The 144,179-nt window shown below is 37.7% G+C and overlaps 1 protein-coding gene across 2 annotated transcripts; it reads right to left on the bottom strand.

The window, feature by feature from the left end:
• Nucleotides 1–52,235: 52,235 nt before the first annotated feature.
• On the bottom strand, nt 52,236–141,108 carry UBE2E3 (ubiquitin conjugating enzyme E2 E3). Of its 2 annotated transcripts, none has more exons than XM_065880264.1 (6): nt 140,746–141,108; nt 139,487–139,705; nt 137,665–137,715; nt 58,721–58,853; nt 54,681–54,828; nt 52,236–53,017 (listed from the first exon to the last, which is right to left on the bottom strand). In XM_065880264.1, the coding sequence occupies exons 2-6, from the start codon at nt 139,678–139,680 to the stop codon at nt 52,920–52,922; spliced, it is 624 nt and encodes a 207-aa protein (XP_065736336.1). In that variant the 5' UTR covers nt 139,681–139,705; nt 140,746–141,108; the 3' UTR covers nt 52,236–52,919. The 2 variants fall into 2 exon arrangements, with proteins under 2 accessions (XP_065736336.1, XP_065736337.1); XM_065880265.1 differs by lacking the exon at nt 140,746–141,108 and adding an exon at nt 140,337–140,593 and having other exon boundaries at nt 52,380–53,017.
• Between the last annotated feature and the right edge of the window lie 3,071 nt (nt 141,109–144,179).

Here is a 144,179-nt window from a genome sequence, read left to right as displayed (position 1 = left end):
ACTATAATTGTAATAAAATAATTTATATCAATAAAGATGTGTAGAGGGCTTCCCTGGTGGCGCAGTGGTTGAGAGTCCGCCTGCCGACACAGGGAGCGCGGGTTCGTGCCCCAGTCCGGGAAGATCCCACATGCCGCGGAGCGGCTGGGCCCGTGAGCCATGGCCGCTGGGCCTGCGCGTCCGGAGCCTGTGCTCCACAAGGGGAGAGGCCACAACAGTGAGAGGCCCGCGTACCGCAAAAAAAAAAAAAAAAAAAAAATGTGTAGAATGTATAACAATCAAAGTTAAAAGGAACTCATTTTCGTGTCTTAATTGATATATCTTAATTGATAAAGCTTACATTCCATGAGGGCAGAAAAGGGGGCAGTGGGAGCAGCCTGGAAAAAGCACAAAAGGCCTGAAGGTCAAAGGAGGCGAATCCTTGAAGAACGAGGACTAAAAGTCTCTCTCATCTATGTTGCCTTTTCGTGACAAAGAAGGTTTAAGGAGCCCTGAATAATCTAATATTTACAACGTAGGAGAAAACTATTTCCAACATTGAAACTTGGAGCCTTTTTAGATGATTATTAAACAGCATGTACTCTGTATTTGCCAAAAGGAGACTAAGAAAAGTCTTAGTCATGATATTGATTCTGCCCCAAGTTTAAAACTCCTGAGGGGAAATTTTTTTAAATAAAGAGGATGTCTGCTGCACAACAGGACTATATCTTTTTGGAATCACTAATCTAATTAAGTTTTCTTTGCATTTTGGGCTTAAAGATAGACTTTTAGAATGAAACAAAAAGAAAGTCTTCTAAAAACCAAGGAATCAGTAAAACTTCAGTTATATTTTCTAGGCATCATTTGGCTTTTAAAATCCTGATAAACTTCCCTTGAAAAATAAAGCATTTCCTCTTGTCTAGACAACATAGCCTGCTTTCTTTTCAGATAGGGCACTTGGGACCCCGGGCTCTGCCTCTTTTCACTCACACCATCTATGATTCCACATAAACCAGGGCTGTGTGGTCCTTCCATACCCCAAATAGAAAACCCTGCAAGGTGGTGCTTCCTATCATTCTTGGGCCACTGCCTTCAGCAAATTCTGTCTAGAAAAGCATTTGTTCCTGTTTTTTTGTGTTTTTTGTGTTTTTTTCACTTACCTTGTGAGGTCTCATCCCCGTGTGACATCTGACAGCGGCTTTGGGTGTAGGCAAACTCAAAAAGAGAATGCAGCAAGCAGTGGTTAGGGAGGTGAGTTTCTGTGAGTCAGAAAGGTTGAGTAATCTAACACAGAGCATGTTAAGTTCAGGTCAGCCTTGAATACTAAATCTGAGAAGTCAGTGGTAGTGCTAGTGTGACAGCAGGCAGCTAAATGTTTCCACTATATCCACAGATGGAGTAGTGAAACGCTTCGAATGCTGAATTTTCTTTAACTACCGAATTCTGCCTTTTAAAAATATTGCTTCCAACTTACAAAGACTCTTATAAGACTGCATTTTTGGGAAAGGGGAGCCTTCTTCCTTTAAGGTATATTATTCAGGAACCTCTATATGCATCCCAATGCATTGCTGTTGTACCTTGTAAGTAACTCCAGGAAAGTATCCAGCTTGTATTTCTTTTCATTGCTCACAATACTAGCACGACGTGTTCCCAGCAGTTGAAGGTATGCATGCATATATCATTTGCTTGTCTGTTCACCCATTCATCCATTTATTCATTCATCTAATTTATTAGACATATATTGAGCTTCTCTTCTTTACACCTTGAGGATATAACCACAAATAAGACATAGTCCCTGTCCTCAATGAATTCATAAATCTAGTTGGGAAAAGAAAACTGAGTAAATAACTGTGAATACCATGTGAGAGAGAGGATAATAGGAATTTGTATAGAATACATTGGGCCCCAAACAGGGAGATGAGCACTCTAACTGGGACGGAAGAACTGATCAAAGGAGATTTTTTAATGGTTGTGAAGAGTATTACATGGGTATTTTCCATGAAAGGAAATGCATTCCCAGCCAGGGGTCTAGCTTATGCAAAGATCTATAGACACAAAATAGTACAGCAGCTGGTTCTAATATATTGACGGAGGATAGAGGACCATGAGAAGGGATGAGATAGATATTAACAAGATGATTTTTAACGGCAGGAGGCATTTCTCTCACAGAACAAAAATAAATGGCAAGCATATCCATGTAATACTTGGGAAATCTTGGTTAGGTGGGTCACTTTAAAGAAAAATGTTAATGAAATGTATTGAGGAGCTCTCAATAATAGAGCCCATGCCAGAAAAAAAGATAGATGCTAATGGATTTTCATAGCAGTGAACGTTCTAAGTGCTACCACATGAAGCAGAAAGTTTCTTCAAAAGGGATTAGTATTTCATAATCTATTTCCATTTTATTTTCATTTATCATAAAGATTTAGATCTAAGAGAAAATTACAGCATCTATAACAGTGTCTGGCACATAGTAAGCACTCAATAAATATGTGTTGATAGAAGTCCCACATAAGGCTGCATTTGGCAAACAAAGAAATGCTTCGGGTACTGACCCTGACTCTTCAACCTGTAACTGCTACTGCTTTTTTGATAACTCGAGTTGCATTCACTAGGTCTCTTTTTAGTCCCTACTCCTAACTAAGCTTTCCTCTCTCCCACACAGAGCTGGAGATACTTGAATATGTTGTCACAGGGGTGTCTGGGCAGATTTGAAGGATGTAGTCATCAAGCTATTGGCCTCGCACCTGCAAATCAAAGGAGCAGAGTTGCAGTTGCCACCGTCAGTAGCAATTCAAAACGCACAAATCAAAAAGGGAAAAGCAAGAGCTGCAGGAACTGCCACAATAAAGAAGCAGAGACCCATTTCCTCTGTGTTCGCCCTACTCTCTGCTATTTGGGTGCACATGGCGAGTAGGTGGGGTGGTGATGACAGTGAAGGGACTGCAGCAGAGAAGGAAGTAGTTAATGAACAAGTCTGCTTAACAGAGGGAGTCGAAGGTAGCGGTACAGAATCTCGGGGCCAGACCCAGATACTGTTTACGGAAATGCCTCTCTAGACTCACTCCTCCACTTAGCTCACCACTTCTAGGGTGCTGCCCGCCACTCCTGCTTCCTCCCGGACCTTTTGAGAATCCCTTTCCTGATACTCCCTTCACTTTCTGTTCTGCAACCACCCCACTTACTCTCTTTTCAGCAAAATGAATCAAAGCCTCAGAAACTATGAGCTGGATAGGTCTTTAGGGACCATCAGACTCAAGCGCCTCATTTCACATTTGAAGAAACATTAGACAGGAAAAGTCTAGCTTCTCATCCAAAACCCTGTCTCTGGTGTGTAGCAGAGATGAACTCTGTCTTCCGACAATCTCCCCTTCCCACCACCCCACACCAAGTCCAAGGTTATTCTACCATATCAGGTTGTCACTGCCCCTAATCAACTGGTTAGCGGATGATTACAGCAGCACATGATAAACATGGACTCTCTTCTGTCTCATTAACCCCTTTCAATAGATCACCAATTGAGACTGAATCCTTCTTCTCCCGTGCTCCGTTCTTTTGTTCCATCTTCATCCTCTCAAACACATACTTTTAAGCCCCAGCCTCACCTGTCCTGCCCTTCCGTGAATTCATCTATCTCAATTCCACTACAGTGCTCTTTCCTTCGGAACTCATGGCACCTCTCATCTGAACTCTTTATTTTGCAAGCATGTTTATCCTTTCTTGATTAAGCCCTTGAACTGCTACTTGACAAGTAGCTTGTATCTTTTCTTCTTCCCTAGAAGATAATCTTCCTGAGCGTAGAAACCACATTTGTTTCTGTATTTACCCATCAACTAGGATCGTGCTGTGCACAGGATGGAAATGTAAGAAATAGCTGCACAATGAATAGACCCTGGATGCTTTAATAAAAGGAAGGTTGTAATGGAAGACAAACATTTCTTGGCGTGAGGCCCTTGAATACCCTGCAAATCTTGCTGTATAGTGAGCTTCCATATACCAACAAGAAAAGTGGGCCAGGCAAAGGCATGAAGATTCTTTGGTCCTAACTTGTGTTTAAGAATTAGATGAAGAGGGAGGAGAAAGACTTGTTATTCAGTTTATTGAAATTAGAAGAATATGCCTAACTTGCTGATCTAGAAAGTTCTATCCAGGTCTCACATTCTAAGTGCTACAATCCATGCTGACAGTTGGAATTTGGAACACAGATTTACAGTGTTCTTCAACGTGTTTCCCTGGAATCACACTGCAAATCTAGCAATTAACTTCACCCTTCAGTCCCTTCCTTGACGAACTTCTGCCTTATTCCTGAGAAAATATGGGAGGATATGATCTCATCTATGGGTTTTTGGTTTGTTTGTTTGCTTTATGTCAAGCCTGAAGGTCCAAATGCAAATTTATTCCCAGAAATTAATTTGGAACTCCGAATGTTATTCCCTTATTAACAATATAATACATGAAAAGTAGAGGCTAAAACACAATTAGTTCTATGGTTGAGATACAGCACAGGTAAAATAAATTTCACAAGTCAGACTGAGGACATATCTACCGACTTTTCAGTTTTATATACAGAAATTTGCATATAAAGTTCTAGAATACTGAATTACAGATAAACACTTGGAACAAAATCGTTTCATACATTGGGGACTGTTTCAGCTAAATTTTATCTAGCACACTCGATATCTTGAACTTATTCAATTTTCTAAATTGAATATGGTATACATCAGAGTATATCTACAGTCTTTCCTTGCCTGTTCCCATAAGAAGGGACAGAGCTGAGCACCTAATCAATTTTCATTTCTTTACAAAATCTGCTTCTTTCCTTAGGAAGAAATCAACAACCAGATGGCACTTAATACATGTTACTGCTCAGGACAAACTTCACTTCTATATGTGAAAATTTTAAACCTTAAAGTGTCCCCTATAATTTAAGCTTTAGTTATTTATATTCATTTTGAATTCAAGCAAAACTCTCTCACTTAGTTCAGTTCTATTTAAACTAAATTATTTCAAATGAGAAAAAAATAACAGAATTTTTAATAGTTTAATATCTTGCTCTTACCTAGAATTGTAGCTTATCTAAAAGAAAAAAAAAGGCTGGTATATATCTTACATACCTCTCTATATAAAAGTACAAAAAATAAACATTTTATTTTAATTCAACAAACTACTATGCATCAGTTATATGTAGGAACATGTACCACTCTAAAGGCAATCAGCTGAGTTTGAAATAAACCTTCTCTGCTCTCAGTGAACTTTCATCACTTGCTAGGGTATCTCTGATGTCTTTATCCACATTACTCAGATGGAATCTTAGCAAAAATTGGACTCAACTCTTTAGTGCAAAATTTCTAAGAAGCATTATAGTAGCGGCATGGCATAGAAAAAAAGAGCTCTGTGTTTGGAGTGAGACAGCTATGGATTTGAACGCTGGCTCTGCCTCCTAGTAGCTGTGTGATTTGGAGCAAGTTAATTAACCTAAGCCACAATGTCTTCATCTGTAAAATAATGCCTACATCAGGGACCCACGTTCAGCCAGCTCACAGAGGTACTGCCACACTGGTTAGTAAAGAGTTGAAGCACCTCCACACATTGACAAATAGCTGCTGCCTCAATCCCGCTCTACTCCAGGATCCTCTGGACCTCCCCAAATTTAGGAACCAAAGGGTCAATACCTCGCCAGGCAGGGAGGCTTCTGGGATTCTACTCTACTCCCAGGGCTATCATTCTGATTGGTCAGTGCCCTTGTTCTACTGTCTGTTAAACATAAAATAATAAACTTAAAACGTCTCACACAGATATTCTTAGGATTTAGTGAGATAGCATTTAGCCTAGCATTGAGCAGGAATGTGTGTTCTATATTGTAAACTGTCCTCTTTGTGTTCAATCTCACAGGGCTGAATGTGTCTGCTGTGGCTTATCAAGAAAATCTCTCGCTTCAGAAGATCATAGAAGATTCTACCCCCAGATTATCTCCTCCTTTCTTTGATGGCTGGCAATTCTGACGACATGTCTTTAGTATAAACGTATTTAGCAATCTTAAAATGCAGGGAAAATGAAAGATTTCTAAACTACATCAAAATGAGTTAGCAGACTGATTTTGAATTACAAAATGACTTGATTTTTTACTTTCATACCAATTCATTAAATTAATGAAAGTCGGTACGTTGTTTCTATGTTTTGTATAGTTTGTTCGACATTGTATAATCATAAACGCACACAAAATTAAGGAGAGCAAAAAGGTTTGTGATTTCATTTAACTATGTAGTATGAATCCAAATTGTAATTTGTTTCAGGCAAAGAATGATTCAATTCTCAAAAGAAATCGGAAAATACATTTCTTTTCTCCAACTTTATGATTAAAGAAAATGGCTAATTCAGAAAAACCAAAATCCAAGAACCATATAAATCTTTGACTTTGAAAGACCAAGAGTATAAGAAAGTAAATAGATGCATTGCAAAGAGGTTTGTTTCTTTCCCTGATTTGCTGCTCATCCCTTTTAGTGGGGAACGATAATATGAGTACACATCCCTATGTATTTCTACCCAAAGCTGACCTGCGTGCATGGATCTGAAGCATTTCTGCTCCCCTCTATTCCTGTTGGCCTGCTATGGCATAATTAGCGTAGGATATTAGGGCAGAGAGCGGGTAGCTCGCCAATCAGATTTAGTATATAAACAGTGGGTGTTGCCACTTATAGCCATTTCTGACAGTACCGTTAGGAATTAAATCATGGCATTAGCTGAGCACTATTTGGCTGTGGAAACCTAGTAGGTCATCACTTTATGCCCCCCTCTCCAGACAAGTGGCAGGTGGAGGCATGCTAGTCCCTGCTAATGCCACGAGCTGGAGGCTGTGGCCAGTAGATGAGAGTTTACAGGGTTTTGTTTGTTTTTTTAATTCATCAGGCCATATGCTGCCAGGCTCTCATGCGAATAGACAAAATTACAAATAATAAAAAAGAACCAACCGTTTTAGTGGTTGGCTGTTTTGTGTCACCATTGCTATCGATGTGAGGCTGGTTAATGAAAGAGGAGTCTTGGGCTCCCAGTGACATCAACCTAAAGGGACGGATACTTCAAAATCCAAGCTTCATTCAGACCATGTTAAACCCCTGCCCTAGGGTGACTCAGCGCCAGTGTCTATTTGGCTGAAAGCGGGGGAGCCTGGCCTTCCAGCTGGCCTAGAGATTGGGCAAGCTTCTCTAATGCTCCCTGCATCTGAGGCCCATTGTCCGCTGATGTGAGAACAGAGAAAAGGTTAAGTTTCATTTAGGTTGGGTTAAGTTGGGGCTCATGGGTTTATCAGATTCAGGCACACTTAGAATAAGCAGCTTCAGAAAGAAAAAGAGATTAGTCAAGGTAATTTTCTGTTTTAAAATTACGAGAAAAGTAGCATTTGTAGGCTATATGGAAATCCCTAACTTTTTAATATCAAAGACTGCAATAAAAATCTCTCCAAGAAGATCTTAAACTCTTCCTCTGAAATACTTGCATCTAAAATTAAAATGTTGCTAAACTTCTGTATAATTTCTGCTATTTCTATATTCATAATTATTACCAAGTTTCCAGTCTGTACAAATGGAGAATTTCACACCCTGGAGAGCATTCACACATTTATTTCCCATTTTAAGGCAGTAAACTCCTAACTAAAAAGTGAAGTAGACTGACTCTGAATTCATATCTATAAGTATATATTTTAAATGATTCCATTTTAGAAATGTTGTGCTTAACGTTCATTTTCGCCTCTATCGGGTCACTTTGAAGCCATAATTTGCACCTTCTTAAAGACTATTCAAAACCAGTTGTACTCAGTTAATATGCAATGTGTTGCAGTTCAAGAATTGTCAAAATAAAAGTATCGTGGGAATATATACACATGCGTGTGTGATACTGAAAGAAGTTTATTATGAGAGTCTCTTGCTCAACTCTTGCTACACAGCAAGGATATTCTGAAGAGTGTTTTGCCCATCGGGGCCAAGGCACAACAAATGTCTTGCAGGAAAGCAAAGGCGAATAATTTTCTTTCCTGTTTTCCTTATCATGTTACCATAACCTGTGTTCCTCAGCGTGTCACTGGGTTTACTTTTACCTCCTGGATAATTTGTAATCTAAAGTATTCTTATGAAACACACATGAGCTTAATTTTACTGTCAGGAATAGTTCCTAGATCCATGGGCAGGGGCAAGGGAATCATAATAGAAGGTTGCAAACGTTTGTCTCCAACAAACTGTCATTAATACACTCTACCAAAATGTGACAGCTTTTCAATGAAGAAAAATTGTTAGTTTATAGATAAAAGTAACATCGTTAAAAAAAACTATTCCATATTGTCTATAAACAATAAGGACAATGAAAGATAATGTCTCCTTTAACTGTTCAAAAGAGAGTCATTACAGAGTCCTATAACAGGGAATAACAGACACTACTGTCACTGATATTCACAGTCCTGCGTTACAAATCAACTTGAATTCTTTTTTTCTAATTTGAAAGGGTTTACTTCATGGGGAGTCAAGGTCCAAGGTGTAACATCTTACAAAGAAGGGTTTACCTTTCCAATGAACTTAAAGCTGAGAAAATAGCTCCCCGATTGACCTTAACTTGAACGTATGTTGAAGTAAAGAGTAATTCAGCCAGTTCATAAGGGATAAATGACAAGATTTTCAAACATTTTCATGTTAAGGGAAACTACATAAGTGAGGAAGAAGTGGTAATGTTCTAATATCTTGGTAGGAAATTTCAAGATGTATTACTTTTCACAGTGAATTCTGAAATTTACAATTCACATTTAATGGTGATAAAAATTCTTCTCTCACATGGAAATGCATGCCCCTTACGGACAAATTTATTTTGCAAAGTAAAATAATTGCAAAAATGTACCTAGAGTTACTATACACTCAAGTACGACAACTAATCATAAATTTTAGGAACAAAGTGGCTAATCAAATTTAGTTTTAAAAAACCAAGCACATAAACAACTTACTGATGAAAATCCCACTCTTGATTAGCTAAAGTAATAAGGCCATAAGTAAATAAAATACAGATGGTTCTCATGTATAGAAAGCAAAACATTTAACCATAACCTCTAGTGATTCTTTTACATAAATAGCAGATTCAACCACAACTTCATCCCACTGAACTCCGAGTGAAATTATTTTAAAGAATAAGGAGGCTGCACTCTGGAAACGGCTGAATTCATGAACTCATTTATTCATCCATTCAACAAATATTTTTGCCAGGCACTCACTCTTCTAGGCACTGGGCATCTATCTGTGATCAAGATAATCTCTAACCTCATGGAGAGGCAAATCCTAAACAAGAAAGTAAACAAATAAACAAGATAAATAGAGACTGTGGTAAGAGCTACAAAGAAAATGAAGAGGTAATATAATCAAGAAAAACTGAGAAGAGCTACTTCAAATAGCTGAAGACAATTTTCTTCCTGGTGTGAAAAGTATAATATCATTTACTTATGTCATACTCAAAGACACACAAATCAAAGAGTCAAATCTTTGCAGAGCTAAAAAGGGCCTTAGAGATCATTCAACATTATTCCCTCATTTCATAGGATGAAACTAAAGTTCAGGTGGGTTAAGTGGCTTACTCAATGTCCTATAGCTTTAGCTGAACAATTAGCTTTCATTGTTAAAGAGTGAAGGGAAAAGCCCTGTTGGTATTTACTTATTTACTAATTATTCTATGTTGGTGAGACGTACATCTAAATGGCATCACTAAATCTGGTTATCAATCTAGTTACAATGGGAAGAAACTATATAAATAATGATCTTCATCTAATTAGATTGTTTTATAACTGTTATGCAGTACACAGGCCTGAATATCTGATATCAAGTTTTCACTTTTATTCCTTCATACCAATTTTTCTTTCCAGAATGATCTAAGGAGACTGTATTCCTTGGATACTAGATACATAGGCAGATGCATAGCAAACAATAGCAACAACACGCTTTCCCGAACTTTGTAAGAAAGAGCATCACAATATTAAAAATCTATGAGTAGATCAGATCTTAAATCTTATTTAATAATAGTAGTAGTAGTAGTAGTAGTAATAATAGAGGGATAATGCCATCAAACACCAATAAAGCATTTTATCATTAGTTCCATAATCTAATTTGACACTCAAACAAATGAAAATGTCGTAAGTTGAATGGATATTATAATTCTTCTAGAGGTGATAAAGTGAGATTCAGAGAGGATAAGTGACTTGCCCAAGGTCAAATAGCCAGCAAGTATCAAAAAGAACTGAAACCGAAGCTTCTCGACCCAAACTTTGTGCGCTTGCACTAGAATACCTATCCCCTCACAAACATGCATTACAAAATCATTGGGTACTTAACACAATGCCAAGATCCAAGGCAGAAAAAAAGACATGGTCTTTGCCACTCAGCAGCTCACAGTGTAAATGTACACACACACACACACACACACACACACTGAAATGGATCAACTTGCTTGAAGAATGAAAGAAGCAATGGTCCTCAGCAGCCAGTGACTCGCTCACAAATATTTTTTTTCCTATAAAATGTCCCATTAGTACATTCTCAGGCGTGAAGGTATTAATAGTTCCCAAGCTAGCTATCTGCTAGCTTGTCTTCTCGCTTTCAAAGGGCCACATGAAAGAATATACCAAAGAAGCACATGTGAGCAATTATAACAGACTAATTTGCTTCCATCATTAACCTAAATGCAGTATATTTAAACTATAATGGACAAACAGAGGCAGCATGAGCTAGAGAAGCGCCCCAGGCATCAAAATGTTTTCATTAACTAGGAAATTTGTCCCACCAGGCTAAAGAAATCCACTATAGAAAGATCGATTATTCCATCATCTTGTGGCCAATATGGCTATTATGCGAGTCCAGCTCAGTACAACATCTCTAACTGCAGATGAACTAGCCGTTGGGATTGCCAATTGCTCGCTCAGAGACTTGCATGTAAAGCTCTAAAATGGCCCATTACATTAGGTGGTTCGGAGGCATTTCATGATCCTGACTTCTAGAACAAGCATAGGTAATGAGGCTGACAGAGCCCATTATTTTTACACTCAAGTGCATCACATTAAATTAACAGAGGCCACACGATGTGTGACATTTTTTCCACTGATAATCATGTATGTGGTGCCACTTGCGCTACCACATTTTTCTTTCACGGGCTGAACTCCAATAGCCGGTCACCATGCAGCAATTCTGTCAGCACCCAGTTTTCTTTTTTGTTTTGTTTTGATTTTTCTTAACTGGGAAAGTTATTTTGAGTCATTCTCACTGGTGGGACTCTGACGTAGTCGGAAAAAATTTGAGATAAAATAAAATGTTAGCATGAAGAGAGACAAAATATAAAACTAATACTGGGCCAAATGATGCCCAATATAGATGGGAAAAAAATATGGCCTTACTGTGTCTGTTAGGAGATAATTTTTGACTATACCCTCAGATTTTCAGAAATGGTATTTGCTGATCCTAGTGAATTTTCTCATAAAATGCGGCTATCCTTTGAGGAAATGAAGAAAATATTCTCACCTGCTCTGTACTTTCCAATGATATAATGTGATGCTTTATAGATTCTAATTCTCATACATAAAAAAATCAAACTGAGAATTTCTATTTTCAGTAATGATGGAAATAGTGCACTTGTATCTATAATGTGGCTCTCATTACAGAAATAAATATTGAAAATGATTGCTAAAATCAAGTAATTCATAAGCATTAAATCTGACTGCAGAACAGTGAAACCTATTTGGGACAAACACACTGAAACACAGATATTCAAAAGTGTGCTTCCATCACAGTCTCTTTGAAAGGAACTGTAAAGCTTTGCTGCTGCCATGTGGAACTAAAGCGAGAATTTAATACAAACGTGTAGAAGTGTTCTTATTTCATAGTTACATGGTCTTTCTTTTTTCCCTTTATTCTTTCCTTCCTTTCATCCATCCTTCCTTCCATCTTTCTTTTGACCTAAGGTAGTTTACTAGAAATTGACCACCTGGCTCATTTATAACATATAGCTCCAGACGACTTTCATAAGTAAAATATCAAATCTACCCTTAAATGCTGAAGATTTGCCACCAGCAAAATATTCATCTGTGTGTACATAACTCATCTTTGTAATGCAACGTCTTCACCCTTGAAACTAAAGTTATGAGAAGTATTATCCTTGAAACACTGTACATTTACAAATGCTCAGTACACCTACTATTTCATTTGATGAGGGGATATTTCTGTGGCTCTGTTGAAAAGGTTCATCCCAAAACAGGTTTGTCTAAATTATTAAAAAAAAATTATCACTTTGAAAATATCATTTCAAATGGTTAGATCAATTAATCTCAGTCTGCAACAAAAATTTCACCAATGGACCCCATCTCCAGCTAGAAAACTCTTCTTCCATATCCCTGCATCATCACTCTCACATCTCCAGCTTCCCATACTTACTGATAAAGAAAAAAATCCTGGACTTATCCAACAAGTTGTCTTGAGACACTCTCTTCAGAGAAAAGAATAACTTCTAACAATTGTGCTGATACATTGGAAACATCAGCCTTGAAAACGTTCACATGGTGTTCTCTGAGCTTTGTAAGGTAAACGTTGTCCGGGACACTGCTCTGGGCTCTGTGTCTCACTGATTAAGTCTGTCAGTTACTGGAAAGCTGCAGGCTTCTCCCTGTCAGCTCAGGTTTATGTGCAGATAAGTCATGTGTGTAAAGCACACTGGATGCCACACTAACAGATGCCCATAAAACATGAGATATGGATGTTGGTTTTTTTTTGGTTATTTTTTAATCTTTCTTTTGGACGGATGTCATTTTTAAAGCCTCTCAGAAATGAAGTCATTTGCAGAAGCAGTCTTAAGGGCCTAATAAGCCAATGTAAATTTTTTACGATTGTCACAGGATTAATTGGGTTACACAGAATTGCCCCCACCCCAAATGCTTTCAAACTTGAGAATGGAAGCATCCCTGCGTAGAGGATGGACCTCACAAGAGGACAGAAACCACTTGACAAGAGTGTGATTCAAAAAGATGCACTTGAGAAGGTCACCAGTCCCTCAATAATATCCTCATTGACTTTTGCCACAATGGTATCTTTCTTTCTTTGTGTGTTCGAGACTGCAACAGCTGAGCGGAGGGAAACAGAAAGCATGATTAAGGCAGCACAGATAAAATTCATTTTCTCACAATCTTGGTAGGACCTCGGCTTGATTATAAAGACACAACTCTATGTAGATAAAGATGTAAAGAGGCTTTTTCTCCGAAATAACTTTCTCCATTAATTCTGAAGCAAGATTACTGATCCAGTTTACCGGATAACTCCTTTTTTCCCACATCTAAGGTCTAATAGATTATAGGCGTTTTAGAAAAATTGGTGTATATAAGATGCTATAGCTTGATTTACATCTATTATTGACTTTCACTACAATTTTAGGATTCAAAAATTATCAGCCCTAAAAATTAATTTAAAAGTCACCTTTGAAAACATTAATGGTTGCCTCGACATGCTCTGGATAAGGAAGCCCCACCCCCAGGCACTGCATTACCATTGGCAACGTTTCCCTACTTCTAGAGTCTAGAATCTAAATCGTTCTGCCTCCTCTGAGCCTTGAATCTCATATTATCATACTTTATCAATCACTACTCCTCCCTGTGAATCATTAACCAATTACTGGATCATTTCCCATCATTTCTTAAAGTATTATTTCCAACTAGCTTCCAAAACTTTACATCTTGAGTCATGTTTTAGATTAGATTTAGCTAATCCTCTCTGCTGTAGACTGAACGCGATCCCCACCCTACCCCCACAAAACTTCATATGCTGAAACCTAATCACCGACGTGATGATATTAGAACGTGGGGCCTTTGGGAGGTGATTAGGTCATAGGAGCAGACCTAATCATGTATGGGATTAGTGCCCTTATCAAAAAGACCCCAAAGAGTCCCATTGCCCCTTCTGCTATGTGAAGACACAGTCTATGAACCAGGAAGCGGGCCCACAACAGACACCAAATCGGCACCTTGATCTGGGACTTCTCAGCCTTCAGAACTGTGTGAAAGAAATTTCTGTTGTTGATAAGCCACCTAGTCCATGATATTCTGTTACAGCAGCCCAAACCGATCAAGAAAGCACTATGACCTGTCTAAATGTGTCTTCCTTCCTCTTTTAATAAGACTTGGTGACTTCTACTTATTTCAGCTTCTCTATAAAGCATTCCATAATCTTTCTGGCTTTTCAAACTTCAAGTCACTTGGGCATCTTGTTAAAAATGCAGAGTCTGATTCAATAGTTCTGGATGGAGAGATTATGCATTTCTAACAAGCTCCTAGGTGATGCTGCTGCTGCCAGCCCTCAGGTACCCTTTAAGTAACAAGGTTCTAGCTGACAGCTGTATCTATTTCCTCTAAATTCATATAGGGCAGGGCAGGCACCATGCATGATTTATCCATCTTTATATCTCCAGTGAATCACAGAGTACTTGGCACATCACAACATTCAATAAATATTCGTTGAGTAAATGACTGACTGAATGAATACATTCAATGTAACATACATTCAGTGTAACATTCAGTCTGGCGATTAGAAATTCTGCTTAAAATAGAGTATTTTTTACGTACTTTTTCTTTGACTGAAATTTAGTTTTGCGCGGGTATCATATTGTAGTCCTTTGCACCTTTAAAGAGCTATATATGCCCTTTGGGTCCACAGAAAATAGATACTCAATATAAACATTGATTAAGCTGTCAATTGCTAAAAGGATTGATTGAATAAGTAACTGTCAAAGGCCAACAATCTGCACATGAGCTACCTAGAATGCAAGGGTCATTTGACAAGCTGACCACACTAATAAATGGAAAGCTTCATGTTCATCAAAAGGCTGAGTCAGGGGACAGAAATGTTAAAATGAGCAACCAGTCAAAAAAGGTCCTTTGTAGACACAGACACACTCTAATGAGAAAAGTGCTTCAGTTAGTTAAAATGCCAAGCCAGTGGTTGATATGCTTGGGAATAAAACCAAGCATTATTACTCGGGTAGGCAGATGGTGCTCTTTTTTTTTTCTTAATTCAAAGCTTCACTTTTGTAAATAACAACGGAGATTGAATAACTGGCACATACCAAGCTTTGCAGGTTGTGTTAAGGGTGTTCAGCAATGAATTTCCTCAACAATTTCTGCCTTTGGAGTATTTAAATGTATACTGACCGGCAGTATGATTGATTCAGTATTTCTCGTCTGTGTGTTATCTTCTCAATCCGGACGTAGCCGCCCAGGAGTAGGGACCTTATCTGTGCATATGGTGGGCACACAGTAATACTTGTTGAATAAATAAAATATTTAGACGAACTTGGATAGCACACAATTCTGGTTCCAGATATGGATCTGGCATTAAGCAGAGAAGAATAAGAAAGGTTCAGGAAGTGGAATTTGAGGCATGTAACGAGTTGATTCCCAGACTGGAGAGAGACTTCACGTACATTGGATATGAATTTCTTTTTCTTTTTCTCAGTTATATCCCCAGAAGATGAACTAGCTTAGAATTCTGCCAGTGACTAGTTCTTTAAAAATATCATGTCATGTAAATAGATGAAAACTGCAGTGCCCTGAAACTTTCAGAACCACTTCATCAAACATTGACTATGCCATGAGATTACAAATAAACAGGTACAAATAATTTATCAGTAGGGGCAATGTGCTGTTATCTTCTCATTATATTTGTATAATATATGTACTTGTATAATAATATGTATATATATGGCTCAGATTACTATATGGTTCAAAATATAATGCTTAGAACTCATGTTTTCATCTATTAACTACCTATTCTGCAATTACTTAGACAATTATGCTTTGATTCTGCTTAAAAAGCATTCTGCAAAAACATAGGGGCTTCTCATACATATAGGATTTAAAATAGAATGGAAATAGCAATCTGTAACTTAAAATTATACATAACGTTTAGCATCATTTAAAATTAGAGCACCAGAAGAAGCAGATTTCCATGGCATTTTCATTATGCAGAGAGGTAAACAACAAATAAATAAGTCATACATGAATATGAAATTAACAGCACGATAATTGCTTTATTCCTAGAGTGTGTGTGATATTAAATCCTCAAATAAACACTTACTTAACCTCATTCTCACATATGGCTATTGCTTTTCTCAAAAGCAGCATACCTGGAACACTCAAACTAAGACAGCTTCCGCAAGTCCACAGAAATCACTGCCACCCCCTGGAAATTTCATAGAGGTTTCTTTGCAAGCTCTAGTATTGGAGGGATATTAGAGAATCCATGGAAGTGAGAGGAAATGTAAAAGTCAGTAAAAAAATGCATTTCACATATTATTATTTTGCACGTGACATCATACTTCACTCCTCTGCTAGTTCTTTAAAAAGCTTCATCTGGATCATTCAGCCCAGCCATTGCAGGGAAGTACTACCACCCCACTGAGACCAAGTCCAAGCACTCCCTCTCTTGCACGGACCCCCGCTGACTTGTTTTACAACATTTATGCAGGAAACTGTTAAACCTTATATCTGCTGAATTTTTCCTTTTCTGCAGAAATTCTTTTTTTGTATTTTTCTTTTGACTCTTAACAGCAGCTGAAGTCTATCTTGTGCTCTGGGCCCAGCTTTGCCCTAAGTTTAACCCAAAGTAATGGTTTCTCTATCTTACTCAGAGCCTGAAACTTACTCATTTATAAAGAGGCTTCTGACACTACTGGAGTTTTCCAGTAAGCAAGGGTTAAAGGGTCAGTAATAATGTTACCTCTACCCTTTGAGTATGAAACTGTTAATGTTCAAAGTTGTTTGATGTAACCTGATAAAAACATCTCATCATTTTCCACAAGGCACTCAAATGTAAGGTTCGGAAGGGATGTAGAGCCCATGTACTATGACACTATCTTTCCTAGCAAGAAATACCAACCACTTCATTGGAAACCAAAGACTGAAAAATAAAAAGGAAAAACTTGAGACAATTATGAGATCCAAAGAAAAGAAAATCCTGTTATCCCAAATAAGCATGTTTAAAAATTATTAAGTTCTATTGTTCTAGTGATGAAATTAGTACGTCTTTGTTGATCTAAACTTAAATTTGACACAATGGGTAAATTTAAGCCTGAGGCTTTTATGCCATTATCAGAGCCTCTGTCAGTGAGTGCTTTAACCTAATTATATTTGATGCAGCAAATCAACAAAACCACTGCTGGTTATGACCTCTGCCAAGAGCACTAGCGAGCTAGACAAATGGAGCTTAAGATGCTATTCGTTGTTCTGTTGCAAAGTTCCAGATACAAGCCGACAGGAGGCTGTTGCTCGACTGGGGCATGCATCCACCAGATGGCATTCTGCACTGGCTTGTGGCAAAGCTCACAGGGATACTGGCACATTTTCTCTGTCAAAATGAAGGTTTTCCAATTACAAGGAGATAATGCGAGGAGATGCAAACTTAATCTCTTGAACAAAAGGTTGCAAGCTGTGTAATAGCCATTTCAGGGGAGTGATTTCACTATTGTTCAATTGATTTAAACATTGCAGATCACAAAATAGGCCATCTTTCCTAATAAAACCAAGGAATCGGCCGCAGTCGATTTTATTTCCTGGAACAATGTTGTAATGGTTTCATCATCTGAGCGAGGCTTCTTTTGAATTAATGCTCTACCATTGAATTGAACCCTGCGATTACTTTTGTTTGTCCCTAATGTGTGGACAGGTACAAAGAAGCCATTTTTCCCTTTCGTGAGACACAAAATGCCTTAAATGAAGGCTTCAGGTGTGATGTTATAACAGACCCCTGTTGTATACCAGACCATAGAATGTCATTAGGAAGACTAGACATGTTAAATGGTAAGAAGGCACCATTATCATCAAAACCTGTGAGACACTTTAGCAAAAATGTTTGCTTCTTCATTTTCTAACCCAGTGAGCACTGGCAAAAATTGTATGTAGAACTATCAATAGCTATGGAAATAAGGTGACATGCCTCAACACTTGTCCAAAAATAACTGACCCATCAAAGCAAGTCAGTAGGTACTTTGTTGTAAGGTTACTTCTCAGGAAGGGGTGAATTTGCCACTTGACATAAACACGCTGTGACAAAACAGGAGAGTCATTGTATATCCACCCTGCAAATACAACGGGGATGAGAGCTTGTGTGTGCGACTTCCAGCAGAATGTTTCACAGGATAACCATAACCACACTCCTGTACCGAATACTTTATACAGAATTTCAGCTATCCTTCAATATTTATGCTGGATTCGTGTGTGTGTGTGTGTGTGTGTGTGTGTGTGTGTGTGTGTGTGTGTGTGTGAGAGAGAGATTTAAGGAGGATCAACCAATCCCCCAAATTTTAAGCAGATTCAGGATATGCAACAGGACAGGGTAGACTTCCAAACATTAATTAAGCAAACACATACAGAAAGTACTTTCACATCAAATTCCAAAATCATTTAAAACACCCGTTTTACTCATTTAGCTGAAGATCAATGTTGCAAGGTTGTATAAAACACCGAATTGCAGTCAATAGGGTAAAACCACAGTAAGCAGATGCCTTTTTTCGTTTCCACAGGAAGGAGCTGGGAAAGTGTCGTGTTTTTTTTAACTGAAAATTCAGTCAGCTAAATAAAGCACGATTATAAAGTCTTAGTCTCCACCGTAACATTGTAAGATCTGTAAATCAGTCAGAAATAAATGCAAGTACTTCAAATCAGAAAACTTAGATTCCTACTGAAGAGCTAAAATTTTCAAGCCATGAGCATTTTTAAAAAGTCTCAACATCAACATAAAGTGGTCTATAACAGCTGTTGTAAAGCTCGACATCAATTTTATGTTGGCTCACCCGCTAAACAGCGATCACGACGACATCCCTTAGGAGGCATTTAAGGGCCCAAGTGGATAGCAATTTAAAAACTGAGCAGAAAAAAAAAAACAACAGCAGGAAATCAAAACTAATTCTTAGGCTGTTTACGAAAATACTTCTCCCTATGTTCTTGTACCACCACCTAGTGGTTACGTAGCTCTCAGTCTGCCCATTAATAGAAACCAAATAGAAGCTGTTGTGATCTTAACAAATGGAGAGAAGAAAGGAAGGAGACAGGAGGAGGGAGGAAAAAAGGAAGGAAAACAGGAGGAAAAGAAAAACAGAAAAGAGAATATAAAAAGAAAAAAAGGAAAGAGGAGAAGAGGGTAAAACCAAGCAAAAGCAACTACACACACCATTTCCAGGTCTTAAGATCTAATTTCTCATAAAAGCTATAGAATGCTATCAATTGAAATTAAAATATTTAAAACCATTTTGTTTTGTGCATTTATCAAGTACATGAAAATTCTGTAGTTGAGATGACAACAGCCTGTTTAAAAAAAAATGATTGGTGAATTTCTAGAGATTTATCCTACACTACAGAACCTACGGATACATTCCCCTGTGTTTCTGAAGTGCTGTAAGTACAAAATTACACAGGTATTTGTAAACCTCACTGTTGATCAGTTTACGTAAATTATGGCACATCCATAAAGTAAAGCATGAAATAGAGCTTTATGTTGCTGTGGAACAATCTCTAAGGTATTTGGTTAAGTTGGGGGAAAGCAAGATGTAGAACAATGTGTTTTACAAACTACCACTCGGACGAAAATATGTTTTCTTTTATATGCATACAGTCTCTCTGGAAGAATAGACAAGAAGCTGGAAAAATTACATTCACAGAGGGGCCCGGGTGAGTTGGAAGCCAAGGTGGGATGGACACTGTAGTTTTGTAGTTATTGCCTATTTAAAACCAAATACATTTTAAACCTAAGGAATAGTACATGATTAAAAGAAACTAAGTATTAATGTGGCTTTTTTAAAATCAATAAAACCACCTCTGAAACTTTCTGTTTGAAGAAAAATTTGTCACATTGAATGTGAATATAAATTTAATCTAAATGTAGTGTAACTGTGACAAAACTGAAGTTTCCATTTTTCTCTATAAAGAAATACAGTGGTCCAAAGGAGAGAAATTATTTGTAAAAGGCATAAAATTAAAGTAATGAAATACTAAAACCATTTTATGCTCACAGTTTGACACTCTCCAGAGACCTGGGTTGGGGAATATTCTTTCCAAAGAGTTAGGATGTTTTGGGCCCTCTACTCTGGGCTGAACTGCTTGGACAGTGAGAAAAGGACGTTGGAAGCAGCAGTAGTTGCTCACCAGATATCTAAAAGTAGAAAAGTCAAGAACTATTAGGAGTAAAAAGAAGTAGGGAAGGTATATATAGTCTTTAGTAGAGAAGGAATGCGATCTGGACCATTTGGACTCAAATCAACCTTGACAAAGAACTGTGCTTTTAGACCTTAGCCGTTGTCTTCCAAATGCGGCCACACCCACAGGCACAGAAAGAGGTTGATAAAACTGGCAGAAGAACAAGGTCTATTACAAATTTTTGTGTTAAAATGTTCATTGGTTAAATACAAACATTTAACATATGCCATTGTTTCTGTAATCCTGATTTAGTAGTGCTTTATTTAGTATTATTCTAGAGGCCTCACAAAATGAAAATATCTGACAAACCCTAGAGAAGACCCTGAGTCCTCAGGAAAGCTGGAAGATAGGTTTAGAAAGGAAAAAGAAAACTCAACAGGTTTTGGATCATGAGACCTGGGGAAACTGGGACTGGAGAGGGCTATAAGAGTGCTAAAGGAATAAGGCCGGCGTGGGTGAGGCACAGACAAGGCAGTGCTTCTACCTTCTACCTAAGAAAACCACCCTAACAAAAAAGAAATGCATTGGAATCCTTGACTTTTGTTTCATGACCTGATAAAAACATTCTACCCTTGATACGCCTCTTTTCTTTTTTGTTGATATTCTTATTATTCACTATATTTCAAGGGTCAATATAAGCTATGCCACTGAGATGGTTAATTGTATGTGTCAACTTGACCAGGCCATGGGGTGCCCAGATATTTGGTTCAACATTATTCTGGGTGTGTCTGGGAGGGTGTTTCTGGATGAGATGAACGTTTGAATCTGTAGACTTGAGACAGGCTGGGACCTGGGACCCTTTGCTGCAGGGCTGCAGTGCTGCACCTGGACACACCTCTCCTCCAGCGACAAAATACAAAGAAACGATAAGGGACTAAAAATAACTGTAGGCATGTGCAGTTGGGGCAAATTCTGGACAACAGGTACAAAAAGACCAAAAAACCCAACTGCCACTTCTGAAGAGCTGGGAGCAAAAGCAAGTGTTGGGAGAAAAGCAGGGCACTGCACATGCCTCCCGCATAAAATACCACCAAAGGGGTGGGAAAAACACCTAAGCCTCCCCTCCCGCCCAACTCCTGGACACACTCCTATACTCACCCTTGGGGAGCAAGCAAGGGAAACTGTTACTTGTTTTCACTCCCCGTTGCTGCAGCAGGGGCCCCAATAAAACCTTGCTTGAATTCCCTGTCTGGCCTCTTATCAATTTCTATTGATTAAGGAAGGCCAAGAACCCTGGTCAGTATCAGACTGAGTAGAAGATTGCCCTCCCCAATGTGGGTGATGCTTATCCAATCATTTAAAGGCCTAATAGAATAAAAGGCTGAATAAGAAAGAATTCTCTCTCGCTGACTGTCTTCAGCTGGGATATCAGTCTTCTCTTGCTTCTGGCTCGAGCTCAGACTAGAAGTGACACCATCAGCTTTTCTGGTTCTCAGACCTTCAGATCAGACTGGAATTTCACCTGGCTCTGGGCTTCTCAATCTCTGTAGTCACGTGAGCTAATTCCTTATAACAAAGAAACACCTACCTACAAACATATATACATACATACATACACACATATGCCCTATTAATTCTCTTTCTAAGCAATCAGAACCCTGACTAATAGGTGCTTAGCACCCTGACTTACAGTGCTAAGTTCTGTAAAAAGTTCTTAAGTAAGTAAACATGTAAAATACTTTAAACTACGAATAGATCATTGTTGGGAACTTGGTGTGAAATCAATACTACTACATCCTGTTGAGGGTAAAAATATTCCTTAATTAACATATTATGTGAACCTAACATTAGACATATTAAAATATATTGTTTAATATTTTAGAATATTCAAGAATCGGAAGTGACTAGGTTCTCTTTGGGCAAAGGTATGGGGAAGAAGATATGTCCAAGAAGCAAAGCAGCGAGATACTCCCACGATGAGGCTGGTCCAACCTCATAGCTTTTGTATAAAATTAGATCAGTGCTCACTACCATAAGCACTGACCCTTGAAAACAATATAACAAATTTATTTCTGCATTAAATTTATATCATTCCTTCTTATTGCAAAGTAACATTCCATCATATGGATATATCGCAGCTTGTTTAAGTGTTCACTTGTTTCAGGACATCTAGGTTGCTTCTAATTTGGGGCTATTACCAATAAAGGTACTATGACTATCTTTGTATAGGTTTTTATAATACTTTATTTCTCTGAGATAATGTCTAGGAGTTCAATTACTGGGTCATATAGAAGTTGCATGTTTAGTTTTCTTTTTTTTTTTTAAACAAAATACCAAACTGCTTTCCAGAGTGGTTGTACCATTTTACATTCTCACCAGCAATGTATGAATAATTCAGTTTCTCTGAATCCTTGCCATCATTTGATATTATTACTGATTTTATTTTAGCTATTCTATTAGGCATGTAGTGAGATCTTCATTGTGGTCTTAATTTGCATTTCCCAAACAGCTAGACTGTTGACTATCTTTTCATGTACTTATTTGCCATCACTATATCCTCTTCAGTGAAATGCTTCTTCACGTCTTATGTCTATTTATATACTGGATTTTTAAAAATGTTTTCAAAGCTTTTTACATATTCTATGTATCAGTCCTTTGTCAGATATGTTTGCAAAAACTTTCTCCCAGCTTTTTTCTCTGTTGTTTTTTTTTATTCTCTTAACAGGGTCTTTCCTAAAGCTAAAGTTTTATTTTTGAATTTTGATAAACTCTGTCTTTAGGGATTGTGATTTTGCTGTTGAGTTTAAGAACACTTTGCCTAGCCCTAGACCCTGAAGATTTTCTCATGTTTTTTTCCAAGAAGTTTTAGTGCTTTATGGTTTACATTTAAGTCCATGTGTTCAAGTAATTTTTGTATAAGGTATATAAAGTATTTTGTATTAAAAACTTAATCCAAAGTTCATTTTCTTTTTTTCCCCATTGATGTTCAATTCTCCAGCACCATGTTTTTTAACAACATTATCTTTCCTCCATTAAATCGCTTTTGCACCTTTGTCCACAATTAGTTGGCATATTTATGTGAATCTATTTCTAGGTTCTCTATCCCTCTGCCACTACCACACAGTCTTGATTGCTGTGGCTATTTAATAAGTCTTGAAATTAGGTAAATTCCTCCCACCTAGTTTTTTTTCAAAATGGTTTTAGCTATTTTAGTTCTTTTGCTTCCCAATATGTTTTAGAATAATCTTTTCTATATCTACAAATAATCTTGCTGGTATTTTGACAGGAATTGAGTAAAATATGTATAACAATTTGAAGAGAATGGTCCTTTACTACTATGTTGAATTTGTCAATCCATTAACATTGTATGCCTCTACATTTATATAGATGTTTCTTTCATCAGTGTTGTATAGTTTTCAGCAACAAGTCCTGCACATGATATGTTAGATTTACATCTAAGTATCTCTCTTCTTTTGAATGATTTTAAATGGTATTTTATTTTAAGCTTCAGTGCTCATTGTTAGTATACAGAAATGCTATTAATTTTATCTTATATCTTATGTTTATCTTATATCTTTTGACCTTATGTTTATCTTATATCTTTTGACCTTACTGAACTCACTTATTAGTTCTAGAGGTTTTTTGTAGATTCCTTGGGATTTTCTACAAAAACAGCCATGTCATCTGCAAATATGTACTGTTTCATTACTTCCTTTCTAATCTGTATTACTTTTATTTCCTTTTCTTGCCTTAATGCATGAGCTAGAACTTCCAGCATTATGTTGAATAAGGGAGGTGGGTGTGAATATCCTTGTTTTTTTCTGTCTTAGAGGGAAAGCATTCAATCTTTCACCATTAAGTATAATATTAAGTATAGTCATTTTATAGATTATCCTTATCAAGCCAAGGAAGTTCCCCTCTATTTCTATTTTTCTGAGAGTTTTTATCATGACTGTTTACTAAATTTTGACCAGTGTTTTTTCTGTATCAATTGATATGATCATGTAACTTTTTTTTTCTTTCATCTATCAATATAGTGGACTACATGGATTAATTTTTAGATGTTGAAACAGCCTTGTATACCTAGAATGAAACCCACTTGGTAATGATGAATTCCTTTTAGATATTGATGAATTCATGGAGCACTGATTGAAAATTAAGTGTATCTAATTGTCAATTGGACACCTGAACTCCCACCCCCACCCTGTATGACCTTCCACCACTCTCATGTAATAGGTACTTCCAGGACAACAGACAGCTAAAGAATGGGTGAGGCATCTATGGAAAAAGGGGGTATTAAAAGAAAGCCTGAATGCCAATAGTAATATTCCAGTCTCCCCACCTCCCAAACCAGACCATGCTCCAGTCCACACGCAGGCAAACAAGATATACTCCCAGGCTGAAAACTGGAAGATTCCTTTCATTACTAAACTAAACCAAAGAGGAAAATCCTACCTAAACCACCATTTATGTGTTTTTACCATGGAAAATCCTTTTTATCCTATAGTGAAACCCACACACTCAGCGAACACAGCCATGCACACAGAACTTCCAATCAGCTTTTTAGTGACTGACTCTTAAATATAAACAATCAAGAATCACCTGGCATTTAAGGAAATCTGCTGATGTGAAAGAGAGAAACCAAATGAAATAAGCAGAAAAATAAAAATTTGGAAGAATCAAGAACAATGCAGTAAGCTGAAGAAAAGTTAAAAGAGAGACAGGAGATATTGCATGCATGAAGAAAGAGAGCAAGAGACCAGAAAAAGGAATATTCAGAGAACAAGAACGGGCTCTTAAAAACCAAAAACATAATAGAATAAAAGATTCAAAAACAGGTTGGAAGGTAATGTTGAGGATAGAGCTTAGAAAATTAAACAAAATCAGAGAAAGTATGAAAGCAGGAGAGGAAAAATAAGAAAATAATAGAATCAGATGAGGAATTCTAATATCCATTAATAAGAGTTCCAGAAAACTATTTCAGACAAAATAAACAGGGAAGATATTATTAAATAATAACTAGTCTGTGATTAGGACTGGAATAGAAGACAGAAGTTTCAAAGTGCTGACTTTGAGGAAAACATGTAAACTGATATGTTAGCTATGTGTGAAACTATATTAAGACAAGTTTTAGAGATGTAGTAGTATGGAAATGAGTTAACCATAAGAACATAGAAAACTAAGTAAACAGAGTAAAATTAGGCAATGAGGGGTGACAGTAAGTTGTATAAGGAAATGTAATTATAAAATAATATATTGCTTTGCTGTGGAAGATATTTATGCTATCATAATAATGCAACCCTAAACATATATTTAACACAAATGTGATATGGTTTGGGGGGAATGGAATGAGGGAAATTGGGAGAAAGTATGGGAGGGGGTAGTGTAAAACTCCATCTTCCATGGTATAGTGTTGTATCAATAGATAATGTCTCAAATTTGAAAGCCAAGACTGTATAAATGTGTTTTTGGAAACAGAGCTGTATAAATGTGTATAAACTCTCTGTTTTTGGAAACAAAGAGTTTAAAACCAGAAGAAAAAAAAAGTTACAAGAGTTAAAATTGAAAGCCTGAGGGAAATGGGAATCAGAAGTTGGGGAGGGTTGGAAGAGAGGCCTGGGAATCTCCTCATAAGCTTTGTACTATTATTTTAATTTAACTATAGGTATATTTTATTTTGATTAAAAACTAATTTGAAAATACAGTTGACCCTTGAACAACACAGGTTGGAACTGCTCGGGTCCACTTATATGCCGATTTTTTTCAAAAAATGCTCCAATACCTCATGATTCACTGTTGGTTGAATCCCTGAATGCGGAATCATGGATATGGAGGGCTAACTACCGGACTTGAGCATCTGTGGATTTTGGTATCCATGACAGTCTTGGAACCAATCCCTCAGGGATACCAAGGGACGACTGTATAAGTAACAGTGATCACAATGCACTCTGAAAAAAATTTAAGCAATACAGAGTGGTCTGACCAAAAAAGTAAATTTCTCCCCCTTTCCCACTGCCCAAGATGATGTATCCTCTCTAGTTGTAAAGTGTGTATACTTTAGGGCATTTTTTTCTGCACATGCAAATGTGCATCTAGGTAAAAGAAATGGCTTGGGGGTAAGTAGTTTTTATGCTTAATTTTGTGTCAACTTGGTTAGGCCATGGTACCCAGAAATTTGGTTAAACAGTATTATAGATGTTTCAGTGGAGAAATTTTTTGGATGGGATTAATATTAAATCATTAGACTTTGAGTGAAGCAGATAATGCTCCATAAGGTGGGTGGGCCACATCTAATCAGTTGAAGACATTAAGAGAAAACAGACTGAAAGCCCCAAGGGAAGAAGAAATTTTGCCTCTGAGCCCGTCTTTGAACACAAATTGCAATTCTTTCCAGGGTCTCCAGCCTGCCAGCCTACTTTGCAAATTTTGCCTTTGCTTCCATAGTCATTTGGACCTGTTCCTTAAAATAAGTCTCTCTTTTGATCAATCTTTCTAATTGTGTCTGTATATGCACACGTCCTATTGGTTGTTTCTCTGGAGAATCTGACTAGTATAGGAGTGTTTTTAAAGATATATTGAGAATAGACTTGAAAGCTGAGAGGAATGAGTCTGAACTAATACAGGATATGAGCTAAAGAAATCCTCAGATAGAAAACAGAAAAGCAGAGATAAACTGATTAGGTGTTTTGTGTGATTGCAGTACCGAGAAATGCATAAAGAGGATCATTAATATGAAGCATATTTGTAATTTCAATAGTAATTTAAGAGATGACATGCTAGTGGTTATGTTCACATTAATACAGCTGCAATTCTTTCAGTCAAGACAAAAACGGAAGAAACCTTTGGAAGAGAAGCTGAAATAGTAGAAAGTAGTAAGGAGTCAAACTAACTTACTCTCAAATCCCAAGACAGAGCTGGTTTCAAATCCTATTGTCTTGAATTTTCTGTATTGTCTTGGACAGGTTATTTCATTTCTCAAATATTGTGCTCCCACACGTATAAAAATGGGCATAATTATACTTCTCTCACAAAGTTATGGAGATAATTAAATAGGAGAAGGTATGTGAATGTAAAACCCACATTATGTTGGGCAAGACGTCATTAATGAGTAATGAATATTAGTTTCTTCCAGGGAGCACTGTAAAGCACACCAGGTCTGAAGTGACTTTTCCTGGCAGAAGGAGTTTTATTCCTCTCTCATCACCACAGGGGAGAGAGGGGAGAAAAGCAGGGAGGGGAGGAGAGGGGAGGTGAGGGGGAGGATCCTGATCACCAGGAAATAAACCAGCTGCCATTTACAAAGCGAATGTAGGTAGTGTCCAAATTAGTGAGACAGAGAGCTTGAGCTACAGGGGCAAGCTAAGAGGACCTGGAGAGAATCCTTTTTGTTCTAGTCCTTGTTTGTCATTGTACGTTCAGTGAAGTTAATTTTTTCTTAGGACTTTCACAGCTGGCACCAGAATTTCTCTTAGGGAAAGAACTGCCTTTGTTCAGGAAGACGTCATGTTTGTGTGCTCTTTCCTTTCCCCCTGAGTGCAGAGCATAGTGGAAAGCAAGATTTCAGAGGACGGGGAAGCCGCTCAGCATGGGATGAAGAAAGGGATTTCTCATTGTCTTTTCCCCTGTAAATAAAAGGAGCAAAGATGGGTAAAGGTCAGAGGGAAGAAGGGAGGAGAGCCAGCAAGATGGAAAGAAACTGGGAAGAGGTGAGAGGAATCGATGAAACCTTCGGTGGTAGAGGGGCCGAAGAAGGACTATCTGATGTGACTGGGCTTTTTAAGGTATTTGCTTTGCAGTGATGCAAATTTGTATCTCCATTGTCTCCCCATTGGACTTTTGTGTGAGGTGATTGCTAAGACTGGGCTTTCATCTGTATGTTGGTACTTTTGCTCTCAGGAGCATATATTTTGAAGACCCCAGGGCAGAGATTTTGCATGTGCCCCATCATCCTCAAGGAAACTGTTTTCACTGAATTCACTTTTTCAACCTTATTTTTCACTCCTTTTCAAAGCAAGTATTCTCCTACACCTATTTCTCAGCAAACCATCCACCAAACGTACTTTTTTCATTATCATCAGAGGTATTTCCACACTCTTCTGCCACCTTCTGCTCCCTATTTAATTCCTATCAAAGTTCAGCTCAATAGCCCTTCTTCCAGGAAGTCTTCCTGATTAGTCCATCCCAGATTCAGTCTCCTCTCTACCACTGCCCCCAACATTAATGGCCCCCAACATTAGTATATATGTATGTGTCATTAATTTGATGATTAATCCCTATCTTTTCATATTTATATACCTTAGTCTCTAGACCAGTTCAGGGAAGGGGCCAGTAAACTCAGTAAAAGTAACCAGGAACATCAGAGTGTCATTGTTTAATGTTGCAGAGACAGATGACAAGGAAGTTGTCTGAGTCTCTCAAATTTTCAGCTATATGTTTTAAGCAGAATCATTCATGATAACAAAATCTGGTTAATTATCATTTCTTTGAGATTTTATACTAATTCCGTGTCACAATGCTTTGGCTGAAACTCCCAAATTAATCTTCATCATAATCACAAGCTACAAAACATGTCATTTGGGGAGGGTAGGACTCGGGCTCCACCAGTGAGCAGAACGGATCTAGTGTGCTTATTTATCAAATGCTTGTTGAGGTACCTCTCAGAAAGCACCTCCCTTTTAGTCCTAAGTGTAGTTTTCTGGGCACAACATATTTTTGGCTGAGGGTCTTCAATCAATATCTCTCACACTTAACAACATGGATGCGTGCATCCATCAAATTATTTTATTGATCGCTCTATCAATATAAAAAGAATGGCATTTTGGAGCCAAAAAGCTGTGCACAGAAACACTCTGCTTTTTCTTGGTCACTTTTGGTTTCATATGATACTGTTAAAAAAAATCAGTGATGATATGCTGTGCTCCCTATGGGACACAGTTTTGCTTCCAGTTTCACTGAGCATTGTTTTGGGGTACCCCTGCACAGCAGTTTACTAGTGCATTACTTGGGAGAAAAATATTCTTGGCCAACTCCAACAAAAATTGCAGACAACTACAGAAATTCAAAAAAGGACGCCATGAAAATCAAACACTAGTGTTTTGTAGCATATGAAATACCTCTCTTAACAAAGCACATATACTTTTAACCAGCAAGAGGAGAGGCAACTTTTTGGAAAGCTATTGCTATCATCTGTGTATCTTGACTGTAGCAATATCACAGGTAAGTAAAAATGATGACTTCCTTTGTGCTCTTATGAAACCGAGCAGGACCCTGTGGGGCTCCTAGGCATGGAAGCCTTTCAAACATTTGGTAATCAGGGAAGGGAGAGGATGCAGAGACAAGGGAGAAGCAGTCAAGAAACAATAGTGCAGCCTTGGGGGAGGGTCCTGGTTCTGCCTCGAGGGATACACACAACAATCTTCTACAGAACTAAAACCCCCAACAAATGGAAGATGTTAGCATTCTTCATTCCAGAGAAGATCACAGTTTGATAACATCCAGAAGCTCATCAGGAGACCACCTGAGGTCAGATTAAAGGACTTGCAGGCCCTGCACACACCTTGATCCTTATCGACAACCCCCGCCCTTGAACCATTGCTGTAAAACTTCTCACCAAATCCTCCTGGGTTGGGACACACAGCTTTTCGGGGCACAATCCTGCTGTGTCTGTCCCCCTATGCCTGGCAAACCAATAAAGCAATTCTTTTCTACTTCACCCAAAACTCTGTCTCTCACAGATGTAGAGAACAAACATATGGACACCAAGGGGGAAAAGCGGTGGCGGGTGGTGGGTGGTGGTGTGATGAACTGGGAGATTGGGATTGACATATATACACTAATATGCAATATGTATAAAAGAGATAACTAATAAGAACCTGCTGTATAAAATAATTAAATTTTTAAAAACCCAACTCTGATATTCGATTCAGCACTGGTACACAGAGGCCGAATTTTCAGCATCACTTATAGAAGGCAAAGGACCAATAGATGGTGGTAGAAAAAACATTTCTAAGGACTCCGTTCTTGCCTGTTCCCCTGGGAGGAATCCCTCTGCCGTCACCAACACAATTGTAACAGTGGTCTGTCTACACACATCTTGACCAGCTGTTTCAAACAGCATACGTGAAAATCATATTGGACGTTTATTAAAATGCAGATTCCTGGATCACTCTGCAATAATTACTGTGAATACATTTGGAGTGGGGCCCAAGCACTCGTATATTAGCTTCAGCCCAAATGCGGAGCTGTGGAACCACACTTTAAGAAACACTGCTTTGGATCTTGGACAACATGGGGCCTATAATAGTGAGAAATGGAAATAACGTTGATGGGTCTCCCGCCAATACTGCTCAGGACCTGAGCCAATCTGCGCTCCGAGGTCGTCAATTGTGTCTGCAACAGCATGCTGTGCTAGGGAAGGATGGGCTCTAATTATGAAGATTTCCAGTAAGGGAGGTTCGCGATAACAAGGTCATAGAACTGGCAGTCGATTTGGTACAGAACGTTTGATGCTCAGTTTCAAGGCTCCCGTGCAAACTCGTAATTATCAAAACAGCAAAACACTTCAGTGCTGCATTTGTGGTGGTTCAATTGTGTGTATAACTTTCTCTTTAATTAAATAAACAGCATTTGATGTAAATGGAGAAAGTCTGACTGGGCAGGTTGTTGCAGACATTCAGTCCTCACAATGATGATTAATTGGGGGGGGGCATTTCAATACATAGGATCATCTTTAGAATTGGGGCACAGTGCTTGCAGCATAAGAAACATCCCAAGATAGTGTGCCTTATGGTCTATTCTCTTTGGTGTAACGAAAGGTCATTGGCTTTGTAGTTGCAGGGTCCTGAGTTTGAATCTTGGTTCTGCCACTTTAGCTTTGCAACCTTGGGCAAGTACTTAGTCTCAATAAAATCTCCTATACTGAGGTTTTTAAAAAAGGAATCAAAGAAATCCCATATGGAGATGACAAGGCATAGCTGTAGTGAGTTCTCACCCTCTCTTACTCTGACTCCCTTCTTTAGTAACACATTTCCTTTCTTGACTGACTGCATGACTACGTAGCAAGTCATCCAAACTAGAAGGTTCAGGGTCATTTAAAAACATTCACCCACTTCTTCCAGTTTTTTTATCCAGTTAGTCAGCAAGTCGATCAACTCTGCCCCTACAAACCTCACCCACACCATCCGCTCCATCAGGCCTTTATACTTGACGCCTCCTTTATCTAGAGTGTTCTTCCCCTTCTATTCCTCTATAGGAGAGAGGGTGATGTCTCTGGCTTTTAGAATGTCACAAAGCCTTTGATCACTCAGTGCTGCACAGGCTTCCTGCGGGTAACAAGGCAGCTGGATGCCACACACTGCTGTCAAAAACCACAACATTGCACACCTGCATTGCACCCTATGGCTCAGCTCCTTCTTCAGCTGGATCCAGGCTCTAGGAGTTAGAGTGACCTTTTAACACTAGGTCTGGGTGGAGTCCTGAAGATGGACATGATCCTTAAAGCATATAGTCAATACCTATCCCTGCCCTCTCTTGAGGCTCCTAAGGCCTGTGCAAAACAATGCCCACTGCCAGCTTACCCCCTGGGGCTTACCCCTGAGGAAGGGGAAAGGGAATCACCCATTTCACAGGTATCTTAGGTCAGATAAAGTGAAGGCACTGTAAAATAAGTGATTCTCAGGAATCAATATATCTGCGATAAATGATGGGCCTAGATATTAAAGAGTCCAATTATACAAAATAGAAAGTGATGACTGAAAGGAAAAAGAATTTCATTGCCTTATTCTTGTTGCTGCCAATTCCTAGAGCCAAGTTCTAAAGGTGTGAATGCCAATTATTGAGAGCACAATTATATACCTGGTGGTGGCACACTTAGAACTGGCAGGAAAAGAAAAGCAGCACGCACGGGCCCCAGGGACTGGTCCATTGTACCTAGTCAGGAAATCTGCCCTCAACTGGGTTAAACACATTTAGGACCTGACAATGGTTAAGAGATTTATTCAGACATTTGCCAAATACAAGACAGCCTCATGAAGTTACTACAAGAAGGTGTTCTGGGATTTGGGTGGAGGCACGGATCCTTTTGCAACATCATGACAAGGAAGACTTCCGCAACACAAGTCGCCTACGGATTTATTGTTCCATCTTCTTTAAGTTCATCTATGGTCAGAAATGCTGACGCTAAGTAAAGAAATAAGCCCCCGATGAGAGGCTGGAGTAGGTGCAGTTAATCATGCAATTAGAGCTAGAAGAACTAGTCAGATTGTCTAGGAAACAGGGTTCCTTTTCTGAAAATAAAGGTTACGAGGAGCTGTTTGCTATTGTACATTCGAAAAACACAGTAACTGACATTGATGGAGCACCTAACTGTGCCAGGCTCGTGTAGAGTTACACTACACTCCTGATGAAAGCGAGCAGGACTCTGTGGGATTCCTGGGCATGAAAGCCTTTCTGTACCCTGTTCCTTGTTTGTAGGGAACAGACTCTAGCCTTCATGACCTTCCCTGAGTCCCAAAGGGCAGATTCAAACAGTTGCTAATCAGGGAAGGAAGGGGATGCAGAGACAAGGGAGGGGCAGTCAAGAAACAATAGTGCAGCCTTGGGGCAGGGTCCTGGTTCTACCTCAAGGGAGACACATAACAATATCTTTGAGCTCTTTAGGATCCGGAAACCCCCAACAAATGGAGTTAGCATTCTTCATTCCAGAGAAGACCTCCTGAGGCCAGATTAAAGAAACCAGAGAAGCTCATAGAGAGATTGCCTGAGACCAGATGAAAGGAGTGCAGGCCCTGCACATACCCTAATCCTATCAGCAACCCCACCATTGAACCATTGCTATAAAACTCCTTACCAAATTCCCCTGTGTTGGGACACACAGTTTTCAAGGGAAGGAGCTCGCTGTGTCTCCCTTTGCCTGGCAAAGCAATAAAGCGATTCTTTTCTACTTCACCAAAAAATCTGTCTCTGAGATTCGATTCGGCACTGGTGCACAGAGGCTGAGTTTTCAGCAGCACTGACAACCTGTATCTCATTATAGCAACCCTAAAAAATACATACTATTGTGATGTACATCTTACAGATGAAAAATTTAAACCACAGAGAGGTTAAGTAATTTACCCAAGGTTAAACAGCTAACATGGGGTAAAGAGACCATGTGGTTAACTGCCACACTATATGCACCATCTTACTGTGTGATACTGACAAATTTAACTAATCAGATTTTGTCTGCTTCTCATAAACTGGAAAAACAAACCCTTGTTAAAAGCTTTAAGGTAATGATCAAATCATACTTCCTCTCTGCTGAGCATAAAACTGTAACTGAGTAGGACACTATGGGGCCTTCCAGGGACAGACCTCTCCCCAATATCCTCTGCTTTAGCTTCTCTCTGAAGTACCTAGATAATAGTATCTGATACACATTTCCTGAGTTGTTTTACAGATGCTAAAACCCACACCATGTAGCCCTCCAGACTACTGGAGCCTAAGGATTGATAATGTTAATCCCTGTAACACGGCCCTGTTACCTCACTATCAACTGATCAGAGAATTGCCCAGAAGCTGATCACATACCCTGGGATGTCCCTCTGTCACCCTGTCTTTATAAATGCTTTGCTGAAACCCTTCGGGGGGGGTTTTGAGCACTAGCTGTCCTGGACTCCTTGCTTGGCACCCTGCAGTAAATGCTACACTTTGTTTCACCACAACCCGGTTCCAGTATAGTATACTGTAAAAACATATACCATAAGAATAGAGGAAAGGGAGGTATTATCTTGATGAAAACCAGGGTGGGGAAAAGCCAAAGTTTTCCTATTAAAAACAGAAATTGAAATGGTACAGATGGCCCAAGGTTTTTTTATTTTAAACTCATAAAACTTGTAAAACGTTTTATATCTACAACCCCCTTCCCCAAGTAGCAATAATGCTAAATGTAGAAATAAACTTGATGCAAAACATTTGTTTCTGTGTATTTCCTTCATGTCACATTTTAAGATAGGAATGTACATTTTCCTAGTCAAAATCCCCCTTGCCCTCTCTCACAGGAAATTGTGCCAGGGAGTGGGAGAAGTGCTTGGCAGGGCAAAGAGGATCTGGAACATAGGTAGGTAGGACCCAGCCTGGTTGATGAGCACACATCTCCCTGCCAGAGCTAGGAGAGAATGCTCAGGCTGGGTTGGGTTGAGAATGGTAAGAGACAACTCAAAACAATTTCAGAAGCATTAGAAAGAGTGTGCCTGGCTAGCTAACTCCTTTGATGATGGGCTCCAGTGGAGGGGGTGTGGGCAGGGGGTGGGATGGTGGTTCACTTTTACCAGGAGAAGGAACACAATGGAAGCTTCAAGTCCCTAACACAGTAGTAGAAAACTAACCTCTCAACTATGAAAAATCTTTCGTAGCAGATAACTGCTAATCAAAAGTAGTTTGAGCTGCTACCACTATGCTGGGCCCGGGGCTTGCAATGAAGCGTAAGGCATGGTCCTTGTGCACATGCGCTCAGAAGCCCAGGTGAGGACGATGGATAGTCAAATAGACACACAAATAAGAAAATACCTTAGTTACAGACTAAAGCGATTTCTGCTAAGAAAAAAGCCTGCTTATGGAGAGCATATAACAAAGGAAAGTGGCCTGTGTTGGTGGGATATGGAAGTTTTCCCATTTGAAAATCTTTTATAGTGATAGAACAGTTGGTAATGTAACTGAACTACTAACACTGAAAGCTACCTAAGAAATCCATCCATTATAGTAGATGACATAGAGGTTTCTGTAAATATGGAAGGAAAAGAAATGAGCTCTTGATAGATTTATTGAGATTAGCACTGCTAAGTAGACCAGACTCTAACAAGCAACATTTGACAAATCTTATTCTTGTCGTTTCATTGAGTCCATGTTCTTATGTTGTTATGAAACCAAGGTTTCTTAGCTATTTCCAGTTGTAATACCCAGCTGTGGCAGTTCTCACAAATCTCCAACGAGGTAAGCTAATGTTCTTAAATGCATGCCCGCTGAGAGAAATTTTACAAATCACAACACTCTATAGCTCAAAGAGGAGAGCTACATATTAATAAAAGTAAAACTGATTTAAAAATGAAAGAAAACTCTATATTTAATGTATTTTTAAAATATTTTAAAATAATATTTAGCATAATCTTTGAGACAAATTTTGATAACCCTTAATTATTAAATACTGCTATATGAAGGTCGAGGAACTGTAACCATATTTTCTCATAATAAAGATAACACTCAAAGACACCGAAGAAAGGAACTGATTAAAATGGAAAGGGAACTGCTAGTTGCAAACAATAATCTGTTCTGTATTTTAAGCTGTTTCAGTAATAGTTAAGACTGAAATTTCTTTCAAGTTAACTTAAAATACTTTTATACTTAGCCCCATCTTTATCCTTCAGCTTAACCAGAATATAATAAGCATCTTTCTAAGAAGACAAGAATGTGAAGAAATTTCTTCCAGTACTCTGCGGATGTTTTTTTCATTTTCAATGTGTTGAATTCTTAAATTCCAAAAACAAAAAAACAAACCAAGAAAAACCCCTAAGAATTTCCAAGTTCTTAAAATATTTCTATCAAAGTTTTTAAGAGATTTTGCCAGGAAAAGTCTGCCATATTTAAAACAGTATCAGGGCTTCCCTGGTGGCGCAGTGGTTAAGAGTCCGCCTGACGATGCAGGGGACGTGGGTTCGTGCTCCGGTCCGAGAAGATCCCACATGCCGCGGAGCGGTTGGGCCCGTGAGCCATGGCCGCTGAGCCTGCGCGTCCGGAGCCCGCGCTCCGCAAAGGGAGAGGCCACAATGGTGACAGGCCCGCGTACCGCAAAACAAACAAAAAAAACAGTATCATTCCTAACTCCTGCTGTGCATCCATAAGCAGGTTGTGGATTTCAACCAATTCAACCCACCAGGCCAGGAAACTGATCAAAATGATTTTGAAGTCCCATGCCTACTGAATTTTATTCTTTATCCTCCTGATACATTAGTATGCAAGACATAATACAAAATCTTGACCCACCTGTGTGTGACTAAGTTCGCAAAAAAAAGAAACACAACATCACGAGAGCCTGAATGGGAGATCTCGTAGATGATAAGTTTTGGCAAATATGAGGATGCTGGGCTCACCTTTGCAGCACGTCGGGAAGCGCCCACGACTTAGAACTTCGGCATATGTTGGGGTATCGGGTGCTCTGCCAGGGTTGCAGACACGGCTCGGAGATGTGCTGTCTAAAGCATTGCTACTCAGTCCCAGGCATCAGCAACTGGAAAGGCAAACTCGAGGCCCCCACCAACTGAATCAGAATCTCTGACGAAGGGCCCAGGACTTTGCTTTAACAAGCTCTCCAGGTGATTCTCAGTCTCACTGAAGTGCAATAACAAGAACTTCTGGGCCCCTGCGTGCTGGGTGTAGGACTTGCTAGAGACAATAGGTGAAGGAGATGAAGTTCCTCCACACCAGCGGCAGGGGCCTCACTTAGGAGCTTGCAATGCAGACTCTCCTGCCCACAACTCCAATCAGAGCCTGCATTTTAGTTAATCGATTTCCTCTGTGCGCCCGGAGGGTACTCCCTTGGGCAATCAGCCCCTGCCCCCTTCTGCCTGTCCTCTCAAGTAGTAGCTAGAATGCTCTAGGCTTCTTTTCCCTCTTTCCCTTATCAAAATCCCCATTTACCCAACAATTTGCTTCAGCCAGGTGTCAGGGGTGAGAAGTGATTTTTCTGAGCTAATGAGCTTCAGTGTAGAGTTCCTGATAAAACTAATAAAACTCAATGTGTTACTGATTCCTGTAATGTCAGCATTAAAAAGTTAAGACTTCTGGAGATGCCTATATTTTAATCCCAAGAATGAATCTAATGGTGGGATTCTAAGCACAGTGAGAAACTGGTAGAGAAAATAAAGGTTCTGTGGGAGCTGAAGTATTTGATATGCTACAAATCAGGCATGAGGGAGGCTGAGCTGGTCCTGGTCTTCCCCCTGGATTCCTTACCTTCCTATTTAACAGGAACTGATTGAACAAAGAATTCACCTCCAAATGGGAGCCTATGAACTCCATTCAGCTATCCCCTAGGTTTGTTACAACTACTGAATAACTCTAGCCAACTGTGAGTCCAGTATTCAAGGCGTTTTAGCGGCTCCAGGAGCCCAGGAATTAACTCAAACTGAGGGCACGCCTGGGGTGGGAGTGACTTTGAAGGCCCCATCGGCACCAGTACTCTGCAGCACCTTGTAAAGTCCTGGAACCGCACACTCTTGCGTTCTCCACCCACCCACCCCAGCGCCAAATCTGGAAATCTGTGATCACAGGATGGGGATGCTGGCAGGGAAACATGGGTTTAAAAAAGTTTTCTAGGCAATTCCGATACACATGCCTGACTTCTCCAACGGATAATCACTGATCACTTGTATAAGTTTTATTATTGCCCATGAAGCTTTTATACACAATTCAAGGGTGGCTACACTGTTATTACTGAAATGCGACATATCATAGAAGTACAAGTTTTCTTTCACATATGTGAAATGTTATTTTATACCTCAATTTGATCCATGCATGATTTGGGAAATACAAGTTCTCAACCAAAACATAGGTCTCCAAGCATGCAAAATCAACAGCTATTCTAATTTTTAATTTTGAAAATCTCTTGAACTTTACTGGCGACTCTTTTAACCTTGCACCGTTTCAAAGGAAAACACAAATTGAAGACAGCTACATTTATTAAACATTTCTTCATCAGTATGAACATCGACAATGCACTGAACATTGCCAGCAAACAGCCTGCTGGGATTGGGGCAATCATTTATTTTCGCTCAAAATTCCCAGTAAGGTTTGAAAATATGTACTTCTGCCAGTTTAACCCTGGTTTCTGTGATTAAACTAGAACTGAAGTAAATAAACCAAACCAAATCTTTTGAATTTCAGTTGTTTACAAGGTACCTCATTGACAGGAAACAAGCCTTTCTAAAGTGGAGATTGTGGCAAATTTTTACAAGACAATAAAAACCATTTTCCCCTTTATATTATAAAAACAATGTTACCACATATAGAGGGGAAGATTAAATCCACCCATAATCTCACCACCCTAATGTGTTATCTTTTAATCTCTATTCACAAACATGATTTCTACATAGTTGTAACTTGTGTATTTACACAATTTTAATAAAATCACTATTTAAATCCTCATATACAGGACTGTAAGTATACTCCTCTTTAAGAAAATTATAACAGTGTAAAACCTACAAAATGCAATATGTCCATCAATCCCAAAATACCCAAGAGCTTCAACCTTCCAGACCAAACTACAACTGCGTTTCTTTCCTTCTGCATTGGAGCATATAAACTATGACAAGGCTAACATTGGTCTGAGTTCACCATCTGTAAAACAGCATAGGTAAAACACTGCTATAAATTTTTAAAGTTATCTACATCGTTTAGCACATTTTCTTTGTGCAATCTGTATAAAACCTTAAAATTCCATCTTAAACATCTCCATACTAATTGAATCAATAATCTTCAATCATCCTTAATTACCATTCCACTTTTCTTGAGCTTGTTTTTTAGGCAAAGTGGTTAATACACATGAGAAATAAAGGGCATCTGCATCAAGTACACTTTCCATGCCAAAGGAGCAAGCAGTACTATTTAGGTAGAGTAGGTTCTGTGATGGCAGAAATACCAGCCTGGGTTTAGCAGATGTCCTCTGTGTGATCTTGAGCCAATCATTTTGTCCCCTTGCACTTCAGGTACTTTACTGTAAAACGTAAAACGAATACTTGCATTCTATCTCTTTGGGGATATCATTGCAAAAACTAGAATATTAAGTAAAGCATTTTAAAATCCTCAGATGAAAGGTACAACATTTTTTAAAGATTTCATTTTTATTAGGATTGATTGACAAATATAACTTATTATTAACCTGTATACTAAAAGTTCTCTGTATCATTCTGGTTAAAAAGTTATAGATGAGTTCCCATTTTCAATGTTTCAAAAACAGGTCTGGAGAGCGTGCTGAACTGGTTTCACTTGGTGACACACTGACATCTAGTGGAGATTTATGGTGTGCTATGGAATACCATACACCCCACAATAACTCCACAGTTCTGGTAGGGGCAAAGAGAAACAAAAGCACCTTTTGGTCTTTATGCGAAGCATCAAGAAAATATACAAATGAATTAAAAAACAAAGGTACACTTCCTGTATATTTAAGTTTTCCCTTGTTCAATTAAAAATACCGGCCAATTCTCAAGACATTTAATCAGAAGTTGTGGGATGATGTGCGGTGGGTAGCAACAAGCTCCTCAGCACTGTAGCTTTGGGAGATCCCAGAAAACCTCCCTCTGATTCAGAGTTTAAAGGAACAACATAACTATGTGTTCAGCTGCTCTTCTTTTCCTACAACCATGGCGAGCAAAGCTGGGCTGGGGAGGGGGGGGCGCGGCGATGGGGGAGAAGACAAGGCAGGGGAAGGGAGGGAAGGGAAGGAAAATGTGTGGGAAGTAAGTTTTCTAGATTTTTCATTACATCCCGTGAGTTAAATTTTGTACCTCTTTGTGGCTAGAATTTTATTAAATCCAGAGGGAGAGTTTCTTTAAGCAAATGTATATGTAACCTTTTTGGCATATCACGAAAACATTTATCTAAACCTGCTCACTTAGTACATTGCATTTACTCTGGAATAAAAATATAAAATGTTTCTACGATTACACTTAGCTTTCACAAACGTCTAGCACCATCATTAAAGTGTGGCTCTGTGTTTCCTCTTCATCCCTTCCAAAGACTACAAGAAGCATAGCTGAGTAGCCTTGGGAGGAAGTAAATCTGACACTCACATTTTTAACACATGACTATTTAAATTAAGATAAACAAATATTCACTGGAAGATTGTCACATCAGATCTGCTTCAGTACCAATTTAATTTAATTTAAATTTTGTCTCCCCACTTCCCCACCCCCTTTAGTGGAAGTGGGAAGATCTGAGTGCAGCTGGTCTACCGGATCCACACCTGCCTGCTTCCTTGTTTTCTACCGAGCTTCAACCACTGGATGAGACTTCTTGACACCACTGGTTAATGGCTTCGTTATTCCAGTGAACAGGAAAGTTTGAAGAGGATGAATTCTGGAAGCTGGAATAAAGAATTTGTTTTATACTGCTGTGTGCTTAGCCTCTGGTTCTGGCAGACCCTTCCACCACACCTCTTCTGGAGGAAAAAAAAAAAAAAGAAAAAGAAAGAAGAAAAAAAAGAAAGAAAGTGAAAACATCTTACTGTTGGTCTGGAGGAAACATGGTTAAAAGAAACCTCAAGGATTAGGAAAGGTTGATTTTTCTCTAGAGAAGAACGTGCATGAGTTTGTTCCCACCACACCCAGAATGAGTCTAAACTCTTTAATTCCTTCAGTCTTTCATTTTTGTCTGGGAATCAGAAGAATCATCTAGAAATGATTAGACCAGACCAGCTCTCAAGTGTAAAATCTAGAAGGATCTTACAGCATCTACATTGCGTAATTATAATCAAACACTCTGAAATAAATATGTATCCATTATTGGTCTGTTAAATTTAAAAAAAAGAAATATACTCACTTATGTCCTTCTTGGCAATTAAGAGTAAACTCCAATCTTCAGAGCCCAGAGACAAAAACAAACAAACAAAAAACAACAAAAAAAGATGCGACACAACCTATTAGCACAAGCAAAAACAATGTTCTAATAGTGAAGCTTCATGCTGTACTCAAAAATATAATTATCCATACAATTTACAATTGTATTGTTTTACTGCTTAAAAAAAGTCTCTCCAGACACTTTACACTGCTCAGTGTTTTACTACTAAACAAAATTCTCCCATCATTTTCCCAACATTTCTGCAGTGTTGTTCATTGTTCTTTGTTCAGTTATATAATTGAGGAAAGTCAGGTCCAGAGAAGTTAAAAAAAAAAAATCCACTGACAGAATAAGACAGTACATAAGAAATTTGAAAGCTTAGTTACTCTACAGGCTGGTGTTTAATTAAACTATTTTGACCCTAGAGTTCAGCATCTGAAGACCCAGGAGTTAGAATTGAAATAACTACTATTGCAGTGTTTTACTCATGAAGTAACAATTGTGGATACATCAATGACCTTTAATTACTCTAAGTGATAATACAACTAAAATTTAAAAGTTGTGATCTCTCTTTTCATTTCTATCAAGACAAAGTGTCAAAATATGTCAGGTGGCAACTCTTGGTAATTAGTTTTCATATATGTGTAATAAATACTTTATTTGAAGGTAACGTTTTATTTTGGAAATGATGATTTTAAAGATTCCTGGGCAGGACCCGGACTTAAGAGCTAAGGTTACTATCCCTACTGTGTTAAATAAGCAGATTGCAGTGATTTTCAGAGAAGCCGTGAGTCCTTTGGGTGTAAATGTGTCCTCTTAAGTCACTCTTCTAGTTCCGTTGTCCCAGGTATGCCACTACACAGTAGACAGGAACTGAGTCTTCCAGACATGTTCCAGACAACTTCCAGACAAGTTGTAGATGCTAAAGAAGCGGTGACTCTGAAGTTCAGTCCATGGGTGTGTTATATGAAACGAATCTAGAGAAGTGGTCAGAGTACCTGTGCACAATATATCACTGTCAGAAAAAGAATTTACAGTAACATTATAGAATCAATAGTAATACAGAATACCCCAGTCTTTGTGATCTTGGCTTCTCTGGAAATGTAGAAAAAATAGAAACAGGTCTGACTTACAGAATCCGACGAAACTTTTTATTGATCTCTTTATCCTTCCAGAATTAGGAGAGCAGGCAATACAGTATCTTTAACACCAGCTCAAAGGAGTAAACCTTTTCCCAAAGCTTAAATGGGATGGACGTTTTCTCCACATCACAGTGCCCTCTCCTAAATCAACCATCAACATCCTCCATCAACAAACAGAACCCACAACCAAGTGCAGAAGGACGGTGCTTTTGCTGTTTCTCTTCAGATGTCCCCACTGGAGTGTTCTCACGTTGTGGGCTTTTGGCATCCTAACACCCAGTCTTCCCCTAATGATAACCACAGAATTACGTAAATCCTACTTTGAAAATACACGGAGAGAAAATACATTTCCAGCAAATCACTAGGAAAGCTCTAACAAGCTGTAAATAAGAAAGAATACAAAACGATTTCTAATTTAAGTAACAAAATACAGGGCTTTAGAGATGCTATTTATTGCAATCTTCCAGCCAGGCCTTAAAAAACGAAATGGCTGTCTTAGCAAGGTGCCTGAGGAGAGGTATGAACCAGGGGAATCAAATGAAACTGAGGAGAGACAATCAACATGAGACCTAAAAACCTCTGCTCCTTTAGACTCACTTCAACAACGTTTGCAAACCCTCCCCTTTGATGTTAACTCTCCTTAGCCTAACAGTTAACGTTAAACCTGGAAAGTTTTGTGCCCATGTTTAAATGTGGCCGAATACTCGTTAATCTTTCTAGAAACATATCACTATAATGAAAATAGAAACAAGTGGTGCCAAACTGATACACAGTGCTCATCCGCTGATTATGGACTTGCCTACACTTGGAATGTCATTTTATGAAGGCGCTTACATATAGTTAGTAAGTAAGCTAAAACACTTCCAAATATTCAAATCCAGCAAAAAAAAATAAAAATAAAAAGCACAAAGTTGCCCACTCATCACTGAATTATTCTGGATTGAACAGAAGGCTAAATTTCAGCACTGCCAAATGCTATTAGGCACAGAAGCAATGCACCATCTGTCTTGAAGTAACAAGTATATCAATTCAGATATAAAATACTGGTGTGCCAGGCAAAGTATCTTAAGCAATCTATTTTCTGATGCTTGAAACTTAACACAGCCAGCAACAAGGTTATATGCATCAATACTTTGAACCGCTAGTAGTAAAAGAAATTATAAAAGTGTCAGAGCATCAAAGAGTTGTAGTCAGTCCTACGAGCAGGAAGGCCTTGAAGAAGAGTCAGAAGATTAAGGAAGTTTTCTCAATGAGTCACTATTGCTATTTCTCTGAGAAAATATTTTTAAGTGATAGATAGAACGGCTGCCATTGGCCAGAATGACTCTGGTATTTTACTAAAAACCAGTGCATCTGAACCAACTACTGAAATAGATGCTGCTTCATCATATGGGGGCGTACTGATGTCATGACAGAAAGCTGGGCTTCTAAGGAGTTTGGACTTGACTCTGAAAACAGTGGGCAGCCACTGAAGTCTGTGAGCAAGGAGTGTGCTTACTCTGGGAAGATTAATGTGACCTCAGCATGAAGAAGAGATTGGAGTCCTTTGTATAGACAAGAGGGCGACTTAAAAGACTCCTGCAGATAAGGGCCTGAATTAGACCTAGGACTGAAAAATCTGAGAACAGAATCCAAACATGCTATCCTTCAGAAATAAGGTGAAAAGCCAGCAACTATTAGCCTGTATAAGTGTGAGAGATAGCCTAAAGAATATTATGATGATTAATTTAGGTTAAGAAAGAAGAGTCATACCCTATTTAAGTTCAGATAATTAGTTGGGTATAAATGTGCAATAATCACACAGCAAAAGTACTGTTCAGCAAGACTCAATCAGGAAAAAAGCTGACTAAGTATTTCTTAATTCCTGACTCTCTAGGCAAAATTAAGTGGTTGAGCCAATTGTGATGTTTCGGGTCTGTCACTGACCAGGTTTTCACAGAAAATAAGCTAAGAAGTGCCCCATTCCTTATGTATGAACCTTGGAAGCAGGAAGTCAAGACAGGAGCAGGGAAAGAGAAACACAATAGAAGGTATGAGTCCTGGTCCTTAGCTCACTGCCCCATGGGTTCTCTGGAAATGAAACTTGCCCTTCAAATTCCCTACTTCCTGAGTAAGGTAAAGGGACAGAGGGCCTGGAACTGGAAGTGTCTTACCATGGAACCAGGGGTAGAAGTCAGGGTAACAGGAGTTGGCATCTCTGCATCCTTCTCTCGCTACTACGTTACAAAGTAGACCTAGGGTAAACACTGCTCTGTTTTCTAGAATCATCTGAATGGGCAAGAAAGGATTTTTGATAAGCCATTTTCCTGAGAGCTCTCTGTGCTTACCTAGGCCATCTCTTTTCCTGACTAGACTTTGATGAGCTCTTTGGGAAATGTAAGTTTCTCTCGCTTCCAGCAGTAAAGCAGCATTAGTTATAAATACTTAAATTTGTTGATTTAAAATTTTAAATCTAGTTAAGTTTGGTATCAAGGTAGATTCCTCAATGACAAGGAAAATCACTTCAAGGAAAGAAAATATTAAGGTGCTCAAGATTCAAGTCAGCTAATATTTGCTAACCATACTTGATGAAGAACAGCCATTCCAGACACTAGGGGAATTTTAATTACTTGTTCATTATTAACATGTAACTATAAAATCAAAGGCCCATCTAGCTAAACAATTCACTTAACCATTCATTTATTCTCTCAACAATAAATGACTACTCTCCTGGGCACAGAGGAGTCACACAGACACATGAGGTCTGGTCCCCCGATCCTCCCTGTCAGCCAATAACCACTTCCTACTTCGTGGAGGCGGAGAAGCCACAGGAAAGCTTCCCACTACCACATCTACCCTCCAGCCTGGACCTATCCCCTTGCCCTCTGCTTGTTCTATTAACTATGGATGGGATGAGATGTTGCATTCCCAGAAAAGGACAATCACTTCACTTGTGTGCTACATCCCATCTTCTCCTGCCTAACTAGTAGAGCTCAAGTTTCGTGAAGGTCAGTACTGCTTTAAGTGGGGATACTGTGCTTCCCAAGAGCTCCTAGTCTATTCAGGAAGAGAAAGAAATGTCCAAGGGAAGTGCAGGGAGTTTTGGAAACACCCCCAGTAAAGCACAAATGATTTTCTCGAGGACATTGCTTCTCCGCCCTACTCATCCGTTTCTCCCTCTCTGTTTATCTTTCCCATCAACATACGGTATAATTCTCCCCCATCTTAAAAAAAGACAACTACTCTCCATTTCTCTATTGCAAAACTGTCAGAAGTCTACAGTTTCTATTACCTTTGGCACCTACTCCAACAGAGCTTTTGATCTCGCCACTCCAACGAAACGATGCTTGCCATCAGTCAGTTGCTAAATAAAATGGCCATTTCGGTCCACATCTGCACCTTAGGTGGCTCATGAGTCACATCTGAAGCTGTAGATCATTCCCACCTCCGTGAAACTTTTCACCTCCTTTTCAGGTCCCCACGCTCTCCAAGGCTTCTCATTTTTACTTCCTGATTGCTCCTTCCTGGGTTCCTTTGCTGATTCCTCGTGTCTGTCCTCAGCTTCTTAATGTTGGAGTGCCCAGACTTCTTTCTTCTCTAGCAGCACTCATTTCCTTGATGATCTCATCCAGTCCCACAGCTGTAAATATCACCTATCCACTCATGAATCCCAAATGTTGTGCCTGGCCCAGAACTCACTCCTGAATTCCAGGTCCGGATGTCCACGGCTCTGACGCCTCCATCTGGATGCTTAACAGGCACTTCCAACTTAACCTGTCAAAAGCGAGGCTCTTCATCTGTCTCCAGTCCTGCTGAATGCCACCACCCCCCACCCACCGCCCCCAGGTTCCTCACCTTAATTAACTACAACTCCAGCCTTCTAGTTTGCTCAGGTGCCAAACTTTGACTCCTTTTTACACCACATAGTTAGATCTGTGAGCAAATCTTATTGGCTACCTTGAACCAGAATCTGATCGTTTCTTCCCATCTACACTAATGCCGTCCAGGTTGGAGTCATCAGTATCTCTAGCCTGGCTCCCTCTCCCCTCCCCCCCAAGTCTTTTTCCTAACGGTAATCAGAAATTCTCAAACAGGTCATAAACCTATCATTCTTTGGCTAAAAATCCCTCCGGTGGCTTCCATCTTACTTAGAGTACTACCCAAACTCCTCACAAGGCACTCCACACACTACGCGGCCCTACGTGACCTGTTCAGCTGTCATCTTCTTGACTTTACCTCTTGCTGTTCTAGTTGCTGCTTTCTCTGCCCCACCTTCTCCGGGCCCTTGCTGGTTTCTGCAAACACTGAGCGTGCCCCTGCCCCCAGGTCTTTTCATTTGCTATTTCCTTTGCCTGCAATTCTCATCACCCCGAGTGGCTTATCCCTCACCATCTTCAGCTCTTGACTCATCTTTTTGGTGAGGTCTTCTCTGATTACCCTTTCACAACTGCACTGCAACCTCCCCTTTCTCCCTCTCAGCACACTCCCTATTTCTCTTCCCCATTCTGTTTTTGACATAGCACTTACCGTCATACATATACACTTTCCCCCCCTTTTTAAACTTTGTCTGTCGCCTTGAACTGGAAAGTAAACGCCCTAAGGATAGGGATTTTTGTGTGCTTTGTTCACTGCTAATCCTAAGTATCTAAACCAATGTTAGTGAAATGAATTGGATCCCTGATTTCTAGGGGCTCGTGATCAAGGGAGGTGACAATACAAATAAAATGTGTCATTAAAAAAATTACAAGGGGTAAGACAGGAATAAAGACACAGACCTACTGGAGAACAGACTTGAGGATATGGGGAGGGGGAAGGGTGAGCTGTGACAGGGCGAGAGAGAGTCATGGACATATACACACTAACAAACGTAAGGTAGATAGCTAGTGGGAAGCAGCCACATGGCACAGGGATATCGGCTTGGTGCTTTGTGACCGCCTGGAGGGGTGGGATAGGGTGGGTGGGAGGGAGGGAGACGCAAGAGGGAAGAGATATGGGAACATATGTATATGTATAACTGATTCACTTTGTTATAAAGCAGAAACTAACACACTATTGTAAAGCAATTATACCCCAATAAAGATGTTAAAAAAAATTACAGAAGAAAAAACTGTCCCACATGAATACTTAAAATGACCTTTACCATTTGGGAATTGTGTGGCCAGGGCAAGAGTTCAGCAGAGGGCTAATGTGCTCCTAAAAAACGATAAAGGAATCAGGCAAGGGGTGCCAGCAATATCCCTGCAATACAGCTTTACTCCCTCACCTTGTGTTACTTATAATTACTCTTCTTCATCACTAGGGAGATGAAGGAATGACATGCTCATATAAAGACTTGTCATAACGCACTCCTGTCTCAGTCCTAGAGAATCTTTAACGTTCCTTACACACTTGCCCCGGAGTATCAGGACTTCTCTTGGTGACCAACAACGCTCAGTAACCTGTTCTCCATGGGTTTCTCTCTCTCCCCTCTCAGTGTGAGATGGGCCTGGAGCAGTAAGCAGCCAACATACCTGAATTTGCTTAGCCAACTTACGAAATACTCATGTTACAATGAGAAGGCGGAATTACACTTCTGGAATTAGGGAGCTTTTACCCTGTCACCTTTCAATTACACCTATTGGCTCAGGAATAACATGGGGCAATAAAGAAAAAAAGTGACCTGTTTGGTTCTTTGTCCTATTCTATTTCCCTTTCTCACAGAAGACAGAAGTGGGAAAGAAAAACCAAATGAAGAGATTTGGATAATATTTCAATGACTAACTTTCAACACTCCAGGACTGCCCCCACCCTTTGTACTACTATACAGTACAGTATACTTGTTCCTCTTCCCTAAAATATTTCTCTTAAAAGAAATTTTTTCAAAAGCTACCACTTTTCATTTTTCCTATTAGATACCCCTAAAAGAATACTGTAAGCAGACACATATATTCCATTGTCTTCTTCCTTTTTACCAGTAAAAAGGAATAGGAGAAATATATCAATTTAGACAGTAATGATAATGGGAAATGATGTACATTTTGTAGGACAGAAAGCATTTTGGTATATTTAAGGACTTTTAAAATTACAAGATTAATTCATTCTCCATTTAAAACAAGTAGGCATTGAGTAGGTTATGAAAATAACCCATTGCTACTTCTCACATTTCAAGTTTACAGGAATATCACCTACCAAGTATAAAGCACTGAATCAGTATGATGGGGGATTAAAGAAGACATGACTTATGCTTTACATGGTCCCTGGATAACCTTATGGAGAAGATTACACCCATGATATCATATTCATTCTTTCAGCAAACGTATATCATGTTATATACTGGGCTAAGATACAGAGACAAGGACTATAGATATTATCCTCCAAAAGCTCACTAACCAGAAGTATGCATAAAGTGTTAAAATGAATATAATAAAGTATCAAAATGCACGCTAGAGATATTGGATAGTCAGAGTAGTTTGAAAGACAGTAATTATTTTCAAAGCATCAAATAGTATTAAGAATGTTTAACATCATATAGATTAGATAAAACTTACCTAATTATTATACTAATATTTTCATAGCTAAATCAGCAGGGACATCTGTTTGATTTCTCATTCAGTAGAAAATGGATACACATTAGCAAAGATGTGTTCTCCTCTGCTAACAAGAGGGAAAAATCTATTTGGACAGGAAAAAAACTATTTAAGAATGTATTCATCTCTGCATGCATCACAGTGCCTGAAATGACCTTCAATTAGCAAACTCTTAAAATCTGTAGAATAAACTCACCATGGAGGTCAGTTAAGGTGGTATATAGTATAACCACCCTCCCCCCTCCACCCCTTCCATCCAAAAGAAAAAAGGAAAGAAAAAAGAATTCTTGCCCAGAAGGGCACCTGGCTTGTTTGATCACACTTGGAAATATGTACATGCTTGAATTGCTTCTATTATTTCCGATGTTTGTACAGATGGTGTCTCAAGAGAAACAGAGAGACTGACAGACTGAAGGTACATGATAGTAAAATGGAAAGGTTTCATTAAAAGAGCTGGACTTGAGATAAACTTTAGGAATTGGAAGATTTGGGGGGAAAACTGCTTTTAATGTTCTATGTTAAAAAGACCTGCATAACTGGCTTTAGCTTCACTGGATTTCAGCAAGGTAACCTACAGATACAAAAGGTTTAAAGTCAATTTATAGTTCTCTAAATGCACTCATTGGTAATATCTAGGTTGATTCTGTCTGTCAAGGTTTTAACACCACTTATCCACACCAGTCCTAGAAATTCAATTCATAACCACTTTGAAAGGACTATCATTCCACTGTGTAGAAACATCCCATTACACACTGGAGTGGTTCACTTAAATTACTGAAGAACTTTACCAAAAAAAAGGTTAACAAACTAGTTACAAAAAAATTGTTATTTCAAATAATGCTTATCTACTAAAATGTAATTATGAATTATTTTGGTATTACTTGAAAAAACTTATTAATTGAAACATGAAACAAGGGATTTATTTACATATTCTATTCATCTAATGTAAGAAACACTAACTGAAATATAAGTGGATAATTATTGTAGAATCATTAGCTCAACCCCTTCAAATCATTTGCAATGGTTTTATGAAAATTATTAATGCTTCAAATCATGCCATGATTCTGTCCAAAGACCACAGTATGTCAGCTGAAGACGTGCAAATGTACTGCATTAACATGACTAGGACACAGCTTACTATGTGATGCCACAGGACTGAAACTGACTTGAGTTTTACAATGCAGTCATTCTTGTATTGCTGTAAGAACACACATGGGCAAGTAGAGGACTGACTCCAAGTACACAGCACCTCCACGTCCTTATTAGAAAGACTTAACATACACACGGGCCAAATCAAACCTACGAATTTTATCCCTGTGACATGTTAGGATATCCTAGTTTAGGGGGAAAAAAAAAAAAAAGGCAATGTCTAGATAACTAATGTATCTTATTTTGAAAAAGGTCATCATTAAATGATTGATAAATTTATCAATATATATCTTCTGATGTGGTCATGTGATGCACGGTTAAATAAATTTAAAATAACATCGTTTATCTCATTTTCCAAATTAAAAAAGGGAAGCCAGTGATATTAAAAGTATTATGACCAATGTCTGAGACAGAAGATAAATAAACATACCTCGTATTCATTGGAATCAATTAGTAAAGGCTTATTTTGTAAGGTTCCATTTGAGACTAAAATAGGAGATTAAAATAAGGATTGACTAAAATGCAAAATTGTACTTTATCTTATAGATTACCTTTCAGAAGGTTTCTAATTTATGTATACCTGCTTTTACATATAAACATATATATATTAAATACTAACTGTAATGCTATAAACAAAAACTCTTAGCCTAGTGGTAAAGAATGGGGGCTGTACTTCCGCATCATACTGGTTGTGTAATCTGCATCAAGCCATTTAACCTGTCCGTGAATCAGTTCTATTCTGTCAACTGAGGTCCATCAGAGTGTCTCTCTCCTGAAGCTTTCTGAGGGATATTAAACAAGATGAGGCACCTCAGTAACTAAGTGGAGCCTGGCATGTAGTGGTCTGTGCACTGCATGGCCCCTCTGAGGGCACACGATCATAATTAGAGCACTCCAGGCTCAACAGGGTACATGGTGCTGTGGCCATTCTTGAGTACTTACATTACATTTGGACTTGTAAAATTTGCTCTTAATGAATAAGAAAAAGTCTAGGTTTTAAAATATCACAATTTACATCTAGAACAAAGTTCCATGGGGAAAAAAAAAACCTATTTGTAGTACACATGGATGGACATCTATGTAACTGGGAAGTGAATCAAAAATAGAAAAGATTTTTAAAAATTCAGAATTTTAGGAGAACCTAATAGTAGGAACCGAAATGATGATTTATTACTCAGTCCATTTGAAACTGTGGCCTGATCCCAGCAAGAGAAAGTGGAACAAGCATAACAAATTTTCTAAGATTAGAATGACTGAGTTTGAGGACTAAGGACTAATAGAGAACAGGGAAATAATGAAATTAACTTCTTTGAGTTTTACATAAGAGATAAAAGTGTCTTATTTAAGGCCACAAAGGTAGTTTGTGGAAGAGCCACATATATTTTTATGTCACCAGTTCTCTCCACTCTGTCCCAGGTGAGTATGGGACACAGCCTACAAGTAAACAGTTTGGTGGTAGTAATTAGGCTGATAGCAAGTGAAGGAAGTCAAAGGATAGCATCTCCAAATATCCTGATGTTCAGTATGATGAATGCTTTTCTAGGACTAAGAGAGAAGTTTATTAACCTAGGATGCAGAATGTACAATATTGGAAGTGGGTAAAAACTACTTTCTACAGCTCATCTACATAGAAATCCTTATAGCTTACATAAGAGATGCCCATTCTCATCACATTAACTTGAACTCAAAATAGTAAAGGCTCAGAGGTTTTCATAAGCCTAAGCCTGTTTGGTGTACCTTTGTAACGTGGAGAGATTCTTTTTGGGTTTTTTTTTGGAGGGGGGCGGAGAGGCGGGTGTGCGTTAAGTGAAAGACAGATATAGAAGTGTTTATTTTTACCCTGATTTAAGACTTCTACTGACAAATACTCAAGTAGGAATCCATTATTCTTTGTGAGGGTATATACAACTAGAAATGTTTTACTTTATTATCTTGGAGCAACGTATCTTTATGCTAATAATTCCAGCCTAAAAATTTTAGGGTGGTATTTTATTTCCATATTTAGGACTGGAGAAGACATTTGCCCATATTCCACAACCTTGGTTACATGACCAGAGAATTACCTCAATAACTATCCCAGTCATAGAAAAAACCATTTATACTCTGTTGACCAATCTTAATATTGAAACATAAACTCCTATAAGAAATCTAATATTTAATAATTATAACTAGAAAGAAGGAATTCATATAACCTATTAAACCCTTAAAATTCCCTATTCTTTCAACTGAGAAATAATGCCACAACTGCACAGTAATCCAGAGTTCTAGTCTACCTTCAGGGCAGACAAGGGTTTCTATGTTCATCTCTGTCTCTGCCTATATCTGTTGGACAAGTGCATAATAAGAATGGTAACGCACACCAAAAACACCATGAAAATTCAAGAACAGGATTAGAAGTCAAAAATGCATGAAAGACACAGAAGGGCTACCAGATTAAAGTTATTTGACAATGCTGCCCAATGGTGGACAGAAGTCATCATTCTGGAAACAAAATCTTTTAAGCCAGGATTTCATGTTATTTTTGGCTCAAATATCATATTATCAAAGTAGAGCTTTATGTTTTTTTGAGACCAATGGTTAAAAAACGCAGTTTTGTATATTTAAACTCATGTATTCTCTCATTAGGACTTAAAGGAAAAAAACTCTACACATTTATATGATTTCAAATGTTTTCAATTTAATAAATGATTTATTTATACTAGTCCTCTGTAGTTAATCTTCATATTCACATTTTTATCTCATCAACAATCATCTCAGACACACCTTCTAACAAGACTGACTTAAAATATTACGACAGGAAACTATGCCTTCAGGAGCATGTTTATTGTGTTTGAGATGATACATCAGGTGCTCGCTGAGCTACAAAGGGTAAAGGAAATCCTCTCGATACAAACTGACAAAGGTAAAAGGTAAAACATTTTTCACAACAGCATGAACCACATACTCAGAGATAGATCTGGGTTTAATACAAATGACGTAATTCCTAGTCATCTACAGCTACTATTATAACTTCATACAGATAATGAATTAGGCTAAAATGCACTATAATATTTGGTAGACTTCAGGACCAGTATCCTTAGTACATCACAAAATACACTTTGATATCCCAAAGAAGCAAGACTTGCAAGTAGGCGTTTTAAACGTAACTAATCTACAGCTACAAAGTTCTACTCTTGATAGCATTTACCTTTTTGGGGAGTCTCCCAGTCTCCAAAGGATAAAAGCAGAGAGTAGAATCAGTATAACATATACACAGAAGTCCGTATTGTAAAGGCTATAAAGATTTGCAGCACAGTGAGAAGATGCCTTCTGCTCCTTCACACTGCATACAAATTATGTGAATTATGTTGCATATCGCTTGGTCCACTGTCTGGCTATCCTGTCATGTTCTGCTCTGTTGGTCAAATACTGAGTGGCTATGCTTCCAACCAGAGGATCCGCTGGAAAAGTGGAAAGAACATTAAAAGATATTATATGGTGTCTTAAAGGTTCGGTTCTAATAGTCTACTGAACTGAAATGCTGATTTTTCAGCAGCAACTTGATATATAATGGCTAATTTCTCAGAAGAAAAATGTTTAAAGTAACATAATCATCTTTATATTTTAATATTCAAATTAGAAAAGCCTCTTTAAAAAATAAATGTTGAGTTAATAAATCTGATTTTTAAAAATGTGTATGCCTTTAATACACAAAAACTATTTTTCACTCAGCATTTTATTGAATAAAAGTGTGCTAGATGATGATATTTGTTTTTCTACGGATATTTAAAAATTAATTTTTCCAAACTCAGATCCTATGATGCAATGCTATTCAGAATGAAATATTTCCTTCATTCTGTACAATAACACAACTTAAATCATTACCCTTACCTCCATTTGAAAGCTTACTTGCCATTTTGCTTTAAATAGTACTTAGTGAGAAATTGAGTCTGAGATGTAAATTTTATTTTGAATTTATTTTTCAGAAAAGGTGTACTGTGTACTATGTACAACATTTGAAGTACACCAAACAACAGCCAGTAAAACATAAAGCTCTCTTCCCTCCTGACTCCAACTACTCAGAAGTTCCTCTTCCTGGCAAATAATTTATACCTGTTCACAGCATTTCTACCCAGAGACATTATACACATTTATAAGCATTTAGAATATTGTTACGCACGTGTGTTTTTTTTCAGTGCCTTGCTTTTTTACTTAATATATCTTAGAGAGTTTTCTCTATCCATTCACATAGAGCTACCTCATTAAGCTACATCCTCTATTAATGGATATGTAGGGTATTTACAATCTTTTGCTTTAATAAAAGATGCCACAATGAATATCCTTCTATATATCATTCTATCTATCTACCTACCTATCTACCTACCTACCTATCTATCTATCTATCAATCTGTATTTTGGGTATATGTATAACTGCTAGGCCTAATATAACAGTAATAACCTTTGGTGATTGATTAAATATTTAGAAAAAATAAGCCAACTTCTTTAAAAAATGACCACTTAGTAAGAGAGCATATGCAAATCCCAGGTCCAAACATTATTTTTTCAAGCCAGCTACCCACATTAAAGATCATGTGTGGCTGTTAGGCATTTCTTACAGATTATGCACTAATGACTTTACCTGAGTTCTTATAATCATAATCTAGTCTAACTCTCTCATCGGCTGTCATTTTAATATCGACTATTACCACATCTAATACAACCAACCATAATCCGAAAAGGAAGGGCGAACAAGAAGCCCTTCATTACTGAGAGGCTGCGTTAAAGCACATGGCAGAATGGAAGGAGCAAGAGAAGGTGGCAGTGGTGTAAGAAACATTACTTTACTCGCATCAAAAGTGGTTTGTACAACTCCATTAATTTAGAAAACAGAGAGTCACCAATGACAGGGAGAAAATAATTATAGGGTAGTATGCCATTAACAAATTAAAGGAAGTTATTGTGAAACTTCTGGTCTATTCTAATTGAAATGGCATTGATAATTTCCCCAAAAAGTGTTTTATGCTGATCTTTCTACCAACAGTATTTACTTCTCAAATTCACTTTAAACTGAAAAAAATGCAGTTTTTGTAGCCTCATTGTATGTGTTAATAAAAATCTGCTTACCAGGGTTGCAGTCTGTCAAAAGAGAACAAATTGACAGCAAAACCTTTGAAATAGTCAAAGCAGGACTCCAGTTGTCTTTAAGGATGTCCAGGCAGATGACTCCCTGACTATTGATGTTGCAGTGATAGATTCTGGTGCGGAAAGTAACCTAAGGGCAGTGACATTAAAAACAGAAAGAAAATAAAAAGCTCTATTACCAACTAAAACTCTCACTAGCAAAAATGAAGTGGAACATATCACAGATCATAGCAAGTAGCATATAATTTCATCGAAGAGCTAACAAACACTAGGTTTAAGTAATAGCAAAATTAAATGGATTTATTTAATTCAGTTCAAAGAAATTGTTTTTACCCAGTATAGCTGGAACTATATTGCTTTTAAACCAAATGAGTCGCTGAATTGTTTAAACAAATGATACGGTAATTCTATGAATGTATATGTGGGCATGCACACATACACCACTATTTAAAGACAGGAAGTGAGGGAGAACAGAAACGTTTTGGTGCCAAAGGTAAGAGAAACTAGTGAAGAATTTTTTTAAACATAAAACTAAAGTTACGTTAGTTTCTTAGTAGAAAAAGGTCACCAACTTAGCTAAATCTCTTGCCATGTGTCAGAAAATACTGGAGAAGGTTGGTGAAATCACCAGCCTTTCTATTTCTCAGACTTTCATTTCCACAAATGGCTCACTGTCTTGTTAGACTGAGACAGTAAAATGAAACAAGTAAGGTCTTAAGCTACTGAATAAAGGAAACTATTATATCCTTGAGATATGTGAAAAAAGAGAATAAACCATACAAGCAAACACTCACCAGTTTCAAACAAACACAAACACAAACTGGGTGATTAATTCTTAACTTGGAGTTGCAAAGAAAAAAGACAGTTCCTGATCCCTTGGAACTAGCAATGTACTGTGATCTCCCAAGTGGAGTCTGGGAAGAAAATGTTTAAAGCACTCAAAAGTGTATTTCTGATAAGGACCCATAATTAAAAACAAGAAAGAAACCACTGGCGTAGTGGGGAAGGAGGAGAAAGAGACCACAGTAGCACTCATTTTATCCACACTTTTGCTTTCCATGGTTTCAGTTTTGGACCCCTGAGGTCAACTGGGGTCCAAATATATTAAATGGAAAATTCCAGAAATAAACAATTCATAAGTTTAAAATTTTGTGCTATTTTGAGTAGCATGATGAAAACTTGCACTGTCCTGCTCTACTCTGCCTGGGTGTCCAGCATAATCCTGCCCAGTCAGTCTACTAAGTAGCATCTTGGCTATCAGTTCAATTGCTGCAGTATGGCAGGGCTTGTGTTCAAGTCACCCTACTTTATTTGATAATGGCCCCAAAGCTCAAGAGTAGTGATGCTGGCAACTGAGATCTGCCAAAGAGAAGCTCTAAAATTCCTGCTTTAAGTGAAAAGGTGAAAGTTTTTGACTTAACAAGGGAAGGAAAAAAAATTCTACACTGAGGTTGCTAAGATCTATGGTAAGAATGAGTCTTCTATCCATGAAATTATAAAAGGATAAAAACACTTGTGCTAGTTTTGCTGTTGTACCTCAAGCTGAAAACGCAACAGGCATACGTGCTTAGTTACGATGGAAGAGGCATTAAGTTTGTACAGATATTTTGAGACAGAGAGAGACCACAATCACATAACTTTTATTACAGTATATTGTTATAACCTCTCTAACTTTATTATTAGTTATTGTTAATTTCTTACTGTGCCTAATTTATAAATTAAACTTTATCATAGGCATTTATGCATCGGAAAAATAGCATCATATAGGGTTCAGTACTATCCGTGGTTTCAAGAATCCACTGAGGGTCCTGGAACATACCTCCTGAGGATAAGGAGGGACTACTGTATATAACTCTAGAACTGTTCTAACACAGTACATACTAATTACACAGAGCTCTTCAAGTGTGGTTGTAAGAATTAAGATGGGCTAAAAGTGTAAAATACATACCAGATTTCAAAGACAATATCAAACAGAATGTAAAATGTGGCGTTAATGATGCTTCTATTGATTACATGTTGAAACGACGATATTTTTGGATACACTGGATTAAGTAAAATATTATTAAAATTAATTTCACTGTTTCTATAAAAAATTACACATGTAGCTTGCATTATATTTCTATTAGGCAGCCCTGCTCCAGAATATGGGAATAATGTAGGTTCATATCATTGACAGCTGACTACTCAATAGATACGCATGGCTTACAAACACAATTAATACTCTGATTCCTTTCAGCTTTTAACAATCAATGAACAGAAGAGAATTAAATTTCTATTATTCTTCAAGAAGTTCAACACCTTATCTGAACTTCAAAAATAAGCAGAACTGTAGAGAAATAATTATACCTAAACCAAGATAACAGCAGAAGTCTTATTTCTTTTTCACTTGTCCAACTATAGATCTGAAGAATGCTTCATAATACTGCATAAGATATCTTAGGGAAGAGGAAGGAATCAACATTAAAGGGTTAGAAAATAAAAATATTGAGACTTTAGCAAAAAAATTAACATGTTAAATTAATAAATAGCCATATTAACCAAAATAATTATGACAAATCATATACAAAAGTATGCTAGTCAATCTCTATTTCCCACTAAAAGATTCTAAGAAAAATGTCTCTTCCCCCTCATGTATAAAAATTTCATAAAAACTAAATCTTGCAAACTTTTTTCTAATTTTGCTGCCACGTTAAAACCAATTTCCAATATGAAAAATGATGGAAGTAGAAATAAGCCTCACTATAAATACAGTCATGTGCTATTTTGCTAAGGTTTTGTTTGCTGTAATACAGAAAACTTAAGCACTGAAGGCAAACTGAATAGTTAATGAAATACTGGCTTTTAACATGTGTCATTTTGAATGTGAATACAATCTGCGGTATTGTTAACATGAGGGTTTTGTCCCTTTCTTTGATTGATCTAGCAAGAGATACTCGACATACCCGAGAACATTAAATAAGACAATCATTTAAAGATCTTAGGTTCTTATGGAACCACAAAGTAAAGCACTCAAAAACTGACAGCTGTAGTTGAGAGCCAATACCTCTAGGTGATAGGGAAACTTGGTATCTGCAATTTGAGGTAAATACCACTAGGTGGAACTCTTGTTACCTTGTTAGAAGAGGGAGAACCAATCTGCCTTCTTTAAAAAAAAAAAAATCCTTTATTTTTACACACACACATATAACACACGTGCACGTGAGGCAGGCATTAAATCGCTACATATATTTTAAATAGTGAAGGGAACATAAGGAACTAGGCTGACAGTTAAGGGCTTGATAACACTTCTCCCTGACATGTCAGAAGTCTTTCTAACTACAGCATAATTATGCTCAGGCTTAATACTGATGGTAAAAACTGCTGGCTTGACTATTTTATTGGGAGAAGTCAGAGGAGGAAGCTATTCAAGTAACTGTTATGTTTAAGACTTGAAAAATAATTGCCAGTGATCACAAGACACAACTCAACCCTTCTCGCTGTTATCCACCTAATTCACATTCAGAGACAACAGGAGGCCTACGTCACCCAGCCGCCCTCACTCCCATTAATGCATCATACTTACAGAGGGCACAAAATAAGTCTATTAAATAGTACTAGTTCTCTCTTCTTTGCTATAGGTTTCTAGTCTTTGCTCATCTATAAAGATAGGGTATTTAACACAAGATTCAAGTTACTTAACTCTTCTTTCCGGAAGCTGTCAGACAAATTTACTTTTTATCCCAACAGGTTTCTTAAGCAAGGTTCATAAGATACTTTTTCTCATATCATAAATCTAAAATTTATGTGCTTACTGATGTGCAAAGTGGCATACTTTTATTTACAATTAACAAACTCTCTGCTGATTACAAAGTTATTTGTAAAAGACACAAATTAATTACTTCTAGTTTTAAAATCCTTGGTTACATGAGAGTTTCTGTATAATCCATGAAAAACAATTAAATAAAAATAACTACATCCATCCCCTAGAATAAACTGACTGTGGAAAAGGATAAGTATTAAAGAATGCAATTCTAGGTTCTTACCTTTGGTGGCTTAAATGGATAATCAGATGAAAATGTGATATCCAGAAAAAACACACCACCTTCATATACAGAACCTGGTGGACCAAGTATAGTCGATCTCCATTCATAAATGTTATCTCCTTTAGGCCCAGCACTATTTAAAAGAAATTAAAAATCAATGTGTATATCTGTGATCAATGAACATCTTAAACCAATTACGTATCAAAGGTAAATTAGCAGCCTAGAACAATAAGAGATAAGTATAAAAGAAAGAAGTCTCAACCAACTTGTGCATGCATGTGTGTATAAACATATTTGGAAATATTTCTAACTTACAGAAAAATCACAAAAACAAAGAACACCTGTATAACTTTATCCAGAATCCCATTTTGCTCATTTGCTTTATCAACTCCCTCTCTCTCCCTCTCCATCTCCTCCTCCTAAAAAAAAAAAAAAAACACACACACACACACGCACATACACAACACACACACACAAAGTGCTTTTTTTCTGAACCATTTGAGAGTAAGTTGAATGTATCATGGCCCTTTCCCCATAAATATTTCAGTGTGCATTTTCTAATACAACTGCAATATAGCTACAATTTCAGTAAAAGTAAAATCTATACAATACCTACAATCTACAAAATAATGTTGTCAACTGAACCAATTAGGCCTTAGAAAAAAATCTTAATTTTCCTCCAGATACAAGATCCCAGTCTTGGGATCAAACATCTATATATCCTGTGCCTTTAGTCTCCTTTAATATAGAGCCTTTTAGCCTTCCTTTGCCTTCTATAATATTAATAATTTTGAAGAATACAGTTTTTCTTTTAATAGAATGCTCAGCATTTGGAACTCATCTGATGTGTCCTTATGATTAGATGCAGGTAGTTCAGTCCTGGCTAGAAGAGAATGTAAGTGATGCTGTGTTCTCCTCAGGGTGTCACGTCCAGAGGCACACTGGTGATGTTAATTTTCACTATCCAGATCAAGTGCTGTCCAATTTTCCTACTGCAACCAATAAGCAACCTTTGCAAATACCCCCCCTCTTCATCAGAATTTCTCCCCCAGATTTAACATGGACTTGTGATTCTTGGCTAAACTAAACCTTACTATGATAGTGATAAAGTCATAATTTTCCAACGTCAGCATTTCCTCCACATTTACCAGCTGGCCCCTGAGCCCTCTCTTCTCCTGATTCTATGAATATGTATGTGTATTATTGGTGAGGTCTCATGGATTCCTATCTTTTTTCCTAATGATTTAGAATTCTTACTGAATTTAATTATTTTGACACTCAAATCACCCCAGATTTGGCCACTGGGAACACCTTCAAAATGACCCTGTATCCTTGTGATAGGCCACCATCATTTTTTTGAACACTTCCTTACTTTCTGGCCTAACGATATGTTCCAGGCTCCCATCCTTGGAATCTGCCATTTCTTCAAGGAGTCCTGGTTCCTTTTAATGCGAATGTTGTTCAAGGTCTGTCTGAGTGCTAGGTGCTACTAAACCCCAAGTATATTACATTGTGTTCAACACCATCATTTCATTTATAAACTACAATGAGAGATAATTCAAATAAAGTCTAAACTCACAGTTATTGGTTAGGAAGACACATCCAATGCCCCTTAAACCCTTTTCAAATTTACCTTACAGACTTCCATTTTTCTCTAACCTGACACTATAGACTAACTTGACTGTCTGCACTAAGTTATGTATAAAACTTTTCTTCTTTTAAAATGACCATCAGTTTATAAATGATCTGCATGTTTGATTTAATATAAGTGCAAACCAGCATTGATAAAGCAACCACACTAACTACAATAGGACATTCAGGTATACGTTAAATGATTTAACTATAGCTTATTAATTCTGTAAAACATACACTGCAGACTGTAAACATCAAGTAGGCGATGCTATCAATAATCACTCTGACAACAGTTCATACAGAAAGGGTGGAGAAAACTTGACGGTACAATCAAAGTGTTTACAGGATGTTTCGAAAACCTATTTTTAAGGCAGATATATATGAACTATAAAATGTTACTTTTATGGCCTATTTAGGGAAAATACACATTTGAAAAATACTACTTTCTAAGTTTTAAGTATACACAGCAACTGGAACTAATTACAGTAATGGCTCATTGTTCTGTCATCATCTGAGAATCAGGTATATTCCTCAAGGGAATTTTCACTGTAACTAAAAGCATACAAAATTAAGTACCAATTTTGTTTAAAAAAAGTTTAAACTGATTCAATGGCATTTCCTTTTCTAAGTTAATTTTTCCCTTGATGACTCAAAGTAATCGTTATAAAATTAAATTATAGTATGAAACTTTTATAGTACAGCTGCTATACTAAAATGTTTTAAACTACACATGTCACACACTGATAATAAAGATGATGACGATGATGATGATGATAACAGCAGCAGCTAAGGTTTACTCCATAATAAGCCAAGCATTTGTCAAAGCACCACAGTGTATATCTCATTTAATTCTCCTTACAAATCTATGAAGTAGGTACTATTATTACATTCCTATTTTTAGATGAGGAAACTAAAGTTCAGAGAGTTAAGTAACTTTCTGTACGTCCCACAGCTACAAAACACTCAGAGAATTTGGACAAAGTCTGAATAAATCTCTATTGACTTCAATAGTTTTGCTATATTTGTATTTCCTCTTATAATTTCAGTGCTACTATGTGTAATTTAATCTCCAGTCAAGTTTTGCAAACACTTACTTGGGTAGGAACCCAAGGAGAGCAATTCTCCAAAGAAACCAAATTTCCTCGGTGATATTCTTTGGTTCTTGGCAGAAGAACTATGTTATGCTTCAGATGGCTGGGGATTACTATATTTTAATGAATCACGGAATTTCAGCATGAAAAGGATCTGGTTGAAGCCAAACCCCTCCTTTTACACTTGAAGAAACCAATTCACAGAAAGTAAGCGACCCATTTTAACTCTGCTCTGCCAGTTGGTAGAAGAGCTGGAATTCCCACACCAAGTTCTTGGTTCTTAAATTTGCTGTCTTCTCAGTTATGCTACTCTGCTACAAGACACTAAGGATATGGTTATTGCAGCAGGATACGAAATGTGACTTTCCCTACTGTTTTGGAGTAGACCTACTTAGTAGGGTTGCAGATTATGGCTGTGTTCTAAGGAACCTAGCCTAAGGTGAGTTAGGGCTAAAAACCTAGCTCTTGCTGGCTGCCTTGTCTGGAGTAAGAGCTCCCATTTTCCTTCTCACAAAGGTGCCACCTGCTAATCAAGATGGGGGGCTGGGGGCAGTAAGGAGGGTGTGTGTGGGTGTGCCTCGGAGGCACGACTGACTCCACCCTAATTCAAACGTAACATTTTATAGGCTAGTAATTGACCTGCCACTGAGGCTTCACAGCTGAGTAGAAAATGGGTGCTAAATGCTGACAATCTCAAGATAGGTGCTAGCCACACCTTTTCACTAGTTCTCAATCTTCTCTCTTTCTCTTTTCCAAAAGGACAACACCCCAGCAATTCTACACTCCATCCTGGATCATCTATTTTTCCCTCTCTGGTGAATCATGCCCACAAGAATGCTACAAGCGCCACTTCCCCAATCTTTATTTAAAAACTAACCACGATTCCTTTACCCCTTCCAGCTCTCATTTCAATTACCTCTAACAGGCTCTTAACTCCCGCCGCCACTCCACTGAAACAGCTCTCATCCAAGGTCACCAGTGACCTCATCACTAGACTCGATGCACATTTCTCAATCTTCATCTTATTTGACTGGCCCAGCAACATTTGACACAGTTGGTCACTTCTTCCTCCTAGATATACTTTCTCTGCTTTGTTGCTAGAATAACATACTTACTGGTCTTCCTCCTAACTTTCTTTGCTTCTCCTTCTCAATCACTATTGCTGTTCCTTATCTCCCTAACCTCTAAATATTGCCAATCCTCCAGAGCTCAGTCCTTAAACCTCTTCTCCTTTCTAACTACATCTACTCTTTTGTTGATCTCCTGCAGTTTTACGGCTTCCAATAGCATCAGTAAGCTCTGAACCTACAAACCTGTATCTCTAGCCTACATTTCTATACTAAATTCCAGAGCTATACATCTAAATGCCTACTAAACACTCTTTATTTTGAAATCTAATATTTCGTATCCAGTAATTTTGAAAAGTTTAACATGCCCCAAACCGAATCCCAGATATTACAATTCCTCTTACAAGCTTCCCTAATTCAGCTAATGGCAACTCTTTATCATTTTAGTTCCTCAGGGCAAACACCTAGACCTCACCCTTGACAACACTCTTTCTATCCCACCTCCTGTAAATTCCACTGGTTTTATCTTCAAAACATACCTCAAATTCTACTACTTCTCCCTACTCCTACCACCTCACCCATAATTGAAAACACCAGCATTCTCTGTCTGGTTAATTACAATAGCCTCCTTGCTTCCACTTGAGACCCTAAGCCCCACCACAGTATTCTATTCTCAATGACAACCAGGCAGAGCGATAAGTAAATCAGATCACGGGACTCTGGTCAAAACCCTCCAATGGCTTACCTCCTTATTCTGTGTTAAAGTCAAAGTCTTCTGACCTATAAGGCCCATAACCACCACCATCCTTATCTGCTCCTCCTTTCCTCGCTCAACTGGCTACAGCAACCTGTTTCTCCAACTAAAATGTACATTTCCACCTCAGGGTCCCCGCACCAGTGTCTCTGCCCGGAATGCTCTTCCTCAAGATACCCACATGGTTTGCGCCACCACCTTCTACAGGTCTTTCTTGGCTCAAAAGCCACCTTCTCAGTGAGGCCTTTCGTGGCCACTCTATCTAAAATGTCACAGTCTCCACACATTTCACCCGCCTTTCTATTTTTTCTCCATAGCATCTATCATTCTCTAACATATATTTTAATCTATTTATCTTACTTATTATTGTCCGTCTCCCACTAGAACTGGAAGCTCCATGAGGCTGCAAGATGTGGACCAGGCTCTTCAACTTACGGTGAAATGGGCTTTTTATGCCCTGAAAATCAGATGTATTTTAATAACTCAAAGTGACTAAAGAGTTGTGGGATCTGCCCAAGGCTGAGAGGAAAGAGAGATCTCATGGAGCAGTGGGCCCCAACCTTTTTGGCACCAGGGACCGTTTGCGTGGAAGACGATTTTTCCAAGGACCGGGGGTAGGGGGGTGGTTTCAGGATGATTCAAGCACACTACATTTATTGTGCACTTTACGTCTATTATTATTACATTAGTTCCACCTCAGTTCATCAGGCATTAGATCCCGGGGGTTGGGGACCCCTATCATAGAGCATGTTTAATGGCAGAGGAAAGGGGGAAGCAGAAAGGGAACTTTTCCTTAAATGGGTATCCCCTGCTTTTAAAAAATTCCCTTTATGCTCTTTGCTCTTACGAAAGACTTACATTAGTACCTGTTTTCACCAACCAAAAGAGATCCAAAGAAGATTTTCGCTTTTACAAAAACAGGTGAAAAGCAAAAACAGCGTTCAGTCTGTTCTGCAGTGAACATTTTAGAGACAGGGAGAGTGGCACCACCAAGCTCCTTCCCCTGGAACTACACTCAGCATCTCAGCATCAAGCCTCCATAGCTTTGATCTGTGTCTGTAAGCATCTGTGCTTTATCTCGATTTATTTTGTGCAGCCATTAGCAAGATGTGTCCTAAGGTAACTGCTTCTTCGCTTCACATAATTTAGGCTTACAAAAGGTTTTATAGGGACACTCTACTTTCAGATAGTGGGATACTAATTTCATAAGAAAGGGTTCATTTACTTAGTAATTTACTTCACCGATACAGAAGAAGTAAAATTCATTCCAGTTCTGAGTCAAATTAGAAAAAAGCAGAGACAAAGTTAACAGGGACTTTGTTTACTGCAACCTCAATATTTTGCTAATGCCAAATAGAAAGATCAATTGTTAAATTTCAGAATTGAGGACGTAAATTTTTGTTTAAATACCACTAAGATAAAGAGTAGTATTTTATTTTACTGTTTTTCCCCTGCAAACATTACTTTCCTCCCTTTAAATACCATGTTTCCCATAGCTATTATATCTTCTGCACAAAACAAACAAAAGTAAAAGGCAGGCAGAAAGTTTAGATAGAGTGACAAACTTGCACCTGGGAATTTTCTGTTACTAGCTGCTCTTATTGTTAATGAGTAACAATATTTTAAACATTAGCAGCAAGAGGACTGATCTTAGCAAAATCCATTTTCTCATCACTTGAATATTCGTTCAGCAATTACTGTTACTGCAAGGGTCATAAACACTAGCCTTTTACAGCACTGGAGTGATTCCCCTCAAGAACTCTCAAATGCTTATTTAATAACAGATTCCCTTTTACAAATATCCTTTTCTTAACACAATGCTTTTTTATACAATTTTTAAATCTCATACTAAGCCAAATGCAAAGATTTACACTAAAATCTGTATGGTTTTTATCCCTATGGCAATCTTAAGAAGAGCTGAATTAAATTCAAGGAGAAAAGAATATAACATATGTCTGACTTAAGACGGACATAACTATGAAAAGTGGTGTACTGGTGAGTGTTCCGTCCTAAACCATTAAATTGTTAAAATAAATATACCCGTGTGTGTAGTGTGCATTTTTAAAAAAGTACTAATACAAAGTTCTTATTTAAGCGTGGGTTTAATTTTACGGCTACAGAAATGAAAGAGCTTGAACTAAGATGCCATATTGGTATAACTTCAACAGACCTTATCCACCATGACTAAATTTTAAAATACTATATATTAATATAGAATCTGTTAAGATACAAATAAAATCAAAGAAGAACTAAATAAATGGAGAATACTATATGTTCATGGGTAAGAAAATTCAATACTGTCAAGATGTCAGTTCTTCCCATCTACAGATTCAATGCAAACGCATCAAAATCCCAGCCAATTATTTTGTGGATATCAACAAACTGATTAGAAAGTTTATATGGAGAGAAAAAGATCCAGAATAGCCAACTCAATATTGAAGGAGAACAAAGTCAGAGGACTGCCAGTATCCAACTTCAAGACTTACTATACAGCAACAGTAATCAAGACAGTGTGGTACTGGCAAAAGAATAGACAAATAGATCAATGGGACAAAACAGAGAGGCCAGAAATAGACCCACATAAATAAAGTCAAGTGATCTTTGACAAAGGAGCAAAGGCAAATACAATGGAGCAAAGACAGTCTTTTCAAAAAATGGTCCTACAACAACTGGACACCCATATGTTAAAAAAATGAAATTTAGACACAGACTTTACACTCTTCACGAACATAAACTGAAGATGGATCACAGGCCTAATATAAAATGTAAAACTACAAAACTCCTAGAAGATAATATAGGAGAAAACTTAGCTGCCCTTGGGTATGGTGACGCCTTTCAGATACAGTACCAAAGACACAATACAGGAAAGAAATAATTGATAAGCTGGACTTCACTAAAATTAAAATATTCTGCTCTGCAAAAGACAACGTCAACAGAATGAGAAGACAAGTCACAGACTAGGAGAAAATATCTGCAAACAACACATCTGATTAGGACTGTTATCCAAGATACACAAAGAACCCTTAGAACGCAAAGAAAAAATGAATGACCTAATTAAAAAATGGGCAAAAGACATGAACAAAGATACCGCACCAAAGAAGATACACAGATGGCAAAAGAACATATTAAGATGTCCAACATCACATTTTGGTGTGGACTGAGTGTTTGTGAGTTGTCTCCCATCCACCCCCAAAGTTCATGTTGAAATTCCAACGCCCGACGTGGTGGTATGTGTGTGGGGGGGGGGCAGGGGCTATGGGAGGGAATTAGGTCCTGAGAATGCAGCCCTCAGGAACGGCATTAGTGAGTGCCCTTTTAAAAGAGACCCCCAGAGTTCCCTTGCTCCTCCTGCTATGGAAGGACACAGTGAGAAGACAGCCATCCACGAGCCATGAAGCAGATACTCATCAGGCACCAAATCTGGAACTTCCCAGCTTCCAGAACTGTGAGAAATACATTTCTGTTGTTTACAAGTCACTCAGTCTATAGTATTCTTGTGAGAGCAGTCCAAATGGACTAAAACATCATTAGGGAACTCCAAATTAAAACAGCAAGATGTCACTACACACCTATATGAAAGGCCAAAATCCAAAACACTGACAACACCAAATACTGGTGAGAATGTGGAGCAACAAAACTCTCATTCATTGTTGGTGGGAATGCAAAATGGCAGAGCTGCTCTGGAAGACAGTTTGACGGCTTCTTACAAAACTAAACATACTCCTACCATACAATCCAGCAACTGTGCACCTAGGTACTTAATGAATTGAAAACTTATGTCTATACAAAAACCTACACACGAATGCTTATAGTAGCTTTATCCATAATGGTCCAAACTTTGAAGCAAACAAGATCTCCCTCAGTAAGCGAATGGATAAATAAAGTGGTACATTCAGATGGTGGAACATTATTCAGCCCTCCAAATAAATAAGCTACCAAGGCATTAAAAGACATGGAGGAAACGTAAATGCATATTACTAGAAGCCAATCTGAATCATACATACTGTATGATTCCAACTATATGACATTCTTGGAAGTCAAAACTATAGAGATTGTAGAAAGATGAATGGTGGCTAGGGTTTAATGGGGAGGATGGGATGAACAGACAGAACATACAGGATCTCTAGGACAGTGTAACTATTCTGTATGATACTACATGGTGGATACATGTCATTATACATTCATCCAAATCCACAGGACGTAGAATACCAAGAGTGAACCCTAATGTAAACTAAAGACACTGAGTGATAACAGCGTGTCAAATGCAGGTTCATCAGTGGTAGCAGATGTACTGGTGTGGTGTGAGATGTTGGTTGAGAGGAGGCTGTGCATGTGGGACAGCAGGTACATGGGTACTCTGTACTTCCTGCTCAATTTTGCTGTGAAGCTAAAACTGCTCTAAAAATAACGTTTATTAATTTAAAAAAATACAAATGAAGTTTAGTACAAGTAAATGTTTCCATATTAAAGCAAAAAGTACTGTTTCTTTAAGTGCTGGTTTATAGAAAGAGTTTGAAACACAATAATGTGTTTTAAAATCAGGTAATTTGGAACTTTGGATCACATTTTAACCACAGTAATATAAATGGTGGTTTCAATGCTGGCTCACAAGTCAATTTAAACCATTTCCCCCATAACTTTAAGTGAGGTACCATGTATGTGAAGATCCAGACTTTTCTTTTACTAATGGAGACATCAAGAGTACCTATCCTCCCCTCCAAATCGCTAATGCAAACACCCACCACCCTTTCTCCTCCTAGTGCCTTCTACTGTCTCTTGGCTGAAGCCTATAGAGTTCTACCTTCCCTGTGACACAGGAAGGTGGAGTGGGGGGAGAAGGTATGTGTGAGCTAGACTAAACAACCTTTGTACTGGGAAAATGTGTCCCAACAAGAACAGCAGCTGCAGCAACAGCAGCAACCATGTGCACTGACTGAGCATTTGTATGTTGCCAGGAGTCACTACATTAAATGCTGTATATCTCATTTAATCCTCACAGTAATACTATGAGATAGATACTGTAACTATCCTAGCTTCTCAGATGAGAAAACCAAGGCTCACAGCAGTTAAATAGCTTCCCCTAAATTCTCATGGCTAATAGGTAGGCAGACACAGTCAGCCTATCTAGAGAGAATACAATCTTAACCATATCTTTATTATTTCTTTCCAAACTTCAATTGTTTTATAAGTGAACAGGTCTATTCCTGACTGCTTTGGAAAAAGTTTTATTTCTCTAGGTTGAAAGTAATTAGGAGATCATCATTTATTAGGGAAATATAAGACAATGGGAGAGGGGAAATGGCTTAGGAAACAATACAGGCAAATAATTCCACTAACTACAAAATAGACCTAGAAATCTGCTAGCAGTTCACAATTATCTTCCCATTCCCCGCCCTCAGAGTGACCTCTTTCTGGTACACTTAAGGCCTTAGGAAGTCTGTGGTACATATTGCTTATTAAGCCATACTGTGCCTTGTTGAGCATATGGATTCACTTTGAACCTGAAATATGCATTTGAGCCTTTGCAAAATTTTGCATACTTTCCACAAGACGAGTCAATGGAGAAAACAGAAACAAATTCATTCATTTATTCATTAAAGATATGAGTGTCTACTATTTTGTGCTGAGCACCTGTGCAGGAAACTAAAGATATAAAGGCCACTGCCTTCAGGGAGCTTACTGCCTACCTGGGTAGACAGTGATTAGTCAAATGCTAGCACACACACAAATGCAGCAGAAAATGTGCGACAGAGGAGAGGTATACGGACTTTCCTGAGTGACAGGAAGATGTGACCTAGTCAGGAAGTTCAGGGAGGATTCACAGAGTCCACCAATGTTTGAGGTGATATTTGAAACTCTAAGTGGGAGTTAACTAGGAGAAGGTAAAAGGGAAGAGAGGGGGAAGACTGAACAGCATATGTAAATGCCCTGAGGCAGTAAGGAGCAAGGTGAATGGCAGCGCCTGGAAGCTAAGTCTAGTGTGGTAGAGACTCAAAGAGCACTGGGGGGGTGGGGTGCGGTAAGAGATGAACTGAAGAGGGAATTAGTAACAAATATCCGTGCAGGACCCTGTTAGGCTATATTAAATAAACATCTTGTCTTTATCCTAAAAGCAACAGGGAGACATCAAAATATCTTAAGCAGGGAAGGGGGTCACACTAATATTTACATTTTGAAAACATTCCTTATATTGCTGTGTGGAAAATGGTCTGGAAGAGGACCAGAGAGGCTATGTCAGTGGACTACTGTGATAATTCAGGTAAAGAGTATGGCAGACTGGACTAAGGTAATATCAGAGATAAAGGGAAGAGGATGGATTTGAGAGGGATTTAGGAAGTAAAAAATCAACCAAACTTATGTTTTTGGAATATGGGAGGTGAGGGAGAAGGAAATATCAAGAATAGTTCATAGTTTTCCAGACTGTACAACTGAGATGGATACAGATACCTTTTACTAAGATACAGACAATGAAAAAGGAGCTGGTTTTGGACACACTAGGATTAAGCTGCCTTTGAGATACACAAGAAATAAATATGTCAATGACGTGTGTGTGTGGTGGGGGGCGGTGGACTGTAAATATAAATTTGGGAGACCTTGTACACAGGTGGTAACTAAAGTCTTGCAGATGGGATGAGCCAGACTGTGGAAAGAATACAGAGTGAGATGAGGAGATGACACCTGGGATGAGAGAACCACACGTAAGTCATGATAATATATGGCAGACCTGTGACAGGTGTGTAATAGAGGGACAAAAAAAATATAAATGGGAGCAAAGCAGAGGAGAGATTAATTACATGAAGAGATATGGGGGAAAGCTGGGTTTGAAAAGGATGTTATAGACTAAGGAAGACTTCATCTGGTAAGGACATGGGGATCATACCAGCTCACTGTGAGGAAAATAAAAAAGTAATTTGGAAAGATCTCTAAGACATATGTTAAATGGGGTTGGTGGGGGAACAAAAAAGAAGAAACAGAGAAAAAGGAAGGTACAGAACAGTGGATATGAAAAGCTATCTGCATGTGTATGCTGGCAATATAAACAGACTCTTTCTGGAAATATACACAAGAAAATGGTAATAGTGGTTTCCTCTAAGAATAGTTCTCTACAGTAGAAAGAAAACCTACTTTTCACTGTATACTTTCTTCTATTCTATTCAGAATTGTTCACTATGTATAAAAAAAAAAGTATTTTTTTACTTGTTTCTTAATTTAAAAAGTAAGGGGGGGTGGAAAAAAAACAACAGAAAACCCAGTGAGTAAAGCAGTAAGGCCACAGGAGAAAATCTAAACCATAAAGGTTTTTAAATAGGCAGAGTGAATTTGTATGATATGCTATGTTATCCTCAATGCTAGCACTCTGGCACTAGAGATTTCCTAATTCTGGAATGACAAAGATTTAATAACAGCTTTTAGATATCTTAGGTAGCACCCTTTCCCCCATTCTTTGCACATTATAAAGTCTAGAGCTCATCCAAAATTTAAGCCATTTTGCCAATGCATTGTAAATCTGTATCACAAGTCAAACATATTGGACAGGATCATGTCATTTTAATTTACCACCTTCTACTTTAAGACAGAGTATGACTGGGTAAAATACAACTAACAAGCTGATAAATGTACCAAGCTCTAGTCTAGTTTATCATGAAGCTTAAACTAAGCACAAACTCTAAAAGTACCTGTTGTTTTTTTTAGTTTTCCTATATGTTTTGTTTTGAAGTTTGATTTGAGAGCCAAGTATGAACTGTGTTGTGTGCCGCATCTTTGTTCAAAACTTAATAATCCACACTGAATCCCTGACCCGCAAAAACCTTTCAAAATTAAATAAATCTATTTCCTGTTTATGTTGTTTTATGGAAGATCTTTTTCCTTAGCAGATAATGTAATTATAAAGCTTTATAATATAGATAGTACATATAGATATAAAACTGTAAGTGACATACTCCCAAAACTCAGGGCTAATGATTCATTTTTGTAACATTTACTGAGTAACCACTATATGCTGGGCACTGTTAGGTACCGAAAATAGTGATGAACAGAATAGACATGACCTCTGCCCTCACAGAGATTATACAAATACTAAACAAAAACCACAAAATTATTAACATGAAATAATACTGGATAAATGCAAAGTTACTTACATAAGCGGAATATCTCCCCAAAAGGGTATAGGAAAAAGAGTGCTTAACAAACTGATCCTTTGTTTTTTTTTTGTCCTAACACATCTAAGGAGTGGGTTATACTCCTGTCAGTTGACACTGGTTCACTCCAGTTATAGGGGAAGAGGGAGGGAAGGAACAGTGTGGAGAAAAACTCCCAGGTGATTTTAATAAGCAACCCTCTTAAGAACTACTAAGTTGCTGCAATTAAAGATCCCGTATGCCGCAACTAAGACCCGGCACAGTCAAATAAATAAATATTTAAAAAAAAAAAGATAACTACTAAGTTCACTGATGGTATTACTACAGCTGAAACCATGGGTTGCAACTTTGGCTTCCAAGTGGAATCACCCATGGAGCTCTAAAAATTACTGATTCCTAGGCTGTAGCCCTGAGAGATTCTGATTTAATCAGTGTGGGAGTGTGCTGTGTGATCTGAGCTTAGATTTAAAAACTCATCAGGTGATATAAAGTGCGGCCAAGATTCAGAACAACTTGGGGGAGCAGGAGATCTGACATGCAGAAGAATGGGAAATGACAGAATAGAAACACAAGAAAATATTCTAATTCTCAGATATGACATAATTATCTAGGCTGTGTAACTGTTACTCTTATTGTACAGACAGATGTTAACAGGCTACGATAACTTCTTGCCAAAATTCGTTATCATCTTTGGATTATAGTGAATTTATGAAGGTAATGCTACTCTGGTTGGGCTCAGCCAGGGGCATGCCAGCCTCCCTGGACAACTTCCCTATCACCACCTCAAAAAGCTACAATAAGCAGCAGAACACAACAACTTGAAAAAAAAAAATTGGTCAAATGAGAAAATGTCTCAAAAATATTCTTACTCATATAAGGCACAGATAATTTTGCCTATACATTTGTCTCTAAAAAGTAAAATGTTTTATGATAGTTTAAGATCCTTGCTCTTGCTGTTCTCTGCTTTCTTGCCTTTTCCCTCCCTCTCTGATTATAAACAGAAGCAGACTTAAAATCATAAATACTGAGTAGAGCAATTAGAGATGGGCAAAATACTATTTAAAATAGTATATTTTGCATTTAACATGTATCATTAAGTCTAGAACATTAATCAGTAACATCACTAGATATTATTATGACCACCGTGCTATAAAATACTTTTAAAACAGACCTGAACAGTTTCAGACCTGCAACTACCATTTGGGGTCTTTAGTAATATCATCTAAAAGAATATAAAACAGCAATAAGGTTCACTAAGAAGATCAAAAATATATTAATCTATGTGACATAAAACAGTTCTAGTGGCACAACACTGGAATACTGAAACCAGGTTAGAAATGTGGAATTATAAAAGCAGTTGCTGCACTGTAAGCTAAAATACTCCTTAGGGTAAAGACCTTACAGAAAACAGCCTCCTACTGATGCTAACCCTGCATTCTCTATCACCTTGAAAGAGCCTTTTTTGCCCCACTTCCGTCTCTTACTATCTGGGTTTGCCCTAAAGTTCATCAGTCTTTAACTACCCTACTTTTTGTTATATATACCACAGATATCCTTACACACACACTATATATTTATACACACACTATGTATTTATTGCTTAGAGATAACTTATTTCACATGAACTACATATAGATGGTTTCTAAATCTTTAATTGTAGTATGCGTATTTTGCATTTATCGCTCTGCTTCTTCAAGCACTACTTACTGAATGTTATACTTATCTGTCCAACTGTCACCTCAAACTCAACAAGGTCAAAATAATCTTCAAAATAAAACCTGGCCCTTCTAAAGACCAAAATTACAGTACTTGACAGCAAAAGTGTGGGAGGAACAGTCATGCTCACACATTACTGATGGGAGGAGAGAGGAGTATAACCTTTTAAAGGTTAGCTACATGTCTCAAGAGCCATTTGATCAAGTAATCCCACTTCCAAGAAGCTGTCCTAAGAGAATAAACAGAGATGTGGATAAAGATTTTTGTACAAGGAGGCTCAAAGTAAATTAACAATGAGACTCAAATGTCCAACAAAATGGTAATAGTTAAATGACGTGGTTTTCAATGAACTAGAATGTAGCCACTAAAAATCAAGATTCTGAAGATTTACTGACACTGGAAAATGCTGATACCAGATTAATGCGCAAAAAGGTCACAACACTGTATTGGTAGTAATCAAAGTGTAAAAAATATGTATATATATCATACTTTAAAGAGGACAGATGGAAACATTAACAGTGGTTATGTCTATACTGAAATCATAGTTGATTTTTATTATGTATATTTTTTGCTTTTGATTCTTATCAACCTTTATAATCAGAAAATAAATGTTATTTTAAAAAATAGCACTTTCACTTATTGTTCAAGTTATACAGACTTGAGTTTTAAGCTTCCTTCTTCTCCAGGCCCCATATCCAATCATTCAACAAGCCCTTTTAAGCAATTGTTCTTATGACACAAGAATGGAAGTAGCAAACTAACTGTATTGGGAAGGCTTAGAAATCCTCTGGAATCCTTGGAAAAATTCCTCATGTTTTTGATCATGCCATTTCTCCCACCTCCATGATCATCCCTGTCTCTTTCAATATACTTTATTGGAATTAATTAATAAATAGAAAGCCCTCCCTAATACTAAAGTGACTTCTCCCTCCTTCTGAACTAATTTAATACACACTGCTGTTTGGTTTTTTAGTTAGGTTACACAGATGGAGGGGCAACCAGAAGAAGAGCACAGCAGCTTGAGGTCAAGGCAGAAAACATGAAACATGTAAACAACCCCTGAAGGCACCGAATAGTAACATGTTACACAATAACAGCCTTGAGTTAACAGGACAAGACTGAGTGATGCTCAGTACATATTCTGTTTCCCAAGACAAGTCAAACATTAATTTTCAAACATCTGGAAAACTTAAAATGTTCTTGAAAACTGATGTGTTAGACCAAAGAGACATGACAACTAAATGCAATGTGGTATCCTGGAATGGATCCTGGAACCAAAAAGAGAATATTAGTGAAAAAAACAATAAAATCTGAATAAAGCCTGCAGTTCAGTTAGTAGTAATTTACCAGTATTAATTTCTTAGTTTTGACAGATATTAGTAGAAGGTTTCACAAATGTTTTCTCATTTCCAATTGCTTTCTATTGCCTAAGGCATAGGCACCATTACAGTACTCGGGCAATAGTGCTAAGGTCTGCCCAGAAGAGACAGGAAGTCTTCTGCTTCACACTCCAATGCTCTTCTACACTACGTTGCCTCGTGTCCAAGTCTTGGTTGTCATTCAATCCACCGAGTGAAAGCACCAGCCATGGAATGAATATAGTTCTATTTGACAAAACCTTATCACAATTTGCAGCATTAAGAATCCTGTTGTTTCACGGCACTCACAGAAAACCCTGACATCCATTTTAGCCATTAGTACATAAAATATATTTCATACTAAGCTTGCATTACTGTTCAGTGCCCCTATGAGGAGAGGTAAAGGGCTTTGTCTCAAGTGCTATTAAACACTCTAAAATCTACTTTAAAAAGGAAAAAAAAAATGTCAGTGAATCTTTGAAGCACTACTCTTCACTGTACTTCTTTAGAGAAAAGGAAATGTGCTGAAGCATCAGAGGAAACACTAAGAGCCTACTCATGAAAATTCAAGTCGCCCGTTCTTCCAAGGTAAAGACTATTGCATTTACTGCACAGTCCAACTCTTTTGATCAACCTAACAATATGACAGTAAGGAGAATACGTTTATAAAAATCCCAGAAACTGTTTTGTTAAATGACATTTAAACTATGATTACTTTGAATATTATAGTTGCTGAAAAGTGATTTCCTTTGTCATCAGGCTAAACAGCTTTTCCAGTATTTTAACTTATGATACACCTGAAAGCTCTAGTGATTACTCACCCTCATCCTTTATATTATACTTTACAATAAATAGAGATTACAATTTCTTCTAACCTTAGAAGTTTAGATGTTATAGCATTTTTATACGTCCCAAAGCAGCTAGTATAATGCTTTCCACATAACATTTAATAAAATGCTTGTTGAGTAAATGTCAAGCATGATAAAAGGCATCATGGCACAAGATTGATTCTTTATAAAAATATTTTTTGTCCTATCCACCAATTTTTTATTTTATGTACATCAGAAATCAGGCACTGTAGACCGTGGTATGGATAAAAAAGATAAATAAAATGCCACATAACTAAATTTACAGAATGGTTGCAACACAGTGTAACATGTGCAGAACTACAGACAGTTCAATGTCCCATGGAAGGATGAAGAAGGATGTATGAACTCTGCTTAACTGTGTAGAACAGAAGGCTCTATGCATGCCTCAATATAAGGCAATCCACCATTTTCCCAGTACAAAGAGAAAAAAAAGTTTTTTCCCTCCAATCTAATTACATCAATTTTTAGGAATGTCAAGCAAACAGTGAGCCATTTAAAATATTCACTAGTTTTGAGATATTTAAAATCACCCAATAAAATAAGAAATTAACTTGCAAATAATGCTTTTCTCTACTCATGTTTCATTAAAATTTTATTCAGCTCCTTGACATCAGTGTCCTCACCATCACCAGAATCCTTTTCTGGAGTACACGATTCTTCACTCCTAAGTTATCGAGATACAGCACTTTTTGATTCTACAATTGACACCATTATCACAAATTTTATGGTGGCCAAAAGTACTTGTACAATCTTTAAATGTTTTTTCGTTCAACCTAAAAGCATATTCATTATAAACTCAATGGGACCACTTATTATATTCCTTTTTACATGTTTTAATCAGCTTTGTTGAGTTATAATTTATAATAAAATTCACCATTTTGAAGCGGACAACTGGTTAAGTTGCAGCAAGTATATATAGTTCTGTAACATCACCACAATCATCATACAGAACATTTCCACTACCCCAAGAGTTTCCTCATGTCCCTTGCAGTTAATCTCCTCTCCCCACCCCTATTCCCTAAGAACTACTGATCTGCTTTCTGCCATCACAGTTTTTCCTCTTCTAGAATGTCATATCAGTAGAAGTATAGAGTAAGCAGAACTTTGAGACTGGGTTCATTCATTTAGCCTAATCCCTTTAGACTCATTCATGTGGTAGCATGTATCAGTAGTTCATTCTACTACACAGATATATCACAATTTTTATTCACTCATCCAGTCTGTAGACACTGGATTATTTTCAGCTTTTGGCTATTAGGACTACAACTGCTGTAAATATTCAAAGTACATCTCTGTAAAAACATGTTTTCATTTTCCTTAAGTAAATGCCTGTAAGTGGTATTGGTGGGTGTATTCGTTTCCTAGAGCTGCCATAACAAAGAATCACAAACTGAGTGGCTTAAACAACAGAAATTTATTCTCTTCCAGTTCTGGAGGCTAGAAGTATGAAATCAAGGTATTGGTAGTGCCATGCTCTCTTGAAGCTTCTAGGAAAGAACCTGCTCCATGTCTTTTTCTTAGTTGATGTTAGTGCCTGTAATCCTCAGCAGTCCCTCTCTCCCCTCTGTATCCTCCTTGTCTCTCTCCTCTTCTTGGGAGAACACAGGTCATACTGGATTAAGAAATCCCTACTCAAGTAAGACCTTATATTAAGCTACAATGACTGTATTTCTAAATTAGATCACATTCTGAGGTACTGAGGGTTAGGACTTAAACATACCTTTGGCGGGGGGTGGGGGGCGCGGGCACAATTCAAACCGAACAATGAGTCATACGGTTAAGTGTACGTTTATAACAACAAATTGCCAAACTATTAGTCAAAGTGGATACACCATTTTGCCTTTTCAACTGCAAACGTATGACAGCTCCAACCACTCCACATCCTCCCCAACACTTAGTATGATTTTTTTTTTAATTTTAACCATTCAGGTCTGTGTGTAGTTGTACCTCACTGTGATTTTAAATACATTTCCTTCATGACTAATAATGTTACGCATCACAGGAATTTATACAGTTTTGTAGGTGGCATGTACATTCAATCTTTTGCCCATTCTGAACTGGTTTGCTTTTCTTATACTTAAGATATAAGAGTTCTTTATAGGTTCTGGATACAAGTCTTTTATCAGACACAGGTTTTGCAAATATTTTCTCCCTGTTTGTGGCTTGACTTTTCATTTTCTCAATAGTTTTCTATTTTGATGAAGTCCAATTTACCCGTTTTTGTTCTTTTATTTCATGCTGTTTGAGGCCTAAGAAATCTTTGCTTAATCCAAGGTCATAAAAACTGTCTCATATGTTATGCTCTTGACGTTTTATTACATTAGCCTCTACATTAAGACATGACCCATTTTGAGTTAATTTTTATACATGACGCAAGGCAAAGGTGAAGGCTCACTGTTTTGCACGTGGATATGCAGTTATTCTACACCATCTGTTGAAATCCTTTCCCTACTGAATTGCCTTGGCACATTTGTCAAAAATCAACTGACCATTTTCGTGTTGATCTATTTTGGGGCTCTCAAGTCTGTTCCACTGATCTTTATGTCTATCCTTATGCCAATACCACACTATCTTGATTACTATAGCTTTATACAGTATGTCTTGGAATCAAGTAGTCTGAGTCCTCCAACTTTGTTCTTCATTTCCAAAAATTATAATGTCCAAGGTGGTACCAGTTGTATCCAGCCAGTACTTCCATCCTGTTCATTTCAATTAAAAATTTGGTATTTCAATGATACTACTCAAGAAAATGAGGATTATGTCTCTGCTGTTTAAAAAATGTACTGTATTGATATTACCTACCACACTGGAGACTTACATATATAGATAAGTATAAATACGTACTTTGAGTGTGTGTATGTGGATATATATATACACACTTACTTAAGTGTGTGTGTATATACTTACTTTAATATATACCTCTAGAGTTCAATATCACATAAATCTTGAATCCAAAGACAGCTGACTACTGAAGGATTAAAAAGATTCGTTATAAGCATATATTGCCCATTATGTGACCCTCCTCTTGTCCCCATACTGCCATTGCCAAGAACCCTGAGAACATATAAAGTAAAACTTGTATTAACAATAATAATTATTTTAAAGTGAACTCATACTCTTTAGGAACATATTTAAAAATCAATAGAATGATGAAAATTCTTGCACATAAAAAAAAGAAGTTTACTAGTTGTAAGGACTAGTTGTTCTTACAACTAGTAATTGTGGCAGCAAAAAGAATACCCCAGGAAAAGGAATATTTTATGAGTGTGTGTGTATAACAAATACATACAAATATTCTTATAAGGATATTTTATATATATCATTATATATCCATCCTTATATACCTTATATATCTATGTCTGTCTATCTCCATATATATACTTTCATATATATCCTTGCATCATACAAATCATTGAACAGCAGGTATCTTAGAAATTTTTCACTTGGAGTATTAAATTTTCATTGCTGAACATGGTTTTGTCCCTTAAAGAGGATGCACACAAATACTGCAACAAAATAGTTCTTTTGCTATATATACACAAAAATTAAAGGTTATGAATACTAAGCCAGAATTTTGTCATTTACCTACATAGAATTTATTTACCTGGAATTATATAAAATACTAGTAACTTACCTTACCCCTTTCTCTACCTTTCATAAATTACAAGTCTCAAACCAATTCCTCCCTGAAGATATTATTATATATCCTTTAACTGAAGATATTATTATATATCCCTTAACTTTAGAAAAATTTCCATGACAATGATAAAGTTGTGTTTTCTATTACTAAAACCATTTCACCTGTCCTTCATATTTTGTCCTCCTCAGTACCTGCTTTGAAACTTCAATATAAATAGAAATGAAATACAATTCAAAAACATACTAAAATTTGAGCAGGGCATAAAATAATATTACATCATGCTAGCTCCAAGAAATTTCAGATAGTGTTAGATAATCCTAAAATTACAAGAAACATTTGCCCATAAATTTCAGTGATTCTGAATCATAGTTGGAAATAAGGAAGCACACTTGAAAACTATATTTTTTCAATCTCATTTCCTTTGCATGTCCAAATTATGGTGATACACTTAAATTTTTCTCTTTTACATTCAGAGACTGTCAATTTTTCTTATTCAGAAAAAAAAAGAAATACCTGGTAAAAAGATTGAGAGAGTTAACTATAAAGAAATGCACACAAATGAGAAAGTTCTAAGATGCAAAGAACATATGCAAAAACAGTGAATGAGTCACTGTAATATTTTTTGAAACTTCATTATCCTATCCATACTATCTATGTTACAGAGGTTCCCTTTGATAGGGGTTATTTGAATAAGTTAGCTAAATGATTTTCCTGTAGTCTATATATATGAAAGAATAATATACATTTTTATCGGTAGAAGCTGACTCTACAGAGAAATAAATGTCACCAATTAAAAATTAATGTTGAATATGTTATTTCATACAATTACTACCAGATGAATAAGTAGGGCTGTGTTCTATTTTTCTTTCCCTTTGAAATAATGAGGTTCACTTTAGCTTTCATAAGATATTACTTCAATATGAAAGTTCATTTTGTCAGAGATGTCTCCCAAGGAAAACTCAACACAGAATCTGCTTAAAGTAGCACTAGAAGATTCTGCTTCTTCAGAGAAGAAAAACCTCAGAAGAGTGATTATCAGTAGGTTTTGGTTTCCAGGTTTTGCTATTGGAGTCCTTCCCTGATGTAGGTTTCCCATTGCAGAAAATAACTCTTGGATGATAAACACAGGTTATATGGAATTGCCAAAGTGGCATTTGTGAGCCTGGCAAACTCTGAGTTAGACAGAAACAATGGCATTTAAAAAATTGTTAGTCTGGAACCATTTCAAATCAGGAAAGGAGCTGATTGGAGTTAAAATGTTCCAAAGTCTCTGTGTTACATGAGAGGCTGTTAAGATATTAACTTAGAACTTCTTTAAGTACCAAGAACTTCTTTAAGTAGGCATGGTAAAATTTCAAGGGAACCGTAAGAAAACAGAAAGTGTGTATCTTCTAAAAATAAAGAGGAAAAAAAATGAAAAAAAAAAAGAAACTAATAAACATGTAAAAAACGTACAATAAATTTAAAAAGGGAGAAAGAAGAAGTGCAAGAAGGTAATAGTGAGACAGGGACAGGAAAAGACAGAAAAACAGGAAGTACTAAGTAGATAGCAGAAACAAGCCCCAGTCCAATAAATATAAATGGATCACTTTTCAAAGATTGTCAAAGTGAATTCTCTCTGTCCCACACACACATACACACAAAGAGTAATAAGGTATTTTTAAAAGACAAAACCCAAAAGCTATAAAGATAAATGTTTCAGGGAATTCCCTGGCTGTCCAGAGGTTGGTACTCAGTGCTTTCACTGCCATGGCCCGGGTTCAATCCCTGGTTGGGGAACTAAGATCTGCAAGCCATGTGGGAAAGCCAGAAAAAAAAAAAAAGATAAACATTTCAATTTACTGAGGCATATGATTTCAAACTTGCTTCAGCTAATAAAATAGCCTCAAGATACACTGCTATGGGAGAGATTAAACAAATGCACACATTTTCATGCTTGTTTTTGATAAGTAGGAAAAAAAAGACGATATAAAATATTTGAACACACAATTACTGAGCTTTATATAATGGAGACAAACAGAACCCTAAACCTAACCATCAGAGAAGACACATTTTTTGAAACATACTGAAAATACTTACAAAACCTAACAATGTATTAGGCCAAAAAGCACAACTCAACAAATTTTTAGAACCACAGTATCAGAGGAACCATAAAAACAGTACTTAGAGTTAAATTTACAGTTCCCAGGCTTACATTACAGAAGAAAAGTTGATGATTAGTGAGCTAAATACTCAAACTAAAAAAAACTACAAAGAGAACAAAAGAATAAGCTACAATAAATAAGAAAGGATTACAAAGGTAAAAGTATAAATTAGTGAAATAGAATACAAACACAAAATAGAGAATCAACAAAGATTAAAAGTGTTTTTTATTTATTTTGGCCAAGACTAATGAAATATACAAACCTGTGACAAGACTGACTGGAAAAAGGCACAAACAACAGACAAGAAAAAAATCTTAGACAAATGGTCCTACTCCTAGAAAAATATTAATATAACTTACCAAAAGAAACAGACTATGAGAACACTGCTATTATCAATTAAGAAGTGGACTAGTAGATAATCTACCTTTTCTTTATGCCAAGCCACTCCAAATATAAAATTACCAGGTCCAAATACTGTTTTACAGAAGAGTTCTATTAAATTTTAAGTAGATTTTAAGTAGAAGATCATTCCAATCTTAAAATTCTTTGAAGAACCAAAAAATTTCTTCTCTGAGACCAATATAACCTTGATATTAAAAACAGGCTAATAAAGCAGAATTTTTAAAAAAGAGTTAAAAGCTAATCACACTAATGAACATAGACGAAAAACTCTTAATAATAAACCACATCCCAAAGTGTTTATATTAAAACGGATGATATAGCATGACCGAATTGGGAATGCAAAGTTAGTTTGACATTAGAAAAATTATACAAATGCAATTTCTCATATTAATAGACTAGAGAAAAAAACATGACTATTTCTTTCAATAGCAGATAAGCATTTGATGAAAATTTTAATACCCAATGAAGAGTTTCCATAAGAACACCACAAACAACAAAAATACCATCTTAATAGAAAAAAAGACTTCATTAACTGATAAAGAGTAATCTTTCAAACATACACATCAAACATCATTTTTAAAGACAAAAATTTGTACCACTCTGTTTAAAATCTCAAACAAGACAGGAAACCCACTTATGACCTAGTGGATATTACAGTAAGATAAAGAACTAAATGGAAAAGGGATTAAAAAAGAAGAACGAAAACTGTCATTTGGAGATAATAAAATTGTCTACATAGAAAGCACAAAAAATGTTTAAGTGAATTATTAGATTTGATAAAAGTGTTGAGGCAAGGTTGCTAAATACAAGGACAGAAAAAAAAGTCAACCTAATTTCTAAATAGAAGAACAGGAACAAACTGAAATTTTTAGATGATGTAATTTACAATACATATCATCAAAATTCTAAATACTTAGGAAAAAATCTAGTAAAAGATGTACAATACTTACATAGAACAAGTTATAAAACATAACTGTAATCAAAGAAGTCCTAAATTAATGCAGTAATGTATACATTCATGGACAAAGAGATTCAACATTTTTAAGAATTGCACTTCTCTAATTTGATAAACAAATTCAATAAAATTCCAATCAAGACCACAAAAAGAATTTTTCAAGAATTTGATAAGCTGATTCTCAAATTATATGGATCAGTCAAGCAGCTCCCGATGAAGGAGGCATGGATTCTTGCCCTAACAGATATCAAGACCCAATAGAATTTTAGTAATTAAAACAGTACCATGTAGTATCTGTGCAAAGATAGAAAATCTGATCAATAAAACAGGAGAGCCCAGCATGGAACCATGCACAGAATCATGAAATGACAGAAATGGTACTCTAGTCAACAGAGAGACTATTTAATAAATCATACTAGAACAGTTATCCATACGGGGAAAAATGCAACTGGACCATGAACTTACACTATCCAAAAAACCAATTCCAAATAGATTTAAAATAAATAGGAAGGACAAGACTTTAAAAATAAAATATTGATAGTATCTTCAAGACCTTAGAGCAGGTGAAGAGTTCTTAACCATGACCTAAAAAGGTTCTAACCATGTAAGAGAATGATACACATGGACTAGGGGGAAAAAAATCAAGAAGTCTGCAAAGTGTCGGTATTGATAAGCATATATAGCAAAGAGAATGACTGCACTCTGCTGATGAGACTGTAAAATGGTGCGTGACCAACTGAGTGTTATCTTGCACGGATGAACACACACATACCCTGTGACCCTAATTCCATTCCTAGGTACACACGCAAAGAATTTACTCACATATACCAGAACACATGTTAAATAATCATCACATTAAACGTGTTCACGACAAAATAAACAATGAACACTTGATATTCCCTACTATAGAATATATCAAGGTATTTTCACATAATGAAATATCTAGTATGCAACAGTGAAATTTAATGAACTACAGCTACATGCCATGGCTCAAATAAATCTTGTAACACAATTTAAGAGAAAAAGGAGTTTCACTTTCCAAAGATGGCAACATTTAAGGCCTGTACCTAAGAGAAAGGCCCCCAAAATATCAGCTCTGAAAGGCAATGGGACATATGTCCATGAGACCCACAAGGCTATAATGAAATGAAAAACAGGTCTTAAAGGGCACAAAGAGACTCACCAAGGCTATCCCACAGAGCCCAGCACAGAGCAGCTGACTGAAATCCCCTATCTTTGCATAAAAGAGGTCATCTGCTTATCTTGAAAGCTTCTACCTGAGGGCAGGCCTCTAATTTAATACACATCTAGGGGCCTACAGAAATTCTCCCCAAAGAACAGGAAGCCAACGGGTATCATCTTCACTCTCTCCTTCCACTTGACTCCAGGTTGTTGGTATCTCCAATCTCCAAGGAACTTGTGCAGAAGTCTGGCGCCACCCTCATATCCTGGATCTGATGGCCAGCAGGGCTTGTGATCAACAGATGGTAGTAAACAAACAATTCTTAACTGGCTATCACCCCAGGGCTCAGGGCAGAGAAAGCACACAGAAACACTCATCTCCCAGTCCTCCCCAGAAAGAGGTATATCTGAATACTTTAAAAGATACTACCTGAGAATTTAGCTTCCAATTTGCCTGAATCTAGGTGCTGATTAAGAGCCTTCCCTTTGGGACACTGACACACCCTGAATTACTGGGAGCAACTAAGAACAAAGTAGGCTGGCTTGTACTATTTCAAGGTTTCAAAGACAACTAAGAGCTAGGGCAAAGTTAAACAATAAAGTTCATCTACTACACTAGGTCACTACTCCTTTAAGAGATGGCTGAATTATCTAATGCATAGAAACCAACACAGAGTCAAGGAAAATGAAGAATCAGAGGAATATATTCCAAACAAAAGAATAAGATAAAATGTCAGAAAAAGACCTTAATGAAACAGAGATAAGTCATTTACCTGATAAAGAGTTCAAAATAGCCGGCATAAAGATTCTCACTATTAAAAAAAAAAATCTCACTGAGGTCATAACAATGTATAAAGTGAGAATTTCAACAGAGATAGAAAATATAAGAAAATACTGTGCAGAAATCACAGAGCTGAAGAATACAACAACTGAACTGAAAAATACAATAGAGGGGTTGCAACAACAGACTAAATGAGGAAGAAAAAAGGATGAGTAAACTCAAACAGAAGGCAGTGAAACTTGGGACTTCCCTGGCAGTGCAGTGTTAAGGCTCTGCATTCCCAATGCAGGGGGCGCAGGTTTGATCCCTGGTCAGGGAACTAAGATCCTGCATGCTGCACAGCATGGCCAAAAAAAAAAAAAAAAAGGGAAAAAAAGAAAGAAAAAAAAAAGGCAGCAAAACTCATCCAATCAGAGCAGCAAAAAGAATGTAAAAGAGTGAGGATAGCATAAGGGACTTATGGAAGATGGTCAAGAGGACCAATATTAGCATCACAGGGCTCCTAGAAGAAGTGAGAATCAACTGGACAAAAATTTTCAAATATACAGAGATCTGTTTCATTTCTATACACTAATAATGAACTATCAGCAGGAGAAAATTTTTAAAAATTCGATTTAAAATTGCATCAAAAAGAATAAAATACCTAGAAACAAGATAGAAAACCCAGATATAAAGCCACGCACATATGGTCACCTTATCTTTGATAAAGGAGGCAAGAATATACAATGGAGAAAACACAGCCTCTTCAATAAGTGGTGCTGGGAAAACTGGACAGCTACATGTAAAAGAATGAAATTAGAACACTTCCTAACACCTTACACAAAAATAAACTCAAAATGGACTAAAGACCTAAATGTAAGGCCAGACACTACAAAACTCTTAGAGAAAAACATAGGCAGAACACTCTATGATATAAATCACAGCAAGATCCTTTTTGACCCGCCTCCTAGAGAAATGGAAGTAAAAACAAAAATAAACAAACGGGACCTAATGAAACTTTAAAGCTTTTGCACAGCAAAGAAAACCATAAACAAGACGAAAAGACAACCCTCAGAATGGGAGAAAATATTTGCAAACGAAGCAACTGACAAAGGATTAATCTCCAAACATACAAGCAACTCATGCAGCTCAACATCAGAAAAACAACCAACCCAATCCAAAAATGGGCAGAAGACCTAAATAGACATTTCTCCAAAGAAGACATACAGATGGCCAACAAACACATGAAAGGATGCTCAACATCACTAATCGTTAGAGAAATGCAAATCAAAACCACAATGAGATATCACATCACACAAGTCAGAATGGCCATTATCAAAAAATCTACAAACAATAAATGCTAGAGAGGGTGTGGAGAAAAGAGAACCCTCTTGCACTGTTGGTGCGAGAACAGTATGGAGGTTCCTTAAAAATCTAAAAATAGAACCACTATATGACCCAGCAATACCACTACTGGGCGTGTAACTTGAGAAAACCATAATTCAAAAAGAGTCATGTTACCGCAATGTTTATTGCAGCACTACTTACAACAGCCAGGACATGGAAGCAACCTAAGTGTCCATCGACAGATGAATGGATAAAAAAGATGTGGCACATATATACATGGAATATTACTCAGCCATAAAAAGAAACGAAATTGAGTTATTTGTAGTGAGGCGGATGGACCTAGAGTCTGTCATACAGAGTGAAGTAAGTTAGAGAAAAACAAATACCATATGCTAACACATATATATGGAATCTAAAAAAAAAAAAAAGAGGTCTGAAGAACCCAGTGGGCAGGACAGGAATGAAGACACAGACTTAGAAAATGGACTTGAGGACATGGGAAGGGGGAAGGTTAAGCTGGGACAAAGTGAGAGTGGCATGGACATATACACACTACCAAATATAAAATAGATAGCTAGTGGGAAGCAGCTGCACAGCACAGGGAGATCAGCTCGGTGCTTTGTGACCACCTAGAGGGGTGGGATAGGGAGGGTGGGAGGGAGACGCAAGAGGGAAGGGATATGGCGATATATGTATACATATAGCTGATTCACTCTGTTATACAGCAGCAACTAACATACCATTGTAAAGCAATTATACTCCAATAAAGGTGTTTAAAAAATTAAAAAATAATTTATTAAAAAAAAGAATAAAATACCTAGGAATAAATTTAACTAAGGAGGTGAAAGCCCTGTACAATGACACCGATGAAACCAACTGAAGAAACAAATAAACAGAAAGGTATTCTGTGCTCATGGATTGGAAAAATTAATATTATTTAAAAGTCCATACTGTACAAAGCAATCAAAAGATTCCAAAAAATCCCTTTCAAAATGCCAATGACATTTTTTCACAGAAATAGAACAATCCGAAAATTCGTATGTAACCAAAGAAGACCCCGAACAGCCAAAACACTCTTGAGAAAGAAGAAAGCTGGAGACATGACACTTCCTGATTTCAAACTTTATTACTAAACTATAGTCATCAAACCAGTACAGTACTGGCATAAAAACAGACACACAAAATAAATGGAACAGAATAGGGAGCCAGAAATAAACCTATACATATACGGTCAATTAATATGCAACACGGGAGCCATGGGGAAAGGACAGTCTCTACAAAATGGTGATGGGAAAACTGTCAGTCACATGGAAAAGAATCAAATTGGACCATTATCTTACACCAAATACAAAACTCAACTCAAAATGGATTAAAGACTTAAACATAAGACCTCAAACCATAAAAAGCCTAGAAGAAAACACAGGCAGTAAGCTGCCTGACATGGATCACCAAAAGCAAAAATAAACATGTGGATCTACATCAAAAGTAAAAGTAAACAAGTGGGACTACATCAAATTGAAAAGCAGTTCTGCACAGCAAAAGAAACCATCAACAAAATGAAAAGGCAGGGACTTCCCTGGTGGCGGCAGTGGCTGGGAGTCCGCCTGCCAATGCAGGGGACACGGTCAAGCCCTGGTCTGGGAAGATCCCACATGCCGCAGAGCAGCTAGGCCCGTGCACCACAACTGCTGGGCCTGCATTGTGGAGCCTGTGGGCTGTAACTACTGCTGAGACCCACACGCCTGGAGCCTGTACTCCACAACAAAGACAAGCCACCACAATGAGCTAGAGAAAGCCCGCGGGAGGCAACAAAAAAACCCAACACAGCCAAAAATAAATCAATTAAAAAAAATAAGGCAACCTACAGAATGGGAGAAAATATTTGCATATCATATATCTGACAAGAGGTTAATATCCAAAATATATTTTAAAACAAATACGACTCAATAGCAACAAAACAAAAACGAAAGCAAACAAAACAAAACAAAAACGTAACAAAACAAAAAAAAACACCAGAACTGACTTTAAAATGGGCAGAGGATCTAAACAAACATCTTTCCAGAGAAGACATACACATGGCCAACAGGGTACACAAAAAGGTGCTCAACATCACCAATCATCAGAGAAATGCAATTCAAAACCACAATGAGGGCTTCCCTGGTGGCGCAGTGGTTGAGAGTCCGCCTGCCGATGCAGGGGACACGGGTTCGTGCCCCGGTCCGGGAAGATCCCACATGCCGCGGAGAGGCTGGGCCCGTGAGCCATGGCCGCTGAGCCTGCGCGTCCGGAGCCTGTGCTCCGCAACGGGAGAAGCTACAACAGTGAGAGGCCCGCGTACCACAAAAAAAAAAAAAAAAAACCACAATGAGCTATTACCTCTTACCTGTTAGAATGGCTACTGTCAAAAAGACGAGATAACAATTGTTAGCACGGATGTGAAGAAAAGGGAAGACTTGACACCACTGATGGCAAAGTAAATTGGTGCAGCCACTATGGAAAACAGTATGGAAGTTCCTCAAAAATTTAAAAATAGAACTACCATACGATCCAGCATTTCTACTTTTGGGTACCGTATCTGAAGGAAGTGAAAACACCAACTCAGAAAGATATATGCACCCACACGTTCACTGCAGCATTGTTTACAAGAGCCAAGATATGGAAGCAGCCTAAATGTCCACTGATGGATAAATGCATTAAAAAAACATGGCATATATATAATGGAATATTACTCAGCCATAAAAAAGAATGAAATCTTGTCATCTGTGACTACATGGAGGGAACTTGAAAGTATTAAGCTAAGTGAAATCAGTGAGACAGAAAGACACATACCATATGATCTCACTTACAGGTGGAATTTTTTAAAAAATGATACGGAGAACAGATGGCTGTTGCTGGAGGCAGAGGGATGGAGAGCAGGCTAAATGGGTGAAGGTGGTTAACAGGCTCAAACGTTCAGTTATAAAATAAACAAGTCCTGGGGATGTAATGTACAGCCTGTTGACTATAGAGAATAATACTGTGTTTTCTATTTCAAAGTTGCTGAGACAGTAAATCTTAAAAGTTCTCATCAGAAGAAAAACAATTTTAAGTATGTGTGGTTACAGATGTTAACTAGACTTATCGTAGTGATCATTTCCCAATAAATACATAAATCGAATCACTGTTATACACCTAAAACTAATATAATGTTAAACCTCAATTATACTTCATTAAAATTTTTTTTCACTTTTAACAAAAGAGAAAAAGAAGATTGTAGGAGTCTAATTACATTATGATACCAAGTATATAGTGCTCAAAAATAAGCAAAAGATACACTGTTTAGGAATATACAGAGAACCTATATTTTTAAAGTAGTAAGGGAATCATTTTTAAAATCTCATCTGGGTGAGGGGAAACAGAGGAGTGGATATGGAGGGACAATATAGGTTCAATGAGGTTCAATGATGTATTCTAGTCCCTTAGGTAGGTGAGAGGTCATCAGTGTTTATTTTATTACTATGCTTTACAGCATGTTACATCTATTTTTTTCTATGCATTATGTAGTGCACAGATAATAAGAGTATACTTACAAACAAAATAATAGAGTATAATTTTTCTGCAGAATCAAATGACTAGGAAAGTAGTTATAGCAATGTTAAGAGTGCGAGATAGCAAACAAAACCTAGCTGAACTACATTCAGCTTCAATACTTTATTTAAAAAGTGATACTAAGAGAGAATTTGGGCTTTTCTATCACTCTAAAAGCCTTTAAAAGACACAATATGCTACAATTCTCTTGCATCTCATAATTATATAACACTTTCCCCCCAGACCTTCAAATAATTAAAAAAAACCCAAAATGTCTAGCCTCCATAATGCTCCAATGACAAAACTTTTAAGAAGTCTACCCATAAATGAATTGTTTAAGTTAAATCTCAGAATTAAATGGCTTTACACCTAGGAATTCCTGCTAAGATTTTTCATTTAATGGGTCAAATAGTTCTACTTTCAAATTTATTGGGTATTTTAAATCATGGTTAACCATGCCTATCATTTCAAACAAGAGGTTTGGCTAGCCATGATGCAGTTACTAACTTCTTAGCCAGAAAAGCAAAAAGCAGGATATTGTTACTATAAAACTTGCCTACACTTTTTGTTACAGTCCATCTTATATTCTAAGATTTAATTTGTACACGCATGCACATACATATACATACACGTATATTTGTTCTAAATTTGAAATTAACGTGAGTTATAAAATATATGACCTTTAATTTTAAAAGTTGCAGTTAACATTTTAAAGGAGTACAGATTACCTAAGAAATTTTGAATAAAGTTTCACTAAAGATGCTGATAACATTCATAAATGTAGTTTAAATTAGGAAAGAATACATTAAGTTTGGATATGCTGCACAATGCTGGTTCACAAATCTTTTTACTAACAAATAATTAGCTTCATAGAGAGACATTTCTGACTGATTAGATAAATCCAAATCAAAACATTTAAAATACAATTCCCTAGGTAACTGGTTATCAGTTTTATGTTTCCAATAACCATAGAAATTATACAAAATGTCACATGGTCAACAGACTCAAACTGGACATGAATTTCAATCAATATCAAATAAATACAAGATTACTGACAATTTATGTACAACGGATCCAATACTGGCATTGCCACAGATTTAATTAAACATAACCATATTGACTGACACAACAGAAGTATAGGCAGCCCAGTCAAGGAAATGTAATCTACTTGAAGTGATGGTCAAACAAATCTCATACCCCAAATTAAAATTAATGGCATTGCTGCAACTTGAAGAACACAAATTTATCCTGCTTAATTCCTTTGAAACGCAGCTTTCCCCCCATCTCTTCCTTTTTTTCTCAGCCTCTGGAGGGCATTTTTCCAGGATTATCAAAAAATGGTTTAAAGATCTAATAACTCCCTGACAGAAAATATACCCACAAAGAGAGGCCTCTTTCTTACCTGCAGACAAACAAGACATAGAAGGCACGAGAAATAAAAATTCTCTATGAGCCCACAGGTGTCTTTTCAGGGAATTTAACTGAGGGAGTTACTTAGGTTTATTCAATGTCTTCTTAAATTAAACAAATCAGATTACAAGAAAATGCCAAAACAATCTATAGAATATGTAAGCTATTGATACATTTACCTGTTTTTCTGTTTCTATGAAAACGTCTAAAGTATTAGGCTCAAATCATCACTTTCAAAATTTATGACTAAATCTCCCAAAGGATTTGAGCTTGCTGTTTCAGTTTTTTCTGCTGTTTTAATTCAAACTATTTATTCATTATCCCAACACACTTGATCCTAGAGCAAAAGTCTCTTCAGTTCTATCATCACTTTATTAACTACTCTGTTGACCCTCTAAATGAAGTAAAATTGCTTCCTGGTATTATTCAAATGTTAACATTTTTGAACATTAAAAATAATTTTTATACATTTTAGATAAAATGTGAGTACAAGTTTACTGCACAACTTTCCTTAAGTCCATTTCCTGCTCTCTTGAAAACTGTTTTCATATAAAGTTTAATTATCTTAGAGAGTTTTAAAAATAAAAAAGGGCTGTACACTTACATGAGAGTTATTCTTATAGAAGACAAAATGTGAATTTAATATTTTTTTCTCTTTTATTAAGTCTTTACCGCTAACATATGTAGATGTAGATGCGACTCTGGAAGATCATTAATAGCCAATAATATGATCCAAATCCAGAATTAATTTAATGACCCGGTATTTCTATCATTTCTGAGACAAGTTCAATAACACAGCCACTTAAAACCAAAAAAAAGTGACAAGTGGTATTTAACAACTATGATTAAAGGTACCTCTTAGATAACTGTTCTAAAAGAATATCTTTTTTTTTTTTTTTTTTTTTTTTTTTGCGGTATGCGGGCCTCTCACTGTTGTGGCCTCTCCCGTTGCGGAGCACAGGCTCAGCGGCCATGGCTCACGGGCCCAGCTGCTCTGCGGCATGTGGGATCTTCCCGGACAGGGGCATGAACCCGTGTCCCCTGCATCGGCAGGCGGACTCTCAACCACTGCGCCATTTAATTAAACATAACCATATTGACTGACACAACAGAAGTATAGGCAGCCCAGTCAAGGAAATGTAACCTACTTGAAGTGATGGTCAAACAAATCTCATACCCCAAATTAAAATTAATGGCATTGCTGCAACTTGAAGAACACAAATTTATCCTGCTTAATTCCTTTGAAACGCAGCTTTCCCCCCATCTCTTCCTTTTTTTCTCAGCCTCTGGAGGGCATTTTTCCAGGATTATCAAAAAATGGTTTAAAGATCTAATAACTCCCTGACAGAAAATATACCCACAAAGAGAGGCCTCTTTCTTACCTGCAGACAAACAAGACATAGAAGGCACGAGAAATAAAAATTCTCTATGAGCCCACAGGTGTCTTTTAGGGAAGCCCCTAAAAGAATATCTTTTAGGGAAGCCCCTAAAAGAATATCTTTAAATGCATATATTATAGGCAATTATACCTGTTTTCACAATAAATACTGAAGGAAACTACTGAAGTTATCTTGGCCAACAATGCTATTCACATTTTAACATCAACTACCAGGAAAAAATAGGTAACATCCTCAGTGACAAAAATCAACACAATGACCCTGTGCAAATTATATTTATTTGTAAATAAAATACTGCTAATAAAAATGAAAACAACATTTTCAAAAAGTAAACTTACTGCACTATCTTATACGCTATTAAGAGCACAGTTTCTGATTTATGTAGGAGAGTGTTTAGGCTAGTGAATACATTTAGTAATTCAAGCATATTGAGCAAAGTGGTCTGATCTCTGGACAAATGCGTAGACCCACGCTAAATCTGAAACTGTACCTCAAAACACTGCTGACCCTAAAAATTACTTGATATTATTAACTATGTTTTACAATTGGCTGTACTGTCAGTGGAATCATGAGAATTATTTTGCTATTTTTCTACTTTTATTAGTGGAGCTGATATGAAACAGTATGATAATACACATCAGAAAGACCTACTTTAGAACTTACTCCATCTGAATTACTACAATTTAAGCAAATTACTCCAAGTAAAAAACAAAAGACACCTTTATTTAATTTCTATTAAAGACTTCGGGGGAAAGACATATTTGTTTCTTAAAGTGTACAGCTTTGTTTATGAAACTGTGACATAAAATTACCTTTATAGAAATAAATTGCTCAGTGACAGATGCCAGGTGGTGGGCACACAAGTAGTCACTAAAATTTTTAGCTTTGAGTAAGAGGAGACCCTTCCTCCCCAAAAATACATCAGAAATAAATCTACATGTAGAACAGCTCCTACAGAACACCTACTGAAGGCTGGCAGAAGACCTCCGACCTCCCAAAAGGCCAAGAAACTCCCCATGTACCTGGGTAGGCCAAAAGAAAAAAAGAAAAAACAGAGACAAAAGAATAGGGACGGGACCTGCACCAGTGGGAGGGAGCTGTGCAGGAGGAAAGGTTTCCACACACTAGAAGCCCCTTCGCGGGCGGAGACTGTGGGTGGCGGAGGGGGGAAAGCTTCAGAGCCACCAAGGAGAGCACAGCAACAGTGGTGCGGAGGGCAAAGCAGAGAGATTCCCGCACAGAGGATCGGTGCTGACCAGCACTCAGCAGCCTGAGAGGCTTGTCTGCTCACCCGTCAGGGCGGGCGGGGGCTGAGAGCTGAGGCTCAGGCTTCAGAGGTCAGATCCCAGGGAGAGGACCAGGGTTGGCTGCAGGAACACAGCCTGAAGGGGGCTAGTGCGCCACAGCTAGTCGGGAGGGAGTCTGGAAAAACTCTAGAACTGCCTAAGAGGCAAGAGACCATCGTTTGGGGCGCACAAGGAGAGGGGATTCAGAGCACCGCCTAAATGAGCTCCAGACAAGGGCGTGAGCCACGGCTATCAGCTAGGACACCAGAGATGGGCATGAGATGCTAAGGCTGCTGCTGCAGCCACCAAAAAGCCTGTGTACAAGCACAGGTCACTATCCACACCTCCCCTCCCGGAAGCCTGTGCAGCCCGCCACTGCCAGCATCCCGCGACCCAGGGACAACTTCCCTGGGAGAACACACAGTGCGCCTCAGGCTGTTGCAACTTCACTCTGGCCTCTGCCTCTGCAGGCTCGCCCCGCATTCCATACCCCACCCGAGTGAGCCAGAGCCCCCTAATGAGCTGCTGCTTTAACCCTGTCCTGTCTGGGCAAAGAACAGAAGCCCTCAGGCAACCTACACGCAGATGTGGGGCCAAATCCGAAGCTGAATCCCAGGAGCTGTGCAAACAAAGAAGAGAAAGGGAAATTTCTCCCAGCAGCCTCAGGAGCAGCGGATTAAATCTCCACAATCAACTTCACGTATCCTGCATCTGCGGAATACCTGAATAGACAAAGAATCATCCCAAAATTGAGGCGGTGGACTTTGGGAGCAACTGTAGACTTGGGGTTTGCTTTCTACATCAAATTTGTTTCTGGTTTTGTTTCCCTTAGTTTGGTATTTAGAGTTTATTATCAATGGTAGATTTGTTTACTGATTTGATTGCTCTCTTCCTTTTCTTTAATATATAGATACATATTTTTTCCTTTTTCTCTTTCTGTGAGTGTGTATGTGTATGCTTCTTTGTGTGATATTGCCTGTATAGCTGTACTTTTACCATTTATCTTAGGGTTCTGTCTGTCTGTTTTATTGTTTTTTTTTTTTTTTTAGTATAGTCTTTAGCACTTGTTATCATTGGTGGATTTGTTTTTTGGTTTGGTTGCTCTGTTTTTTTCTTTTTTTTCTTTCTTTCTAATTTTTTACCTCTTAATAATTATTTTTTATTTTAATAACTTTATTTTATTTTATTTTACCCCTCCCTCCCTCCCTCCCTTCCTTTTTTCTACCTTTTCCCCTGAGCTGTGTGGCTGAAAGGCTCTTGGTGCTCCAGCTGGGTGTCAAGCCTGTGCCTCTGAGGTGGGAGACCCAAGTTTAGGACACTGGTCCACCAGAGACCTCCCGGCTCCATGAAATATCAAATGGCAAAAGCTCTCCCAAAGATCTCCATCTCAACACTAAGACCCAGCTCCACTCAACGACCAGCAAGCCACAGTGCTGGACACTCTATGCCAAACAACTAGCAAGACAGGAACATAACCCAACCCATTAGCAGACAGGCTGCCTAAAATCATAATAAGGTCACAGACACCCCCCAAAAAACCCCACCAGACAGACAAGATCCAGCCTCATCCACTAGAACACAGGTACTAGACTCCTCCACCAGGAAGCCTACACAATCCACTGAACCAACTTTACCCACTGGGGGCAGACACCAAAAACAACAGGAACTACGAACCTGAAGCCTGCAAAAAGGAGACCCCAAACACAGTAAGTTAAGAAAAATGAGAAGGCAAACACACAGCACATGAAGGAGCAAGGTAAACACCTATTAGACCAAACAAATGAGGAAATAGGCAGTCTACCTGAAAAAGAATTCAGAGTAATGACAGTAAAGATGATCCAAACTCTTGGAAACAGAATGGAGAAAATATAAGAATTGTTTCACAAGGACCTAGAAGAACTAAAGAGCAAACAAACAATGATGAACAACACAATAAATGAAATTAAAAATTCTCTAGAAGGAATCAATAGCAGATTAACTGAGGCAAAAGAAAGGGTAAGTGACCTGGAAGATAAAATAGTGGAAATAACTACCACAGAGCAGAATAAATAAAAAAGAATGAAAAGAATTGAGGAGAGTCTTAGAGACCTCTGGGACAACAGTAAACGCACCAACATTCAAAATAAAGGGGTCGCAGAACAAGAAGAGAAAAAGAAAGGGACTGAGAAAATTATAGTTGAAAACATCCCTAATACGGAAAAGGAAATAGTTAATCAAGTCCAGGAAGTGCAGAGAGTCCCATACAGGATAAAGCCAAGGAGAAACACGCCAAGACACATATTAATCAAGCTATCAAAAATTAAATACAAAGAAAAAATATTAAAAGCAGCAAGGGAAGAGCAATAAATAACATACAAGGAAATCTCCATAAGGTTAAAAGCTGATCTTTCAGCAGAAACTCTGCAAGCCAGAAAGGAGTGGCAGGACAGATTTAAAGTGATGAAAGGGAAAAACCTACAACCAAGATTACTCCACCCAGCAAGGATCTCATTCAGATTCAATGGAGAAATGAAAACCTTTACAGACAAGCAAAAGCTAAGAGAATTCAGCACCACCAAACCAGCTTTACAACAAATGCTAAAGGAACTTCTCTAGGCAGGAAACACAACAGAAGGAAAAGACCTATAATAACAAACCGCAAACAATTAAGAAAATGGTAATAGGAACTTACATATCGATAATTACCTTAATAGTAAGTGGATAAATGCTGCCACCAAAAGACAGAGACTGGCTAAATAGATATTAAAAACAAAACCCATATATATGCTGTCTACTAGACACCCACTTTAGACCTGGGGACACATACAGACTGAAAGTGAGGGGATGGAAAAAGATATTCCATGCAAATGGAAATCAAAAGAAAGCTGGAGTAGCAATTCTCATATCAGAACAAACAGACTTTAAAATAAAGACTATTACAAGAGACAAAGAAGGACACTACATAATGATCAAGGGATCAATCCAAGAAGAAGATACAACAACTGTAAATATTTATGCACCCAACACAGGAGCACCTCAATACATGAGGCAAATGCTAACAGCCATAAAAGGGGAAATCAACAGTAACACATTCATAGTAGGGGACTTTAACACCCCACTTTCACCAATGGACAGATCATCCAAAAGGAAATACATAAGGAAACACAAGCTTTAAATGATACATTAAACAAGATGGACTTAACTGATATTTATAGGCCATTCCATCCACAAACAACAGAATACACTTTCTTCTCAAGTGCTCATGGAACATTCTCCAGGAGAGATCATAACTCGGGTCACAAATCAAGCCTTGGTAAATTTAAGAAAATTGAAATCGTTATCAAGTATCTTTTCTGACCACAACGCTATGAGACTAGATACAAATGACAGGAAAGGATGTGTAAATAATACAAACACATAGAGGCTAAACAATACACTACTTAATAACCAAGAGATCACTAAAGAAATCAGGAAATCAGAAAATACCTAGAAACAAATGAGAATGAAAAGACGATGACCCAAAACCTATGGGATGCAGCAAAAGCAGCAGTTCTAAGAGGGAAGTTTATAGCCATACAATCCTACCTCAAGAAACAAGAAACATCTCAAACAAACAACCTAACCTTATACTTAAAGCAATTAGAGAAAGTAGAACAAAACACTCCCTAAGTTAGCAGAAGGCAAGAAATCATAAAGATCAGAGCAGAAATAAATGAAATAGAAACAAAGAAAACAATAGCAAAGATCAATAAAACTGAAAGCTGGTTCTTTGAGAAGATAAACAAAACTCATAAACCATTACCCAGACTCATCAAGAAAAAAGGGGAGAAGACTCAAATCAATAGAATTAGAAATAAAAAAGGAGAAGTAACAACTGACACTACAAACATACAAAGCATCTTAAGAGATTACTACAAGCAACTATATGCCTTAAAATGGACAACCTGGAAGACATGGACAAATTCTTAGAAAAGCACAACCTTCTGAGACTGAACCAGGAAGAAACAGAAAATATACACAGCCAATCACAAGCACTGAAATTGAGACTGTGATTAAAAATCTTCCAACAAACAAAAGCCCAGGACCAGATGGCTTCACAGGCAAATTCTAGCAAACAGAGAAGGGGTAACACCTATCCTTCTCAAACTCTTCCAAATTAAAGCAGAGGGAGGAACACTCCCAAACTCATGCCGGAGGCCACCATCACCCTGATACCAAAACCAGACAACAATGTCACAAAGAAAGAAAACTACAGGCCAATATCACTGATGAACATAGATGTAAACATCCTCAACAAAGTACTAGCAAACAGAATCTAACAGCACATTAAAAGGATCATACACCATGATCAAGTGGGGTTTATCCAAGGAATGCAAGGATTCTTCAATATATGCAAATCAATCAATGTGATACACCATATTAGCAAATTGAAGGAGAAAAACCATATGATTCCAATAGATGCAGAAAAAGCTTTCAACAAAATTCAGCACTCATTTATGATAAAAACCCTCCAGAAGGTAGGCATAGAAGGAACTTACCTGAACATAATAAAGGCCATATATGACAAACCCACAGCCAACATCATTCTCAATGGTGAAAAACTGAAACCATTTCCACTAAGATCAGGAACAAGACAAGGTTGCCCACTGTCACCACTATTATTCAACATAGTTTTGGAAGTTTTAGCCACAACAATCAGAGAATAAAAAGAAATAAAAGGAATCCAAACTGGAAAAGAAGAAGTAAAGCTGTCATTGTTTGCAGATGACATCATACTATACATAGAGAATCCTAAAGACGCTACCAGAAAACTACTTGACCTAATCAATGAATTTGGTAAAGTAGCAGCATACAAAATTAATGCACAGAAATCTCTTGCATTCCTATACATTAATGATGAAAAATCTGAAAGTGAAATTAAGAAAACACTCCCATTTACCACTGCAACAAAAAGAATAAAATACCTAGGAATAAACCTACCTAAGGAGACAAAAGACCTGTATGCAGAAAACTATAAGACGCTGATGAAAGAAATCAAAGATGGCACAAACAGATGGAGAGATATACCATGTTCTTGGATAGGACAAATCAACATTGTGAAAATGACTCTACTACCCAAAGCAATCTACAGATTCAATGCAATCCCTATCAAACTATCAATGGCATTTTTCACAGAACTAGAACAAAATATTTCACAATTAGTATGGAGACACAACAGACCCTGAATAGCCAAAGCAGTCTTGAGGGAAAAAAATGCGGCTGGAGGAATCAGACTCCCTGACTTCAGACTATACTACAAAGCTACAGTAATCAAGACAGTATGGTACTGGCACAAAAACAGAAATATAGATCAATGGAACAGGGTAGAAAGCCCAGAGAAAACCCACTCACATATGGTCACCTTATTTTTGATACAGGAGGCAAGAATACAATGGAGAAAAGACGGCCTCTTCAATAAATGGTGCTGGGAAAACTGGACAGCTACACGTTAAAGAATGAAATTAGAACACTTCCTAACACCATACACAAAAACTAACTCAAAATGGACTAAAGACCTAAATATAAGGGAGACACTATAAAACTCTTAGAGAAAAACACAGCACACTCCATGACATAAATCACAGCAAGATCCTTTCTGACTCACCTCCTAGAGAAATGGAAATAAAAACAAAAATAAAGAAATGGGACCTAATGAAACTTAAAAGCTTTTGCACAGCAAAGGAAACCATAAACAAGATGAAAAGACAACCCTCAGAATGGAAGAAAATATTTGCAAACGAAGCAATGGACAAGGGATTAATCTCCAAAATATACAAGCAGCTCATGCAGCTCAGTATCAAAAAAACAAACAACCCAATCCAAAAAAGACCTAAACAGACATTTCTCCAAAGAAGAAATACAGACGGCCAACAAACACATGAAAGGATGCTCAACATCACTAACCATTAGAGAAATGCAAATCAAAACTACAATGAGGTATCACCTCACACCTGTCAGAATGGCCATCATCAAAAAATCTACAAACAATAAATGCTGGAGAAGGTGTGGTGAAAAAGGAACCCTGTTGCATTGTTGGTCGGAATGTCAACTGATACAGCCACTATGGAGAAGAGTATGGAGGTTCCTTACAAAACTAAAAATAGAACTACCACATGACCCAGCAATCCCACCACTGGCTATATACCCTGAGAAAACCGTAATTCAGAAAGAGTCATCTACCACAATGTTCACTGCAGCTCTATTTAAAATAGCTAGAACATGGAAGCAACCTAAGCGTCCATCGACCGGTGAATGGATAAAGATGTGGTACATATATACAATGGAATATTAGCCATAAAAAGAAACGAAATTGAGTTATTTGTAGTGAGGTCATAGAGAGTGAAATGAGTCAGAAAGAGAAAAACAAATACTGTATGCTAACACATATATATGGAATCTAAAAACACACAAAAAGGTTCTGAAAAACCTAGGGGCAGGACAGGAATAAAGATGCAGATGAAGAGAATGGACTTGAGGACACGGGGCAGGGGAAGGGTAAACTGGGAGGAAGTGAGAGAGTGGCATGGACATATATACACTACCAAATGTAAAACAGATAGCCAGTAGGAAGCAGCCGCATAGCACAGGGAGATCAGCTCGATGCTTTGTGACCACCTAGAGGGGTGGGATAGGGCGGGTGGGAGGGAGACCCAAGAAGAAGGGGATATGGGGATATATGTATAAATATAGCTGATTCACTTTGTTTTAAAGCAGAAACTAACACACCATTGTAAAGCAATTATACTCCAATAAAGATGTTTAAAAAAATTTTTTTTAGCTTTGCTGTATGTTTAAACATTTTCATTAACAAAATGTTGAGAAAAAAATTGGAAAAAACACTGACTCATATCTACACAGCAGCACATCACAATTACATCTTTACTATATTTTATATACAAGGATATTGTGTGCATACATATGTGTGCATATATATAGGTATAATGTGAAGTTTGAAAATAAATTGAGGAAAAGTATTAAAGTATAATTTATAGTTCCACAATTCTATTTATTGGAGCTTTACCTAATCTTGTTATTGCTTGTTCATTTCATGATGACTGAAACTCAGTTCCCCAAATACTTCATTAAATGGTCCCTCCTTTTTGAAAACTTTTCTGGATTATTTTTCATGCAGTCATTCATGCTCAATGACTGCAAGATGGCAGGATAGTAGGATGGAGTCTCACTTTTCCCTGATCAAGTCTTAACATAATCCATAATGCACTTTTAAGAGTCAATCTTATATACACTGTCAACCATTTTCTAAGAAAAAGTCAGTCAAAAGACTATTCTTGGGGGAAGAAAGATGAAGATATTAATAAATATTAAAAAAAAATAATCCTTTGGTGACTCATTGCTCAAGTCCCCATATCAACTTTTGGCTCATAACGGAGCCATGTATATGTACTGAACGTACATGTTTCTCTCTTCCCCTTCCTGACTTCTTACAACGATAGTAAAAGGGTGGGGAGTGACTAATTACATCGATGATAAACAGGAATGCTGGGAGACGTTACAAACATGAAAACTATAAAGCACGGGGTTTTCAATTGCTCTATCACTCATGACAGTAAGGGGCAGGGAGGAATAAAATGGGTCTGCTTAAACTAAGGATGGTAACAACAGTAATAATGATGACAGCTAACATTTTCTGAGCAGTAAGTTAAGTGGTGGGCACTATTTTATGTATGTTATATGTATTAGTTAATTTAATTCTCTCACCAAAATCATGATTGTATTATTATTTTCCTCACTGTAAAACAGAAACTGAGGCACAAAAAACTTAACAGAACTAAAGTCACACATCTAGTAACTGATCTTACCAAGATAGATAGTCCATACTCTTAACCCCTTTGCTATACTGGATGCCCCTGATTTACACCCAGAATTACCCAGAGGTTGTCAGAGTGAAGTTGCTTAGCTACTGCTGAATCAGGTAGTATAAGGGATGCCACACATTGGCCACACTGGCCAAAGTCCTCTGTCATCTTTCTGATGACACACAGCATTTCGTGATTCCCTGAATATCAGATTTCTTATCATCAAATGAAAGAGCAAGGCATTACATTATATTTACTTATTTGTTACAAATATCATGGATAATGGAGATTTTTGTGGTTATATTGTTTGATAAATCAAAAGATAAAGATAGAGTTTATTTACTGTAAACATAAATTTAAGAAATTAAGATGAAAAGTCTCTGAATCCAACTTTAGCAATTTAATAACAACCCAACTCATTCTTTCACTGTTCAATAGGCAGTTGATCCTCATTTATTCATGGATTTTATATTTGAATTCACCTACCCCTCAAAATACATTTATAAACCCCAAATCAATACTAGCAGTGCTTCTGCAGTCATACGAGGCATGTGTACAGTGGCAAAAAATTTTAGTTTCAGCTAAGGTAGAACAAGACAAATCTTGCTTCGGGACTTCCCTGGTGGCGCAGTGGTTAAGAATCCGCCATGCCAATGCAAACCCTCGTCCGGGAAGATCCGACGCGCTGCGGAGCAACTAAGCTTGTGCGCCACAACTACTGAAGCCCGCAGGCCTAGAGCCCGCGCTCTGCAACAAGAGAAGCCACCACAAAGAGAAACATGCGCTCCGTGACAAACAGTAGCCGCCGCTCACCTCAACTAGAGAAAGCCCAGGCGCAGCAACGAAGACCCAACACAGCCGTAAATAAATAAATAAATAATAAAAACTGCCTTCTTGTTTCAGCTCTCATACTGTAAACAAGTCCTCTTTTCGTGGTCTATTTAGTACCACGTTTTTCCCATTTTTTGTGCTTTTTGTGGGTGACCTGCTGTTTGGAATGGCCCCCGAAGCATAGTGCTGAAGTGCTGTCTAGTGTCTGTCCCAAAATGCAAGAAGGCTCTGATGTGCCCTAAGAAAACATATGTGTTACATAAGCTCTCTCCAGGCCTGAGTTATAGTGCTGTTGGCCACCGGTTCAACGTTAATAAATTAACAGTATATATTAGATAAGGTATCTTTAAACAAAAACATAAAGTTATGCCTTCATCTGTTGACGAAAAGGTAACCAGAGGCTCGCAGGCAACTAATCCTGTATTTCCTTTAGAGACAATGGTTCAATATTCACTAATTCAGTGTTTGTGGCAACACTAAAGAACATAACCACTGCAAATAATGAGAACTGACTGAATTGTTTTCCTACCACCTGATAAGTCTTCTTGAAATGGATCGAGCTAGCAAAATTAATCTTGTTTTCAAGACAATGTTAATGAAAAGGTTAAATTTCATAACCATCAGATAACTATTAAATATTCATTAAAAAAGCACTCCATAATTCCTAGATTTATAGTATATTTACCATAACAAACATTAATAAGAGGATATCACACATTCCCACTTAAGTTCTAATATTATTAATGACATCTTACTGTGTTTTACAACTGTACATGTTTCACAATTTCCAAAATGATACACACATTATTTTATTTTTACAAAAGTTGTGAGTGAGACAGAGCAGCTTTTTCCCTTAACAAAACAACTAATCAAAAGAGAAAAACTAGTGGTTTCACTTATAAGGAAGACCTATGTCATGGATTCTCAGGACTGTTACTCTGAACCTGCAGGTATACTTAGAAATCATTTAAGTTAAAAAAACAAAATCCAAAAACATTTTCCAACCTACATATGATCTTGAAAAAGATGAAGTACAAACTAACAGAAACAGATAGTCCACAAGAATATTAAGAAACCCATCGCTTCAAAACACTCCTAAATTTAAAACAAAACAAACAAAAAACCACTACTAAATTACTTTACTTGGTTCCATGACCACAGCTGTTAATGGATATAGCACATCTAAAAAGAAAAACTGTTAACTAGGGGGCGGTAGGGGTTTGCAATTATGTGAATAATTAATTTTTAAAACCTGAATAAGGATAGAAAAATGTAATTTAAATGAATACATAATTTCAAGAGGGAGAACAATACTCCACTGGGATTAATATTTTGTTTGCCAGTAAATACCACAATCTCAACTAATCTCATGTTTTTTAATTCCAACTATATTATTATACATGCAAGTCCACAGAGTGGTATATTGCTGTAGCAATGATCTACTCCATTATTTTTGTACCTGTTAAACCATCTTTCCTGAAATAATTACTGCTTTTTATGCACAGTAGTCTATAAAATTATTGACAAAGTATAGAATAACCCTTTTATTAGTTTCAAATGCTTATACATTAAAATACTGAGACATTTCCAAATAAAACATTATGAAACAGGAAGGATAAAATTCCCCCTTTCTTTTCCATCTTTTATCAATCTCTGAATCTAAAAATTTAATTAGAATTGTAATCTACCCAGTCAGCTACAACCACATCATTGGATTTTATACTCACATCAAGGAGTTCTTGGATATGTTAAGGTGAATTTAAAGTTTTCTACTTCCTATGACTACCTAATATTTTTTTCTTGTGCATTACATATGTAACCTACTTCTAACTGTTCACCTTCTTTCTCTTAGCTTTATATGAAAACTAGTTTCAACATTTCTCTGAATCTACTGTAAGGCTTTTATTTGATCTTAGATAACAGAAACAAACAGAATTCAGTAATGTTTGCTCAGCAGATGGAAAGGTGGTAGTGGCAGTGTTGAAAGATTTATGAAATAAGGAGTAAGAGGACAATAATCTGGTTTTAGTACATGAGGACTTATGATCATAATCTTATCAACAATTAAGGGTTGAACTGTGCTTCCCCCCAACCCCTGGCAAAAGATACGTTAAAGTCCTAACCTACAGTACTTCAAAATGTGACCATATTTAGAAACAGTCATTGCAGAAGTAATTAGTTAAGATGAAGTCATATTGGAGAAAGGTGAACCCTTAATCCAAATGGCTTCTATCATTTTAAGAAAAGAGATACAGAGACACTCAAGGAGAAGCTGGCCATGTGATAGTGGAAGGAGAAACTGGAATGATGCATCTACAAAGCCAAGGAATGCCAAGGACTGCCTGAAAACACTAGAGACTAGATGAAAAAAGGAAAGAGTCTCTCCTACAGGTTTCAGAGGGGACCATGGTCCTGCCTACATCTTGTTTTCAAGAATTTCTAGTCTGCACAACTGTTAGATAATAAATCTGTGTTTAAAGCCACCCATAGTTTGTGGTACTTTGTTACAGCAGCCCAAAGAAACTAATATATCAACCTTTTGAAAAAAACTAACAGTAAATAGACTTAAAAAAAAAAAAAGTCACTGTACATTGTGCCCTCCAATGAAAATAAATTTTGATATAATTACAAATGAAGCCCCCCACTCCTGAAAGTTCTGTAGTTACTATTATTCCTTCAAAATGTGAAATGAAAATAAAATCCATGTTGTGCTTTCCAAAGTAACAAACTGAAACAAGAAGCTAAAAAGGCCACTGTGGGACTTCCCTGGTGGCACAGTAGGTAAGAAGCTGCCTGCCAATGCAGGAGACACGGGTTCAATCCCTGGTCTGGAAAGATCCCACATGCTGCGGAGCAACTAAGCCCATGTGCCACAACTACTGAAGCCCGAGTGCCTAGAGCTCGTGCTCTGCAACGAGAGGCCACCAAAATGAAAAGCCCACACACCTCAACGAACAGTAGCCCCCGCTCGCCACAACTAGAGAAAGCCTGCATGCAGCAACAAAGACCCAACACAGCCAAAATTAAATAAAATTAAACCTTTAAAAAAATAAAAAACAAAATAAAAAGGCCACTGCACAGTGCATTTTGAAAGTTTGAAAGTATATACTGTAAGGAGGAAAAAGAGATTAATGCAAAGTTAATATGTTTCTGAGTGACATTTATGGGCAGCAAATTTTGAGCACTATCTGAACATGCTCCAATGATTTAATGTCTGTCAACTAAGAATTTCACGAACCCACATTCTCATAAATTTTAGAGCTGGGAAGAAACTTCAGAGTTTTAGTATTTTCAACTTCCTCATTTTACAATGAAAAATCTGAGTCCTGAGAACGTAGATCTCTCCTGCTCTTAGCCCAGATAATCATTTATCAGGAAAATGATTCTCCCCTACACAAAAAGCATGAGCTTTTCTAGATCCTCCAGATACTGGGGGAAAGAAAATTATATATGTTATACTACTACCCTACGTCCATTTATTGATATTACTATTGTATCAAATCAAAGATGAAGAATCCTAGCAGAAGGGAAAACCAGAATGAAAAAGCCCTAACTCCTGCAATTAAAATCATTTCCTTCTTCAAGCTCTTCAGAACCTGCTTATTAAAAGGTCTAATAAAAGAACAAACATAAGAAATTGAAACAAAATACAGAGCTGTCAGCAAGTAAGAAGGGCACACAGTTTTTTTTTTTTGGGCACACAGTTTTAACTACCTACACTCCCCGGGTCCTCCGGCACAAAAGCTAATAATGAATAGATCATCTACACTGAAATATGTATATGTGTATATAGGTATATGTGTATATAGGTATACACACATGCACACACAAACACACCACCCCAATAGACATATAGTACAAAAACTGTGCCTTCCTATAGGTCAAACATATATATGTATATGTAAAAATATTAACCACATGTGTAAACATGGATGCTTGTGTGTTTATGTATGCATGTACATTACCAGTATATAGTCCCCCAAGAGGGACAGAATCTTTAAATATAAACACTGTTCTTTTGGTTTTACTGGCATAAAGTACTACTGTAATATAACCTTTTTTATTAGTTATTTAAGAATATTCATTTTAGAAGAGATAGCCAACCAAGTACCAAAAGCAAAGCAAATGAAAGTCCAACAGGCATGAATGAAACCAAAGCAAAGCCACTTTGGCAGTCTCATTATAAACAAAATTAACAAGGGTGATCTTTGAGGTAGAAAGAGAAAGCAGAAAGTAAAGATACTGTTGAAAGGAAATGGAGAAAAAAGTAAACCAAGCTCGCAAGCTGGAAGATGATGACTGACAACACGAGGGATGGGATTTCTGTAACCAAGAAAATCTGCCGTCAGTAGGACTCAGTCCCTCAGGTCAATAGCTCTCTTTAGAAAGGCAGCCTAAATCCCCTATTCTCTGGCTATCAAAGCCCTCTTTTTAGTTGGGAGTTGAAAGATAAGGCAGGCTGAAGGAGCATTCTGGATCTAAGTGTTATTTAAACAAGAGATTTTTTAAAAACCTTTTATTTACCACTTTTCAAATAAGCAACATATGAAAGGAATACTTCAACACAAATTAGATCAAGGAAGAACCCAGAGCTATGACAGATTAATCAAATTTAGAATCAGTCACATTTACCAAAATGGTAGTATACATACAAACTATCTCCCCTTGGAGAAAACTGCCCAAGCTGCAGAATTCATGGTCTCGTCTTAGAAGAAAAACTGTTGTCTTAGTACAAGAGAGACTCATACTTGGTCCCCCACCCTATGCCCCCAACTCATCCTCCAGGGTCCCAACCTCAGATGTACCCAACTCTAAACTTTCATTTCTGAGCTCGCCTCACTGGCCCTGCCCTTGTCCTAGTGGCTCCTCTTAGGCCTCAGACTTTACCTGCACACTTTTGTAATCTCTGGAGAGTCCTGGCCACTGTCCTGCTTTAATCTGGGCTCCCAGTCCTATGCTTCTTCCAGATTTCCCAAACACTTTGGCCCTCCTTCAGGCTTTACACTCTTTTTCCCTGTCCCAGGGAGTGTTCCATCCTCAGCTCCAGGCTTTCCTATAATCCAGGTTCCATCTCTGGTCCAATTCTGTCCTCTACCCTTGAGTTCTCTTTTAAATCAGACCCAGGTGCTGCTTACCCTCTCCCCCCATCTTCTTGTTAACTAGGGTGATACAGTCCTCAGATGGGATCCAAACTGCTAGTCCCAAACACACCTATTCTCTGAACTGTTCTGGCATTTCCAGGCCTCTAACACAAAGAAATTTCTTTCTCTCTGGGTCCCTGGTTCTTCCAACCTTTTATAAATCTCTCTAAATTATTAAATAAACATTTCAAGTGTCAAGCCCTTTCCATTTAAAAAAGAAAACAAATTTTAAAAAATCTCTTTACTTCATTTTCCTCTGCAGCTACTGGCCTCAGTCCCCCTCCTCTCCTCCTTAACCACACTTCTTAGAAGAGTTGACTCATCAGGCATCCCCATTCCTCCCTTCCCAGTCACTTTTCACACCACTCCAATTTGCCTTCACTTCCACTCTTCTACAAAAACAATTTTGTTAACGTCACCTCCAAGAGGCCAAATCCACAAAATATTATTAAACCTTCAACTTACTTGACTTTTATGCACTCTTGAAATACTATCTTCCTTAGGTTCCCTTGACATACTTATATTCTTCTTGTTTTCTTCCTACCTCTCAGGCCAGTCGTTTTCAGTCTTATGTGCTAAGGTAGTCTCCTCTAATCAATCATTTAAAGATGACATTCCTCAGAACCTTTCCCCCCTTTTTAATCTTCTCAGTTTACATTCACCTAAGTGAACCTACCCATACCAATTGCAATCTATATACCTAAAATTCTCAAATAATTATTTCCAGCCCAGACTGCTTCTCTGAACTAGACTAGCAGCATTCCATTCCCGTTCAATGTCCCTCATATAACTCAAACTCAGTATGTTCAGAAATAAACTTAGAATATTCCCAACTCAGCCCACCATAGCCACTGAAAACAAAAACCATTGTAAACAAAAACAAAATCTCCTTCCCCACTTTGGTCTTTACACAAAATTTCCCATCCCAGGATATGACACCACATCCACTTGACTGCTTACGTCTGGAAGATGGGAGTCTTCTCTAACATCCCATCTTCTTTACCATCCACATCTTTTCAATCACTAGATTCTGTCCATCCTTCTGGCCTATCTCTTACATGTATCCTCTTCTTTCCACTCCCACTACCACCACCATCATCTCCCTCCTGGACTACGGGAAGTTAACTGATCTCTCAGCGTCCTCTCTTCCTCTCCCTTCTGCAACAGACTGTATTTTCCAAAAATGACCACATCAATTCTGTGGTCCAAATGCTTTTTCCAGAACCTTGCCATTCCCCATTAAGAGGTATGGTTTCTTCCTCTTTTCTTGAATTTGGGTGGGATTTTGAGACCACCCTGATGAGCAGAATGCAGCAGAAGTAATGCTGTATGACTTCCAAGACTAGGTCAGAAAAGGCAATGTAGCTTCTATCTAGTTCTCTCTGTCTTTCTCTCTCTGAGAATGCTTGCCCTTGAAACTCAGCCATTATGTTTTAAGGAAACCCAGGCCACATGGAGAAGCCACACTCCAACACACTCCACCCATCGCTTACTCTGCAGGCAGTCAGCTGCTACGTTATACGGAAATTTAAGCAGCCTATGGAGAGGCCTATGTGGTGAAGAACTAAGGCCTCCTGCCAACAGCTATATGAGTGAGCCATCTTGAAAATGGATCCTCCAATCTAATCAAGCCTGCAGATAACTTCAGCCTGCTGATACCCTGACTGCAACTTCATGGAAGATCTTTAACCAGAATCACTCAGCTAATCCTCTCCAAATTCCTGACTCACAGAAAGTATAATAATGTTTGCTATTTTAACCACTGAGTTGTGGGGTAATTTATTAAGCAGCAATAGATAGCTAACAAAATCCCTATGACATCTATCGTAACAGTTAGTATTTTTCCTTTGTTGCACTTAATATATTTGCAATTAAAAAAATTATATGTCTTCCTGACTAAAAAAGGAAGAAGCATATGGACAAAGGCTGACTTGTTCACTATTATATTCTCAACACCAAGTAATGTCTAATACATAGTAGGGACGCCAGAAACATTCAATGTGAGAAACGTCAATGTTTATCAATATCTCTAAATTCATGACTACAAATGTGTTATTAGATAATAATAAAACTTTAGTCTAAAGTATGACATCATCAAATGGCTTAACACCTTAATTCAAAACATAGATGTTAATTACATATATATGTATATAAAATGACAGATATAGGGGTATGTATGTGTGTTTAACAAATTGTTAGTGTTCATGGAATATACTGCATTTTTTTACTAGTCAGATCTTCCAAACTGGCTTCAGGCATAACAAAGAGAGTACTTCGTTGTTAAATGTTAAACCTCTGTGCGCTTACCTGACGATGTGCAGTTGTGTGGATAAACAACTTAAAATCAGTTACACACACATAAACATGAATTCATGAGTGCACGCACTTGTGCGTGCGTATGTATACAGACACACACACCTCCCCCCACCCCAACCATGTTTGTTTGTTTTTAAAAAGCTAGTAAAGTACGTAATTATACAGCAAACTACCTAGGAAATAATGTTCATCATCAGAGAACACTGATTCAAATGATAACTATAATTGACAAACATCTTGGCTCTCTATCAACTCAATAAGACAAAATAAAATATTTGCCTGACATGTTTGAAAATTCCTAGCATACCCTATATATGTAATAGATTTGTTAAAAACCAATCTAATTGGTGTTGTTAATCTAATCAGGATTGCCACACAACAAAGGAATACACATACTATTAAAAATTATCATTCTTGGCAAGGGACAAAACAAATCTGTAGCTAGTGACCAATCACACTGCTTTCTCTCAAAAGAAGACAATAATTAATTTTCCCCCTCCCACCTAATAACTGAGTCCTCTACCTCACAGTGGAACAAAACAGATCTGCCCTTACACATAAAATGAAAGTTTAATTCTGAAAACACTGAAATGACAGGAAAACATGATGTATTCTATGGAGTCCACTTTGCCTAATAAGCCTCACTCAGGGAATTTAAGAACAAATAAATACAAACTATTGTTCATAATGTGAAATTAAATAATTGGAAAAAATGTTACAGTCAATCTTTACCATTTGTTCTTCCTAAAAGCAGCTAAAAGGAAGATACACGGCTCATTCGCTTCAAAAGCTAAAATAAAACAATAAATAATGTTATGATCCAATTTTTATAACACTACTTGCCAGAGGATCTCAGTGATTAAACTGTTATAGCTCACACAAAGCTGGCATTAAGATGAAAGCTGAAGAATGGAAGAACATTACCTGGCAACTAATATAATTAGAAATGATGACTCTATATCATGGTTCCTTTGCAGCTACTGGGTTATCTTTCTAAAATAAAATTTTGCTTGAGGAGCACTAGAAAGAACAATGGACTGGAGCCTGGCGATCTGGACTTCTGTTCTGGCTCTGATCAAAAATGAGTCAATACCTCATGGCCAAGTCACCAAATCACTCTTTGATTTTACTAACAACATTAGGGGCTAACAGTAAATAAGTCCACAAAGGCCCTGTGTTTTATGATGTGCAGTTGAAGTAATAAGTCTTCAGTAGTAAGTTTTAACACAGGGCACTCACTAATAAAGAAATCAGTAGGTTCATTTTTGCAGAGGCACCCAAGGCACATATAAAATCTGAGACAGATTTGAATATTGCCAATAAGCACATCCATATAAGAGTAAAATGCAAAAATAAGAGAATATAACAAAAACTACAAGCAGGAGGTACATATATTCAATACTCTATAACATCGTGCTTCTTTTTATCAGAAAGGGTTTCTTTTCCCCTAAACAGGTTTTAAGAGTCACAGGCTGTTTTAGCTATTCTTAACTCCCACTAGTAAACACTATTTATCCAAATGGAGAAAAAGGAAAAGTATAACATGATATTGAGAAAAATTCCACTAGCTACTGTTTTCCTTTTATATCTAACTGTGAAAATCAAGTTCACATGTAACTTCTGAATCCATTCTTGGGAACCACGAAACAATTATCGAAATCTAACTAAACACCAATCCTAACAGAATTTTTATACCATAGTGAGGAAAATTTTCAATCTGACAGGAATAGTAAAAACCTGCATAATTCCTGCACATGATCTCCCTTTTAGTAGTAATAGCAGGAACCTACTATAACTGAGGAGCATACAAAAAGATTTAGGGCAGGCAGGCACACCTGGAAATATATGAACATCCCTTTGACTTCTTCTACAACCAATAATATCAACCACTACTCTTATTTTAAAAAGAAATCAGCTAAAAGCAACCACCTCAAAAACTAACCCTTTAGTGTTATAAAGGATAGGACAAACAAGAAACAGTACAATAACATGTTAGTAACCAGCTCTAAGACACCGGAAATTGACCCTACTACTGATTTCTTTGAAAATAAGAACTACATAGGACTTCCCTGGTGGCGCAGTGGTTAAGAATCTGCCTGCCAATGCAAGGGACACAGGTTCGATCCCTGGTCCGGGATGATCCCACATGCCGTGGAGCAACTAAGCCCATGTACCAAAACTACTGAGCCTGTGCTCTAGAGCCCTCAAGCCACAACTACTGAGCTCACATGCCACAACTACTGAAGTCCACGCACCTAGAGCCCGAGCTCTGCAACAAGAGAAGCCACCACAATGAGAGGCCTGCGCACCACAATGAAGAGTAGCCCCCTGCTCACCGCAACTAGAGAAAGCCCACACGCAGCAACGAAGACCCAATGCAGCCAAAACTAAATAAACAAATAAATTTATTTAAAAAAGGGAAGGAAGAACTACATAGAGAAATACAAAAGAATACAGTCTACCACAAATATATATCCTCTAATTGTTGTACCAGTACCATATCAGAAGTAAAACTTCGGTAGACTTTCATCTTACTGTTTCTAGTCGGTAAAACATTACCATGATCCAGAAAGGGTAAAAAAATGGATGTAACTAGAATCCCATTACAACCACATATCTGGCTAGATTAGGACAGAACAGAAATAGTATTTATGATATCAAAATACCAATACATTAAGAGGACAGTTGATGAAGAATAAAAAATGTATTAAAGAAACTGGAAAAGTTAATTAAAAAATCATAAATTGTAATTTTATGATAAAAAAGCATTTAAAGTAGCTAAGTGCCAATGTCCTTATTAATACCACCCTGCAAATCTAGATATCAACATATCCTTAAAACAGTGTTTCTTACATTTCCTAAATAAATGAGGGCTAGCACATACTTTAGAGTACAGGAAGCCAAAGACATGTTCACAATCAACACTTCAGTAGAACAGAAATACTGAAAGGAAGAAATTTATATTTGTTCATGACTTCAGGCAGGTATATATACTACAACAGACTAAAGCCATATGATAACTTAATAACTCATAGTATCTCTGAAGATAAATGGTAGAAAAGATAATTTATTTTTTAGTCACTTATTTTGTAATGTGCCCAATCTGTCAACATTAAAAATAGTACATGCCTAGGAAAAATAACACATTAGCATTAATTACTGAGGAAAATCAGGATTAGATAGGACATTCTTTCAAAAGGAGCAGGCAGGTGACAAAATGTCAAGAGTTGGCTAAAAGGGAATTCCCTGGTGGTCCAGTGCTTAGGACTCTGTCTGCACTTTCATTGTGGATGGTGCCGGTTCAATCCCTGGTCGGGGAACTAAGATCCCAGAAGGCACTTGGAAAGCGCATGGTGCAGCAAAAAAAGAGTTGGCTAAAAGAAATAACTATTTCCTTCACCTTATACAGACAGTATAAAATACACTGTTTTAGAACAACTGTCTTTAGCACTGCCATAATATTTTTAGCATTGCCACAGTATTTAATGCATCAAGACCCGGTGTTACTCTATTCAACTAATTTTATATTTCCATTGGAAAATGTAACAAATTATAGCCTGGTCTGATGAGGAACAAGTATTGTTAGACTGAATGACTCTGTCAAAGTATATGGTCATAATGTATCAAATTATTATTTCGAATTTAGCTTTCAAGAGATTAATCTATCACCTCTCAGTAACTGTTTAATGTTTGCTTGTAAGAAGCTGACCTGCCTTAGCCATGCCCAGTGCTCTTGCTCTGCTTTAAGTATGCCCTTTTTCCAACCCAAAGCCACTGAGGAATTCCCTTCCCACTCCACTATCCTCAGCACATGAGCCAGGCCCAAGCTATCACTCAGCTAGAACCCAGAGCTGACCCCAGCACTCCCCTTAATGGCTTAGAACCAGGATACTTTTCCTTATACAATCAGGGCTGCAGTATACATCCCTGGACCTCAACTGGAATTAAGAACACATTTTCCACCAGTACTCATCTTGTAGGCATACAAACAAATGTCTATGGCCACTTTAACAACAACTTAACAAGATCAGTGCAGTACAGAAGTTAAGAGCATGAACTCTGGAGCCAGTATGCCTGAGTTCAAATCTTGGTTCCACCTTTTACGAGCTGTGTGATCCTAGGCAATTATTTTCTGTCTCCGTGCCTCAGTTTTCTCTTCTTAAGTGAGAATAACATCCATAAAGCTGCTGTGAGACTTGGAATAATGCCCGGCAATAGTGATTGTTCAAGAAATATCAGAATTATTTCCTTGCAAAGCATTCAGCCAAGTCTCATGGAGAAAAACAAAACCCTCATACAAAATAACTGCCTGACTGGTACAGCAATCATATTTGTCTACACTGTAGAGACCCATGGTGTCACAACCGGTGATTTTATCATTAAGGCCAAAGCTTAAATGATTAGATCTTGACACCTGTCAAGCCCTACTTTAAAAAGCCAGGCTATAGACTATTCAAAATATTATATTTGTTTGGTTTTATTTTCAGTATATGCTTGGGGAACAAACACAAATTGACCTGTCTATTCCTGAAGAAGCTTGGATAAAGATTTAAGACTCCATTCACTATGGTAGCCACTAGCCACATATGGTTATTAAAATTTTAAATAAGTAAAATTAGGGATGGACAAATTGGGAATCTGAGTTTAACAGATACATACTATCTTATATAGAAAAAGATAAACAAGGCCCTACTGTATAGCACAGGGAACTATATTCAATATCTTGTAATAACCTATAATGGAAAAGAATCTGAAAAAAAATGGGTATAATAACTGAATCACTTTGCTGTACACCTGAAACATTGTAAATCAACTATACTCAATAAAAAATAAAATAAGATTAAATTACAAATTCAGTTCCTCATTTGCACCTTTTAAGTGCTCAGTTCCCACATGTGGCAGATCAAACATTATAACCACTGCAGAAAGTTCTTTGGACAATGCTGTTATAATCGGAGCCCTGCAGCAGCACCACTGCCGAAAAGGCCTCCACGCACTGTCTTGCCTCCCAGGGAGTAGTGACACGAAGAACATATCGAGGCATTGCCCCTCCAGAGGAGGTAAAGCTGGAGACCAGAGCTGACCCAATGGAAGGTCCAGTGGACTAATTAATTCCAGCTCCAATTTTCATCTCCTCATTAGAGAACAATGTTCTAGAGCTATTTACCCAACTATTTCCAAGCATAAAGGAAAAAGAGAGATGATCAATTTTTACTAAGTTTTACTCAGTACACAGTTTTACTTCCTCTCCTTCCCCCCAGTTCAGTCTATTCTAAAATAAAATTACTAATGAGGTTTGTTTACCAATGAAGAGTAACAGCTGGGATTGACTAAGTAGCTGTGTGGGAAACAAGCTGGTCATGTTTCTCCCCATGCTATCCTGTCAAGATGAGGAAAAAAGACAAATTGAAACAAGCTAGCTGATTCAATTTGACGCAAGAACTCTGAAAACTGGAAGCATCGGGTCTTTTCTGTTTCCCATCTTATTCAAAGGTGTGGTAGGCAAATTATAATTCCACAGTTCTGAAATCACCACAAACTGCTAGAAAAGACAGAACTATAAACCCTCTTGCCAAATCGGGGTCAAAGGAGTTGTAACAACTTTAAAGGAATGGGCAATGAAAGAGATCTGAGACAACCTGGCTCAAAATATTACCTGTTCAGAGATGTTTCAAGCTAAATTAGTTCATTGTTTCCTAACATTTCCAATGCAGTATCCTGCACAGCTTTTCAAGTAATTTTATTCTGCAATTTGAAAATGTTGAAGTACTTTTAGTAGCACCTTAACTCAAACATTATTCTTTCAAAAATCAGTCTTCTCTGAAGTATTAGAGGGTCTCCAAAAGATTTCCAACTAATATTTATTATTGGCAAAACACAACTGCTTTGAGGTTGGGTTGCCTTATGATGAAAAGACCCAGAGAGCGTTGCCAAATTTAGCAAATAAAAATACAGGGTGGTCTCTCAGAATTATTTTTCACAACTGCGTATGAATCTACAATTATCTCAAAATAAGAAGTTTATTTGAAGAAAACCCAGGACACCCAGTTAAAACTGAATTTCATATGAACAAGAAATATTGTATAAGCATATCCCATGTGTATTTGGGACATATACTAACAAGTTATTTGTTGTGTAACTGAAATTCAGATTTAATTAGGTGTCCTGTATTTTATCCCGACACCCTAGACTCAAAAGGTTTAAAGGCAAAGAGTGGAAGTCGACAAAATCGGAAATCACCATCAATATAGAGAGTAAATATAGACAATGGGTGGAGAGGTGTGTCTTTAAAACATGCAAAGACATGCCTGAGAGCAAACCCTAAGGCTCTGAATCTAATGCCCGTGCAAGAGAATCCTGTCGGAAGAGGTTTTTTTCTACATTAGTTGTACTCAATTCTAGATCCCACTCAATTTTAACCTGTTGACACAAATCCCAAATAGTGCCACAGACTTGTGCCTCTCTACCCCATACAGTTCTGGCTTGCTCTGAGTCAGGGACTCTAGAAATGCCTCTGATTCTGTCCCCACAGAAGGGCTAGGCTTGGAACCTCTTCCTTCCAACTACAGCAGCCCATCCACCGGTGTTTAGATTAGTAGCTCCTGGTCTAGTTGTAACTATACATACATGCCGAAACCTTGGCTACAAGGTCTTCTAAAAAACTGCCAGATGCAATTCAAGACATCTGGCTGAGGTTTAACCAAGAAATAAATTTGTTTTGGTAAAGTCATTTAAAAAATAACCCAGCCCGGGCTTCCCTGGTGGCGCGGTGGTTGAGAGTCCGCCTGCCGATGCAGGGAACACAGGTTCGTGCCGCGGTCTGGGAAGATCCCACATGCCGCGGAGCGGCTGGGCCCGTGAGCCGTGGCCACTGAGCCTGCGCGTCCGGAGCCTGTGCTCTGCAACGGGAGAGGCCACAACAGTGAGAGGCCGGCGTACCGAAAAAAAAAAACAAGTACTCTAAAGTACCAAGCAGGTAAATTACTTAAATAAGCCAGCACACTTGAAAGAGTGAGGACTATGGTGAAATAAAGAATACCTGTCACCCCAAAAGAAATGCACATTGGATTTGCTACTCTGCCCCACTCACCTGACTTGCCACTTCACAGTTGCAGCCCTTCTCATAACCTATACGCCTACCCCAATATCAGGGATAGGCATGAAGCATAAGTGCATAACACTTCACCCTTACTCCACTCATCCCATTGTGATTGATTCAATGATGAACCCAATTAGAGTTATGGAGATGCAACTGGACTTCTGACAGAAATACTGGGGCCAGTAATCTCACACTATTTCATACTGCATCTGAACCTAAAGGATGTAACTGGGAGGTACTAGCAGTTATTCTATAACTGCAACGACAAAGCCTGTACAATATTGGAGTCAACTGAAAGGAAACAGACCTGGCAGATGGAGAGGTAAGTCAAGACATTGAGGACATGCCTAAGGCCAACTCTACCCTGAACTTTCCAGTTACGTGAGACAACTTATTCAGTTGTGCCATTATTCAGTTAATGCCAACAAATTAATGCTTTTCTCAAACCAGTTTGGTTTGAATTTTCTACTACTGCAACCAAGTGACTCTTGATACAGGCATTCAAAATCAGTTTTTTAAAACAGTTCACACAAACACACAATGGTACGTTTGGCTTACAGGCTGCCAGTACGCAAGTATATGCAAATATAAACTCTTGGGTTTTATTTAAATTTTTTTCAAAATATTTTCTTTGTAAGATATAGTATACCTTAAGATTTAATATACCAGTACTAGCCTTCAAAACTACATCTGGCAAAAGGCCAAGAAGCAACAGCAGCCTTGATCGTCACTACATAATATATATCACTTTCTTACAAGTATAGCAGACTATAATGCCTAGGCCTCTTTAAAAAGAAACAAGCCCTAAGCATGTGCACACAACACAAGCATAAACTGACAAGTATCCACGGAGTACTGTGCTAAAATGATTATGATCATCTCTTCACGGCCACCCCACATACACATTCTCACACACACAAATACACACAGCCATGCACTAAGGCACGTGCCCACACACACACACACACACACACACACACACACACTCACACCTGATGCCGTCAGAATATCTAAGGCATTGTGATGAACAGCATGGCTTTTGGGATCAGACAGACTTGAGCTTGAAGCTTGCTTCCACAATTAATTAGCATGTTTTTAGACTAGTTACATAATCTCTCAAAGATTTATTTACTCTTCTCACTTCTAAAAAGATGATTATAATATCTCCCTGAGAGAACTGAGAAAAAAGATAAATACATGTACATTACCTAGCAAAGTACCTAGCACAGTCAATAAGTAATAGCTATTGCATCAAATAGGCATGCATACCTGCAATTAAGTGACACTTGTCATAATTCAACACATAAGAAAAAATGGTATAAAAATATAAAAGATTAGAAGCCTTAGAAAACATAGTCTGGTTCTACCGTGTACTATAAGCAAATTTTGTTTCATGAAGTTTTTAATATTCAAATTAAGTGTTCAAAAACAGCAAAATGACTATGGCATTAGGGTAGTAAATAAAAATCACAATCCAGAAAAACAGAGAACTATCTTATTTAAAGTTTACATCAAATAAGGTCCAACTGTAATTAGATTAAGTCAACTTTACATCTTGAGATAATATTATCCCTCCAGGAATTAAGTTCTTAGAAAATAAGACACAAATAATTTGAATTAAGGTAGTACTTCTAAAAATGCCCAGAGTGAGAACACCATATTTGCTCATTAGAGACTGTCTAAAACATGAGTGCTAATGGCAAGATTATCCGTAACAAGGTAAAAGAGTTACAAATACATAAGCTTACATTTGCTTAAAAGGTGTTAATATAAAAAATTAAACTCACAACAAATGACATTTCAGCTTAGAAAACCAATAATAATACATTTAAGTCCAATGTAACCTCCTTACTAAATAAACTCCTCCATCTAGGAATCCTAATTAAGCCAAATATACTTCCTGTCACAAAAGTGATGTTCAAGACATACTCTCCATTCACAAAAAGGAAAGATTCTTTCTCAAGTAAAAAGGATGCACATACTACCCTAAGACAGCAATAATGAAGAATCATGGGCAGAGAAATATATTTCAAAACAGAATCCCTTGGAAAACAGCTTGCATTTCTACACTGGGTGCTGAGCTTTCTTTTAGACCTTTCACATCTAATTACCTCCAGCCATGAAGGGTTATTAATCTTACTTTTACAAACTGGAGTGTGCCCCAGTTCTTAAAATCTATGCACAATAAAAAGTGGTAAGAGGGAGTAAAAGACAAGTTAACCCATGACAGATAGACACGGCAAACATTCCAAATCCATTCTGTCCAATACAGTAGCCACTAGCTACCTATGGCTATTAAGCACTTACAAAGTGGCTAGTCTGAAATGAAATATGTTGTAAGTGTAAAATACAGACCAAATTTCAAAGATTCTGTATATATTGTTTACATGTCGAAATAATAATTTTGGATATCTGCATTAATAAAAACTTTAAAATTAATTTCACATTTTTTTATATTTTTAATGTTACTAGAAAATTGAAAATTACGTATGTGACTTGCATTATATTTTTATTGGACAGCACTGTTCTAAGTCATAGCATCTAAATCTATTACTTTAGAGGACTTTCTTCGTTTGTAATCATTCCTAAGTTTGTCTTTAACAACAAAAAAGAGATAAGCATCTGTCAATTTACACAATCTACATTTCCTGTCCCACCTCCGCACTTTTCATACAACCTCTTAGGACTTGTTAACACCAGTGAACACTACAAATACAGAATAAATGTAATATATAATATAGATTATATACTTGAACATTATGCTGTTACTAATGTACTAGTGCTTTTGTCATGCAGCCAACAACTGATACACATTTTCATCAAAACAGAAATCCATTAAAACAAATCCATTTCAAGAGGTGGTTAGTAGACCAATCATAAAGTCAACCTAATTCCCAGAATTTTATTTGCCAGCTAGGCATGGAAGGCCACATGTAGTTCCTACTAATGACAACTGGGCTTCTGTGATAATGTAATTAATGCCTGTTGCTTGCGATACTCAAGTCCTTGAATCCCCAATGTGCAACAGCTAGAAAAGTACAACTTCCTTGTAAACTTCCATTATTAAAACACAAAGACATATATAAACGTCACTTTTTTTAGTCACCGAGTATTTAAAAGTGAGAATAGCACTGTCTTATAAGAGGTTTAAAAAGGTAAAATTATAAAATTTCCTCATTCTTATTTGAAAATAATATATTAATTGATTTGAACAATGAACTGCATCCGGATCCATTTCCCCCTAGGAGCATCCATGTGTCAATTAGTTACCTAAGTCTTTAACCACTACAACTCACTTTACAGGCTCATCTGTTACACCTCTAAATCCCAACTCCTCTTTTCAATACTCTGCAGAGATTTCCTATTGCCCTTCCATGTCAGGATCCTTATCTTCAATTTTGAGTTTCATTAGGCTAATCTCTATTTTTTCTCTACTTTTCCGCCTATTCCTTCCACTGTGCTTGAACAAACCTATTGATCTGGTGCTCCATTAACCCACCCCTTCTCCAAATCTTCTCTTTTGTTATATTTCCACTTCTTGTTCCCCCATACATTCGTAAGGGGGAAAGTCAAGGCAAAACATAATTTTATTTTTCTTTTCACCAGCTATTTAAGAAGCTCTTTTAATTCTACTTTCAACATACAAGCTCTCAACTTTCTAAAGGGTATAAAGTTATTTCTCTCTCAAGTATCTTTCCTGAATAAATGACAAATTTTAATTTGTTTCTTCATACTAATTTACAGTAAATGTAATAATCCATTTATAAAACTAGAGCTTGGAAGAAAATTTGTGGTCCCCAAACCTCCTGAAATGTTACACATAAGTATCTGACTTTTTACAGTGTATTTAAGATTTTCATCCATACGGAGATTATATTGTAAAAGTTGTGATTAACAATTTTTATTTATTTATTTTTAATTAATTAATTTATTTATTTTTGGCTGTATTGGGTCTTTGTCACTACGCACAGGCTTTCTCTAGTTGCGGTGAGCGGGAGCTACTCTTCGTTGTGGTGCACGGGCTTCTCATTGTGATGGCTTCTCTTGTTGCGGAGCACGGGCTCTAGGCGCGCAGGCTTCAGCAGTTGCAGCATGCAGGCTCAGCAGTTGTGGCACGTGGGCTCTAGAGCACAGGCTCAGTAGTTGTGGTGCATGGGCTTAGTTGCTCTGCGGCATGTGGGATCTTCCCGGACCAGGGCTCGAACCCATGTCCCCTGCACTGGCAGGTGGATTCTTAACCTCTGCGCCACCAGGGAAGGCCGATTAACAATTTTTAAAATCACTATTCATTTACCTCAACTTGATTTAATAAGTACTCTTAATTCCATGTTTTGGAAAGTTACTTTAACAGATTTTTTTAAGGTGTCTGTTTAATATACTCTCTGTCAATCTGAACCTGTATTCAACAAAACTTAAAAAAATACATATGTATCTTCCACGTGCTAGAAACTGGGCTAAATGCTGATAATGAAAAATGCAAAAGATGGCTGCTGAACACAAAAATTTAACTCTTACCAGAGAAATAAATCAATTACCATGCTGTGTAATATTTTCTTATTCTGTCCCACTCATCACTGCTATTTGTGGACTAGAATTATTTTCTTGTACAATTATTGGTTCTAATACCTCATTTTTTCAAAATGTTCTTCCATAAACATGCCTGTTTATTTTTCCATATAACTCCTATTTACCATTACATGTAACATATACAAGGTATGTAATATCTAACTCACTAAAAAAAAACAGATGAAATAGGATTATTATCCGCATTTCTGAGAGAAGAGTTAAATAACTTGCTCAAAAGCTCACAGTTAATTTGTTGGAGCTGGGACTTGAACTTGTATTTGTCTAACTCCAGAGCCCTTTATCTGGGTCAGCTGGACTTCCTGGATGTACAAAAGGACAGTTTTTGCTCGTCTGTTTGTTTTGCAGGCGGGGCGGGGTGGGGGGGGGGGATCTGTCTCTGCTTTCCCAATAGTTGGGAATTTTATAGTCACAGTTATTACCTAACTATAATGGTGGCACCTTTGGTTTCCCCCCGCCCCTAAATTTAAAAGAACTGTTCGCAAGTATTTTCAACAAATAGAATATTGGCTTTTTGTTAAAGAGAAGCATATTTTATTATTTCAAGGAAAAATTCTCTTCTACTTCACTGTTTAAGATTTGAGAGTCAGTTAAAATATACCAAATGGTGCTCAACATCAGGAGCGTTTAGGAAAATGCAAATCCAAACCACAATGAGATGCCACTTCACACCCACCAGAATGGCTATAATGAACAAACAAACAAATAAACAACAGAAAATAAGTATGGCAAGCACGTGGAGAAATTCGAACCCTCATACATTATTGGTGAGACAGTAAAGTAGCATAGACTTTGTGAAAAACAGTTTGGCAAGTATATGACCACAATTCCACTCCTAGGAATGTACCCTAAAGAACTCAAAACAGGTATTCAAACAAATGCCTGTACACACAAGTTCACAGCAGCACTATTCACAACAGCCCAAAGGTGGAAACAATCAAAATGTCCATAACTTATGAGTGGATAAAATGTACCAACTGCTTTCATTTCATATTGTGTTTCTTTTTTTAAAAAAAAATTGAAGTACAGTTGATATACAATATTATATAAATTACAGGTATACAATATAGTGACTGGTAATTTTTAAAGGTTATACTCTATGTATAGTTATTATAAAATATTGGCTATATTCCCTGTGTTGCCCAATATATCCTTGTAGCTTATTTTATACATAATAGCTTGTACCTCTTAATCCCTTACTCCTATGCTGCCCCTCCCCCCAATAACCACTAATTTGTTCTCTGTATCTGTAAGTCTGTTTCTTTTTTTTAGTTATATCATATTATGTATTTCTTGAAAAGCTCAATAACTTTTCTTCTTTAGCCTACTGTTGTGACTTATCAGAGGACTGGGAACTGCCATTCTTCAGTCTTGCAACAAACTCCCTTTGTTTGAAGAGTATTCTATTTGTTTTTACAATTTTTTTTTTTTTAAAGAAGATGTTGGGGGTAGGAGTTTATTAATTAATTTATTTTTGCTGTGTTGGGTCTTCGTTTCTGTGCGAGGGCTATCTCTAGTTGTGGCAAGCGGGGGCCACTCTTCATCATGGTGCCCGGGCCTCTCACTGTCACGGCCTCTCTTGTTGCGGAGCACACGCTCCAGACGCGCAGGCTCAGTAGTTGTGGCTCATGGGCCCAGTTGCTCCGCGGCATGTGGGATCCTCCCAGACCAGGGCTCGAACCCGTGTCCCCTGCATTGGCAGGCAGATTCTCAACCACTGCGCCACCAGGGAAGCCCCTGTTTTTACAATTTTAATGCAGGGAAGCCCCTGTTTTTACAATTTTAATGCTCGTTGTTCATCAATGAAATTAGACCATTGTCATTTTGGCAAGTACTAGTATCATGCTTGGGGACTTAGGTCATATTTGCCTCAAAACATGTTTAAGGTAGTTTGTCATCTTTTCCTATGCTCTAGAATAAAAGATAACATGGGAAAGAGCTACCACTTGGAAGTTTAAAACATCTTAATTGTAAATCTATAGAGAAAAGTATTTAATAAAAGTATTAAGCATAAATTTTTAAAAGTTATTTTACAAATAATCTAATCCATGTTTTCAAATGAATCATCCTCTGTCGATTATCGTTAAGAGACTGCTGTTGAAGTTTGTTTTAAATTTTCTTTTTTTTTTTTTTTTAAATAAAAACATCTAGTAAGATTTAAGGACGTCTCTGGTGCTTTTAGCTAATGCCGTCTTCCTCCAAAGTTGCACCTTATTAAGTTCTGATTTACTTTTATTTTCAGCTGTTCGCACTAAAATTTCATGCCCTCATTAAGTCATTAGCTACACACACATACATATACATATACATACGGCGCTAATGTTTCTCACACTCCTCCCACTTTTACCAATCTTTTGCATTATGACACAGGCAATCAAAGTATAGAGAGTGCTTACGTTAAGAAACAGCTAGCCATTAAAAACCAAGTAAGAAACACAACCTTAACTGTTCTCTAGCTTCATAGAGAAAAAATGGTATTTCATTATCTCCCCTGTCCCTTCCCAACTCTCCTCATCCCAACAATGACCCTAAATCTCAGAGCACTGTTTCTCAAAAAACTGATTACAGCGTAGCTAGTACGTGAATCCTAAGACATGCTTCTCAAAATGCACATCCTCAGGCCACCCTTGGACTATGAAATTAGAATCTCTGCTTTGGACAGTGCCTGATTACAAGAATGTTTTGATTCACCAAGCCTAACCAGAACACTGCCCACATATAGCATTAGGGTAAGGTAACCCTACAACTTTTCATACTAACTGGGATATTTCTGAAAGTGAAAGGAAATGCTATTAACAATTACACCAAGACAAAAGATATAAACCAGGATGTATGGTCAAAGTAGGGTTCCTGTGGTATGCCACACGTTTGAGAATTTGGCTAGTTTCAGAACTACTTTCAACTTAGGAGTTCATTAACATTATCCTAAAATGTAGTGCAAGAGTATTATACTAAGAGGTGAAAATGTAAAGAAACATAAGATCCACACCCAGTTCTGGTGCCCAGTTCAGTTAGAAAGAAAGGGCATGTGACAAGAGGCGATAAGTAGCAGAGAATAAATATGTAAGCCTCTCAAAAGAGAGATATGCAGGAAAGGCTTCACAAGATGTAGGATTTGAAATGGGCCTTAAAAGGAGCACGACTGTTTGGTGGATGAAAGCCATTCTATGCCGTGAGAGAAGGTAAACAGAGATGCAGAACCTAGAAACCCATGTTATGCCCAGGGGGTGGGAAACAGACCACTTCTGCCACAGCATAGCTTTTATACATAAGAGAAATTAAAAATAAAGATAAGTTAAGAACCAAATGCAGAACATTTTGACGGACACCCACTAAAATTCCTGAGGGAATTCCATAATCAAAAAGCAGCTGTGACACAATGTGGCATGAGTGCCCAGGGGAAATGAGAAGGGATAAAAGATACAAGAGTGAAAAAAAAGAATAATACCCCACATAAGAGGAAATACTAAATACTTAAAGAAGAGTAATTAGGAGAAAGAAGAGACATTTCAGGGACATCAAAAAAGAAGTTGAAAGTAAAAACATATAAGAAGGCAAGCAGTTAAAACAAAAAAGAAATTTAAAATAAGTCATATGAAGAAAACACTGACAGCTAGATTACCAAAGAGCTTTTTCAAATAAAACAGAAGAGGAAAAGCCAGATTACAAAAAGATGAAAGAAATACAAGACAGAAAAGTGGAGATGTGGCTACATATATGGCTCAGTAAACTAAAAGATAAATGGGCAGCCAGATAGTGGATAAGAAGAGAAAAGATGACAATTTAATGGGCTTAAGAAAAAAACAAAAACTCTCAGAAACAGGATAAGGTTAATAATTGGAAAGAGACTGGAGATAAATGAAAAGGAAAGGTTCAGTTTCAGGCAATGGGCTAGCAGAAAAATCCAGTTAAGAGCAAAGATTTTCCTGTAAATAAAATCAAATTCACTCACAATAAAAAGATCAAAGGAATATACAAAGATACATATTTGCCAGAGATTGTGTATATGTACACGTTAAGGTCATACAAAAAGCTTAAATTTAATGAAAGATTTCAGAGTTTGGGGGAGGTATAAAAAAAGTAAAACGCTAGAGGAAGAAAATATCTATTTTTTGCATAGAAGACAATTTCATATGCAGTAAAATCATACACACTTGGTCATGATAGATTTTACATAAGAAGTCTATTACAAATTATACATTACTTAAAGCAATGCTATACAAAAATATTTTTATTACAGCATTATGATTTGCTATCATTATAATGTGGAATCTAGACCAGTAATTTGCAACTGGAAATGATAACCCTTCTTCCCCGCTAGACATTTGGAAATGGGATGAGGAGTTGGTTTCTGGTGGCCACAATACTGGGAGAGGCCCTACTAGCACTATGTCAGCGAAGTCCAAGGATGCTCAGTGTCTTCTAAGGCAAAGCACAACCCAGTCCAAAATGCCAAAGTGGACACCAATAAGAAACACTGTAAACAGACAAAGAAGGTCGCTTTTCTTGTGTATTCTTCTTGTATGTTTAGATAAAAATGAACAACAAAGTTCATTTTTAAATTTAATTCTTGTGATAATTTGATTCTGATAAAGGTCTTTGCATTCCACCTTAATCTATTTTAATTCAGAACTTAAGAAGAGACATAGAGTTCTAATAAAGGAATTTTGGTTATTCTAATGCTAAGACATTGATTATCCCTTGACAAATGAAGACGTGGCCAGGAAAATATGTTATGTTTAAAGCAATAGTTTCAGTAAGTATTCTGTTTTAAAAATAACACCCAGGGCATTGGTTAAGTTGAATAACATGCATTTGCTTTTTTTTTTTTTACCACCAAATATGTCCATGCAACTTTTACACATCCAAAGTTTCCTAAGGCAAAGCAATTTAAGTTGAAGTTTATTTAAAATTAAGAAGGTCTGTAAGGACTACAGCAGCAATATACTGAAGTACTGCAACGTAATGAAACACAACAAATACAAGTTCACAATGAGTCTGAAAACGATAATAGGAAACCAACTCATTATTCTGAAAAGGAAGAAAAAAATAAATCTGATAAACAAGGGGAATAATTAACCACTTATTCTGCCCTCACTATGTAACTCACCGGATTGGTAACCAAATGAAAGATGTGGGTAAATTTCTCTTAAGAGATGTATTCCAACGGCTACCAGCATCACAAAAAGACAATCAGATCTTAAGTGTTTCCTGATAGAAAAGTTCACTACAACCTATAAGGCAGTTTTGTCAAAAGAAAAAAAGGAGGGGGGCTATCAATCCTGAATACGAAAAAGCCTCTTGACCTAACTCCCAAATTTACAGGAAACACTGAACACAAAGAAAGATATTATACTATGACTAAGAATGCAATAAGCAAATCCAGACTTAGAAACTCAGCCCTATTTCATTAAATAAATTGCAAAAACGAAAAAGAGAAAGACAAAAACAAAAAAAGAGAGAACTTATAGATTGGAAGATACATAAAAAACATCGACCAATCACAGTGTCTCTACTTTATTTGGATACTGATTCAAATTAGTTGCGAAGAAGGAAGGCAGACATCCCTGAGACATTTGTAAATTTGAACAATGACTGATTCAAGAATTTTGATATTTTTAGATGTGTTAATGACATCGTGGTTAAATTAAAAGAAGTCCTTACCTTTTGAAAATGCACACTGAAATAGCTGTTCTTTAAAAATGCAGATGAAATGATGTCTGAGATTTGCTTCAATGTAATATGGGAGGGTGAAATGGTTTGGTGTTATAAATGAAACAAAATTGGTCAAAGGTTGGTAACTATTGAAACTGGGTGAAGGCTACAAGGGTATTTATCACACTAGTCTGTTTACTTCTGTATATGTTTCAAGTTCTCCATAATAAGTTAATTTTAAAAAATTAAGAAACCTCAGCAGGAGGGAAAAGCGATCATTTGCAACATGTTTATTTTCGGGCTTATAAAAGAACAAAATGAATACTTGGCATAGTCCTCTAATGGATATGGGGATATTAAGCATCTGGGAGGATATAACAGAAATGTCTTTAAAATTTTTAAACAGACACTGATGTAAATAAAATAAAGAAAATCTAAAGGTGCACTAGTTAAAACCGTCACTGAATTCCACACGGGTCACATGCATTTAAGGTGTTTAAACCCTTCAAATGCCAGATTTCCCCTCTTTGTGATAGCAGGTAAATTTACTACAAGTATTTACAAATCCAACAAATATTACCAATACCCTTAGAAACAAGTGTGAAACAAAAATAAAACCATAAAGCCAAGGCTTTATGATGCCCTCTATATTTTGTTGTTGCTACTGTTTAAATTGAGAAGACTACAGAAAGCAGTAGGAAGCCATAAAAAATGTGTAGCCACAATCTTCTGAGATTGATTCTCTTGGGGACCCTAAATAAATGGATTCTTGACTTACTAAAATTTAATGTAAAAAAATGATCCATTTGTAAAGGACCTATAAGATGGTAAGTGGCAAAACAAACTACAAATAACCACCCTCAGAAAGGGAACAAATGGTGTTTATAAAAGGCGAGTCCCATGGATATAAAGGGAGAATCATCATGATGATTTATAAGTAAAGGAAAATAAAATAAAAAGGTAACAAAATTCATGTTTCCCTAGGCCTTTCACTCAGACCAAAACATGTGGAGCTATACTCCCAAAAGCAATTTCAGACTAGAGATGTCTTTATTTTTCCCCAGACAAGCTAGAAGTTAAACAGAATGACAAAGTATATTTACTCTGGGACAGTGAAGCAGCAAAGAAACTTCACAATGGCAAAACTGGTCCAAATTCCTCCAAAACAGACAGACTAAACCTTGGACAATGAACGAACAAGGCAATATTGCAACTCCTTTCAAAGTTTTATCTGTTGCAAATAACCATAAAATTAAAACAATTATTATTTACAACAAGGACCAAACAGGAGGCTGGGATTTTAAAAATTTAATAACTCTAGAAATTTGACCCTCCTGCTATTACTTAAGGTTAATCACATCTTACTGACCATCACATCGAAAACAGGTGCTAAAAACAAGCTTACACTATTTCCTTTTATACCCTTATAAAACTGATGAAATGTCAACAGAAAGAAAAACCTGAAAGCTTTAAATTTTAATTTTAATACAGCATTTAGACAAGATGCAAAACAGATTTGATTCATAAAACTCATTTAGTTTTATCAATCTAAAATGAACTATATCAACCTAGGTCACACTGAAAACATTATGTCTGTTTTGCTAAGTGGAACAGTTCCTCTTCCAGAGAGACTCCTAGGAAAAAAGCAAATCTCCATACTATTATCTGGAAATATTTTTGTATAAATTCACAAGTTTAGGAAAAATAGTGTTTAAATAAACTATGAAACAATATAAAACAAGACAAAATTAAGAGGGATCTAATATAAAGCCAAATTTCTATAAAAAGTCAGATCTAGTACCAGTATTAAAAAATAACAAGTGCACATGTTGCTGAGAAATCAGCATTAAAATACTCCTAAAATCCTATGTGATTAGGACTTTTCTCCATAAAGCTAGAAATTCTTATCCACAGATTTTTTTTCCAACTTCAAAGCAATTCATAAACATAGACTGCTTCACAGTACCCCAGACAGAAAAGTAGAGGCAGATTTAAAGTCTCATTGCTTTGCCCAAAGAAAAGCCTTACACAAGGAACTACAAGCCAGAGAACAAAGATTTGCCTTTTCCATTACGATCGTATTCAATCCCTGACCTTCTTCCTTATAAGGCAAGAGAATAACCAAGAAAGCTGGCAACTTGGGGAATGCTCCTTGAAAAGAAAATGCTTCTGAATGATTTAAAAAGAAGAAGAAGAAAAAAAAAAACTCAAGGTGATCCTAGCACCCCCAAGCCAAAGAAGGCAACTCTTTTTTCTCCAACTCACCATCTGGACCTCTCTTGCCAGGTTCTAAAACCATACAGTATTTTGGATCCTTCAAGAGACTGTAAGCAAACAAATGGGATGTACTTATACTAAACATGCACCTACAAACCCTTAAACAACTCTGAATGCTTTTACCCAATTTCTCAAGCAGCAGTGTACAAAAGCAAAAGTGCTTACCTTCACGTAAAAAGTAAGCCTAAAGGGCTTCCCTGGTGGCGCAGTGGTTAAGAATCTGCCTGCCAATGCAGGGGACACGGGTTCAAGCCCTGGTCCGGGAAGATCCCACATGCTGCGGATCCCACATCCCACTTGCTGCGGAGCAACTAAACCCGTGCGCCAGAACTATAGAGCCCGTGCTCTAGAGCCCATGATCCACAACTACTGAGCCCATGTGCTGCATCTACTGAAGCCTGCACACCCGTGTTCTGCAACAAGAGAAGCCACCGCAATGAGAAGCCCGCGCACCGCAACGAAGAGCAGTCCCTGCTCCCCTCAACTGCGAGTAGCAATGAAGACCCAACACAGCCAAAAATAATAAATAAATAAATGTATTAAAAAAAAAAAAAAAAGTAAGCCTAAATTTTTGCCCTGGAGCTATTATGTATATGCACTACATGTGTGACAACTCTCAGATTAGCTTTTGAAATCTTAACAAGAATGATACTTCAAAGGATTGTTTTGGGAATTAAATAAAATAGCATATTAATAGGCACTATACCATGGAATCCAGCAGTGTCAGGCTGGGTGCTCACTTATTCATGAAGTATATATCCTTTGTATATAGGGAGAGAAATCGATTTCTCACTGAATATCCATATGCTCCCCGACATTTTCCAGCCACCTTGCAGTCGGTCGAGGCCATGTGATTAATTCATGCCTTACTTCCAGACCAAAGCACTTAACAGCCAGCACATGACCCTCTAGCTATCTTGCCTGGACACATGCTCCAAATGGCAGGGCTACAAGATGTAAGCTGCACAGATCTGAGCCAACACGTGGAAGGGCTAACCAGGAGAGTCGCTGGACCCGAAGAGGACTTCACATAAGTGAGACAAACGTTTGTATGTTCATGTTATAAGCTTTCTAGGTTTGTTTGTTAACGCAACACAGCTTAGCAAAATTCAACGTCTCCTTTTACAGCCTAACTGCACTCAAATGCTAGACAAAATGCATACATAAAAATGGCAAGTCCTGAGCTTAGGTATTAAAGGATATCTTCCTTTCTGTGTAATTTTGTATATCCAGAATGAACAGAATGGCTAAAAGAGAATTCTGATAGCAAAGTAGAAAAGTAATCCAATGTACACAGAATAACTTAAAAAGAAACTGATACTTACAGTTTCACCTTAAGGAGAAAAAATTCTAAAATCAAGAGTCTAAACATTTTTCTAGTTAAGCACACAAGTTATACAAAAAAAAAAAGCAACAGTACAAAAATAACAACTGAGAAACTAAAAACAGCTATCAGGAAACAGGTAAAAGAAAGAAAAGCTGAACAAGACTTTAAACACCCTTTCACCATGAGTAAAATAGCTGAAGTCACTTGTGATTGTAACAGAAGTATTATAGAGCCACAATTGCTTACCCGCAATTCTGGAATATCCCAAAAGCTCTAAAAATCAAAGATTAAAAAAAAGTAAGTTTGGAGAAAAATAATTTGGCAGCAACACCAAACATGAACTAACCAAAAACTATCTGTAGTGTCTATTTATCCCCTTAATATGAACATTCATACAATTTGACTGTAGAAATATGAATGTGTTTGATTATGGAGTGCTTCTCCAGATCCCACTGGCGGGGTTACATAAAACACAACAAATGTATCACATTCCCTTTCTAAAATCTTAAAATTTCCAAATTCTCAAACATTACTGGCCTCAAGAGTTTGAAATAAAGGACTGTGGACTTGTAACAATAATAGAAGTAAATAATCTCTGTATTGTCTTAATGATAAAAATAAAAATCAAATGAAGAGCATGGCTTTCTAACCTGTTTGTAGTTCAATCAATGTACTGAATCCAATTGAATTTTGATGACTTTCCAATGGTATTTCTACTTGATGATACTTCAATATTCCCAGTAGCACACAGATACAACCAGCCTAAAGCTAAATCATGAGAGGGTATAATTAACTAGAAGGAGACTAGTTAATTAAAAATACTGCTGTAAGCATTTCTGGCCTCAATAGACCATAATTTAGCAGGTACTCAAGGTAGCCATTCCTGTAGGTTCACATAAAAAAAACAGACATGTATCAGATAACATAAGATAAACTACAGCACAAGAGTAGTGGGAGATGGGGACACCAACTCTGAGGAAGGTACAGGAGAATGTATTCAGTAGGCATCACTAGTAAGATAGGAAAACAGTAAAAAAAAAAAAAAAAAAACTATGTAAAAATTAAAGAGGCAAGGCACTGGAATAAACATCTACAAGCAGGATTTCTCAACCTCAGCACTACTGACATTTTATAGCCCAGATAAATCTTTGTTGGAGGGAGCTGACCTAGGCATTACAAGGTATTTAGCAGCATCCCTAACCTCTACTCGCTAAATTATCAGTAGCAGCCCTTCTTCCCCCAGTTGTGAAAAGTCTCTAGGCATTGCCAATTGCCCCCTAGGCCAGGGTGGGGTGAGGGAATAAGAAGGCAAAAACTGCCCCCAGTTGAGAACTGAGGCAAGAGAAATATTAAAAGTTTAAAGATGTTTATTCTTCTAGATCCTAAACTGCCAAATATACTTCCTGTTAAAAGCAGTATGGGAAGGGAAAAAAACCATTTTCTATTTCTCTAGATCTACAGGTGGTTTTATTCTGTTTTTAATCTTAATTTTGTAGGAAAGACCAGAATGGCAGATCAAGTTCTCCGTCATCAATCTGAGCGCCCGGCACTCTAAGGAACAATGACTTGTTGACTTTCTTATAACTAAACATATCCATCTGCTGTTACAGCAACTTATTCAAGGAGAGAATAAGGTACCAGTTGGTTATGTATAGAAAGGAACAAAACAATTTGAGTCTTGCATGCAGCAGCAAAGTAACCATGCAACTTTTTAAATGCACAGTTTTCACACACTTTCTAATTACATTATCTGCACTGAAATTAACAGATCCCTAATAAAAATGTGACCTTTAGATGGGGAAGAATATTATTTTCAATCACATCATTCTTTTGGAAAAAATTTTTAGTCACAACAGAACTGAGTCCTTCTGCTACACTGGCATATATGAGGGAAATAATTAGCTTTACTGTGAATCAATTTCCTTTTATAATAAAAATGGTAACAAAATACCTCTGAATAATCATATTAAAAATTACAATTATGAAAAAGTAAAGAATATATGGGATATATAATAGATTTTCTCCAATCCAAACTCATTGTTTTGCCTAGAATTTCTATTCCTGTCAATCTGACAGACTTCAACTTATTTATTAACTTAATAAATCTTCACATGAAAAGCATTGTGTGAAGACAGAAAAATGTTCAAGACAATCCTCCTTTCAAAGGACCACTAACTCTTGCAGAAGATAGACAAACAAGTAAATAATTATAGTATATAGTATTAACATACTGGATTCATGTATTGATATTACAGCTGTGCTGAACCAACTATTAGCTTATTAAAAAATAAAACATTTAAAATTATCAGGAATGTCGAAGTACCAAGAAAAATCCTCATGATTTTTGAGGTCTATGCTGATGCCAAAATGTAATTAATTAAAAATAAAATAAGAACTACCCTTGGTAGATGACCACAGTAGAGTGAGATGGAAACACCTTCAGTCAGAGTAGTTCTATACTTATCTGTTTTACAAATTGAGCGTCCAACTGAGATTTAATTTTTATAAAAAGGCAATTGCAGGATTTCTTTTCAAGAGTTGAAAACAAAAGGACGAGATGATTAATGGTACAATTTTGTTTTATAAAATAGGGTACCTTCACATAGCACACACTGGCTAATATAAACTGGCTAATACTGTTGGCTAATAACAATCAAATGTATAAGTAAAAAAGAAAAAGCAATCTATCCATGTGTGGGAGGGTTTAAAACCAAGTATTGTATAAGCAACCAGCAAAGCTATGTAGATATCACATTATTTTGATCATGACCTGCCTTCATACACCAATTAGAGAAAGCTTCCAAAATCTCTCCCTAGATCAGAGAGAAGGAAAGAATTCTGTGTTTAGGTAACGAGTAAACTGTATCAATTCAGAATCTAAATTTTATAAAAACATTGATATAATCGCATTCTCAACACAGTAAAACTACAAATTCCTACAATGGAACATTTAAAAGGGAAAACATAACTATCACCACTATTTAAAATTTTTTTATTATAATTTATTGGACAGCCAGAGCATTCTCTACTGAATTAAGTATCATTAACCTTATGCATATTCCTTTAAAGAGGATATACTATTTGTTCAGCTTTACCCAATGTTCTTAGGTTTATTTTCTTTTCTACTCAAGTTCCAAGGAACTGCTTTTACTAACATCAAAAAAACATAGAGACATAGTGTCAATAAATAGGTGCGGAGCTGATTAAGATGAAATTATTCCTACAGTCGGATGCTGATGCACTGGAGAAAACGCCAGGAAGAGTGAAGGCATACTGCTATAAACTACCTCTTTAACCGTGCTACGGCCATTTTATTGACCAAGTTTACACTGTTAAAAAAATTTTAAACATATTAATTCATCTAATCCTCACAACAAACTTATAAAGAGGGATATCATTTTAATCTTCATTATACAGATAAGAAACTGAAAGACAGAAATATTCCATATCTTATCTAAGTTAACATAGCTATTAAGTGCCACAACAGGGATTTGAACCCAGACAGTCTAGTCCAGCGAAGTTCTATCTTCCCCAGAAATGATGTAAAGTGGTGGTAACCCTCAAAGGGAGACAGAGCTCATCCAGTTAGACAATCAGGTTTACAAATAAATCAGGGCTTGCCAACTTCTGGTTTAGAACTTATCTGCTTCTCTTAATTTTTTTTTTAGAAAGAAGGAAATGAGCAAAACTTGCAAGCATTAGTACCTACTTTCAGGTTTCGCATATTAATACTATAACTTGATACCGTCACACCTCCCTCCCAATAAGGTCTTTCCCACATTCAAAAACGATTTACAAATGTCCCTGAATACCTACTTTAACACAGATTCAATCTGAACATATTAAAGAATATTTTTGGAGAGTATTTTTCTACTTTCTCAGATACAGAAAGAATTAGAGGCTAAGTTCAAAATCCAGCACCTTTCTAAACTTCCACCACCTGTCAAGTCCTGAGAGGACAAGGACACTCTCTGGATGGAACATAAATGTCTTAATAGCACATACAATTTCCCCTCATTCTCACTGGTGTATCAGCTGTTTATACTCTAATCTGGAGCACAGTAAAGAGTATGAATTGAAGGCACTAAATGTCATATCCCTATGTTTAGAATGCTTTGGCCTAAAGCACGCCAATACCTAAAAATTGAAATGCCATCAAATCATTGGAAATAACATTTTATCAAACTTTTATACTATTGGGAAAAGAAATATCAATACTATCAAAATGTATTCAAAGATGTTTAAAGCCACACACTTAATTCAGTAATTAAGTTTATCCTATGATCACCCTGGGTGTATACATATTTGACACAGCTATATAATAACTAAAGAATATTTTATTAATTAAACATAGGAAGGAATTTAACAAAAATCTTAATCAAGTCTGAGTAAGTTTGGTTTTGTTGAGTTTTCTTGTATTCCATTCAACTTTTTCCTGAATGTACACAGACATACTTTACATTTCTTCCCTGAGGAAGAATTAAATGTGTCACGTACTTTGATAAGCTTATAAAAATCATATTCAAAACCATAATGGAATTCTGATTAACTACACATTAAAGTCAAAAGAATTAGGTTTCATAGATTTCAGGCAATATGAATTCACATACTCTAGAATTTATTAATATAGAGTCCCATTTTTATTTAAGACAAAAATTAACAAATCTAAACTGTACGATCATCATAAAGCTAAAATTCTCACCAATGCACCTGTGAATTACAAGAACACCACAGTATGACACAAGGTAAAAATACAATACAAATTTTAAATTAGCTGTCAAATTCCTAAAATGCCTCCACTAAACACTCACTATTCCAAATTCCTGCTCAAGAACAAGGACTAGATGTTCTTCCACCCAAAAGAATCTGAAGACTTATAGAAAAACACACGAAACTACGTGGGTATTTTACTTGTCCAGCCTATGAAAGAAGGCTGTCCCCAAACCAATAAAAAAAACTTCTCCAGTCTCCTACTAAGGCTCATATTTTCTGTTTTTTTTTCTTTAATCACTCACACAGTCACAAAGAAACTCACACATAACAAGAAGCAGAGAACTGAAAGATGTCATTTGCAATAGTTGATAGTGATCACAAGTTGTGACAAGGGAAAGCACAGATGCTGTTTCCAAGTTACTGCACACGGGCAAGCCCAAAGGTTCACTATTTCACTAGCCTAATCACTAAATGTGAAGCATTATTTCATGGACTGAAAGGAAATCTGGTAGATAAAGAGAAAAATAATAACAAGTTAAACTTTCTATCTCCAAGAAAGACTCTACTTCCTCTAAAATAATCGTCAGTGACCTTGTGGAAACATTCCTGGGCTAAACATGTACAGCACATTTCTTCAGCAACTGCAACACTAAGTTACTCCTCTGAGGGCATCTCACACATCTCTACTGGGTTCGCTAGATTTACACAAGAACACTAGATTGTGCCATTTGCAGAAAATCAACAAAAACCTTTAAAAAATGTTTGACCTTACATGCAATTTTAAAACATTTAAGACCTTTGAACTGATAGATCTTTATGTCTTTTACAATGAGAAATACCAGAATACACTCTGCCAAGTTAAGTGATTCTTCCAGAGAGCAAATTTAACTTGACCTCCCTAAATGGCTACAGATTTGACACACCATTTAGAAGCCTGAAAGGAAATACTTTGATTTATTTATTCTCTAAAGCAGTGCTGTTCAACAGAAATATAATGCGAGCCACAAATGTAATTTTAAATTGTCTAACCATATTAAAATGGCAAAAAAAGAAATTAATTTTAAAACATTTTATGTAACCCAACATATCAAAAATATTAATATTTCAACACCCAATAAATATTTTTCAGAAAAGCAGTAAGATATTTTACAAAAGTTCTTTTCTTCATACTAAGTTTTCAAAATCTGATGTGTATTCTACACTTACAGAACATCTCATTTTGGGACTACAACTGAAATGGTCAATAACCACAAGTGGTTAGTGGCTACATTACTGGACAGTGCAGCTCGTAAGTGCTACTTTGAGATCTGACATACCACTATGTTTAAAATTAGTCTACATTCATGTTTCCTTTTTGAACTGAAATGTCTAATTACAAGTATGAGCAAATAAGGATCAGATCACCTTATTGGAGGACCCACTTAACACACATGGTAAGAAGCAGTTGGATTATATCCTATTATATCTCAAGTAGACTTCAGAAATAGGTCTGATCATCACAAGTGAACACAACTTATAGCAAAAATATAGGTAAAACAAGAAAACATTTTCATATCAAACCACAACACTTCCTTATTTCTAGCAGCCACTCTTGTTCTTGAGTAGGTATATCCATCCAAATCATCTAAAGACTGGTTTTCTAAGTTTGATGAATTTTGGAAGCCATAAAGTCACTGTTGAAAAACTGAGCACTAAGTAAGAGGAATTTTAAAAAATTTTTCAGGAAAAATATTACCAACCAGTTACTATTAATACACCTATACCAACCAACAATCTTAAATTATTCTACATGAGTTTCACTGAAACGACTTCTTCCCACAAATTCCAACTCATTCACTGCTTTTTATATACGAATTTCAAGTACTAAAATTACTAAGAATTTTCCCAAGTAATTAGGCCATTTAATTAAAATGTAAATAATTCCAGCAATTTATTCTCTAGAAAACAGCAACTAAGACCATTAGCTTAGCACGTAAAAAATTTGTCCTTAAGGCAAATTACTGAATAAATCAAACAGAAACAACTATACTCTTGTTTACTGCATTTACAGTTTGTAACACCACATTCAGCAATTTCTAAATTTGGAAGGTCAGTTCAGATTGCACACAAGCAGTAACTTTAAAGCTTAGCAAAATTTTAGAAGTTTCTGCAATATACTTCTGAATAAACACAGTATAGAACTATTACAGCAGAACAAAAATCAGCACTATTCATACTAATCCCGGCAAGAAGCACAAAATCATATTCGTAAGTCCAAAGTGTATGATACGCGCTAAAAAGGTTTTTTTCCACCCAAATTTAATTCACCCAAGACAATTTTTGTTTAATCCACTTGCAAAGCTGTAAAGAAACAAATGTAGCCTCTTCTGCAGCACAACATATTCAAGGACAATACATGAATCTCTTGATATTTTTCCACAATTTGAAATTAAAACAAAATTTGTTTCTTACCTGCAGTTAGGAGGAGGATCAAGGGTTATTTCAGCTAGCTCCTTCTGAATTCTGTTAGTGAAATGAGAACAGACAAAAAGGATTTGAGAGAGTCTACAGAATAACCGGGGAATTACACTGCCCTCTACCACCATGCAGTTAAATGCAAGGCTGGCTTCGCCTTCAGTAATGCTAACATGGCTGCTTCCTCTTTGTTCTCAGAGGCATAACCCAAATCCCTTAACAGAAACTTTGCAGCTTTTTTTCTCACTTGCTACTATAAATAAGTAAGACATTTACACCTGATTTGAGAACTAGCCCTCCACTAGTACTCAGTAAAGGATATAAAATGTATTTTAAAACACTTTTTACCAAAGAAATTCTCTTTTCAAGCTTATATGCAAATGAGACAAGAAGGGAGGAGGGAAAGCACTAGAATATTTGACAATGACTTCAAGTCACTTTTACCAAGGTAAGAGTTAACAAGCTACTGCAAGTGCACATTAATAATTTTGACAATATTTTATCTGTAAAAAAAAAAAAAAAAGTTTGAAATTTACAAATATTTTTACCAGTGAAAAACTTCCAAAGGATTCTGGCATTCTTATTTAACTGAATCTGTTTTCCCTGACCTTAAGTACAGCACTTAAATTAAATAAATTTGGAAGAAGAGATAATGACATCCCTGAGGTAAAAGGAAAAAACGCAGTCCTTATTTTATTCAAATTTAAAATGCTTTCAAAACTTAAGATGTGTCTAATATGTTCATCAACAAGATTACAACAAATTGAGAATTTTAAATTATCTCAACGACTGCTGTTATTTCATAAATATTCTCGTTATTAATACTTTGATGTAATAGAGGCGAAAATCCACAGAATATCACTACAGAATGCCAACATTTTAACAGCTTTTATATTCTTTTTCTTTTGGTTGTGATCAACAAAAATCAATAAAATGTCGATATTGGTTAATGCTATAGAAGCATCTGATGTATAATTACTAGAAATCATGGGTATTCCACTACTACTACCACTGATGGGGTCCCACTGACAGTCTTTTTTTCACCATTACAGATAACATAAATCAACAAGAAACAAATGATCTTTCACTTATATCCAACAAAATATGTTTCTCCTGCTGTTGAGTATTAACGTGACAAGCATATCCACAAGTTTTAGAGTGAAGAGGAAAAATGACAAAGTTGTCACTCACCAAGTGCCACCTAAAATGTAAATGGCTACTTTTCAGTTTTATTTGCCCTCACAAGGACACAGAGCTATATAACCATAGCTTAATTACAAAAAGTAATACCTGGGATGCATGACTTAAAGTAATGTTTGTAAAACTGAAAGGAGATTTGGAGCACAATTTTAAAATCTGCTTTCAAATACAGCCAAGGCCTTGAATTTACAAATTTTCTAGCAAACATGACCATTTCTGATCATTAAGTTTCATGAAGAGACACTGCTGATCTAAGTGTCAATTTCAAGGAAGCCGAATATGACTCATAAAAAGGAAACATCCTCAATGTACCAGCTAATTTGGGTTCACCAAATTTTCCTTGCCAACTCCTTAAACAATCTGTCAGATGTTAGTCCAATCTCTGCTCAAGGACACTCTCACTGAAGTCACCAAAGTACAGAACGAGTTTGCTTAAAAGTCTAATTCTAGGGAGGTGGATTATATGCCACCTAAAGAATGACAACTCATTCAAGTCCAAATAAAACTGAGCGCAAAGGAAATGTTTTCGAACTATTGCTACTGATATAAAACCAACAAAAGCGTCCAGCCATTTGGAAGACAACCTGACAACGTGCTTAATCCTTTTTTTACACATTACCTTTTAGCACTAGTGGATAACTTAGCAGTGGTTTTGCTAGAGAGTTTGGTGTTTTTCTTCTGCTGGGTGGCAGAAGGTTTTCTTTCTTCTTGTTCTTCAGGCTCTGGAGCGGCTGGGTCTCGCTGGTCCGCATCTGAACTACCACTGCTGGTGCTGGGGCTCTCATCATCGGACCTTTGCCGATCACTGGACATCTTGGTGAAGTTATTTCTTGGAAAACTTTTAAAGAGAAAAGGGGGAAATAAAGGAAATGTAAGTCTAAGAAATAAGCCAACAGCATTTTCTTCTCTTAATCTTCACCTAAAATCATATTTTAATGAAAACGCTTCAAAAGTGTTCACACATCTCATCGTACAGGAAGGTTACAGGGGAGGTGATGTGTCTCACAACGGCAGCGTTCAGGGCTTTACCGAACTCAAGTTAGAAAACCCACTCACATTTTTTTCCATCCCTTGGACAATCTATCAATTGTCTACTTTCTCAGAAGGCAAGAAACAGATTTGCCAGGGAACTTAGGCAACGAGCATTAATAACATATGACACACTGTAAATAACAGATCTCGCTGAAAAATGTTAAAAAGTCACTAATAACGTCTAAATATTTACACACTGACATTGGTCAAAGCTACCAAATTCCCTTTCCGAGAGGAAAACATACCCTATTAATAGCCCATATGCTTATTTAAGGTGGCGATTTCTCCTCTGAGCCCGTAAGCCTTTAAATACAACACTTAACGAATTTTAAAAAATCAACTAACAAGCTGCTCTGGCCGTTTTCACGGCCAGCAGAGAAGATTCATCCGGCCAAGACCGAGCTGCCACCCTGGGAAAAGCAGAATTCAAACTGCACCTTCTGCAAAGCTCCCCGTGCCATCAAGGTTCCTCGCTCAATTTTTACATCACGGACCGACATTTTGTCCAAAATAACGAAAAAAAAAATTTCAGAGGGAAAACAAACAAACAAACAAAGCCCCAAGAAGTGCAACAAATTTCCGCGCCCGCCGAGGCGAGCCGCGGCCGGCGACGGCGGCCACGCAGCTCCGCGGCCCTTTGTGGGGAGGGCCGCGCGGGGGCCGCGGGCAGCGCTCACCGCGCCGGGCGCCAAGTGATGCGAGCAGCCCGGCCGGCCCCGCCGCGGCTCGCGGACACCGGCGGCGCGGGCTCCCGGCGCGAACAAAGCTGCCCGCCCCCGCCCCCTCCCCCACCGCCGCCGCCGCCCCGGCCGCCCCCCACGCGGCCCCCCGGCCCCGCCGCCTTACCTCGGCCGCCCGCCCGGCCCGCTCGCGCGCCGCTACGATGTGGGGGAGGGAGAGAGAAAAAAACCCTTCCTTAAGGAAATGGAGGCAGCTGGGGGGGGGGAAAGGGGGGGGAGGGAAAAAAAGAAGCCGAGGAGGCTCTGGCCGGGGAGTGTGGAACATTGAAAGTCGGAGGGGGTTGTGCAGTGCCGGGCTCCGGCCGGAGGGTGGCGCCGCCCAGCGCCTTCGGAAAAAAGGGGGGGGTGGTGGGAGCTCGGCTGGGCGAGGGCGCGAGCTCCCGGCGAGGCGTAGGGGACGCGGGAGACCCCCGCGCACTGTGGCCTCCCGCTGCCGCCGCCCGGCTCGGCTCCTCCCGGCCGCGCAGTCAGCAAGTTCCGAGGCGAGCGCGGGGGGAGGGGAGGGCGCGGCGGCGGCGCGCGTGCTCGCTCGCTGCTTGCCTGGCGGAGGGGCGCGCGCCGCCGGCGCCCGGCGGGCGCGAGCTGTTCCCGCGCGCTCCCGCGCGCTCTCTCCGCGCCTCCCTTCACCCGGGGGGCGCACGCGTCCGCCCGCGCGCGGCCAGGACAAAGAGCGCGGCGGGGACCCGGCGGGCTGGCCCCTGACGCCCTTGGCCGCGGAGCCGGTACCGGAGAAGGCAGGGGCGCGGGCGCCGTCTCGCGGGGCCGCTGTGCCGCGGGGTGGCTTCCGGCCTGAGCCCGCCTCCGGAGCGAGGCTGCCCATTGGACTACCCGCCCCCGCAGGCTGGGGCCAGGGTCATCCCCGGGGCTGGCCGCATCTCCTCTCCCTACACACGGGCCAGCGTGGTCCACGGGGCCCCCACGCCTGGGCAAGGGCCCGGGGCGCGTGGACGAGAGCCCCCCGCTGCCCTGGAAGACTGGAGACTAATGGGTGTCGTTGACGAAGCCAGGCACGCAGGCGGAGGAAAGCTGCCTCTTGCCCCCCGTGTGAGCTAAAGGGGCAAGATGGGGTCTTGGGCATTGAAGGAGGAAAAAAGGATTTCGAGACTAGGTGACTAGCCTCTGCTTCTCCTTGGCCCTCAGCCTTCCAAAGGGGAAGGTCCTTCGGATGCTTTGAAAACTTAAAAATTCAGAACAATTATTGAGATGTCCCATTCACGATTTTTTTAAGTGAAGAGGGACCTTGTAAGGAGGGTTCATACCTGATGCTTTGCTGGATGTCCTTCTGACGTGCCTGCTAGACGCCAGTTCTGGAAAGAGAAGCCCTAAGTGATACTGGGTCAGAATGTCTACACAGAAAAGCTTCAGATGGGGTTAAGGGAAGGTTAGTTTTGTTCTGTCATTCTCTCTTGCAATCTCCAGGTGGACTCTGCAGTTTTTGCCCCGGGCACAAAGTGGCCAGAAGTACAAAAACTTCCTGTTTGCAGCCCAGACCTTCTTCTGCTACTGAGAACTTGCTCCAGTGATGGAGCCCCTAAGGAATTTGGGGATTCCTCTCCCACAAGTGTCAGGGGCAGGGGTGCTGGGAGAATGTGGAGTTCACAGAGGGAGTGACAATAGCAGAGTCATAACATCTGAACTAGAATGAAAAGAAAAAAGGAGAAAAAAAGGCTGAGTGAGCCAATATATTTACTTATTTTTCCTCCAAATAGAAAAGTTTTGGTAAATTGTTGCTTGCAGTTCTGACAAGTAAGTTACATTTCTGTGATTTTCCAAAGACAACAGTCATTCACCGAACCTTTCAGAGGGCTATGCCCTAGGTGCTGGACACACAAAATTCACTCATTCAATTACTGTGTGACTCAAGCCAGGTCTCTACTCTGTGCTAGAAGCAACCAGTCCAGAAGGGGAACAGGTCATTAAAGTGTACCAGGTCGATTAGGAGGAAGGACACTCTAGTCAGAAGGAATAGGAAGTCTCAGACAGAGCATGGTGTGTGTGTTGACAAGAAGTTTCCCTGGGCTGGATCAAAGTGTACCTGTGGAAAGAGCTTGTTAGTGAAAATACAGGCAGAAGTTTCCCCCAACTTTTACACTGTGCTGCTACAGCAAAAGCCAACCAATCTGGAGTTTGGATTTTGCTCTATTTGGAATGGGAAGTTGTGAAAGGAAAGCTATATATAAAAAAGTGGGATATTTTAGGAAATTTAATATTACAGAAGTAGACTGAAGGCCCAATGGCAATTTGCTGATAGGATTAGGGTGGGGCTAGGAGATTGGTAGATAAAGATATTTAGTTGTGTTTGGTAGCATTTTCCATGATAAAAGAAACAACAGTGGACTGAAAAGCAAGGGAACTGGATTCTAATCTTATGCTATCAAATTCATGTGACCTCAGGCAAGTTACTTTTTTTAAAAAAATAAATTGTATTTATTTATGTACATATGTATGTATGTACGTATTGGCTGCGTTGGGTCTCCCTTGCTGCACGCTGGCTTTCTCTAGTTGCGGTGAGCGGGGGCTACTGGGGCTACTCTTCATTGTGGTGCGCAGGCTTCTCATTGCAGTGGCTTCTTTTGTTGCGGAGCACGTGCTCTAGGCACGCAGGCTTCAGTAGTTGTGGCGTGCAGGCTCAGTAGTTGTGGCTTGTGGGCTCTAAAGCACAGGCTCAGTAGTTGTGGCACACGGGCTTCGTTGCTCCGCGGCATGTGGGATCTTCCCGGACCAGGGCTCGAACCCGTGTCTCCTGCGTTGGCAGGCAGATTCTTAACCACTGCGCCATCAGGGAAGCCTAGGCAAGTTACTCTTTCCAGTTAAATCTTCCTCGTATGTAGCAGAAGTATAAATCCTTGCTCAAAAATTTCATGATTCTTCAATGAGTTTGAAGTCATGGAGTTCCACTCAATATTCACACAACAGATTACTTAGGAACTACCAATTGCTAAGAAATTGGAGTGAAATATGGGTGCTGCTCTTATTGAGCTCAGTGGGTAGTGGAACAACCAGAAATGTAGACTATAGGATGAGAAGTGCTGCATTCAAGGAGTGGAAGAATGAGTGGAGTGTTATTAATTATGAATTAAAAATTAGTAGTGGAATTATTAATTCAGCTTGGGGTTATGCACCATGGGGTGTGGGTCAAAAGAAGTTGCAATGAACTGGGCCTGGGGGGATCAATAAGTGATAATATAGATAATGCTCTGTGCAAAGTACCTGGGACATAATAGGTGTTCAATAAATAGTACTTACCAAATTGTTAAAGTCACCATAAAGAAAATGAATGGCTCCATAAGGTGAGGGACATTAGTGGCCTGCCCTCACAGTATTAGGTACCCAGCTACCGTTATTCACTTGACTAAAGGGGTTTGTTCAAGAAATTCTTTCCAGCTCACAGCTCTCCTCTAAGGTCATCTGACGTCACTATCCTGACCAGAAGCAACTTGTAAGTTATGAATTGTTATCTAACTTGAAGTTCTTCTTCACAGGACACCTGTTTTGTAATTGTTTTATCTTTCTCTTTTTTTTTTGCCGTGTCTACCCTTG

This window comes from Phocoena phocoena, chromosome 7 (assembly GCF_963924675.1).
Source record: "Phocoena phocoena chromosome 7, mPhoPho1.1, whole genome shotgun sequence".
Lineage (NCBI taxonomy): Eukaryota > Metazoa > Chordata > Mammalia > Artiodactyla > Phocoenidae > Phocoena > Phocoena phocoena.
Note: the sequence above shows the minus strand (reverse complement) of the source record. Positions and strands in the feature narration are given on the sequence as shown.

Bases quoted from the DNA above. Each gene is read 5' to 3' on its own strand.
- UBE2E3 (XM_065880264.1), bottom strand. From the start codon at position 139,680: ATGTCCAGTGATCGGCAAAGGTCCGATGATGAGAGCCCCAGCACCAGC. The intron at 54,829-58,720 runs GTAAGAACCTAG...CACTGCCCTTAG, and splicing joins ATCCATTTAAGCCACCAAAG to GTTACTTTCCGCACCAGAAT. The intron at 53,018-54,680 runs GTAAGCAGATTT...CCACTTTTCCAG, and splicing joins TTTGACAGACTGCAACCCTG to CGGATCCTCTGGTTGGAAGC.